Source organism: Passer montanus, unplaced genomic scaffold, assembly GCF_014805655.1.
Source record: "Passer montanus isolate IOZ18808 unplaced genomic scaffold, ASM1480565v1 scaffold6, whole genome shotgun sequence".
NCBI lineage: Eukaryota > Metazoa > Chordata > Aves > Passeriformes > Passeridae > Passer > Passer montanus.
The window spans coordinates 5,890,453-6,034,631 of NW_024371037.1; the positions used below are offsets into that span (position 1 = coordinate 5,890,453).

General features: G+C 36.7%; 1 protein-coding gene across 2 annotated transcripts; it reads left to right on the forward strand.

Moving 5' to 3' along the window:
• The first annotated feature begins 48,651 nt into the window (after positions 1–48,651).
• On the forward strand, positions 48,652–110,044 carry POT1 (protection of telomeres 1). Of its 2 annotated transcripts, XM_039726895.1 has the most exons (21): positions 48,652–49,068; positions 49,676–49,761; positions 53,154–53,287; positions 57,882–57,954; positions 59,461–59,552; positions 63,295–63,405; positions 65,193–65,240; positions 66,382–66,496; positions 73,333–73,463; positions 82,205–82,495; positions 86,477–86,632; positions 92,711–92,871; positions 95,335–95,423; positions 96,589–96,633; positions 97,098–97,254; positions 98,550–98,755; positions 100,009–100,144; positions 102,941–103,035; positions 104,830–104,921; positions 107,058–107,163; positions 108,192–110,044. In XM_039726895.1, exons 3-21 carry the CDS (start codon positions 53,165–53,167, stop codon positions 108,302–108,304), a joined length of 2,340 nt encoding a protein of 779 aa, XP_039582829.1. In that variant the 5' UTR covers positions 48,652–49,068; positions 49,676–49,761; positions 53,154–53,164; the 3' UTR covers positions 108,305–110,044. The 2 variants fall into 2 exon arrangements, with proteins under 2 accessions (XP_039582829.1, XP_039582830.1); XM_039726896.1 differs by lacking the exons at positions 48,652–49,068; positions 49,676–49,761; positions 53,154–53,287; ... (4 more) ...; positions 66,382–66,496; positions 73,333–73,463 and adding an exon at positions 74,166–75,535.
• Positions 110,045–144,179: the final 34,135 nt, after the last annotated feature.

The following is a 144,179-nucleotide window of genomic DNA, read 5'->3' on the forward strand; positions in this document are numbered from 1 at the left end:
TAGTACATCACTTGTATACCTATCCCTAGCTAGGGACTTCCTTTGCCACTAGGTTTTGTGGAGATGACTATTCCACTAGTTTCCTTAGTTTGAAGCTTTCCTCCAGAAGAGCAAAAGGAGGTCTGCCAAAACAGAATTGTCTTCCAGAGTGTCAGATTTAAATATTTCAGAAAATTTATATTCCACATTCTAATTAATATCCTTGATTAATAAGAGAATAATTTTTTTTTTCAGTAACTACCTCTGTCATGGAATCCCCCATACTCTGAAAAAATCCACTTTGATTTTGGTTGTGGTTTTAACAAAGCCCTGCAGATTATCATTAACTGAAACACTTTCCTCCTAAAAAATTTCATTAAAAACTTTAAGTCACATTGGACAATGCTGTAACAGAAACCAGTAATCCTGATTAACCTGCAGATTTGTTATTGTTTTAACAACTTTAGTTGAGCATAGAACTTTGCTTGAGAATGGAAATAATTACATGATTGAAAGGGACATAATTCCTGCTTTGTAAACATCTACATCAGAAGAAAAGTATTCCTGTAAAAGAATTACTCCTTTTCAGAGTTCAGAGCACATTTGACTGATGACACACTTTTACCACTATGGTCACAAATGGCATATCTAAAGACAACCTTAGAAATGCAATGTATTGTTTCTCTATTTTCCTCCTAGCCTTGCTTCTTAATTTGCTTATCTATCTTACATATGGTCTTTTACATAATCACTAAGAAAGACAAGCTAATTCTAAAATCAGATTTAATTGATGGAAAAGCATCAGTTTCAATCCAAAAGTACCATTTATAAGTTCAGTACCAAAAGCTGCTTTTAATTTCCCTTGGGATTTGAGTAGCCTTCAATTGCATTATCACTTCTTCAAATGAGTAAAGGAAATTAAGAAAAAAATAGTGAAATCTAGTACTTACATTGAATGCAAGGGTGGATTTTATTTTTATGAGAGGTAATTACAATGTTCATGAAATGGGAGAGATGTGTGAGAAGAGTGCTACAGCAAAGCTCAATACTGCAAATCCTGCCAAAAAAAATCCCTCCACCTGTTAATCATTCAGCAAGATATTTCTGGTTTGGGCAAAAGGAAACAAGGTGTTACACTGTGTGTGAGTTGGATATAACATTGTTTCAGACACCACAAGAGGATGTGTCAGCACAAATATGAAAGCCATAAGTAATGAAAGCCTCAAACAATAATATATGCACTCTCTCTGTCATCATTATGCACCATCATTTATGGATGTCACCATGCATTCTTGCATGTCCTCTGGCATGTGTTCATTACGGCCATTTAGTGTCAAGTAAGCATTCTCCTTTGTGGCACTGGCGATCCTTCCATTGCTCATCAGAGAAACCTACAGAAAGATCCAAAGACAATGGATATCTTGGTAGCTGACTATAAAAAAAAAAAAATCCTGAAAAAAATTAAATAAAAATTATGTTCTTTAGGGCATTTTTCTAAATTAATTTCAGAATTTGGAATGCAAGTGTGGACTTTCACAATCCCAGAAAACAGTATTAATCAGAGAAAAGCTGAACCCCATACCCACCGTACAGGCTCAGGGTGTATGAGAGGGAGAGCACTTGAAAAGTGGATTTCAGAAGGGTTATCAGAACTTTGGGCTTGAATTGTGGTGCATAAACTCCTAAAAAATCAATATGGAGTGACAGCAGTTAAGCTCTGCATTCAATGCTGTAACTTCTTCTCTGTTCCCAGTTCCTAATGTTGGCAGATACTTTTCTCTGTTCAATGGCTTGAGAAAAAGCAAAAGTGTCAAGTGAACCTCCAGCCTTTACCTCCAATGTACGGTACAGCTGTGCAAGGTTTTAGGAGCATCCAGAGAAGTGTAATACAAAGCAAAGGTGTTGTAGGACAAAACTGCTATTGTCTACCACTGCAAAGAGGTTTGCAAAGTGAATAACCCACAGAGTAGTCTTGCTGTGTTTTAACTGACACCAAGCTAGAATGAAAAAGCATTTATTATAGCATTAAGCTCCATTGGAAGCAAATATTTCACTGCATCAGAAGAGTGGTGAAAATACATACACTCATACAAACACACAGTTATCATCTTCGCAATGCAGACCTAAAGTGACTTTCAGTGTAATCCAGGCTGATTGACAAAGTCAGTGAGAGCTAATGACAGATGGATCACACAAACAGATTAATTTTTGTAGAGGCAAAAGAAGTTTTCTTAAAATGGATGAAAAAGGACATCCTGTCATACCAAGCAACATTTGGAGGTCTACATTTCAAGTGCTGTGTCAATGTGAAAATTCTTCAGTATATTATTCCTTAACTCTCAAAAACAGTAGGAAGAATTATCTAAAGTAAGAAAATCTGTATTTTATGATTCCTCCATCCAGGCTTGACACTTATGAAAAAGTTATTTCAATTTTAAGTGGAAAGCTAAGATACAGCATTGGATACAAAATAACAACAAAATTTTTTTCACTATTCTTTCCAAGCTGCACAGCTGCCTCCCTTCAATTTGAACTTTATGTTTGTACTTTGTTGTGGTTGCATCTTATACTAAAGAAGTGTGAATCACAGCTTATATTAAACAAGTCTGAATCAATGCTGTGAATAGAAACTCGATCTTTTCTTCACAAATTCTGTTAATAAGATTTCTGGATTCATTCTGGCTGACATTCCCTGTCCCAAAGTTAGCAGTCTAGTCTAACCTCATTATCTGTCTTCCCTCCATGGTCAATGCAGCAGGAGAGATGCACAGATACCTTCACAGGCACATTTATACAGCTTTCCACTGTCACCTGCCTGAGGTGGCTTACTGTCAGCAGAAGTGAAGCCCACCTGCTCAGCAGCTGTCAGAGGTGTCAGTGAAAGATGTTTGGTCTGACAGCCATGGAGCTCTGCAGAGCCCAGCTACACAGCCTTCCACTCCAGCCTTGCACCGCTGAAACCAGGAACACTGAAAGAAAATTTGGAGTCAATTCTTCACTTACTTTACACCCTTGCAAGTCCATATGTCTTAACTAAAGAGCAACTTCTGATCTATTTGGAAAAGTTTGGAAAATTCAGAAGATGGGAGAAAAGGAGAGTTTAAAGTGTAAGGTTAAAATTAAGAAAATCTGAAAATGTAATTAATATATAAAACTGGTTTTCAGATTTGCAGCAGAATGCAATTTTACCTGTTTTAAAATGTGTTTAAATAAGCCATAGTTAGTAACAAATGGAAATAATTCTTAAAGTTTTTCTAAAGGTTTTTGTTTTTCTAAAGGTTTTCTATGCATTTTTTTTTCATTTTTTCCAAATTGCAGCATCGTGGTTTATTAAAAGAGCTCCATCTTCTGGCAGCTGATAAAGAACAATTCATCATAGATGAAGAAAGGCTTAAAATAATTTGCAGAATATAATGAAAAATTGATCCTGAATAACCAATGTCTGCAGCTGAATTCTGCAGAGACTGTGACATTTGGATTTTATACTAATTTGTTACTTGCCTTGATTTCCAGCCTTTTGTCAGGAAACTTACTCATTATCAAATTAAAATAAAAGGGTGACATATTAGAACAATCCTGAAGTAGGGAAGTAAATATATAAGCAACAAAGGTACTGAAAATTTATTTCAGCTTTTCAGAAAGAGCTGATTAAACACGATAAGCATATTCTTTGATATTTTGTCTGTCTGTCTTAGCAGTAGCTCAATATTTAGAAAAGTTAGTCAATGCCAAAGGAAGAAGATGCCATCCTTCACTTCATCATTTTTAACACTCATCTCATCTTTGATTTTATTACTAAGGGGCTTGGCCACACTAATTTTGCTTTTTTTATTTTGAGAGGATATGTTGGAGGAAATGTAAGCTGAATCCCAAGGCTCTTCTCCCATGTTCTACAACAATGGCACACCTGTTTGATGTTACATCACCACAGATACGAAGAAAAATCAAATTTAGGAGGTTAATTACCCCTCTTTAGAGGTTTATGAATAGAATAGCTGCATTAACAGGTTGGAGATTTTTTGTAGTAAAAAGTCTTTACATAAAGAATAACTGAAATGATGACTTAAGAACCAACTTATTTTTACTTTACTCATGCGTGAAAAGAAATAAGATAAAAATTGAGAGAGATCTGACTGTGGAATCAGTTGTTTAGATATCTCTGCAACACTGATTCTGTGTAACAACTTCCAAAAGAAATTTTAAATATTTTAAAGTTTGCAATGGCATATCTGTGATTTTTCCTCTTGAGGGAAATGCAAAAAAAAATCAATTAAATAAGAATACTCTTTTATTTTATAGCCATTCCATCACTAGTAATTAACTGCACATTAATTAAATAGCATAAAAAGTGTTTTTCAGTGAAGTAAGTATTGAATATTCACTCTGAAACAATATTAGAAAAACAGACAGGCAAAAAATATTATGTGTATGATTCATCCAATTTCTTCCCTGTATTTTTCTTACCGTTCTATTAATTCATCTTTGAAGCAGTATTTATTATACATTTACTTTAGAAAATCAGCTCCTTCTTAGTGACACCTCTAAAATCGTACTTAGACATATTAATTTATTGCAGATAAACTGGTAGCAAGGAAAAACAAATTCAGATGGAGCTTTTTAAAAATCCAAGCAGTAAATTCTTTCATTCAGTTGTCACCCACCAGTAAGCTTCATGAAAATGAATCTGAGTAAAACTGTCTTGGTTATTCCTGTGTGCATCAAAGATGGAGAGAAAAATATACACATTCTTTTATGTACTTAAAATATTTCAGTTGAAACAAGTGTGTTTAAAGAAAAGGGGTATTATATAAGGGCATTTCTGTCAGATATTGGTCATTTTCTCTTTCAGAAGAAATTTGTTTTAGTTTCAGAAGGCTATGAAGGTCTGAAAACTGAATATCAGTGAAGCCTGTAATCATCTGGAAAATACTGGTGTAATGAAGAAAAGACATATTGTTCTAATAAAAACTAAGGCCCAGGGTATGTGCAGCATGTAAGAAAGATCATGGTCAAGAAAACTAGATTCCAGTCTTTTCTCTGTTGGGTAATCACAAGCATGTATTTCATTTTCCCTGTTCCTGCTTCTTCCCCTTGAAAAATGTGATAACATCATTTTCCCCTCTGAAGAGAATTCTGCTTAAAAAAACACATCAGAGAGGTCAGCCAGACCTAGTAACTAGAATATCTGGCAGACCTGTGACATCTGCCCATCATTCCTCACTTGAAGCTGTCCTGCTGTAGGGCTTCTATCTGCTGCTCTCCAGCCTGTTCACACTCTCTAGGACTGGGGCATTGTCCCCAGAAATATGGGCTGAATGGTGTCCATGGTCTGGAGGGATAACCTTTATATCAATTGTAATTCAAATGATTGACCAAAGCAAATAAAACACAGTGAAATTTCAATCATTTATTGGTTAATACAGTCAGAAGAGTGGTGGAGTTTAGGTGATTACTTGGGTAAAAATCAGGAAAGAGGACATTTTATGGCATACCTAAAAATGCCAAATTCAGGAGAAAGCTAGTTTCAGGGAAAATTATGTTACTACAGTATATATATATATAAAGAAGTAATAATAAAGATATTGACTTTTTTTCATAAATCGCATTTCATTAGATGTGTCTTCAGCTATTTATAAAAATATTTTCAGAGGTAGAGGGAACAGCAAGCTCTCAATTTACTAAATACATCATTTGTTTCATGCAAATTATTTTCATAAAATATTGTGCTGTGTCTTAATATCTCATATCAGTTCTAAATCATTGCTTCTAAATTTGGAAATTACTGTGATAATGTCAATCCTCCTTACTTTCCCATAGCACAGTTGTTTAATCCACTACTGATACTGATTCCTCTTCATGGAGCTGTTAAGGTGGCAGGGAAGAGCCAGTGCTGGGCCTAGACAGAGGAAACCCCTTCCAAAGCTGTCTCCTGAAGGAGAAGCTCTGTCCCCATACTGTGCTCCATCCAGAACCTGGGAAACATCAGCCCATCACAGATTTATGCATCCCTCAGGTAAAATCAGCAAGCAATTATAAATTCAAGCAATAGACACATTTAAAGAGGGAGTGACACACAATCCCTCTTTAACTTCACAGGTACTTACACAAGCCTGCTGCAGCCAATGTGGAATGTGTTCGCTACAGAATAAACAGGCTAAATCATCAAACAGGATTGACTTTTAAAGTTTCACACATAACAGGCTTTCCCAGATTCTTCTGTGGCACTTAGGTGTCACTCTGGCTACTTAGAGACTGAAAAGCAGATATGTGAGTGTCCTCTCTGGACAGAAAAAAACTTTTGCATGAAGGATTAAAAAATTGAAGCTTGAGTACATGTTTTATAGAATTCCCATACTGAGGCTTTCTTCTGTAATAGACAACTTCTACTTCCTACGTCTTTGATTAAGTCAGCAGGAAATCCTAGAGAGAGACTGATGTGGTCATGGGTTCCGTTACTGTGACGTTTTGTATCACCATCTGCCACCTTCCTTTTTGAGGTGCTGTGAAATACACATTTAGAGCTCCCAACACTCAGGAGCAAAGATGAAGAGGACAAAAATATCACCCCAGCCAAGAAGACAAGTAAACAGCTGTCCTGTATAGTCATTAAAGAGCAACACCTCTGTGCATCTCTGGACTCCCCTGTAACAATCTTCAGAAACAGTATGACAGATCCACCTACAGAAATTCAGCGTCTCTTTTCCACATTATTTATTTAATTTTTATTACTGAAGCAGCATAATAAAGACAAGTTAAACACAGAAGTTTAAGGGACCTATTTCACAGTATATCACGCAATTATATATTGAAGGAGATGAAATAATAGCATCCTTACTGTAACTTCCCACCCAAGACCGCAAAAGAAACTTCTGGAAGTCAGAAAATAATAAAAATTAGAAAACTAGGAAAAAAAATAACTATAAATAACTACCTTGCTAAAATGTTCTTTTCTTTGAATTTATAAGAGATTTGAACTCTTTGAAAAAAGACTAATCAAGATCAGGCAGAAAGGAGGGGACAAGAGAGAGAGGGTTGTAATTTTTATTAAATAGAAAAGACTTATGAAGGATTAACTCTACTGTTCATTATGCATATTAAAATATACTTGTATAATATAATTTAGTTTATTTTAGCTTTCCATTGTCTACATATCTCTGTGAGAGAGGGACTGTATACTGAAGATAAACAGATTAGAAATACACAGATACTGCAAATAAAGTCTTGCATATATGAAGAAAATACGTGTAAGGTTGACACCAAGAGAAAATATTAATTTGTCAGTAAATGTGTAATTGTAACTAGCCACAGATTTGGCAAGCAGACAAAGAAAACATCCATACAGAGGAATTTCAAGCCAGAAAATAAAGCTAAACTGAAGAAGATAAATTGGACCCCATCAGCAAGCTGGCCAGGTATAGCTTTCTGACCAGCATGAACTCATGGCTAGCCCACAGATTAATTCTATTTCTGGCAATGGCACAACGCTCAAAGAAATCAGAATGTAATAAACAAATAAACACATAAATGTTAGAGTTACTGTCAGAAGACTAAGCCCTGGCATTTTGTTAAAAGGACATTTTAACAGCAGAAGACAGACGTGCTGCTGTCTTACACAGCCTTGACAGACCTTTGTAGTGTCTTGAACACCAATTTCAAGGAGAAAAGGTATATATTATTTATAACAGCACAGCTTCCTAGTGATGTCTGTGCACAGGAGGCACAGGAAAGGGTGGTGCCTGCTGGTTTCTGCTCAGCTGTAAGGTTCCAAGGCTTTTGGAAAGGAAGGGGCTGCTTTCAAAACTCAGACATCTCCCAGCAGCACGCTGTGTTCTTACCCTTGTCTCAGAGCTGAGGAATCATGGCCCAAGAAGAAAGTACACCAGCAGCTCTTGGTGCTGACACCAGAATTTTGCAGGAAAAGTAGAATATGGGTATAGGGATCCCAAGCTCCTCTTAAGTATGGATGTCTTCAATTTATCTTCCTTCTAACTACTGGCAACAAGGTTACCTCTGAAACCACACAGGCATTTTCTCCTTTTTGGTAATGTCATCTATTTTTACTCATAGATAGCTACTCATCTCTTTCTTTAAAGAGCTAAGACCAGTTTTGGACCATGCATATCCATACTTAAAACTCAAAAGTTCTAACAGGTTAACAGGTTAAAAAATAAAAAAATCAGAAGAGGAAAATAATTACAATCACCCACAATAAACTACTGAGCCCCAGCTATATGGGAGCATTACGTGGCTTTCCAGGGGAAATAAAATGTGATGTGTGGCTCTGTACTGCTTTCTAAGCTCCCATGTAATACTAGATTCAGGAACACTGTGAGATGCTGAATTTTGTTTTCCCTAGCCGCTGAGGAAGTTAGGGTTGACCTTGCTGCCATGCACTGTAACCACCAAAAGGAAGCCTCCAGATACTGTTTTCACAGATCATTCTACTGAAAGACCAGTAAAGAATAATCTCCTTATTAAGTGTGATGAGAAATATACATTATTAGACTATGAGTTAATTTAGACAAACTTGCAGTATAGGGTTGACTTTTGCTACTGTTGTACCAGCAAAGCCCTGAAGCATAGAGGACTGACTTCCACCTGCTCACTCTGCCTCCATGCAGAAATCCACTTTATATTTTCATTAGTAAGGAACTACAGTGTTTGAGTCAGATAAGGAGACGAGACTGATCTCCATGGGACTATTTTATCTTATATATTGTTGCTGTGTTTGCAAAACCTCTGGCAAGGATTTCATTCATAGCTTATATTTTCACCAGAAATTCCATCAAAATGCAGGTCAGAAAAGGAAAAATTACATGTATGGTGTATTAGTCTATTTTTCTCTGGACATCCATTATTTCTTCTTCATGGCTGTGATGTCCACAGCAGAAAACAGAGAAAGCCATAACAAACTGCAGGAGTCCACTGGCTGCTATCAGACTGCAGATGCTTCTGTGCACTATAATATATGCTGAACACAGCTGAGCAGGACAGCAGGCCTAGAGGAGACATCAGAAGCCCAATTATCACTAGTCTGTGTCAGTAGAGAATACCCAGATGATTTCTCTGCAGGTGAAATTAAAATGAACTTATCTAAATTTCTAACACATTTTGCATCTCCCTCAGACAGAAGGAAAAGCAAATTTACAGTCAGTATAACATGCTACATGGCAAATATTTGAGCTAAGACAGGTTAGTGACTGAATTTATTGGGAAAAGATTTCATTAAAGAAAAAAAATCCCATAACTGTTGTTGCGACTCCTGCAGTGAAAATATTGAAGCTTACATATTTCATTGTAGAACTGAGGACAAAATTCTCTTATACTTTCATGTTGCATCATCCCTAACTGTGCAGTATTTCGTTTTTTCTTCACCATCAAACTTTCAACTGCAATAATCCATTAAAAGCAGCACGGACTTCTGCAGTGTCTGATGAGACAAAAAAAACAAAAATGAATTGTGACTATTACTAATTGAAGAAAAGGTCACTATTGTCTTCTCTATGTTAGCCTATTCTATATTTACTTAAAATTCATATTGAATTTTTGAGGCTTAGTTCTGCCAGCTTCTTAGAGTTAACCTTGGTTCACTTCTTTCTTTTTTCTTCCTTAGATTATGACTGCACTTTTGAGAAGGCTATTTTACTCTAACAACTCCTAATAAATGAAACCAAACCAAGCAACTGTTTCTCAGATAAAACTCATTCAGTACAAAGATGATAAAGCAAAAGGAGCAGAGGTAGCACAAGCACTTGCCATTTACTTAATTGAAAGTAATATCTAATAAGTTTGATGACCTTATCTTCCTCCAAGACCCCTTTATTATCTGTGGATTAGTTTTTATATTGAGTAAAATTATGCTCTTAGAAATTATCATGAAAACTGTATTTACACTGGAGTTTTTGCAAGTATTAGTATCTTTATTTCAAATCCTTCTAATATTCAGAGCCTGCTCTCCAGAGCCTACACACATCAAGCAAGTCTTGAGACACAAAGAGGGAGATCAAATTGTCTCTATAAAAACAAGATGAGGCAGTTTGCCCCAGTAAGCACATTGCAAAAACCTACTCACCACACAAACTACAAATACAGGATTCACATTCTGGGAGAAGGAAGCTCCAGTGCCCTTTGTGTAACAATTCTGGCCAGATCTAGCCCAAAGAAAAAAAGTCTGCTTGAGAGATAGATGTGTTAAACAAGGTCATCTTGATCCTTGCCTTGGCTGGCATCCAAGCAGTATGAAACATCCTCACAAGCCTTAGGCCAGGTTTTTCCTGTTGGTGTAGGCAGTGTCTTTCCTACTATTCCATTCTGGGACCCACAGGCAGGCTTCTACTGTCACCAGTCTGCCCCGTGTCTGAATCTTGCCATATTCTGTGATTGTAATACGTGAAGAAGTAGAAAGACTATATTCTTCCCCTAAAATATTTTTAATAGACTTCTCAGCTTCAGGTGCACTGATAGATAGCATACAGCTTTCCTTTCTGAGTGCCTCTGGTGCTCCCTCTTTCCAAGATTTATCAGTATACCAGCCTACTCACCTTTAACATTTCATCCAGTCACTGCCAAACTTCCCTTCATGTAAGATGCTTGCAGTCATCAGTGCACCAAACCTTTCACTGATCTTCTTTCATTCATTTAAAATTCGCTTTCAGGCCACAAATTATGTTTATTGGTTTCAGAAGTAGTTTTTAAGCATCGTCTGCCCTGAACCCTTCTGCTAGTTTTATTTTTTGATATTGCAAGTCCACCAGATTATACAGTGATTCTTTAAATATCACAAGTTAATCAGGGTCAACACTAAATGACAGAATTCAAGAGAACTGAATACTGGAAAAATATTGCTTGAATTCAATGCAGGTTATTTATTCCCAAAATTAAAAATCAAAACCATGAGACAAAAAGGGAACTGGATGAGGAAAGGACAATGTATTTCAACCAGAATAAGAAAGGTTTTGCTGGTTTGCAGGTAGCTGAAATGTGCTGGTGCTTACAGTCTGTCTACCTAAATGTTTCAAACACAGACGTCACTACTCATTTCAGAGGAGTTTGATTTCAGTTTACACAATGTCTAGTCCCTCTAGTGACTGCTACTTGATATTAATTGAGAGCAAAATTGCATGTCACTCTACTGTCTGTTCTTTCTGCTGCATGCCAGTCTAAATTTGGTTGTATTTCTGTGGCAGGTAAGTCCTGTTTACTTATATCTCCATGGATTTGTGATACCTAATTACTGCTTTAAAAGCTTTCCTAGATCACTGATTTTAAAAGAAAAAAAAAAAAAAAAAAACACTTCAGTCCTAATCTTAATGCAATGTTCCTAATACCATTTTCAATTTGAAACCCCTACATTTCCTCTGAGTAGAGCTGAACAAGAAAGACATTATCATTATGCTTGCTTTTTTGTTTATTTGTTGGAAGTTTTTATAAGCATGTAGATCAGCCAATTCAGCAATCACTGTAAAATATATCAGGCATAAACTCAGTTCTCCATTGGAAGTTTTTTTTCAGCATGTAGATCAGCTAATTCAGCAATCACTGTAAAATATATCAGGCATAAACTCAGTTCCTCCCAATACCAGTCTGACACCGAAAGAGGTCTCTGACAGAAAAAAGATATTCTGTACGAAGTCTATATATGGACCACAGAAGCACCTAAAGTCACTGTATTCTGGCTCTTGACAAACTGGAGATAGGCATTTATATAATTTATTTTCTATTTTGCATATTGAAACACCTCTGCAGCTGGGCTCCAAAAAGAAAATCCTAAAGTACTTCAAGTGGAAAAACTAGATTTTAGCTCTTAAGTTTTACCAATACTCTAGTGCTAGATCTCATAGGCCACTGAAAGTGCTAAGAATTAATTTCTGAGATTTCTACTGGGCTGCTGGGGAAAGAGTGGAAGGAAAAAGAAAAAAAAAAACTCCATACTTTTCTGGGCTTTACCAGAATGAGGAGCCTTATCAGCAATAGAAAATACTTGTGTGTATCCCAAGAATTCTGTTCATGAAAAGAAACTAGACACCACCACATTGGAGGAACCTTGAGCTGCTCTGTAAGAGACATTTCCAGTCCTTTTTTTTTTCTTTTTTCACTAATCCATCAAGTCTTCAGCTGCTACTTCTTAGAAACATATGCAGTTTCACTTTATGCCTTTCCAAATTCACCAACAGGAGGCTAATTTTTTTATCTCCAGAACCATGAACAGTTGCTTTTCCCTATTAAAAAATCAGTTTTTTCCCATAACTTGCAGTCCTGTAGTTTACTCTAGATTATGATGATGTGTATTTTAATGTCTTACATCAGTAGAAACAGAAAGAAGGCATTTATTAGCACATCTACAATTTGTTCCTATTTAGGAACATAGTCCATGTCTCATTAAAAAACTGGTTATTTGTCTTCAAAAATTTAGAGCCATTGTATAAAGATATTTTCCCCGAAAAGTATTTTGGAAAAATAAAATGAGATTTTTTTGTCTTAATTAAAAGTTGATTTCAATCATGTCTCATTAAAAAAACTAGTTATTTGTCTTTAAAAATTTAGAGCCAGAAATCATTGTATAAAGATATTTTCCCCAAAAAGTATTTTGGAAAAATAAAATGAGATTTTTTTGTCTTAATTAAAAGTTGATTTCAATTAACATAAAATAAAACAGCATATTTCTTTTTCAAAATTAATTTCCATGTACATTTCTTCTAAATATACAGTCATATCTATAAAAATCACAACCTTATAAATTCAATTATAAAAAAAGTAAATTCATTTTATGGGCTGTCACTCTACTTTCTATTGCACTTGTTTATCAGACACATTGAAAGAAACATTTTTTCTTTAATAAACCCCATGATGTCAGTGACTTGACAGCCATCCCTGGGGATTTCCCACACTGGCCAATTGTTCTAGCTGCTAAAGACTTTTTCTTAATGTCTAACCTAAGAGTTACCTTTCCTACCTTTAGACCATCATTCCTTGTCATGCCATCATATCAGACAATGTAATTCCTTTAATTCACTTTTATTGCTATTTGATGGTGTTTATTAACTTGTGATCATGTTTCTCTTGAGTCTTTTCCTTCCTAAACTATAAAATGTCGTTATTCCCCCTATTCTTGTTGGATCTCATTGTATTTTCTGACTCCCCCTGCTCATGCCTGCAGTTTGTCAAGAAGCATGCCTGGTGACACACCAAGTTCCTCCACGCTGTTCTGGTGCATCAGAAAGGTACATGAGCTTTTCATTTCGGTAGAAACCCCTTACTGAATATTGAATTCAATAGATTCAAGGTTGACTCTACAGAAGTTTATAATGTCTGGCTGTATTCTCACTTGCTGTCCTCAGGGTGGGAAGAACAGGACCTGGCAGCCAAGGTGCATTTGGCAGGAGGGCAGGCTCTGCCTGGGCTGTCCTGCCTGCTTTGCCAGCCAGGAGCATGGCAAACCAGGGCTGCAGCAGCCACAGCCCCAGCTCCAGGTGCCCTGAAAAAGTGTGTGATTATTCCTTTATTGGCCTAAAATCACCTTTTGCAGCTTGTTCCATAGAACTCGTTGGTTTTTTGGCATTGAGTGTTAATTTGCAATGAGTTTTTGTGTCTCAGTATTTTCCTTACAAGTTGGTACTGATTTTCAGATAAACCTTGTCTTTTGCTGCACACAAGACAGGGTACTGGATGAGGCATGCAAGACTCAGAAATGAAGCACTGAATTGTGCTGAGCTGGAAACTTCAGCCTCTAAAATCAAAATAAGTGTTTTTAAAAATGTTCAGCTGAATTTTTAAAGAGGAGTGATAGATCAAAATCATACACATCATCATACAGGTATACCAAAACCATCACTTTTTACAAAAGTTCCACCTCCAATAAATTATCTTCTACCAAGGGAAAAGAGCTTCACAGAGAAAAAGAGCTTCTGCTGAGTAGTATCAAACTGGTAAAAAAAAGGATACAGCAAATGTTTGGAAAACTATGAAATAAACCCTTAACAGTTATGCTTGTCTAGGTATCTCTGATGTCAACATTGTTAGGACTACAGCATGGTATAGTCATCTAAACTAATCTGAGGAAAAAAATCCATAAAAAGAAGCAAGCCAGAAATGGGAAATGAACAGTGGCAGTAAGCAAGAACTGGGCATGTTTCTGAGCATTGTGCTATCTTTGTAACACAATAGATGCTATCTGCAAACATAATTGTGATTCAAGTTACACTTTATTCTGAAAAAAATCAATCCTTTTTACTGAAGTAATCCTATTTCCCTTCCTAACCCTCTTAAGTTCTTTGATTTGCTATAGACATCAAATGCATGCCCCAGTATTTTGGTCTGGCTGGTATACATCATATAATATGCTATTTTACAACTGATGGGCAGAAGTCCTTCACTGAATTCATTCTACAAGATAAGTCAGCTCATATTGAGCACAAGGGAATGCTATTATTTGACAAAATCCCTTTAGTAAATCCATCTAGCTCATTAGACACCACATATGGTGTCTTCCCAAAAAAAGGTTTATATAAGTGGTCTTGTGCTGGGTCTCAATCCCATGATGAGGAGCCTAGTGCCTATATATCAGTGGCTATATCTATATATCTATGTATCTATATCTATATCTATGTATCTATATCTATATGTATATCTATGTATCTATATCTATCCATATAGTGCCAGTGGCATATTCACTGACCTTTTCCCACCACCTCATCACCTTTCCTTATTGTTTTCTTTTTCTTTTTGTATATTCAGTCGATAACAATGAAATCATGAGGATTTGTGCAAACAGAATAAAAGATTAAGCTGATCATCTTTCCATATATTTCTCTGTGTGTGCCCTATCAAGGATGGATTTTCTGGGGCAAGGAGAAATGTGGAGGTCATATAGAACAACCTCATAATGCTGTGCAGAAGATGGTGACATTCAGCAGTGTGTGAGTATGTATATGTTTGCTCACTGCTGTATTTTTTCTTAAATTTAACTTATTGGAATTGAATTACAGTGACCTTTCTCTAAGTCCTTTCTGACTCTCCTCAGTATGTAATATATGTGTGTGTGTGTGTATATATATATATACAGAGACAGATAAATATTTCAGTTCTAATAACTGGGAGAGCAGAATCATAGCCACTTACACAATTCCATTCCATGCCTGTCATTTCAGAAATACAAACAATACGTGTCTTTTTTTTTCCTTCTTTTTTCTTTCTTTTTTTTTTTTTTTTTTTAATATGAAACGAGACAGAGGAAACACATTTCCACACTGCCATCCACTGATAAACTCACTAGGTCTGTTATTGGCCAGATTCCATTTGCAGCCTGCGTGGCGTGCTGCTGGGAGAGCTGACAGCCAGAGGAGGAATGATGGCTCGGGGTCAAATTCTGCCCTGCTACCCAGGAGGAACCTTCCAAGTAACTCTAGTGACTTTGAAAGAAAAGAGTACGTGTGTTGCCACAAAATCCCAACGTGCATCAGGACACAATGTAATCATTGAGCAGAGCATCTCCCTTCTGTAGATATCAAATTAATGTTTTCTGAGAATATTTTAGAAAACACTCTCATTTTCAACTATGTTAAGCCAGCTACAGTGACTGCTGAAGCCCACAAGAGCCCTAAAAGAAGCCAGCCTGAACCCTCCCTCGTATCAGTTATGTCCTTATGTTGAAGGCTTCTGAATGTTTCTTTCCTTATTTCACAGATGTTGGTCTGCTTTTCCATTCCCAGTTTTACTATGAAAGCTGAAATAGGAACAAAGTCATTGTATAGTTGTTGAATAAAAGAAATTGAGTCAGAAGATGAAGAAACACTGCTCTTAGGTCTGATCTGTCTTGAAGTTCTTCCTTCTGTTCACTCAATTTTGGCATCATTTCAAACATAAGGAAATAAATGTGAAAGTTCTCTCTCTAGTAAAAATCTCATTTATAGCGTAACCAAGTACATATTTGTTTTTCTACATTTTCTCTTCTATAATTCTTAATTATTCAGCCTAACACTCTCTGTTTAAACACATTTGTTTCAAACAGCAGCAAAACCAGCCCACTACATTATCTTGCATTTCTAGTAGAGTTTTTTCTTTTTCATTTATAGCCTGTTTTCTTTCTGTGCCAAGATTTATCTACAGTGCTGCTTGGAATCATTATTATGTGCAAACATCAACATCCCTGTGGGGCACTGTTGTAATGAGGATCAGGAAATTCCACTTAAAAAAACTGGAAGGGGAGAAAATGGGAGGTATTAGCATCACATTTTACTTTTAAAGATACTCCTCTGCCAGTCAAAGGAAATCAACCAAAGTTACTTTTTGTTTCCAAAAATGCATAAAAATTAACTGTAAGTAAAGCCCTTTTATTATAAAGGAATACCCAACAGATTTAATAATGAGAGAAGGCTGTGACACTTACGGAATAAATATGTCACTATATTCAAACCTTTAATGCATCCTTCCTACCCTAGAGATTGCTGAGCTGGCCCCACTGCCACAGAAGAGTCAGAAATTTCATTCTTAATGTCATAATCACAGCAATTAGCACCTAGTGTCTGGATTTTGACAGTTCAGGCAGAGACAGAAGAGTCTGTTAAGTACGATCTACTGAGATGGGGGGGGAAAAAAGTAAAACCAAAAAATCCACACACAAAACCTCGCTCAAAACAAAAAAAAACTCAAACAGAATTAGAGCAATCCTGTAGAGCTTATTGTATTATTATTACATATGCAGAGGGATTGGTTCCTCTAAGTGGATCAGCTTCATGACCTGTAGTGCAATCAGCAAACCATGGCTGCCAAACCCAGTCTTAGTAAATTTTTTCCGAAAGAGTTTTTAAAATACTGAGTTAATTTTCATCATCAAATCAAAATACATGCTTGGATGACAAGATGAAAATTGCTTTCAGTGTTTCTTGTGGGAGAACAGAATTAGAGCCAGGGGCCACTGAGAGCTTTTCCTTTGGACTTGAGCTGGTAAGAGGGAATAAGTGTCATTTTGCTCTCTCTTTGGTTTACTCTTCATTTCACCTGACAAGGTTGTTGGTTTTTTTTTAAAGAAAGAAGGAAACTGCATTACTTAATATAAAATTTGTAGTAGGTTACGAAAAATATCCCTTATTTTCTGAATGAGGTAAGAATTCTTAATGTTCTATGGTATATCATGAGTGTCATCAGACATTCCTACTCTGTGTTGTTAAAAAAAAACTGTACAGGAGCAAGTCTGTATTATTAATGCACTTTAAAGTGTTTCGGTTTAAGGGAAATGGAAAGAGATGTGAGTATAAAAGACCACATTGCCTGTTCTATTCCATCCATTTTTTTCAGCACCAGGCAGAAATATGGCTATACATCCATTCCTTATTTAATCTTTCTGGAAGTTACCTGCTTTGTGTGGACAGCTGTTGGAAGGCTACAATGCTGATGCAAATTCTTACTGGTTAACAAACTCTTAAGGTCTATTATCAATTAGCCCAGATAATTTCAGGTCCAAGGTTAAAGTATGCTATGCAAAGTCTGCTACAGAGCAGACTCAGGAATCAGGGAGAGAACATGGGATCTTATAGTCTTCTTTTTTCATCTCTTTCTGGGTACAATGGGGAGAAAGGACCAAGAGACCTGATACAAAATAGTGTGTCATTAGCCAAGATTTCTTCTCAGTTTTCATCTGTTGCAAAGTACTGCCACTCTTCCAGCTTCTGCTGCTCACTGGGAAAGGAGTGAGTATAATTTGGCATAAGTTAGGGTATATTTTAAAAGGGTTTTTTTCCTATGGTGGCAAATCTGGATAATTGAATGGACTTTGTGGCTAAAACATTTCCTCCTTTGAAGTTCATGGGATTGGATTTCTTCACCTGACTGGAGAAATGGGAACATGCTACTCAGCAGGTTATAGTGCACAAACTCTGCATCTCTTCATCATTCAGCAGTTTCAGTTTACAGGAGCTGCAGACCTGACTTTCTGTTTAACACAGGACAAAATTTCATTTTCAGTGGTCAATACGCACATATTCACAAAATAAATTAAATAAGTGGTGGTGGTGGATAAACATCTGGTGAAAAAATATCTCAGGACAATATATTCAAACTAATTCCGGAAGGAGAGTTAATAAAAGCAAAATTTCATCCTCTCCTTTATATGCATTTTGTTCACCTAGAAGTAGGATTTATGTCACTTAACTGTGTTCCTAGTTTGGACTTGTCATTGTGCTCTAACCTGTGGAGAGAAATGAGCACACCCAGAGGGAATTAATCCCATTCTGTATTAGAAATCTATTTCTGGCTATAATGGCCCACACTGAAAATATCTTCACTGACTAAAGAGCTCTCTATATAATCACCTTAGGCTGAACATGTAATTTTCACACAACTGAAGTTAGGTGAGACATATCCTATTAAAGTGTCAATGAAGTTATGTTCATACCATTTTCTGGGCTAAAACAAAATGGCTATCCACAAAATTCATATGTAGATTTCTGTGTTATCTACAAATAACTTGTTTTTAATTAACGTTTTCATTAGCTGTCAAGTATCAAGCCACCTACTTTCATGCTCTCCTCCACTTTGGAGGTGTGTAGCCCTCCATCAACAACAGCCATTGTTCTGTGACTAAAGCCAATTCATAATGATTACTGCTCTGGATTCTTAAAATGTAACCTCTACAGTGAGGAACCATAGTAAACAAGATCTGGACTCTTGAAGGATGGCAAGTAACATATTTTTTTTTTGTTAAAGGTGGAACTTAATTACCTTCCTGAATCTCCTTTGGTAGAGTTGTTATAGACAAAGTCTATAACACTTGCTTCCAGAAATTTAAGCCAGGCAAAATGAAACTCTTAATTTCCCCTTTAGTTCACTTCAGCATCTGTAGAAGTACAAATCTATTAATTGTTTGTTTTGTAGAATACAAATTAATTGTTTATTTTGTAGAATACAAATCTATTAATTGTTTATTAAAAACAAAAAGAAAGTATTCTGCCACTAAATCCTCTAAGTGACATACAGTAATTTCTAGATGTTAAGAAAACCCAAAGATATATTTTTCAAGTGTTATGCAATCCTGTGTGCAAGCAGTGTATGATGGTAGTTCAAGGTACTTTTTTCTTATTGCCAAACACAAAACAAGCTTCTTTAATTTTCTCTAATCTAGTCTTAAATAGAATATCCTCTTAAATGGGACTAACACTATCTGAGATATATTTACATTTTTTACCAGAAGATTAAAAATGTGATTTGTAAGTCAAAAAATTTTTTAAATTGTCTCAGACAGTGTTTTCCAAAGCCATCCCAAAGAGATCATGATTCTATTTTTATGCCAGGTCCTCTGTCAAATCATTTACACAGTCACTATAAGATTTTGTGCTGAAAAGGAAGGCAGCAGTCCTTTTTTGTGTGTGACAGCCACACCACAAACCTGCTCTTTTACTAAAAAATGTGAAATGTTTGCCGTGTTATTGGCATGAATGCACCAGTCACTACAGCTCTGCAAAGATAATAACACAAGATATGCACAATTCCTTATACTGTTGTGTTTTCATGTTACCCCCAGGTGATGTATGAGAGGCAATGCTTTCTGTGTCTGATCTAAATGGTATTTAGAGTTGCTACAGCAGACATATAAGATCAAATTGTAATGATTTTTGTTCACATGGCTGGAAATACCCAGTTTGATTTTTAGTGCATGAGAGAGCCATGGATATGGCAACAAAGAGGAGAGGACCAAGAACTGAGGCTTTGAGATTCCTGAAATGAAGTATGGCAGAGAAAGGGTGTTCTTTAATGTTTAAAGCTGCAAAAAACATCAAACATGATTAGATTGTTATTGTTCTCTTCTGTGCCTACTTGCACACTATGTGTAAAAGACTTACTGCAGTGAGACTACACCAAGGGCTGAATATCTTCTCTTACTCTTTTAACCTGATGTATCTGCTAAAATACTTACTATGTTAATTCCAGAAGACTGAAAACTCTCAGAAGAATGCTCATGCATATTTCAAGCCTTCTTCTGTCAAGAGGTGCATCCTAGCTTCTAAAATTATGTGCCCTGAGCTACAAAAGTGCAATTTCCATTTACTTTGTCTGAGGTGTGTCAAAGGGGTATAATACTCTATAGTGCAGAATGTGCATGCTCTGTATTTCATATATTCTTGCCTTTTTATTGAAAAGTCGCTCACAGTAAATGTTTTCTGTTGACTCAGGATAGTGAGAGCAAACTAGATGGCATAAAAAGAGACAACAGTGTGAATACACACTGCTGAAGCTTGAAGAAACTGATTCAATCAATTCTTTCCTCTTTCCTTTATTTCCTGCTCATTATGTAAGAAGCAGACATACCATACAGATGAGCACAGTGTGAATGCTTGTATTAATAGGTTTTCCCCAAAGTATGCTTCCAAAAATATTAATTTGCTCAAATTATATGTGAATAGGGTAAATCACTTTAACAAACTAAAATCCTACAGAGTTAGACTCAAAATCCTATCATAGGTCATATTCACAAGTTTTAAAAGGCATACAACTGGCATGAGCAAAGCAATATCAACTTATACCTGCTGAGCAATAATATGATCTCAATGGATAAGGCATACCTTTGTGTTATCAAATATGAACAGAAAGACACCTCAGGAGAAATCCCTCAGTGGTTAGAGGCTGAGCACATTTGCAAAGTCTTTTTAATGGCTAAAGAGCCCTGCAGTTAGAACAAGGCCACCATTTTTAACTGCTTAAGCAGAGGAGACTATACTTAGTATAATGTTGTGTCACTAGTTTTTTCCACAAAATTCAGTGTTTATTTGTAGCCATGTGATGCAGGCATCACTGAGTTGAATATAGATTAGAATTTAATTACTACTTCATGGTTTACAGGCTGTATGAGTTTCAGTCCACAGACATGAGAAGCATCTGAATGTGAAAGAGTTTTGTCACTGTGTCAGATCAAGAACATTTGTAATGTGCACTCCAGTCTTTTGCACCAAATAGAGAAACTGATCATTCTATCAGAGCCTCAGCGAAAGGTAAGGCTATGATCTTTCGGAAACAAACATTTTCATTGAGTACCTTAACATTAAAGCATAGAAATACATGAAAAAATAGCTTTTCTATTTGAATTTAATGAATTCCAGTAAGTTTCATCTATATTTCAGATTTTTTTTAATTTGAAGAATACCTTACAATATTTTAAGATATACAAAGGTGCATGTGGATGTAAAATATTATTAATATTTGTAATTATTTCCTTATTCATGTTAATTTGGACATTCCTTAAAGATATTAAATCTTAAGTCAAATGACTGACAATGAGAAAAAGAACCTGATCTTTGTTTCCTGGAGCCAAAAATAAAATCTTCTCCATTTCCAGGTGATTTTTTGGTCACAGCTGACAGTATCAATGATTTGTTTCAGTTTGAAGATTAGGAATTGAAGGTGGAGACCATGACTTGAAGGTAAGAACATGTAAGAAACTTGCATTTCACCATAGCTGATGGTCAATTCAAAAATCCTAAATGAGAGTTATAATAATCTAGAGGGAAAAAAAAGGTTAAAAAAGTCACTCAATAGGTACAAGAACTAAAAGGATTAAGTGCCCGAGATCTGTAGATGGAAAGAAACCTGAAGAGAAGATCAGCAAGAATGCTGACACTTGGCAGAAGCATATCTGAGTGAAACTTCATATTCAGCCATATTTTTTCAGTATATCATTGTAATGTTTCTAAAGTTACTTATTGCTCACCATGACTGAGAATGTGCTTTGCAGCTGGAAGGGCTGAAGAGAAAGGTAATTACAAGAGGTGTCCTGACTGTCCTTTACACCACAGTGAAGGACTGCCAGAATCCCCCAGTGAGGGTGCATGGATATTTACACAGACCTGAAGGAGATGCTTGCAGAAGTGAAGGCCAAAGCTTTTCCTAGAGGAGTAAGGACAGGATAATGCAAATGAAAAGGTGTTTCAATCATGGGTAAAGCTGGAGACATCTTACCACTGGGAGAATTTATTTAAGGATTAATTCTCTCAACTGTCGAAATCTATGTAAGCAGCTGAGAAAATACATACAAAAGATAATTTCAAATTTCAATTACTAAATTGCTAAAGAAAATTGTAAAAAAATCATGTGGTGTCCATGCATTATTTCACTACAAAAGGAAAAGAAAATCAGGCAATCAAAGACACAAGCAATAGATGGACTGCAAGAGGAGAAAAATGGTAAGATTTATAGGCTAAAAGGTGCTAGGAATGAAATCTTTGATAGACTGAAATCTAATATATGTGAAAAATTTGGTGAGGGCAGTAAAAAGCTAAGAAAACTTGTGCACTCTTGCAAGAAACAAAACAGAAGAATCTAAATTACCACCATAGAACAGATAAAAATATTTTACAAGTGGCAGACAGATAAGAATAATAAATCATAGCTTCTGAAAGATATCTATTATTAAAGAGGTAGCAATAAAAGTCCTGAAAAAAACATTAAGTAAATAATGTGCCAGAGAAAAGGGATTGAGCAGATGAAACTATGTCAAGCATTGGAAAATCACATTAAAAAATTTCATCCAAGGTCTAAAATTAACTTTAAATACTGCTGCTGTCTCAATTCCTATGACAATTCATTTGCATTATGCAGAAGATTAAAACAGTCCTGAGAACACAGGGTGGAACACAGATTTCCTATACTGCACTAGACCATTCAATACTTTCTTGTTCACTTTTTTGTGCATCTGGTGTGCTCTGAGGATCTCTGACCATTGTGTAACCCAAGTACTCTGGTTATGAAATAGGCACAGTTTTCTCAGATGCTGAACTGCTTCTGTGCATAAGAAGTCACAGAAGCTCAGTCACAGAAGTTCTGAGAAACTCTGAAGTTCAAAATGTTGATGCCAGAACGTGATAAGTTTTGGAGCATAAGCTTTTTTAATTACTGTGTTGCATGGTCTACAACATGTTCCCATTTTACCAAAAAAAATCTATCCTAGGTGCCAGAGAAAACTCTCTGAATGTTATCTGGACTCAGCAAGATTTTAAACCCAGTTTGTTGAGATCTTCAGTCTCACAAAACTCTTGATCACAGCAGAGACGTTTCTTGTGGGCTTTTAGTTTTCTTATGGGTTTAGGCCATCTTCTCTTACTGGTAAGTATGAGGAAAGCCAGAATACATCACACCTCTGTGAATAACTTCTGCCCTAAGTCAATTGACATAGCTTGTGGAGAGGGTCAAGAAGAGTGAAGAGTTTGAGATAGAAAGGAGACAAAACAAATCAAATTATTAGTAGCATATTTTATTAGACACGTTAAGCAAATGGGTCCTGCTCCTCAAACATCCTACCTTTCTACTCCTGGCCTATTGCTAGTGGAACACATTGATGATTTATATTTTAAAATAGAGCTAAGAATAGTATATATTCACGAATGTGGTGCTCCTTTCTAAATTCATTTACAAGTGTGTATATACAAATTTGAAGATATGTAAACAACTACATGTTTACCTCAGGTGAAGTTAATAAATATTTAATGTATTTTAGAGCAAAATAACTTTTTCAAGCCAGTGCCACAGCTGAGTCTAATCCTTGCTGACAGACTGTATTTTCACAATTATTTTTAAAGGTCTGTTTCTCTTCATTTTATTAGTGCATGATAAAGTCAAGCCCTAAGGCATCCAATTTCTGAGTTAAATGATGAAATATAGTAGTTTCTGAAGAGGACTAAATTAAAAAGATAGAAATTATGTTGGGAAAGGAAACCTCCACACAGTGATTTTTTTAGACACTTGGGCTCTTACAAGGAGTATATCATGACTCTAAGGTGACAGTATTTTATTGACAGCCCATATGTTTTAGTTCCATTTCGATGCCTTTCAGTTGTACTAGGTACATGTTACTGCAGAATGTGGGATAGAAAATTAACCCCTCTGACATGCTGTTTATAGTCAGTTACGAGACTTGGTAGGAAACCTACTGAGAGAAGCAACAAGCTAGCAAACCAGCAACAGCTCTGCCAAGAGTGAGAGGATGCACCCCATCAATCAAAACCTCTTCATGTTGGAGTTGCAACAACAAGGACAGAAATCTGAACAGAAAATGCTATAATTTTGAAATATACCGTTCTGTCTAATAAAAAAAATGAAATAAGTAATTATCTCAGTCACAGAGGTAGGAGGCAGAGTTTAGCACTATTCCACATCAGCTATGTCACCTTTGATGGGCTGTCTCTCTAAGCACTCTCTGGAAGCAGAAGCGTGGCTGCTCTTCACGTGCCTGGAGCTCAGGGAGAGGTCGCCTTCATCCAGGACTGCGCTGTCATCACTGCAGGTTTGCTGGTCATCATTTTTCCCACTGGGTGGAGCCCAGGCCTCGAAAAGGCAGCTGCTGTGTGGGACATGGCCATGGGGGCCAGTGCAGTCACAATTACAGCCCAGGAGCCGCCAAGGAAGGTCCTGCACCCTGCAGACCTCACCGGGCCGGCGCACCCGCAGTGCAGGCTCCTGTTTCAGAGGGTGCCATTTCCCAGGTTTCTTTTTGCTTTGTCTCTGTCTCCACATCATCTGTCTGGCAGAGGGAGTGCATTGGCCCACAGATATTCATTTACCACACTGTCTTTGTTCTTTTGGCCCATGTAGGCTAAGCAGGAGCATCCCTGCCCCCCAGAAAATTGTCTGTTTCCCTGGGGCCATGTGGTGTGGGAACAGCAGCTGTCTTAGCTTTGTCCCACTGGTAAGTGCCTTTCTGTGGGTAAGGAACCTTTTTTTATGCACTTTTGCTATGTGTGTTGCTGTTATTTGTGACTTTAGTAAATTGTTTTGATTTATAGTCTCTCAGTACTGTCCCCTTGTCAAGGGGGTGGTGGACTGGGGAGCCACTGAGGGTACACCACTAGTGACTTCTATCTGAATGGACTTTATGCCACTGATCAAGCCCTCTGGTTCTGGTTGTTCAGAGAGCTTTTAATCCTTCCTCACTCTCTTTTATGTAGCCCAGATTTTGTCATCTAATCTGTCATGATGTCGTGGAAGATTCCATCAAAAACGCTACTAAAGTCAAGAAAAACACTCACTGCTCTCCCTTCACCTGTCAACCTTGCCACCTCACCGTACAAGGCTATCAGGTTAAGCAGGATTTTCCTTTCATAAACATGCTGACTACTCCTGATCATCTTCTTATGCTTTACTGTCTTGTGCTTCTAGTGACTCAGCACTTGTAGCTGCAACCACTCAGGCTGCATGGATTTCTGTACGTCCACCTGAGTTCTCCTTAACATAGTCGTCTTCTACCAAGGGTTATTCTTCCTTGCTCCAGACTTTTCTCTGATGTCAGGGGCTTGTGATTCCCAAAAGCTGGTCTTGCCAGTTAAGAGTGAAGAAAAGAAGGCACCAGCTACCTTGGTTTTTTACCTCCTCTTCCCTGGGCAGCAACAGGACCAGGTTTTCCTTAGCGTTCCTTTTGCTGTTTATGTACTCACATTATCCTTTCTTTTTATCCTTCTTATCCCTTTGCCAGATTCAATTCCAGGTCAGCCTTGGCTTTCCTAACCCCTTCCCTTCATGATCATACTACCTTTGCAGAGCAGCCCTGTCATGCTACTCCCTGGCACAGTGCTAACTTCCAAGGTTGGAGCAGGCTGCTCAAGGATTTGTGGGACTGGCTTGGATTCTGCAGCTTGTCTGTGCTACCAGTTCCTGAACTTAGCTGCTCTCACTGTGAAGACATTTCATCACCTCCAAAGAGAGTCTAGCTCCATTGTCTCTAACTCCAAATCAGGAGGGAAAGACCTCCTTAAGCCTAAGCAAATTCAGCTTCAGAGCCCCTCTTCCCACACTATATTCCTCAGGCCTCCAACACCTTAATAGCCCTCTTCTATATTTTTTCCAGTTTCCTGCTATTTCCCTTCTACTGAAGTATCCAAACTGGACAATTGTAACAGGTTAATAACAAAATATTTAAAATTATGGTCACCTTCGAAATTTTCATATCTTCTGAGTAATTCCTTTAATTAAAGAAAATAACTTCTGACGTTACTAAAGGAAAAGCTATGCTGACATACAAGAGTTAAAAAGTTATTCAATTTTTCTAGCTAGGCGTCTTCATCTGAGATGACATAGTTTGTGATTTGAGAAACAATTTAATCTGGCAACTGAAGCAACAGTTTCAGGAAACTGAAACTTGTTGACTGAATTAGGATTTTAAATTATGGTCACCTTCGAAATTTTCATCTCTTATGAGTAATTCCTTTAATTACAGAAAATAACTTCTGACGTTACCAAAGGAAAAGCTACGCTGACATACAAGAGTTTAAAAGTTATTCAATTTTTCTAGACGACATAGTTTGTGATTTGAGAAACAATTTAATCTGGCAACTGAAGCAACAGTTTCAGGAAACTGAAACTTGTTAACTGAATTAGGGTAAAGGTGAAACCTTCTTGTTCAAACACCTTTTCTGCCACCTCAGACTGTGAAAATCTTGTACATCTGTTTTGCTTATTCTTTCCAACAGCCAAGAAAAAAGGAATTTACTGCAGTGATTTGACCATTTTAGATACTATCAGCCAACGCTGTAGGTTTCAGAGTCAGAGTTTTTATTTCAGAAAAAAAAATCCAATAGTTGAACAAAGCTTTCTTTTAACATGATCCCTTGGAAAGTTTGGACTGAGAATTTCAGGCCGATTGCTGAAACTCACAGGAAAGAAGCAGGAACAAAATAAAGGAAAAAACCACAAACCTATGTGATTTTCTTGCATAAAAAGGACTAATAGCATAATTAGTAATGCTCTAAAATATAGCAAAAAAATGAAATTAACTCATAAAAATATATGTTTAAATATCATTTACAGCTTTAGCTAGACCTCGTAAGCCAGATGATGCAAGCTTTAATATATTTCCTTCCTACAGGTTACTGCTACAGTTCTTAACAGGAGCTGCAATATTTTACAGTATAATAGGCAGAGATTATAATAAAATGGTTAAAGCACAGAGTTTAAAATGATAATTTCATATTCTCATGCTTTGTGTGAAAGGGGCACCTGTGTATGATATGCTTATGATGAGAGCTTCCTGGCAGCAAGAAAGATTTGCCTATTTTTTTCAGAGATAATTAAGAAACAGAGCAATAAATTGAACAACATCAGTACTATGCAACATTTCCAGGCCCTGGTCTGAGGAGAGCTACTTCTTCCAAAATATAATTATTATTTATTATTATTATTTATTTATAATCTTTTTCCCATAGAGCATAGCTAGGATCATTGATTCACTTTAGAAATTATCAGTCAATGTCTCAAAGAAAGATATTTAAGCCAAAAGCAAATAGGAATGATGCTGAGATGGAAATGATGTAGAAGAATTTGAACCAGAAGAAAACAAAACAAAAAAATATAATCAAAGGAAAAGGAGAGTGTGCAAAATTTACATATTTGTTCTCATCTTCCAACGAAAAAATGTAATATAACACCAGTCTTAAAGTCTGCTTGTTCTTTCCATTAGATTTGCCTGTTTGGTTTTATCTTTTAAAAACAGCTCTATTGATTCTATGCTTAGATTTTATTCTGAGCAAATGTTTTTGTTGTCATGCTACAGAATGATTGCACATAGTCTGGTTAAAGGATACACATTTACATTCCTCCTTGTACTCATCTCATACAAACTGAGGTTCTTCAGGTAGGTTAGGGAAGAGAATTGGAAAAATGAGAATGCATGGCTTGAAATAACAGTTAAACAGGGAACACAAATGTCACAGGCACAAGCAAAGCAAAACAAAGACTGTTCAGCCATATCCAGGAAAGCAGGGCTCTATCACACGACTGGGGAAGACAGATGTCACTGCTCCAAAAGTCCCACCCTTCCTTCCCCTCTCTTTACGTGCTGAGCATGATGCCATATGGTCTGGAATGCCCCTTGGGTTGGTTTGGGTCAGAAGTCCTGGCTGTATCTCCTCCCACCATCTTGTGCACCCCAGCCTCCTCACTGGTGGGGTGGTACACATAGCAGAAAGGCCTTTGGTACTGTGCAGGCAATAACTAAACTGTGAAATAACTGCAAAATAACTGCTCAGCAATACCAAAAACATCTCTGCATCACCAACACTGTTTTCAGCACAAATACAAACCACATACCAGCTGCTGTGAAGAAAATTAACTCTAGCCCAGTCAAAACAAACACAGATAAATAATTTTGTAATAAATCACAGGAATAATAGGCCATTGAAGCACAATTCAGCAAGGTTTTAATTTTAAAATGAAATTAGTAGATTGGGATATGGGACATGTTCTCACCCCAATCCTTCAGCTGAACAGTGCTCTGGGAGTCCAAATGCTCTAAGGGAATGAGCAGATCTTCAGGGTGCTCTAGGCCACACAGCCTGTTGAATTTAGCTTAGCAAAACCAGAACTGCCACTGAACTGGCAAAGGTGCCCCAGGCTAAGCCCCATCCCTTGACAAAGCTATTGCTGAGCAGCAAGTCAGGCTGTTCCTCAAGGAGGGCAAACCTCAGCTGAGGCCATGCCCAGCACAGGCATCCCTGCATCCGCACCAGCAGATCCCAGACCCACAGTATCTGAGCAGGGTGAGCAGAGCACCCACCATCCAGAGAAAGCTGAGGTAATGACAGTCTAATATCAGTCCAGGAAATCTAATCAATACCTGGGGAATGATGTGGACAAGGCTGGAGACAGGCAGATGAGGTGAGACAGGGGCCCAGGCTTGAGCTGGAATGAGACTTCTGGCCATGGCATGAGTGTAGAAGGGTAGAGGTCCAATGCTAGGTTTGACAGGGCACTAGAAATATTTCATAATGGGACTCAGGAGGCCCAGACGTGGGGAGTTTTACCATTAGCAAGAGGAAAATGCTTTCAGCAGGGTCTCTAAACTGTCCTCCAACGTCTGTAGCAAAACATCCCAGCATCATTAGAGTTAGAATTACCTTGGGTAACCGACTGTGAAGGAAAAGTAAATGACTGTAGACAGACCCATAAAAACAAAGAAATAATTAAATAGGTCCTTGTGGATGAGGAGCTTTTCAGAAAACAGAGCAATGGTTGAGCCTATTTATCATTTGGTAGATGGTGCTCTGACTTTACGGGAAGAATTAAAGCTGCTTATTACCTCTCCCATTTTCAGTATTGATCCTGGTGTTGAAAAAATAGTGCTTGGATTATGATGCCAACTGGTTCCTGGGAAAGTAGACAGTACACAAACCATAAATTTCACATTTCCTTCCTGATGTAACAGCATTGCCCATCTTGCCTATTTTACTCACTATTAATGTTAGTTAAATTTAAAACTATTAAAACACTGGAAATAAAGATTAAAAGAGACCATTCTGCTCTCTGATTCTAGCCCCATTGGTTTCTGTTCCATAATGTAATTAATAAATTGCTTAGTTTAGTGTTTGAAGTAATTGGTGGTTTTGCCATCACTGGTTTTTTTCAAAGGCTATTCCAAGGTATTTTTTTTGCATAGCCTGTAGTCAGGACATGAAACTGTCAATACTATTAACTCCTACAATCAAATGTTCCTGATATATTTTTTTTTTAAATGGCTAATTTTATGACTGGTAATATAGTGGTATTTATTTTATAAACAAAATGTGATCAATATCTGAATCTGTGACAAGAAAAGACCATTAAACAAGTGATAACAAGGTCCCATCCTGTCAGGGAGGGATGGATGATCAGATCATCCCCATTCCCACAGAAGCAGCACTAAGCCTCTTTCAAAGGTGTTTATATAAGCAAGGTGAAATAGCGGTCTGATCAAAATTAACATCTTCACTTGACATCCACATAGCATTGAAGTGCTGTAAGTTGAGAAGCAGCCCTAAGCCTCTTTCAAAGGTGTTTATTAAGCAGGGTGAAATAGCAGTCTGATCAAAATTAACATCTTCACTTGACATCCACATAGCATTGAAGTGCTGTAAGTAATTATGGTAGAGGAAATCTCCACCTGACAGAAATTCAAGAACAGTGAGAGTTTTCTGCCTATAAGTTTTGCATCATTCTCCATTCCTTTGTCCAACTTTTATCCAGTCTGTAGCAGAGATATGATAATACTTGTCCAATAATGGAAAAACATTTAAAAGGATCCTGTTTCCTCCAGCTCTGCATTTTTCAAGTATCTGGCCATTGCCACTCCCTATTTATTTTATTACCTGACAGAAATTCAGGAATAGTGAGAGTTTTCTGCCTATAAGGTTTGCATCATTCTCCATTCCTTTGTCCAACTTTTATCCAGTCTGTAGCAGAGATACGATAATACTTGTCCAATAATGGAAAAACATTTAAAAGGATCCTGTTTCCTCTGCATTTTTCAAGTATCTGGCCATTGCCACTCCCTATTTATTTTATATTTCAATCATCTTTATGCTATTGTGGCTACAACAGTACTCCCAACAGTGAAAGAAGGTCATTGGCACTAGGGATCTTCTGTGGCAGCTGGTTGTAAGACCCAGGAGTACTCTCAGTATGTGAGTGCTCTAGTGATGGAATCGCTGTGTAAATTTGGATAACCTCAAGCTACTCTTGTTCATAAAAAAGATAAAAAACTGGCTCTTGACTTGCCAGTATTACAGAAACAGAAATCTACCTTGGACCATTGCTCACCAGAACTCAAGGGAAACTGTTTAGTTAGTTGCTGATTGGTCTTTCATTGTCCAAGTATTAGTTAATACAACTGTACTGCATTTTTGAAAAGTAAAAATCCCATAGAGAAAGGATAGATTCCTGTACTTCAATTGACAGCTTTAACTTTGGATGTTGTGAGCTAGATCCATATCTCTCTGAACACCTGCAATTACTTTCCTGTCAGGAAATCTCATATAGTAAAAAAAAAAAAAAAAAACCCAAGAAGAAATCACTAAGCTACTCAGAAGAGCTTGTAATAACTTACCTCTGGTCCTCAATAAATTCCTTTTGTTTCCTCTGAGTGAAATCACAATTTTACATCATGAGAATCTGTAAATTACATTTTAAAAGCCTGAGAAGAAATTCTGAGGAGATAATTTTTCCCTTTTTATGTGAACTTTCACTAAAAGAGAGATGCCAAAATCAGTATCTTCTTTTAAGGGACCTGACTCTTTGGTCTTTTTTTTTTCTTTTTTTTTTTTTTATTGGTCATGAAAATTTTTGATTTTTTACTATGTCTGCTCCATCTAACTATAGAATTTGAAAAAAAAACTTTCTTCCTTACCCTATATGTGATGCTGTTGCAATTACCAGTCCTTGTCCTTTACATCAACCATTGTGAGAAGTCCTACTGATTTCACAAGGATTAGTTATGTCTAAAATACTAAATGACTACATCCGTGACTAAAGAGAATTTAAAAGGATGTGGTACATTGATTGCCGTATGCTTTTAAGCACTTCTGCACTTAACTTTATGTGTTTCTTGCATGTTATGATATTTTATTGCATATTTCATTTACAGCAAAGTCTATTGAAAATATTTTTTCAAAGCATCAGTGTATGGATTTGGATGATTCATGAGGGACAAAACCACTAAATTACTAGACTTAGGTAGTTACAGAGAAAAGCTTGAACCTCTAAGATATAACACTTATGGTAACTAGAAGCAATGAAAGAAACTTTAATTTATTTCCTGAAACAACCCTTCAGCCAGTTTCCTAAGCAGGAAAGATCCAACTCACTTTTCTGAATGCAGTCTCAGTACTGAATGCAGGCCCAGAAAATCTAGATTTCAAGAGATTAGACAGACTTTTATTGAGATCAAGTTAAAAATTGAGAGAAAATCAAAATGAGACACCTGACAATTAAGCTAGTAAATTTACTGAGAGTATTCCTTGGTTTTGAAACCAGGTGGTACAAACCAGGTGTAGGTTTCTACACTAGTAACCACTGTTATTGTGGGAAATTAGATAGTTGCATGCAAACTATATATTGACAATCCTCATTGGAACCTTTTGATTCCAGCATCATGCCCAGGAATTCTTTGAATAAGTTACTCCTGGCACATCAAAAAAATCCTGCCAAACACACTAGCTGAAAAGATAAAAGCTTACTAGCATTAGCAGCTGTGTTCCAACACTTAGAAGCATCATTATCTACTGCATGAAGAGCTAGAAATTTTTATCAAGTATTAAGATTGTATGAAATATGCACATATAAAATTTTAGATGTACATAAAATAAACATATAAAATAAATGCTGTAACAGCCATATAATGTGACAACAGCTCCTGTGGCTTCCTATGCACATTGCAGTCTCAAACACTATGTTTATTCATCCTGATTCAATTTCAAATCACCGCCTTATATTGGGTTGATCTAGTGCTGTTTACTTATTTGCTATTGTTCTCACAGCACTCTTCTGCTCCAAGTTACAGCTGAGGAGTCCCCTGGCAAGGGAACCTGCTACATTCTCACTGGAGCAAACCTACAAAACACACACAAAACAGAGGCAAAGCACAATAATGTTCACACATTCCTTTTGTCACATATACTGCGACGTTGTTTATGGCCATTCTTCAAGAAACTCCTCTAACTAACCATATTAGATCACAGAGCACTCTCAAGCTGTTTCATCATCCAGCAGAACAGCACCTTACATGGACAAGGCTGGAGAATGTGGAGCTGAAGACAAGTAGCTATTAGCAGGTTCCAAGTAGAATCTATGATAACACAAAACAAAGGGGAATTTCTCCTGTCTAGGTAACCTCTGTTGGTATAATGTTAGCAAACACTTTCATGCACAGAGCCCAGCTGGACTAGACAAATAAAACTGTTTCCATGCAGCTCTAGACAAATCCAAACTGTCTGGCTACTTTCAGCTCACCTGTTCTATTATGTCCACCTTTGGAAGATTTTTTGGGTGCACAGATCATGACTTAAAGCAGAGGAAATTTATTGCAGGAGACTACTAAACCCTTCTTGGTAATAGAAAATAGAAAGAACACTATGGCTCTTGTTGGCCAAACCCAGCCATGATCATCTCCTGCAGCTGCTTCCAGTTGATTAACAGATTGAATGCTTTTTCTCAAGAAACAAGGGATTGTTGAAGACTTTGTGAACAAACTGCTGCACAGGCTGGGATAAATATCATGGACCCCAAAGAGTGAAAAACCATCCTCATATTTTGAAACATTTTTCATCTTGAGGACAGAACACCAAGTCTGAGGAATTTATAAACTGCCAGGTGAAACAGACAAATTGATTTCCAGAAAAGTGTTTTGAGCAAGAGCAGTTTGATTTGTCAAATTTGGTATTTCTCTCTGCTGACAGAGAAAATGTCAGGTGTACTAGCACAAATCAAAGTTCCTAAAGTAATGTTTGAATGCATGTCTCAAGAACAAAAGAATTTTGTTGTTACCGTCGGCACTCTGACATACAACTGCACAGCAGGGCCAAGCGTGGCCAAGCATCCAGGTTACTGCTGAGAATGTGAGTCAGAAGCAATTGTATAAAAGATTGTAAGTAATTTCTTGTCCTGTTTGTGCCATAAATTGTCCACAGACTTTTATGATTTTGTGAATATCAATTACACATCTCTGCCCACACATTCAAGTAATCTCAAGCTCATACTCCTGTCCCTGCTTTGGCCAGCACTAAAAGATCATTTCTTGTCCTCTGAAGCATTGCCATATATATGTTGTTCTGCTAAGCAACAAATCTGCTTTGTCTTTGTTCAGAGCCTGTTATCGTTTTTCAGAAAAACCTAATGCAGCTTTCAAAAAGCTGATCACTCCACTGCATGCAGGAGATTCAATCAGTACAGAAAACAGTAAAATAATCCCATCCCAAATATTTCTACATCACATCATGACGTGCTGTGGTGAACAGGCTGTATATTTTCATAAAGTACAGTGATGTGAACAAAACTTAATTCCAGTTTAGAATTCCACACAATCCCAATTGTTTTATATATTTTTATTCTTATTCACCCTCTTTTCCCTTATGTCATGGTTTTAATGCAAGCTGGGGATGCAGGGATGCCTGTGCTGGGTGTGGCCTCAGCTGAGGTTTGCCCTCCCTGAGGAACAGCCTGACTTGCTGCTCAGCAATAGCTTTGTCAAGGGATGGGGCTTAGCCTGGGGCACCTTTGCCAGTTCAGTGGCAGTTCTGGTTTTGCTAAGCTAAATTCAACAGGCTGTGTGGCCTAGAGCACCCTGAAGATCTGCTCATTTCCTTAGAGCACACCAGTGCACATTTCAGCCACATCATGAGGACTGAAGGATCAGGATGAGAATATGTCCCAAAACCCAGTTCTCTCACTTCATTTGTAGATGAAAACCCTGCTGAATTCTGTTTCAATGGCATTTTTTCCCTACCACTGTAGTAGAATGGTGAGGAGAATCAAAAGTAAAACTTGGATGTTGAGATAAGAACAGTTTAATAATTAAAAACAAAGTAAAATACAATAATAACAGTAAACAATAATAATAGTAGTAATAATTATAATAACAATAGCAATGAAAAAGGAAAGAAAATAACAAAGAAATTATTTATGCACAATACAATTGCTCTACCACCCAGTGACTGATGCCAGGCCCCATTTCTGAACCTAGATCAACCTCACTTCCAGTGAGGTAACTCCCCCAGTTTATATAATGGGCATGATATTTTAGGATGTGGAATATCCCTTCAGCCAGTGTTATCCACACCATTCTCATTCCAAGTTCAAGCTACAGCACTGTATCAGCTACTGAGGAGAAATTCTGTACCCTAGCTGAAACTAGGACATTTTAGTAATTTACAGTTTTGTTTCTTTGAACTTTTGTCATCTATTAAAACATGGTAAAAATCAATTTCACTAAAATAACAAGAATCATGTGTGATAGGGAATGAGAGACAACTGTTAATATCCATCTTTTCCTGGTTAACTGACATACATATTGTAACAGCTTAATACCCTGCTCTTCTCTGTAATATGGAAAAAACAGCAAAAAACTTAAGTGAAAAACTTCTTTACTAACACAACTTTAAAAGCATGACAATATTTCAGGAATGCAGTACTCAGGTTGCTTACCCTGACAGCAAAAGAAGTGGGTTTTTTTGCTCAGCCAAGTGCTTAAAGGTTCTATCCTCATCATTGTTATAACTCACACTCTAATAGCTTCTGAATTGGAGCCAAATACTTTCTCAAGGGGAGCCCTGAGTTTCCCCAGACCAGTGAGAATTTCAAACATAAATCTTTGCTGCACAGGAAACTCTCAGATGTTGTTAAATAGCTTTTAATGAAGACCTCCTGCTACCTTCCAAACCTCATTCTTTTGTTGAGATTTAAAAGTATATTGCACTATTTCTGAATTAGTCACACTTGAAGCAATCTCCAGGGGTTTCCTTGCCAGTCTCTCAGGTTGCATCACAGAAATGTTGACTTTATGAACTGTGAATGGATTGGAGAAACTGACAAATTTGTCAAGCCTGAATTGGAACGTAAAGACAGCTTGTTTGATGCAGTAAATCATGTGAAAACTATTTCCAAGGAGCCTCTTGACAAGCTGTCAGGACATTGGTTGGACAAGCACCAGGTAGCGTTACTCAGGACTGGAACAGCGACCACAGTGAGGAAACATGTCATTTCAGCTCTGTATTCCACTGCTTGAGAACTGGCTGTCATATGATAGAAAATATCCTTTCTGTCAGGTTGATTTTATATGCTAGGGCTCTACAAACTGGCTGCTTTAAAAGGTGCACATTCCCTAAGTGTAACTTCAGGCACAAAAGCCTAAACTAGGCAGGTTCCCATTTTCTCAGCAGTGGGGAGAGAGATTTTTCCAGAGACTCCTTCAGAGATCACAGGCGAGGTTCCTTCCATGAATTCCCTCTAAAATAGCTCATCTCCTGGGTTCTTCTCAGCCCACTTCTCTAGCCAGTTGAGGTCTTCCTGAAGAGTAGGTAGCACAGCCATCAGCCATTCCTCCTAGTTCTGCATCATATTGAGACTTGATGAGGGTGCACTCTATCCCCTTGTCCAGGCCACTAACAAAAATGTTTTGGGCAAAAATATATCAACTGATGGTTCATTCCACTAACAAGTGTCCTCCTGCAGGACTTTGCCCTGATGGCCACAGCTGGAACAGCCAACAGATGAATGTGTTTTCTATTCTCTCAGACCACTTTTTGGTTTTCCAGACTGTTTTCCTGTTCTTACAGTTAGAAAAGAATAATAGCAGTTACTTATTCTTACTTTCTGAGGATGTTTCTCTTCTCTGTGAAAAATTGTGAACATTTTTTGGTAGTATTTTTAAGAAGTGCAATTAATACTGCACTGATTTAAAGGAAAAGCATTATGTGAGACTTATGGCCCCACCTGATAAGCTCTGATGTTTCACAACACCTACTGACATCCTTTGGCTTTCATAAGAGCTTTATAAAATTTTAAAATCTACTGTAGAAATATTCCTCTTTAGTTATCAATAAACTTAAATGGCTAATTGTTAGCCTCTATCTTGTTTCAGAGCTCTTAGTCATCTTAATTTATTCCCTATGTGACATTGTATAGTTTTACAATAAGTCATAGATGTCTGGTCAGATAGTAAAATGTTAATTGTATCTTTTATTGTTTCTATAGCCTTTTTTCTTGTCCTGTTGCTTTGTTACCTTATTTTCCATTTCAGTTCTTCGTAACAACTTTCTGTGATTTTCTATATGCCTATGACAGTTAAATAATTCATATAAGGACTGTTCATGAGTTTCCATAAATACGCACTAATCTCTGAAATGTCACTCTATACAGAGAGTCCACATCAATTCTCAGATCACTACATACAACACCTGTTGATACCAGAGAAGCTGTGCCCTGTTATACATTATCATTCGAGGTGGTACTGGTACAATTTCGATTTTATCAGTACCACTCAACAAACATTTCCAGAACAATCTGATTCCTGAAATGAATATAAGAAAGGAATATTTTTAATATTCTGAGTAGTGTATTACTTTCTTTTGCAAGCACATCGTGTGGGAAATCACTCTATATTTCAGTGGTTATTAAGTTTAGAGTAAGATTATGGTAGCAAATAGACTAGCTATCAATCAATGTCCTGCTATTACCTTGCCTAGGAACTTCATGATTGCCATCTCTGAATCTTTTTACCTGTGAGACGTACCAAGCTGCAGTGCCTTAAGAAAACTCTGTAGAAAATCCTTTTCATAGAGGCCAGAGACCATGCTTTCTTTTCTTCTTTTGATTCGAAGAATTTCATAAAACTTCTATGAAGAACGATGGATGAGAAAAAAGGCAGAATTTGGTAGTGATGGTATTTTCAAGAGTTTAGGAGATGTACAAAGTAATCAGCCTCAATCACCACTGCAAAAATTTTTGCCTTTTTTAATTTCTGTTTGTGGTTTCTAACATTTAATAAAATATTCTAGTTGTGAGATGTTTGAATCCTCTGAAATTGCAATTTTCTCTTCTTCCAATGAAGGTAACATTGTACACTCTTTATTATAACCCTTTTTTTACACCTTGTTCGCTACAACTCATGCCTTTGAACTTTTTCTCCCTCTTGACTTTTTCTCACAAGTGGACACTGGCTTCTGTCAGACCAACAAGAAAATGGATAGATGACTCACTAAGAAATAGAACTGCAACTGTGGCAAAGCTTAATTTGCTGCTGTGTTAAAACTACCTCTCATCAAGCTGACCTTATTACATTGCTGGCTTTCTCTTGTGCCAGTTGGAAGCACTTATTGTCAGCGGCTGGTGTTCTCCTCAGGACAATGCAGTGTTACTTCCTGATAAATCTCCTACTTGCTAGAGTAATACAACTAATAAATAAGAATAAAATTTGCCCATCCTGAAATAAATTTAGAATGAAAATGTCAATACAATTTGTCAATACAAATGAAATTGCCATTGTCAATGCATAGCAATATCTGTTGAATACCTCATAAGTCAGACAAATGGCTAAAAAATACACCCTTTATATATTATTTGTTTAAGTGAAAAAAGCTGAGGTAGGCTGAGAATAAAGGAATTATTAAAGCTGATGAGAGCAAGTAGGACTTCAGATTTCTGATTAATCTATGAAGTTCTTGAAAAGTGACAAGGGGATATGGATTTTCTATTTGAAATGTGGATAAAACCTTCTGTGTAGGTGTGGCAAAGTTTTGGGGGTGAGTAGTTGCTGGGGTGGCCTCTGTGGAAAAAGGTCAGAGATTGTCCTTTTTTAGACACAGTCACTTCCAGATAGCTCTCCACCCATCACAAGCCAAAGATGATCTCATCACTGAATTTGATGTTGCCTCCATAAAAATCTTTTTATGAAAAAATGGAAACACTTGAAAGAGGAAGAGAGAACCCAGGGAATGAGGGAACAGAGATAGGTGGAGGGAATGGGAATAAAACAGCAAGAGAACACCGAGGTCAGCGAGGCAGGAGCTGTTCCACAGCAGAGCACAATTCCCAGAGGCACAGAGCCTGTGGAAGGCCCATGCCAAAGCAGAGGAAAAAAGCAAAGGAGTACCAAAAGGAACCCTGGCTTGCAAACACTGCCACCCCTCAACTGGATCCCTTTCCTCATTGAAAGTACAACCTGGGGCCAAAACAAGCTGGGAGGTGAGAGGTGCCTGATGTGAAGCTTGGGAAAAGGAGTGGTGTATTTTCTTAAATGTTTCAATGTTATTTTCTTGTTTTGCTTTTGTTTCTCAATACCTGAAAGAGTAATTAAGTATTTGTATTCATTTGCTATAAATAATTTTCCCAGTTTGAGTCTATTCTGCTCCACAGCAATTGTGACCTCCTTGTCTTTATCCTGAAACATGAGCTATCTTCTGTTCTCTTTGCTCTTCAGCCATGCTGAAAGTGAGAAGAGTGAGAAGGAGCTGTGTGCTTTCCTACCAGCCAGGACCCATCTACCACAGACCTTTTTGGTAATTATCTTTTTCAAAATGTTGCTGACCTCCTCAGTACACAGAAATGCTGACCTCCTTCTTACACAGAAATGAACCTTGTTTATAGTAATCCACCTAAGCCACAGAGAAGCTAAAACTGCCATCCTCACTGCTGTAGATTCTTCAGAGACAGCTTCACATTTGAGATTATATATTCAGATGTGCAGTGTTTGATCAATTGCAAGGTTCTGCAAACTGAATGACACAAAAGACTTGCATGAAAATAGAAAAGAAAGAGTCATATTCACCAAGGTTGAGACAAATGTGATCTGCATGACTCTTCCTAATCTCTTCCTGGAAGAATGTCTGTTTTCTTAGAAAACACTATCTTGGACATCTGTTATAAATAATAACATTAATCAATATATGCATAGAATATGACCACCTACTTTGAGAAAACACTATTCTATTAGCAAAAATTTCTATTAGAAATTTGCAACCCCCAAATTTGGTGTGCTATTGTGGTTTCTCTTGCTTGACTGCTTTCTTGAAGATGCAAAAGTCAGTATCAGGAAGCTTTGTCTATACTCAATGTCACAATGCAGCATCCAATTTTTCAAAATAATTAGATACTTGGTTGAGCACCTAGTCTTAGTCCATTCAGTTGAATGTAATTGTAATTATGATATATCAGAAAACGCTGTTTACAATGCTTATGACTTTTTGCTAAAATGATCAAAGAAATTTTTAAATCTATTTTTGAAACTTCTTAGCACTTTGTAGATTATGTTATCTAAAAAATGACAATTAAACAAATAACATTAAAACACACAAGCCACAAAACTGAATGACATTGTCAATATACAAAAAAGAACAAAGAACTAATGTAGCATGAAAATGGGGCAATGAACAATCAAGCACAATTGTTTAAAGTAAAACTAAATGGCAGCCCTTAAGCTCACATTAATCACATCCAATCAAATAAAATGAATATATAAGTCACAAAAAACAACAAATTGTAAATATTTCACAGTCTGCATATGAACAAGTTTCTGAAAAAACAACAAATTGTAAATATTTCACAGTCTGCATATGAACAAGTTTCCGAAAAAACAAATTGTTAATATTTCACAGTCTGCATATGAAAAAATTTCCAATCACTCCTCTAGTGATTACTTTGAGTTCACATAAAGAGCTGAGAATAATGCTAACTGAGAATAGTACAGCTTTAAGAAATGAATAAATTTAAAGTAAGCAAAGGTTTCAAGTGAGATCTGAAAAAATCATAGAAGAATAGAGTTAAAATGACCTTCAGAAGGTATCTTACCTATCTATCCATCTACTGTGAGACAAATCATCTAGCTAAACTAAATATTTTATTAACCTGGCCCAAAAAATCCATTCAGTAATGCAGATCTCAGAAAAATTATTCCATGCCTCAGCATTAATTTTTTTTTTTGGTCAGAAAGTCTGTCCTATTGTGAAATACAAATAATTCACTACAGAATTTAAGGTTATTGCTTCTCCTCTGTGCCATGGACACACACACACAAAAATACGTCTTTTTTTACATACATATGACTCCACATTAGAAAAATTTTAGGCTAAATAATAACCCCAACTCTTTCCATCCATCTCTGGTGGTCATGTTTCCTAAGCCTTTCCTCACTCACGCTGATGTCCTTCAGAATGCCTCCAATGGATTGATGTTTTTTTTTTTCTTCAAGCTTGACAGAAACATGACACATTACTTCAGCTTATCAGAACTCCTGAACAGGAAGGTTATTTTATGCACCTTCAGGTTATTTGTGCAGTTTGTTAATTTTTTTTTTAGAACAGAATGACGTCTGACTCACATGTGATTAATTCCTTCCTTCTCTAAAGAACTGCTACACAGCCCATCGTTTATCCTTGTGCATTTACCCTGTGATATTTTTGTTTTAATATCTTTTGCTTGTCTCTTTTGACTGCATGTTACTTCTTAATCATTTTCTTCAATTCAACAAAATACCTTTGTAGGACAATGAAGAATAAACATTATCAGTATCTGCTATTATTAAGAGTCTTCAATTTACCATACTTCCTCAGTGTGCTATATTTTACAGAGCACAGCAACAAGACCATTGCCAAGGTTGTAAGAACATACCAGCCTATTCTCATAACTCTGAAGGGCCTGAACATCTGCCCTGAGATTTCTGTGGAAATTGAGCTCATGTAGTACCCCTCAAGAGCTCAGCAGTCTGTTACATAAGCTGAAAATCCTGATTTCCAAAATATTCCATGTGGCTTTGAGTGCCATTGAAGTCCAGAAGAATATGAAACATCAAGTACAACACAGCTGCACTCTAAAACATGTGCGCACTAGTGGATGAAATCACAAGCACTCTTGAGTTATGCTGTTCTGGTTCTGGCCAGGACAGGGTTAATTTTTTGCAGCAGTTGGGAGAGGGGCATGGCTGTATATTCTACACCACCTCATGTCATTGTTGGGGGCAAGGGAAAGGGACACTCTTCTGAGCAGAGGAGGTCACAGCTAGTAAAAAAATCGTGGTGGAGGTAGTCTGCTGGAATTGTCTGTTATTGGGGATCTCTTTTTCCATATGAATAATTTCTTTTCTTGTACCCTCTCTTAGTAGGATTGCTGCTGTTACTGTTCATTTTCTTGTTTTATTGCTGTTTCCAGTAAATTGTTCTTATCGCAACTTGTGACCTTTGCCTTTCATGTCTCCAATTCTCCTCTCCATCCCTCTGCAGAGGAGGAAAGGAGAAAATGGGGGAGTGAGAGTGGAGCATGGTTTGAGAGTCTTGCTGGGGGCACTGAACTGGGAGCACCATTCCTAAGCCATGACATAAACAAATTCTAGAAGGAAAGATGAGTGCAAACTCATCACTAAATTGTTAGATACTAACACAGAGGTCAGTTTTTCTTGTGCTTCCCTCTTATTCAGTTGCTGAGGGAAACTTCTATCATGTCTGAAATTTCTGTCATGGTCAAAAAACAAATGGCATATTTTGCCTGACTTTGAATAGTTTTTCTGTTTCCAATGTAAAATAAGGTTTATGTTTACCACATTTTGGAAAATGCTGTTTCTGTTTTAGCCTGACAAAGAAGCTTTAAAAAGCAATCATCTAGCCCAGGAAAATCACAGGCAAAAATGTTTGGAAGACTGAAGGCAAACATCTTCTGAGTTAGAAATGTTTTTAAATAAGGTGGTCTGCTGTTCCTGGTAGAGCAACTTCTGTTCAATTTTTCATAGAATGCTGAAGCTGAAAAGAGCATTGTACACGAAATGCTTCAGCTTCAGGGTACTGAAAAGCACTTAAGACCCTTTGAGTTAAAACCTGAATTAAGGATCTCTCAAAAAACATTCAGAATACCTCAGGATAGGAGGTGAACATGTCACTAGGTGAACTAGTATGGCTAGATTAAGTCATTATGTTTAAGCAACATGTTTTTTCCTCCTTTGTTTTAATTTTAATTTCAATTTCATTTTCCTTTTACCTTTATTTTACTGAAAGCCAAAAGAAATGCATTGTTAAAAAAATACATTGATGCAAAAATGCACTGAGAGTTAAACGCAAGCAGGACAAAAAAAACAGGGGAAGAAAATTAGAAAAATCCAGCCATAGTCAATGAAGACAGAATTATCAGAATTGAGCCCTAACAGCTAAAGGATTTTCAAAAAGTGAATAAATGGGTTTTGTGCTTTTGGGGTATTTTATCTGTCCCAAAAGGTCCATATTTTAATACATTGTAATTCATTTTATGTATAGAAGTTTTCTCCAGGCTGGAAAACTCAATGATGTCTGGAAAACTGGCACCATCATCACACATGAAAAGCTAAATGACTTAATAGGAATAAGCGCCCCAGTAACATCTTTTTCCAAGTCTCCTTCAGCTTCTTGACATATTTTTTTTTTCAAAGTAGCTCACTACATATTAAATTAACTCCAATTCTAAGTTTCAAAGTAAGTAGTTCACTACATATTAAATTAACTTCAATTCTCATTTTTTCAGTGTATTTTGACTACAAACCTGGTGAGGTGAAGACAGGCTCTTTTGTTCAGCACTACATTGTTAGACACAATTATTTCAGTTCATGATGGCATCTATAGATTTTCACAGTGAGGAAAATGATGCCTGTGATAATAACCATAGTTAGACTTTCATTCTTGAAATGGAAAAATTTGAATTTCCAGGTAAACTGGCTCATAAAGAATCTTATTTAAAGAATAGTTTCTAAAGAAAAAAAACTCAGGTTTTAGTACATGTCAGAGAAAATAAATTGCTTCAGTTATTGAAAGTAACAGAAGAAGAAACACTTTACTATTTTACAAGTAATACATAAATAGCTTTTACAGAAATAGTTCTGTTTATCTGCCCTCACACAATTGTACGCATTAATAAGCTCTTTTAATGAGTTTTTTTAAAGTGTATTCCTGGATTCCTGTCCACTGTTGTCTGCAAATAATGCACATATAACCAAAATTCACATGCAATAAATGGATATACAAACAAATGCTCCAACATTAAAAGATTAAACACTCCAGTTATGCCATTTTGTTTATAATTACCTTGTAGTTATAAATGTTCTACTTTTCTCACAAAATATCTTAATACATCCCTGGTTTTATTTCTGTGTTTCCAACAAATGAAAAAATCCAGTGCTTCTGAATTTTCCTTTTGTTATCTTACTCCTGGGATATGTATCTCACTAACACATCAACTCTTCGGGCAATTACATAAATCAGATATTTTATTTTTTTTGGCAGAGGCCTTCTTAGTCAGTGCAAGCTGATAACCACCAAGGAAAGAAGCACAAACCTCTATAGCTAGTCGGACACCTGAGGCTCTAGAATAAAGAACAGTATTTCACCATTCTTAGAGCTACTGAGTATTTCAACCGAAATGCAGAAAAACTTCTATGCAAAGAGATAATGAATTTCCATCGTTGATTCCTACAGAAGGCTTTTGGGTAGATGTTCATAAGAAAATAAAATCCTATAGCTAAGAAAACTAGCTAAGAACACAACCATTGAGCAAACATATTTAATGAGTGTATTAAATTTAGAAAAGAAAAATGTCTCATTTTAAACAAAGAAGCATACTTAATACCTGCAAACCTTGCAAATCTAATCTGCAATATCTGTGATGATTTAATAAACAGGAAGCCTTTAGAGCCAATGAAAAGCCAATACTGAATTCAAAGAGCTTTGTGCCAGGTTCCAAAATTTACACAAACTCTAATAATTGAATATATCCTCTTAGCATTTATCTTAATAATGCTCAAAACCCCAATAAGTTTTGAAGTCACCAGCTGGCATAAGACTCATTTGCAAAAGACTCCATGTATCATATATCACCTTCTTTTACAAGCAAACGTGGAGATTTTCAGATGCACTTTAGAGCTACTGAACTACATAATTGCTGCAAGCAGATGTGCCTCCAGGATCACGTTAGTGGAGACTTTCTTCATTTCCTTGCCTACATTTATCCTCTCCCATTTCTTTTTCCTTATCTCCTAGATACAGAAGTAAATTGTCTCCTGCTCAAAATGAGTCTTTCTTCACCCAATAGTCCATTAGTAAGTTATTTAAAGCTAGATTCTTCTGATCAGGGAGCCAGTCATGAATCTGCCCAGTGACTGAGCTACTGAAATATCAGTAATAGTCTGTGAAAGTGTTCTGTGCTATCATGTAACTTATACAAATCACAACTTATACAATTTGGTCTAATAAAAGATTTATCCTCCTCTGCAATTCTTGCTTCTTAAATTATCATAACATACCCATTAAATACTTATAAACATATGCTCTATTTATTTTTACACCCATATAAGTTATACACATGTATGTGAGCTTCAATCACACAGAACACTAATATAAGACAAACAGCAAAGAATTACTTATTTTAGTACTTCATATATATTTATTTCAAACTACTCTAATTCTGGTTTCTGCATTTCGTATTTCCCAGCAGTTACAACAAATCAAGAATCTGACTGTTCTTTACAGAAAGAAAATCCTTTAAGCACAGTACTTTGTAATGAGAAGCATGCTATAGTAGTAATATGATCTCTTATTGAGTGACTACACATTAACTATTTCTATAAATTTGCAATTCATCAAAATTAATTCCTGGAAATCATCTAGAAATTCTTAAACATTTATACTGTAACGATGATAATTTCTGTGGTTTTAATAAATCTGGATTTTTCACTTCTCTTAGCCTATCAGTTCTAGCAAGCAACACATAATTTCAGATCAGCAAAGGATCTCTGGCTGAATTTGGCTGGTATCCATTAAAGTTCAAGTAAAAACCAAGTGCTATCTTCAAAGCAAAGCAAAGTTAAAGAAGTACAAAGGGCTGCATTTAGTCTGTGAAATGTCTCATGCTGAACTTGGAAAACATTAAACCAAGGCAGCTGCTAATGAAAATAGCCTGTATTTCTATAGCAAAATTCTTTTCCTACTGTTTACTAAGATATCCAAGGAAAGTAAGATTGAAGAGATAGAATTTTCCATACTGCTTAAGGACCTGACTGACACTGCAATGTGTGTTTGGAAAGACATAATTGAAAAACTTACCCAATTTTTTTGTTTGTTTGTTTGGCTGGTTTTTTTTGTTTGTTTGTTTTTAGGGTTTTTTTTTCTTTTTGTTCTTTTGGGTTTTTTGGGGTTTTTTTAAACCCATGAGCTCAAGGCTAGTTTCCAAAACCCTTGTTTTCCAAAACATCTAGTTCTTGCCTTATTAAGAGAACAGTCTTCAGAAGTGCCTGTGACTAGGTATTGATTTCATGCATAAGGCTCCTATTCCTGAAAGCTTTGATCCAATGTCTTATGTTACATACAATTTTGATGCACAGGGGGATCTCTTGGTCTCCCTCAAGTGAATGGAAAGTTTTTGTCACTTTCAGTGAGATCAGAACTTCAGTTGCATTTGGGGATTTCCAAGGATTCCTGGGCTGGTTAAGAGGATGTATAACTTCCATGCGGACCCCGTGCCAAAACACAGGTACAAGAAGTAACGCCACCCTCTTATTTATCTATGGACTTTCATTCTGTAGCATAAGCGGTTTATTAAAAGCCACAAAGCAAACCAACATTAAGATCAGAATTATGGTTTTCGGTTTTTTTTTCCTCTGCAGAGGTACTATTTTCTATTATGATATGTATAAATAGCAGCACATTTCAAGATTACTGCAAGTAGTATGAGAATACACGCACTTACTGGAACATTAAAAATCACTTTCTGATGTAATTCATCTAAATCCTCATAAAATTTCTTGAATTAAAAACAAGTAACTGAAAAAAAGGAAGGTAACTACCACAAAGAGCAAGGTTAAAATTAAAGAAAAACAGACTTCAGGCTAAATTTTTGGCAAACCCAATTGTTTTGTTGACTCATAAAACTAGGGTATTATTTTATCAAACTAAAAGTTTTGCTGATATACAGCTTTTTCTCAGTTTTTCTCTTCTGATTATATACAGGATATAAAATAGGTTTAAGATTACTTATAGAATTAACTTAATAGTAAATTTAGAAAAAGTAACTGAAAATAGAAGTAGCGAAAGAGGCGAGAAGACCAGAAGACCAAGTAACCATTTAAATTACTCTGGAGTTCAATTTGATGTTTCCAAATTATTTAAATTTAATTCACCTATAATGTATAAGCTTACCATGATTTCACTTCACTGTAATTTTAATTGCTAAAGAGATCTTTTATAGACATGATAAAAAGAAACCTAACAGAAAAGAGAAATGCATCAGTGTGGGTTAAAACACAATTTCCTTGCCATATTCTTTCAAATTATCAATTTTTTTCACTGAATGACACAAGGCTCTAAAAATATTTAATTTCTGAATGTATCCTTTATCACTTGATCAACTTTTTTTTTGCTGATGAATTTTTCTTATTGTTTTCTATATTGAAAACTATTGTTTTCAAAATGTAGATTTAAAAATAGAGGTCATAAAAGAAGACAGACAATATTCCACCAGAAATGCTAGCTTGACAGAACTTAATAGCCTAAAGATAAGTTTGATCTCTCAAAATATTTTGATGGAAACAAAGTATGTGGGCAAGTCACGCTAATCTTCTCAGCCTATCTGCTATAGCTGGCTCTTCAAACAGGAGATCATTAGTTCTCCATGTAACCAGCTGAGCTTGAATTCCCAGCTCTGACTTAGCTCTCACTGTGGGCTACTTTTATCATGCCTGTATAACAAGGTCTTCATAATATTTTTGTTCATAATCAAGCATGGTACATCAATACCCAATGGAAGGTACAGGATTAAAATTTATTGAGAACTGTGATGATCAAAGAAAAGAAGCCTGTTCCAGAAAAGGTTGTCAACGGTGAAAATGAGTACAAAGCACAGATGTTCCTCCAGAGGCTTCCTGAACATGGATGCATCCAAGTTCCACTTTTTGAGTTGGATTTGAATTCTAAGTGCAACTATAAAACACTCCAGAGACATAACTAAAAGAGTTCCAAAATAGGAGGAGGGTTGTGAAGGAAATTATTTGAAGGTAGAGAAAGGAGAAAATTGTTTCCAGTGGGACTTTTTAAAAATCACTAAGTGATGAGAAACAAGAAAAAGAAAGCCGTCCCAGATATTCAGGATTGCAGAGATGGGGAAGAAAAGAGAGAGAGCACAGACTGGCAGCAGATGTATCTCTGAGGTACTGGAGACAGAAAGCTGAAGTCTCTAAAGGAAGAAGCGTCACTCTTGCAATGCTGAGCCACGACTGCTGTAATTTTGAATTGGCAAGCACCGCAAACGGGATCCTGGAATGTGCCAGTGGCATCTTGGCATGTGTCAGTGGCATCCTGGCATGTGCCAGTGGCATCCTGGCTTGTGTCAACTTGCAGCATCCAAACACCGGCGAGCCTCAGGGAGCCCGTGTCGCTGTCAAAGAGGAATACCGGTTTCCAAAGCCGCTTGAACAGACGCCAGGAAGCAGCAGGGTGTTCTTTCCCCCGTGATTTTTAACTTTCTGCAGTGACAGGTTTAAGTGGGCCTGAACACGGCCGTGGCATGGCCCTTGTAGGGGCCAGCCCGCAGGCCCGGCCGCTGCCGGCCCTGAAGCTCGCGTTCCCGGGGCTGGGAGCGGGCGCTTCCCGCAGCTGGAGCGGAGAATGGGGAACAGCCGGGGGCCCGGGAGGGCACGGCTCCTGCAGGAGGGGCTGCAGCGGCCCGGGGACACCGGGGACAGGGGGACACGGGGACAGCCCGGCCCCGGACACGCCACCGCCGTTCCCTCTCCCGCCCCTGCCCCGTGCCATCCTCCTGGAGAGGAACGGGACTACCGTTCCAAAACAGGATTAAAAATTAAAGCAAAAAAGCAGACTTCATGCTGGATTTCTGTCAGACCCAATTGTTTTGTTGACACATAAAACTGGGGTATTCTTTTATCAAAATTCTGCTTGGTTTTTTTTTTCTCTTTTGATTATACACAGCACAAGGCATAAGAACCTCCAATTCTTCTAGGCTTAAAATGACTTTAGAGAAAGAATCTAATAGCAAATATTTAATAAAGTAACTAGAAAAAAAAAACAACAAAAAAGGAGAGAAGAGCAGAAGATAAAGTAACCATTTAAATTAATCTGCAGTGCAAACTGATGTTCCCAGATTATTCTAATTCACCTACAATGCATACGCTTTCAACGATTTCACTTCACCGTAATTTTAATTGCCAAACAGCTCTTTTGCAGACATGAAAAAAACAGAACCAGAAAAGAAACCAGAAGAGCATCAGTGCGTTCAAGCCCGTCCCTGTTCCCATCCCGTCTCATCCTATTCCCTGCCCTGTCCCGGTCCCGGTCCCGGTCCTTGCAGGACGGGGCGTGCCCGGCGCCGCCGCTGCGCGTGCGCGCGCCGCCCGGGCATGCGCAACGCGCGGCCGGTGCGCGGGGAGGGCGGAAGTTGCGCAGGCGGCGGCGAGGCGGGAGAGGGACAGGGATAAGACTAGGGATAGCGACAGGGATAGGAATAGAGATAAGCATAAAGATAAACGGGGTTGGCACACGGTGGCCGGCGGGTCTGTGGGCTCGGCTTGACTTCTCTCAGGCCCGCGGCTGCCCTACGCGCAGGCTCTGCTCCGGGACACAGTGCTCCACGGCTTTGGAAGTTTCTCTCCGGGCACTGAGTAAACACTGTTGATAATTGTGTTGATGGTCTTGGTTCTAAAGGCCTCGGCTTTTTGTAGCCGGTGGAGTGACTTTGTGAAGCGATTAGTTCGTGTCGCGTGAAGTGTGGGACCTGCAGAGAGCGCTCTCCTCCTGAGGCCGCTGCTCTCTAGGGCTGAAGTGCTCTTGAGACAGTAATGGCTGTGTAAGAATCCCTTTTCCACAGGTAATGTTTGACTGTAGTCTCCTTTGTACAATGCCAGATAAGTGAATTTTAATCTGAAATGAAGGAAATGTTATTTGCTTAAGGAACCTAGTTGTCTTCTAAGGAAACTAAGTATCCCTGTGTTCTTACGAGTAGGAGCAGCCAAGGACATACTTCCCAGAAAAGATAAGTGCTCTTCAACAAGAGCAAGCTGAAGCCTTGCAGCTAAGGGAACTAACGTTATTTCTCCTTCTATTTTAGTTAACCTGACATGATGTTTTCACTTCTTGAGCATTCTCAAGGAACTAATATATTACAAAATCAGACTTCTGAAAAAATTATAGGCAGACTACACACTGTTCACTGGTTGTCTTCTTGATTTCATTAAGACTGCTGTGTGACAAAAGCTTTGTCTTGTGATGGCAGGTTGGGTTTGTGGTAGTTCTGTACTGCCTATTCAAGCCACAAATGTTCATTTTTATTACAAAGTGTTGCATAAAATATAGTGGGAATGTATGGCTGGTTTACACAGGTGTGTGCTTTTCTAATGAAGCATGACTTATTTCATAATAATTTTAACTTTGAACAGTCAGCTGAATATTGCATTGACTAGTGTTTGTGTTTACAGGGGCTTCAGGTATCTGCCACTGTGACTGACCACACCAATAAGATGCTGATGCTCTTGGCTATTCCTTCATTCTTCATGAGACTTTGGTGAGGTTTCCTTCAGAAATGCACATAGTCACGTGTTTTATTCTCTTCTGTTTCCCAAAATGACATTATTCTCTTCATGTAATTTTTGTGTATGACTGAAGTGTTTCTTGGTAGTAGAGAAAGGACTGAATTTTGTAGTTAGTAGGCAGAATGTCAAGGATAGGGCAGAGCAGCACATAAGAGTTGAGACTATAGCCATCATCAGAGTTCTATTTCACTTGAGTGGTGCATATCACGTTCTCTCTGGGCTCTTAAATTGTGGGTTACATCCTATATACAGTATATAGTCTACTTTAAACATCCTACATCCTTTCATATAATTCTTTGTTAAAGTTGTGAAGGTTTTTGTTTGCTCACTCTCTGAATTTTTGTCACTTTAATTACTAGAAGGCAAAAGGTATTTGTAGTTCACAGTCTTCTTCTTTCTGCTCTGTGTGTGTGTTGTGTCTCACTCCTCTTCAAGGAGTGTCCCATGCTGCTGTCTGCCTTTCTTGCAGCCTCTGTTGGTTTTTGTTTGGGGATGTTTTCCAATATCTTTCCTTATGTTTGGCTCTGTTCACACCATTTGCAGGCTTCTTAGGCTCAAGTTGGAATTATTCCTGTCAGCATTAGTCAGGCTTTTGAGAGCAGCAAAGGTGTTTGACAGACTTACTTACTTGCACTTAGTTGCTCTCCAGGGGAGTTGGGAACACCAAGGACAGCACCAAAAATGTCTTCATGTGGACTTTGAATGCCAATGATCTATCAGTTTGTTTTGGAAAATTTGCTTTTCTAACTCTTAGAACTGGATACTCATATCTTTGGTTTTTAATTGCTGGAAACAAGAATCTGGAAGCTTCAGATATTAGCAGTTAGAACACATGACCTTAGTTTATATATATAGGAGTTTAAGATCTGTAAGAACATCCCACTTGTTTTCTACTGGAATGTTATTTATGATGTTGTGTGTTGTTAAGGCATCTTTATGGGAAAAAGAAAAACAACAAACCAAACAAAAATCTATTTTTAATTGCTCAAGTAGTGTAACAGAGAGAAATAAGATTAAAAAAAATAATTAATCTGTTATGTTGTATATCTCCCTGGCTCATTATACGGTTGCTGGCTGAAGATCAATATTGCTGATTAACTTTGAAGTTGACTCTTTCTAGGTGGAATACATCAGCTTCTCAGTCTGCTAGAATAAAGTGGGAAGTAGATACTTTGAACTGAAAAGCTGTGTAAATCTTCCAGTTGCTCTTTTCACTAGAGACTTGAAATCCTAGTAAGCTAATGACAATGCTGTCATGGTGTTTGTTTGAAAACATACAGATAAAGGCATCATTTTTAGTCTCTTTCAGTAGCATCTTACAGAAGTTCTAACTTCTAATGCCTCACTAGTCAAAGCAGGAACAGCATCTGCATCTCTGTAACTGGCTTTTACTTTTACTTCTGCTCAAGCAGAAATTGAAATCTGTCTGGTGCTGTACCTCCCAGCTCTGTGCTGTCATAGATTTAGCCTGGCTGGAGGCCAGGTGCCTGCCAAAGCTGCTCTCATCATTCCCCTCAGGAGGATAGGGAGGAAAAAGTACGACCCTCACCATTTACATGGACAAAAGAGACTCAAACAAAATAATTTAACTTGCTGGTCATCAAACTAAGGTGGGGTCATGACAAATAAGAGCAAGTCTAAAGATCTTTCCCCCACCTCTCCCATTTTCTGAGCTTAGCTGCACTCCAATGTCTTTACCAATTTCTCCCCCTGAGCAGTGCAGGGGGCAGAGAATGGGGATTGTGATCAGTTCATAATGCTTCATTTCTGCCTCCTTCCTCCTCATGTAAATTGGAAGCTAGGAAAAAAAAAAGCTAGTCACCCTATATATGCCATTGCAGCTGAGACATCCTCAAACCAAGGTATTTTATTGATATGTCATGAGTGACTTCTTGCTTACGTCTGTTAGACAAGAATAGCAGCACTGGGAGTTAGCTGTAAATGGGGAAGGAGAAAGAAGGGTCAATCACAACAAGAGAAATAGTCATGAGTTATTAGTGAAGTCTGGTATCTTTGGATACTGGAGTAACAATGAGGTGGATTTTTGATTTTTTTTTGAAGAATAAGGTTCTTTTTAAAAGAATGTGTATAATTTTGCTCTGTATGTGTTGACTTATGTTCGTAACTTATGATTCACTGGTCTTTCCATTTTGCAATGGTTTCTCAATTCCATTTAATTATAACTGAATATTTTGTAGGAATTCAGTCTGCATAGCACTGCATAAGCTCTTTTGAACTGTAACTGAAGTGTGGTTTAAGCTTTTACTGAGTAGATTACCAAGTTTTTGTATCCATTCAAGGAAGTACTTTCTTTCCTGTTCTTTAGTATCATATAAGAATTGCTAAAACTGTTTGAAATTAGGGCTGTGGCTATAATACTGCCCTCTGGATTTTCAGAAAACAGAAATAGTTTTTTCCTTAATTTATTGAAACCTACTGCAAACAGAAGATTGATAATGTTGCAGCTTTTTTTAGATATACACTTGAAATAAAAACTATCCTGCAAAGACAAGATACCCCCAGAAGAAATGAGATGGCAATGTAATGAGAAAATACAGCAATAGCTACTTATTACTACATCACTTTTTTCTATTTCTCTTATGTGTAACTTCACTGCAATAGGCTACTTTTCCTCTTCCCTATTCTCAGCATTGTGACTCTGTCACTAGTAATTTATTTCATTGACTTTTGTTACAGTGAGGGCAGACCATAGATGACACAGTCATACATTTCTTACCTTGTTCCGAGTGCCTTCCATGCTTAGCATCTGTAGATACCCATCTGATTTTCTTTATTATTTTTTCTTTACTTGATTCATTGATGAAAAATTTTCAATTTGTACATAAGCATCTCTTGTTTATTTTCAGTTAAAATGAAAAATGTTTTAATTTCTTGCAGTCAGATTTTCTTATAGGAAAAAACTAAATATGAGTTGTTTATCCACGACCTTGTGCTGGGGAAGGAGTCGTTCAAAGTCTTTGCGTGGTTTTTATCTGTATTTCTGTACATAAAATATCTGTACATAAAATATTAACACTGTTTACATTACCCTTTGCATTTATAAGTATTTCTATTTATTTATATGTAAAGTAATATTTTATTGCCATTTATGGTGTTTTTGAATGTTTGAAAAATCAAGTAATTTGGATGGTTGTCTATTGTCAAGGAAGTGTTACTTTCTTCTTGCTGTGTATGGTACTAAGAGATGAGGCTAATCCTTCTGAAAATTCTTAGTTTTACATAATTAAACTGTCTTGTTATGAAATAGGTAAATATTCCCCTTCTGAGTAAGGTGCAACTTCTAGTAACTCTTAATTTTTACAAAATTCAGAGCTTCAGGACTCTTTTCATTATTTTTGTTTAGATAAAGCAGCTATGCCTGTTCAATTGCTGAAGATCATTGAAGGACAATCTGAGCCTCCACTACCAAGCCATTTGCAGAAGGAGGACTTAAAACATTTGCAGGAAGGATGTGATCATACCAACAAATACATTCAGGTAAACTGACCAGTAAAAAAAATATTGCTTTGCTTTGAAATAGCTCCTGTTACATTAGCAAGGTGCTTTCGTATTCCATCTCACTTGGTGTGTCTTTGTGTTCATCTGTTGCATATCTTTAAGCAATGAAAAATTATGATCTTCTTGAACTTCATTGCCTGTTACTATTACCTTCATTGATTCACAGTCCTGTCCCTTTCTCTTATGTTATCAGACTAAAATTTTGTAGGAGTTTCTCTTTTCAGAGTTTATAGGCTGTGCACCAATTTAAAAACACATTAATATGCAGAATGTTTTGCTGAAAGTTGTGGGATTGGGGGAGGATAAGTAGTATTTTGTTTAACAGAAATAGTAATAGGCACCCCAATCCTGTTAAAGGTCAGATTTCAGAGTAACTAAAAAAACTTCTAAAGTAGTTCTCCTTTTGTATGAAATTATGCAATATCCAGTGTTATGAAAAGTGTAACAACTACCAGCATCAAGACACAATTAGTCAATTAGTCTTTTTTATCATTACCAAGTGTGCACTTATATTTGACAGTAATCCCAGATGTGTTTTGGATTGGAAGTACAATCCTGCTATACTAGTAAAATGCAGAAATAACCTTTTTCATGCCTAAAACAAGTATTCTCTGTAAAATGCTCTGTCAATTCTCGAGTGTGTTCTTTTTCTATCCTGTTTAACTTTTTTTTGTCTGTGGCTCTGAGAATCATTTTAGGCATGCCTGATGCTTATGTATCAGGAAATCAGCATTAACCTAGGTTTTCTTTCAGTCTGTTAATTAAAAAAAGGGGGAAAAATTAAGGAAAATTGGTTCTGTAGAAAACCTAACTTGTCTTGAATCATTCAGAAAATGGCACAAACATTTTAAAAATATGAGCTAACTGATCTAATGTTTTTCTGTATCCGACAGAAACATTTTTTGCTACCACAGCTGTATATTCTCAGTTCCAAATCTAGTGCTTATATGACCCTGTGACTGAGTCAATTTATGAGAAGGAAACTGGCAGAAGACCATCCATATTGCTGGAGAGAGGATAATTTTCTGCTGCTGTCACTCTGCACTGGATCATTGTGGTGTCAAATTGATGCCAGGAGTGGTGCACTTTGGTGTAGTGAAGGAGCAGAACTGCCCTGTTTGGAAGCAGGCAGCAGTTGAGCAGTGTAGGAGGTGATTTGATTGAGAATGATTCAGCCTCCCTCAGGTCCTGTAAAGGAACAAATGAAAACGTCAATAGCCACTGCTGCTAGCAAACAGGGTTTATTCCTCAGGGGGTAGTTTCCTGCCCCTGTTCACCTGCATGATACATAGACTTTCCTGCTTTGAAGAGTTGTGTCTGCAAGCAGCCCTGACATGGAAGAGCAGGGATTCTTGTTCAGAAGAAAGTGGTGAAGGAGACAAAAATACATTATAAATGCATTTAATGCATATAAATGTTTCGACCAAAATATATGTTTCCATTTGGAAAGCAGAGCAATTACTACCAGACTATGATTTAAAGCATATAGGCAGTGGTATAGCTGATTCTGAAAGGGAAAGTGTATAGAATGTCTTTCTCAGACTTCTGCCTTATGTTAAGAGAACTTCATGCTGCTGCTGACATGGATTAGTAGGTGACTAAAACAGCTTGGCATAAACAGCACAACTGGAGAGCTGATAAAGCTGGTGCTAATGCACCATTAAATGTGAAGGAAAATCCAGTTCTGCAGGCTGAGCTTGAAGTGAACCTTAGAATGCAGTGTTGTTAGGTTATCTTAGCGGTGGCACACTGTCACTCTAGACCTGCCAAAATAGGGATCAGGTCCTGCTTTGACAAGGAAGGAAGGGCAGAAGAGGATTTTTATAAAATGTGTTCTGGGAAAAGCAGCAAAAAGCATTTGGGATGCTTCTGTCTGACTTGCGTGCCTCAGTCCTTTCATTCTTCTGCATTTTTATCTTCGTGGCACCTCTTTGAAAACTGAAAGTTTCAAATTTGTGGAAAAATGGCACAAGTAATTTTTGTAGCTCAGTGATCATATCTATTAACTAAACATGACGCTTTCTCCTATCAGTTCATAATTCTCTTCATTTTGCTGTGGCAAATCTCAACCAAACCTTAAAATCAGCTGCCAAATCAGCTATGGAACCAAAGGGAGGAAGGCCTTATAAGAATGGAGACACATGCAGCAGAGGAATTGTACGTGGTGGGTTTGTGAGTGTATCTAGTGGCATATGGAATGTCAAGGGTTTTGGAAAAACCCTTTTGGAAGAAGTTTGCTTCTGAGCTCAATAAGCAGTGCAGGATTTGTGAGGGAAGAGCCAATTTGAGCAAGTTTTACTAAGGTAGGTTCTTTTGAAGTTTGGACTTAAGAGTTTCAGGCATGTGAAGAAGGCAGTGGGGCAGTATGAGGAAATGGGTAGTAGCTGGGGAAGAGAACTATACTAACACCTACTATAGTGTAGGTGTTTGGGGTACAAAGGAAAGTGGAGGGGCCAGAACAAAGCCTTATAGCAAAGAATGTGGTCCCAGAATATGAAAATTTGAAAACTCTATGGAAGATACTGGGATATAAAAGGAAAAATAAAAAATAAAGATGGTCAGAAAGCAGCCACGATCATATTAATGAGTTTCACTTTTAAATAGTGTGCTGGTGTAGATTGAAATTTCTTACTCAGAAAAAAATATTTATGTAAATATTGAGTATTCCTGAGGTAACTGTTTCATTGCAAAGACTTTATTACAAAAAAAAATTCTGTAGTCTTTTATTTATCTGAGTGAGTACAATTCAAGACAATCTCAGTAAGAACAATTATGTATGTGTATATGTGTGTATATATATAGTGACATTTTAAACAAAGCTGTAATTTTGAAAACGTGAGAAACCTTTCTGGTTTTAACAGGTGAATTCCTGCTTTTCACAGAGAAGACTAATGAGTTTTGTTAAGGAGATTAAATTATCAAATTATTTTGGAAATCAGCATTTGTAAATAATGGTGAGGTTTTGTGGAGTGGTGATATTTCTTTATAAAACAGGTGGTAAAATCTTGTTGAATTTGATTTGGATTACTCCTGAGTTTGCACATTGTAGGACACATTTTACTCTGTAAAGCCTCTGGAGTAACAATTCCCTGCTGCATGTTTTATCATGATTTGGTATGAGAAGCATTTGCTAGCATTTACATCAAGCTTCCCACTGAATATGTGTACTGTAAAATCACTGTGATTTACCTGACTGTCCTCTTAATGTTGCATTTATAGACATGTTACCATGCTCTCTTTTAGTTTATTTTTGTGCTGTTGTGTAATTTTTGAAGCATATTACAGAGTCTATTTTCAATAATTTTATTTTCCTTTATTGAGTGTCCTCTTAATGTTGCATTTATAGGCATACTACCATGCTCACTTTTTACATGCTCTCTTTTAGTCTATTTTTGTGCTGTTTGTGTAGTTTTTAAAGCATATTACAGAGTCTATTTTCAATAATTTTATTTTTCTTTATTGAAACAATTGTTGTGGTTTCATCATTGAGAAGGTTACAGTGCTTTATCTGCCATATTTTGAAAGAGTACACTTGACTGACATTTTTGGTACTGTTGATGATAACATCTTTCTAACTAGATGTGGCGATTCCAAAGAGACGTTAACATCACTAAAGTTGCTGATTTTTGCTTTATTGTGACTCCAGAATTACAATGAAAAAAATGTATTTTGAATTAATTCTTAAATCTTAGGTTCTTTTAGAGCATTTGTATTATTGACAAACAATTGGGACACAACAGTTTCAAAAATTTTGTAATACTCTTCTCACAGCTGTATTTTTTTCACAGAAGTTTTTTAATCTTCATATGCATCTATTATATCTTGACTGAGATTTTGTTCTGATATTTATGTTGTAATCCTTTGACAGTATTTTTGGAGAAATTGCTGTATCTTTTAAGATTTTGATCACTGCCTCTTCAGATGCCTTTCAGCTTTTGTGCTAAAATGCTAGTCTTTTTTGCTATTTTTGTAACTAATAAAAGTTACATGTATAGTTCCATAGCTACTGTTTTATTGTTTAAGTTTATCATCTGGTCACTGGCATCTAAATAGTATTGACATGTAATACTTCGTCAGAAGTTTTTTAATCTTCATATGCATCTATTATATCTTGACTGAGATTTTGTTCTGATATTTATGTTGTAATCATTTGCTCGTATTTTTGGAGAAATTGCTGTATTTTTTAAGATTTTGATTACTACCTCTTCAGATGCCTTTCAGCTTTTGCGCTAAAATGCTAGTCTTTTTTGCTATTTTTGTAACTAATAAAAGTTACATGTATAGTTCCATAGCTACTGTTTTATTGTTTAAGTTTATCATCTGGTCACTGGCATCTAAATAGTATTGACATGTAATACTTCGTTTGTTACATCTCAAGAATGTTGCTTTTTATTGCTGTCCATAGCAATTGGTTTTTCTTTCTCTGTTAAGAATGTAAATGGCAATTTATGCTTGTTCCATAAATTCTACCTTTATCTTACAGGTGTTTCAGCTGTTATCAGTATTTCAGTAACTTAGAGGCATACAGTCTTAGTTCACAACATTTTATTTTGTTTTATTTTTTGCTTTGTAGGGAATGGTTACCCTTTCCTACCCATTAACAAAACTGAGAGATGGAACGGACTTTTTCAAGATTGTTGTTCAAGGTACTACATTTAACTATACATTTTAAATTTATGGTACTACATCAGTAGTTCTTGCTCTTGTATAATGCTCAGTAGAATGTTAGCTTTAAAATGCTGTCTAAAACTTCATTTTCTTTAAAAAAAAGTTTATCTTAAACTTGTGCCAGCTAAGTTAATGGAAACAATACAATCTTTATATCTCAGTAGACCTCTTGTTGCATAACTTTTTAAAAGACTGTCCTGGGAATTTATTAGCTATATCTATAGCTTTAATAGTGTATTTTCAGACTGCTTATCATAAGAAGGACCAAGAAAATTGCACACATAATAGTTACCACATAATACATATAGCATATACTATGTAAGAGCACCATTAATATAGGTCAGTATTTTGAATAGCATCAAAATATTTATGTTTCATTCTGTTTTAAGAAAAGGAAATTAATTTTCAAACTGCTTATCATAAGAAAGACCAAGAAAATTGCACACAATAGTTACCACATAATATATATAGCATATACTATGTAAGATCACCTTTAACATAGGTCAGTATTTTGAATAGCAGCAAAATATTTGTGTTTCATTCTGTTTTAAGAAAAGGAAATTACACCTGACTACTCAGGTGTTTGAATGCCAGTAGCTAGATTAGCATTTTGAAAGACCTGAGTTGTTTATCATGATGTGAAATGATATGAAAAATTAATGTGTTCCTTTTAAGTCTTAAGTTTGTCATCCCTTCCAGTCAGGAGGGTGGAGGAGGTAATTTGTCAGGGGTCTCTTGGGTTCAAGGAACTTTCCATTTCCTTCCATTTCATTCTCGGCTTACTTGAGAATGAAATGGAAGGAAATTAATTCCTTACAGTGGCTAGAGAATCACATGTGCTCCCTCTGAGCCTCCTGACTCCTGTGGCTGAGCAGCCAGCCTGGGGTGTGCAGCTGCTGCCTGTGCCTGGTGTTAGCAGAGGTGAATGGAATTGTTGGGACCTCAGTCAATCTCCCTGCTGGCTCCAGGTTTCTCAAAGGGATGCTTAACCTCCCTGAGTGTTGCTGATTTCAGTGACTGTTCAGGAGTTCATGCACATTCTCTCCATAGAAACATAAGTTTGCACATCTAAATCATTGAAACAGTAAAAAGTAGAAAACTAAAAATGACAACATGATTTCTGCTTCAGTCTTCCTGGAAGGCTATTAATTAATATCTCTATGACCTAGAATATCTTCAGTTTCTAATAGATAATATAACAGGGTCTATGTTAATGTGACTTAGTCTAACACTATACGTTGAATTATCCAAGTGGAAATGTTTTTCTTTTCTGTTTAATTGTACACTGGTGTGCAACAGGCTCATTTTAATCCTCTTGTGAAGAATATACTGAGCAATATACCTGTAGTTAGCACATTTTCTGTTTGTACATTGATTGGAAAATGTTAGACTGTAGATCAACTTGTTTTGTAAATCTCTTTCCACTGCTGTTTTGTTTTGGACAAGATATAGTGATTGGAATCACTTTTGCTTTTTTTCTCCAGATTCGGATAACTTGTGTTCCCTGAACAACAGCATCAATGTTTTAATATATGGAAAAATGGCAGAGGATTGTGCAAAAATTATACGCCATGGGGTAACAAAACCACCAAAACATATATACATATAAATTCTTGGTTTAGGAATTGTTTTTCATGGATGTATGTTGACTTTTTTTCTTGTCTTGGTCTACCTATCCCTAAAATTGGAAATAGTCTATTCAGGCCCTTCAAATCTATAGTATTTGCATATGTAAATTCTTTCTTAGACTAATATTGGAATAAAACAATTCTTCTTATCAGTGCTGTTTACCTAGCAAGCAAAGAATCATGAATATGGATAATAGAGAAGTCACACATTTATATTCATATTTTGAATGTTTTGCCATTTGATAAGGTAATTTATAATTCAATTCACTTAAAAGACAGTTACACTAAAAGATTTTTTTTAAAAATCGAAACTGTGCATACAGGGATTTTTTTACTGACTGGTGCTGGTGTCTTGCTTTGTAAGAGGGAGAAGTTTGTTTTGCTTAGCTCCAGGTAAAAGACTTAGAAAAGTCAATGTGTGAGTTTGTGAGACAATGTGTTACCACTAAAGAAGGAAAACAAGATAAAAACACATAGTCTTTTTATAAGACTGCCTATCCATTTATTGACCTTGTAAATTAGCCAAATATGAAATTAAAATTGGTACATGATGCATTATGAGTTCATGTTAGTGCTTTTTCATTTGTGATATGAATTCACACTAAATCATAGAATAGTTTGGGCTGGAAGGCACCTTTTAAGATCAGCCAGTTACAACTCTCCTACCATAGGGAGGGACATATGGGCAAGGACATATTTCACGTCATTATATTGCTCCAAAGCCCTATCCAACCTTACTTTGAACACTTCCAATGATGGGGCATCCACAACTTTTCTGGGCAAGTGACAGTCTTTATACAGATTTCTCAATTTCATGTAATTTTCAGCTTTGATGGGGAAGCAGGGTGGAAGGTTCCTGAACTAATTTGCTAAATATGTAAGCTGCAGAATCTTTTTAAATTCAATGAACAAATCAATTTTCTCCTGATAAAAATACAAATGTTGAACAGGGCACTGAGCAGCAATTAGAAGATAAAAAGATCATTACTAAAGAGCTGGATAGGAAACTACAAACCACAGGTAACAACCCTTAGACAGCCAAGGTGTGCTAGAACCTCTCTTTGTTCTTCCCCAGTGAACTGAACCGTCATGGTGCTTCCCTCATGTCTCAAATGAGATTTTAATTTTGGAAGAATATGAATATGAGGAAACAATGATTTCTCAAGCTAGCAGAGTTTGAAAAAAGGCCCCATTTTTTAGCCATTGAAGAATTACTTCACTAAGGTCCAGAAGGTAGTGTTTATTTGCTGCATACCATTTCAGATTTTAGTATTTTTAAATTTCCATGTCATATCTTCTTAAAGTTCAATACTATGAGAACTTTAGCTAAAGTAACCATGGGGAGGAGCTGGCAATTTCAAAAAATGTGAATGACCATGTTGTCTCCTGAGAGTCTTCTTGAGCTGTAAGAGAATAACCATCAGGAAAAATACTGCATTTCCTGTATTTCGCACTTTCTGAATGAGGGAAATAGAATTTATTTTTACCATTTAAAACTTTTGTTTGAATCTCATAATTTATTTATGCAATATACTTCTGTTGACATCAAAATCCACCAATTTAAGTAAATAGCTTTGATTCCCAAGGCAATTACAAGATCTTCTTAGCTGAAGATGAAATGGAAACTAATCTATTTTGAAAACTAATATAACATTACATTTCAAAGCAGTGTGCAAATACTAGGACAATTTTTTAGCATGTTTAGAAACTGCAAGTCACAACCTGTCAAAGTTGACTGTGAATTTGTAAAAAATCAGAGACTCTATCTTCTTTCTGCCTGTAGAACTAGATTTTGAGGTTAGTGCTGTATTTTTCTCATGGAAATTGCACAGTCCTTTCACAGTGTGAGAGGAGGTTTGGTTTTGGAGTTTTTTTTTATGTGTGGCATATATATTTACATGAGAGTAATCACTAGTGACCTAATACTACTCCAAAAATTTTTCACTTCTTATCAGCTTGTTAAGACACAGGAGAGCAAGACAAGAGAAGTTGCCTGTGCAGATCTCCAGTCCTGTCTTAGCAGCCATATGCTAGAATCTTGTGCGCTCTACATTCTAATAAAATGCTGAAATGGAAATAATGTATAAGCAAAGCATAGCTTATTAGATAACGGGTGATTTTACTGTTGAAGGAACATTCTGGGTAGCATCACCTAACATTGAAAGGAAAGACACATACTAACACCTTATTTCAGCAAAATTCATGGAGTTTCCTGAAGTTTATATTTGTGTGTTTCTGTATCTGGGAAGAATGAAACATCTTTCATGTACATTAGTAGGACAGCGTGTTAGAGTTGCAGAGAATACTGAGTGTTATAATTGTTTTGACATGTTTTAACTTAGCTTTGAGTATGGCTTACTTCTAAGTTTATATATTACTTTTCAGTCAAAGTGTACATTGTGACACTACCTGAAAATCACTATGCCCTAAGTAGTTTAATTGTGAATTAAACTGTCTGATTAAATTTATGTTTTCTGCAGAAAATTTTTCCCTAATGTTTTAATAACTACATATATCACTGTCACTTAATGTAGAAGCCTTTCTTTTTCTTGCACAAAACATTAAGGTTTTGGATCTTAAATCATTTAGCGTAGCATTGTCAGATTGCTGAAATGGCAAAAAAAGCACTGTCATAGTGCAGTATTTGCTAAAACTGTCAACTTCAATCAGAAAACTCTTATTTTTTGTAATCAAATAAATACATGAGGAAAAGTTATTCAGTAAAAATTTATGGAAGTGCTTTTGGAAACTTGAATAGAGCTAGAGTTCCAAGTCTAACATGTTTATTGGAATGGAGCACACTGGCACAGACCTGCTAAGCAGTTCTGATAGAAAGGGACTATAAAGGAGCTTTACATTGTATCAGATAGCTTTTCTAATCACCTTTGATTACCTAAAGATATTTAGTGTATTCTCTATCTTCTCCTTTTTGATTTTCACTTTTTTTTTTTTCTTTTTGATTTGGTGGTGCTGCTATAAACATGAGCCACTGCTGGGACTTGAATCATGTACCCTTTAAATCCTCTTTTTCTTGTTCATTTTGTGGTGTCTGAGGAACTTTGTACCAAAGTGAAAATAGAGTTACAATTGCTGTCTGTGCCTGAATCTCAGGAGTGATGCCAGAGATGTTTTTAAGGTCTCTTTTGCTACCAGAAACTAATCTGTGGATTGACCTACCTATTTAACCCTCAAGGAAGCTGTTGGTCCAGCCAAAAGAGAGTTTATAGGAGAGTTCCTTAAAAGTACAGCTGTAATTCAATGGGAAAGAAGCTCTAAGAAAAAATGTTTTACTGCTGCTGGTCTGACATGTGATTTCTTTTCTACCTTAGTTAAGCTAACCAGAAAGCAGTCAGTGTTTATTGTATTCAAAGAAGAATTATTCTTTTGCTTTATTCAGTGTGAATCTTCATCCCTAGGCTTTGTCAAAAATAGCACTGCGTTACAGTAGCACCACGAGTGTGAAAATTTTAGCAGAATTAAAAAGGAAAGCTTTCTGGCATTTGTTGTAAATATAAATTCCATGGGGAGAAGAACTAAACTGGGAAACTTAAAGACAGTTTTTACAATTTGTTCGGGATTCTTATTTCTTCAGTGTTATGAGACTTAGGGTGAAATTTCACATTTTATAGTCTTAAAATAGAGCCTGTGTTAGAATCTCTAAAATTTTCTGTTATTGCTCTGTCCCCATAGGAAACCTTCATAGTTGCAGGATTCAAGGTGATAAAATTGCCTACAGAGAGAGAGGATGCTAGACATGATTGTCACCTGGAAGTGTCTGAAGAAGCTGGATCAACCGTTTATGTACGTGGTTGCCCAACATTTTTTTCTTTTTTTTTTTATTTCAAAAATGTGTACATTTTGCTTTATAATAGGAAAAAACCAGTAAAATCGATGTGAAACTGAAACGGTACAGATTATTTCCTATGTTCATCAGGAAACAAGACATGTTACCTGTGTGTGTGTGTGTGCACGTGTATTTTTAGAATTGCCTCAGCCAAATTACTTTCCAGGTAAATTTCTGCTTGTTCAGTGCAAGAATTTGACTATGGTTGACTTCAGATAGATTCCTAGAGCTTTTTGAACTACTGTTGTGCATAACACATTTCAATAATGCAGACAAGGTAGAGGGTGCAAGGGCGATTTCAGGTCTAAAATTTTTAGTTTTCTTGGTGTATGAATTAGTACGTGTTTTAACTCAGTTCTTTAGTTGTTGCCTTTCAAATACATGAATTGCTGTAATCTAAATTTTATACAGAGAATTGTACCCTTTTATCCTGAGTAAAATATTTGCTCTTTTGTACTATTCTCACATCAGTTCTGTATAGTTTTATCTGTATAGTTATTGTCTAATTAAATCTAAATTTAAGAAAAGAAAAAACTTTTTTTTTTTAATTTCAGAAAAAGCTCTTTTGTTTTGGAACTGACCTCTATAGGTAGCTAAAACTAGCCACACAGCTCAGTGAGAAATAAAATTATTTAAAATTATAGTGCAGACTGTTTCATGACATTCATTGTCTGTTAATGATGATGATATATAGGTAGAAAGAATATTTTTCATTGAAGATCATGGATAGCAAAACCACCCCGAGTCTGAATAGGTGTGTGTAAGCTAAAAGTGTCTATATTTTAGAAACTGCTTCAGGCCTTCAACTGAGTATTGGCAAGACCTCATGACATACAGTCTAATCCCAAAGACACTGTGCAGTTCCCTGAATGCCTGGTTGTGCTGAACTGTTTATCTCATCGCTGACCACAGAATGGACCTTGTGGCACTTTGGTGACACACACATTGGATGGTTAACGTTTCAATACAAATGAGCAGGCTTTCTGTGTGCTTCACTTCCCCAGTCATAACTTTTCACTCGGGTGTTTATGAGTAAATATTATCTTCAGGAGTGCAGCTGAGGTGGAGAGCAGGAGGAGGTCCCTGGCAGGAGTGGGCAGTGCAGAGGGCACAGCTGTGGCACGGGGCTCTGTGTCCGGCAGCCGGGCTGGGCTGTGGCGTGGGGATGGCAGTGAGCCCTGTGTTCCTCATGGAGACTGGGGAGACATCAAATCTCCATGATTAGTTCTTTAAAAGACCTTACACTGAAGGTAAATCTGGCTTATAAGTAAGTTTCAAAAAGCTTAGGAAATATCTTTAAATAAAATGTATCCCATTCTGGTGGGATAGTAACCAAAGGAAAGCAATAAATCACTCAGAATAGATCTGCTCTAAGCATTGACATGTATGTACACCTTTATGTACAAAACCTTAAGCCCATTTAAGGTCTATGTTAAGCACGTGCAGTTTTAAATTTGTGGCATCCAGCTTTCAAATGCTACTCTATTAATGTGACCTAACATATTCAACTGACTTTAGAAAATGTGTGTATTATTTTAAGAACCTTTTGTATGAGTGTAAGTGCAGTAAATACTGCTTGCTTTTCTGTAGCTAAAATTTTTCTAGATTCAGATACAGCAAAAATGTCTGTGGGCTGGTTTGCATTTCTACATAGTGTTGTATTTGCTTTAAAGTTATCAAATGTTATCATATTTTCAGTACCTTCAATTTTGTAATCAGAAAGTTTGTTATTTTTTCTCTACAGGTTTATACTAAACCAGGAACAACTGCTGCTTCAGAAACTGCATCTGTGGTGAGTTTGTATTTGGGATATTTTTAAATCACATGAGATTAACTGCATGTTAATAAGAAGGTGTGGAATTCATTTTTGTTCCTGTTTAATTTATTTCCACACACTTAGCCCAGCAGTCATTTAGCTTTTACTTTTGCAAATAATATACCTGGAACACAAAATAAAATATGAAAGAAGTAGTACATTTTTCTATACTTGTAGTATAATTCCCATCTTGATCTCCAAATGGATTTCATGTTGGTTTAAGAAATTTGAAACGTAACTGTTGGTCTAAATAAGATTGTATGCTTGTGTTGTAAAAAGAAAAAAGGAAATATGAAAATTTCCTTTGATTTAAAGTCAGACTTCCAATACTGGTCTTAACATTTGTTTTGATTTCTGTTTGGAACAAGCCCTAATGTGTCTGACTTAAAATTCTATAAGATATAGTATTTTAAAGGCAGAGGAACTGGTTTATGAAATTTTAGTGTTCTTTATCATGATGTTAAAGATTCACCAGTGGTGATAGAGTCAGTTTTCAATTTTTATTTACAGTTTCATTTTTTCAGTATAGTACTTGAAAACCTAAGTTATCAATCAGTTTGAGAGAACTCTTGTTCTTTAAAAGAGTCTAATCAGCAACCTTAAGGTGAGAGGAGAATAGTCCTTAATTTCTTTAATCCTCCAGCAGCTGTGGTATTTTAATCAGGACATGTGCACAGCGGCTGTGAGAGGTAACCCCCCCACCAGCCCGAGACAAGGATTCTCTGCAGTGACACTGCCAAGCAGAAATACAAAGAAATACTATTTATGTATGTGCTTGAAAAAGTCCTCTGGATGCACATGTAAAAGTGAATCAATAAAAATTGTCTTTCATTGTACTTTATTGTAACGACTTTTACTCACCTGGTTCATGTGTTGAAATGTACTTCAATTAACTGATTGGCTTATTGTAAGAAAGGTGCAATCACAGCAAGAAATTAAAAGTCTTGTGTGCTTTCTGAGTCTCAAGTGAATAAGATACAAAGAAATAGATAATCTTTATTTCTTTTTTAAGATGAAATAAATATGTCTGAGGATGAATGATGTTAAAAGACAAAATTCTGTGTGAATATTTGAATAATTTATTCTTCTATTCCCTCGTTGTATCATGCCTTTTCAGTCTGTTGCTCCAAAATATGTGTATACTCCCCTGAATCATCTTAAAGGTGGAACTGTAGTGAACTTGTATGGCGTTGTGAAATTCTTCAAGCCTCCATATATTAGCAAAGGAACTGGTATGTACTATATTCAAGAGATTTGAAATGTCCTCCTGCCAGAACTGTTCTTACTATGTTTGTTCAAAATCAACCAGAACAACAAATTCACCTGATCCTTTAAACACAGCTTTGACCAACTAATACCAAGGAAACAGAAAAACAAATAGGTAAGAAATAATCAGTGAGTTTAGGCAGACTGGTGGATGAAGAAAGTTCTTAAAGGAGATTTATCATTTGTCCAGCTACTTTAACAAAACTTCAGGGAACTGAGGACTTGGAATATCTTAATTAGACAAGCATTGATTGCTGGAAATCACTAGGGCAACGCTTCTTTCCAGATACGTAAAAATGTGAAGTTAAATGCTCCGACTTTCAAAGTAGCGTGTCTCTGAAGCAGCTAGGAGAGATTTTATTTTTTTCTACTGAGTTATTTGTCAAGTTAATCACTTCAATTTCTTAAGTAATATAAATTTAATAGGGAAAATGATTATTTATTTAGCAACTAGTCCTTGCCAAAATGTCATTAATAGCTTCCTAATATATCTTCCCTGTATATTTTCAGTTGACATTATTAAAATAACACAGCAGTGTCAGTGGAGAACAGGGACACAATCTGATATTTCTTATTTATGAAGATAGTTGTAATTTACTTGCTACTTTATAATGAAAATCTCTAAAACAATTTTAATTAGTCTAGGGACTTGAGTAAAAATAGTCACTAATCAGTCAAGTATTTCAATGTTGGTTTTTGATATTTTTTGCACAATCCAGAGTGATGTTTGCATGAGAGGGTACAAAATGGTCAATGATTGTTCTGCATTGTCAGGGCATGAAGTGGCTTTTGTCAGAAAATTCTATAGTTGCTTTAGATCTGGCCTAGTCTTGCACCAATACATTCTCTGTCTGACATGGTAATAATAGAATCACGTAGCTTCAAGCTGAAGTATGGAAAGTGGGGCCACTGTACTTTATCCACATGGGCCTTTATTCACTATACAGATATGCCCGAGGTATAAGACGCTGCTCCTTCTTACACATATTAAGGCTTAAGACTGAGGTTTTGCACTGTGTTCCCACTGAAGGTGGGTACCACTGGACTAATTTAGTCTTGTTGGTTTATATAATCTCTAATTAAAAGTTCATAATTTTCATTGCCATTATTGCATTAGGTGAGTGTTAAAACACTGATGAATTAGAGTTTTCAGTATGTTCATAAATCATTTATTACAAAGTTGTTTTAGCTGAGCATGCTTTTGGTCGGGGCGTATAGTTTGACACCTCTGTATATGGGAACTTCATGAGTGCTGAAAACTGTCCAAGAAAGTGCTTTGGGTCTTGCTTCACACAAGAGACAAATGGGATTTTGTCTGCTGGAAGATCTGTTGGAAGTGTTCAAAACTATATTCTAACTTTCCTTCCCCTATAGTTTAAGATATTTTAAATTTTTAACAAAAATTATATTCTCCTCTCTCCCCTCCCTTAATCTTAAGGATATATCAAGTACTTAACCTTGAGATTTAAAAGAAAAGAGAAGTAAATAGAAGAAAAATTGGACACATTGTAGTGTCCAATTACAGAGATGATGTGCTTGACCATGAAAGATTTAGGACATTACAACGTGACACCTACTGCTTCCCCAACCCTTCTTTTTTCATGTAGATACTGGTCAGTGTTTTCTATAAAGCAGGGAAGAATGAAGAAGAATCCTTGCTGCTGGTTATCAATGTCATGGAATTAATGTCCTGTTTTTCTGAGGAAACCTCCATCTATTATCTTATCATAGATACATGCAGTGTATTTGTATGTCACATGTTCAGTTAAAATCTCATTTTATCCTACCTAGACGTTCATTTAGATTGTAACTATTTTATTTTTATGAAATGTTTCTTAGAATCAAAATAAATAAAGGGTAGAAATTTTGGAAAAGAAACTTCAAAAAAGCTTGACCACTTCCAGGCCAACAGTTCTACATGCCCAAAATGCAGATTAAGAATCAAATCAGATTCTTAAAGAATTTTTGAAGCCCAGAGTTTTAGTTTTGTTCTCAATTTTTATTTGATCTTGAGCCAAGTTCATCAAACAGCCCAGAGTTTGTTTAAAATTATGTAGCTAAAAGAACAAACTCTAATTTAAATGATACCATTTGTTCAACTTGAATTACAGTAGTCAATTTTTAGCAAGTAATAGCAAACCAACTTTACAGTGCAAAGCAAACCCATCACAGAATGTTGTGGTATCCTTTTGTGAGGAAGCAGACTCAGTTATATCTGCAGTAGTTTTTCTTTCAAAGTATTGTATTCCATTTTGGGATTTTTTTCTGAATCAAAATGTTGAGGATTTATATAAGTTTTGCAGAACAGAATAAAAACTGTTGGAGAGGTAAAGACAGCAATTTCATTTCTGGACCCCTAGAGATGAGAGTAATGTTTTCCCTTCTGTTCACAGTGGTTTATATGCATTTCTTTTTAAAATAATCACTCTTTCTTATCTTAAAATGTAGAAGATAAATAAAAGATTAAAATGTTTAAAGAAATTATTAATAATAATAATAAATAGTTACTAGAAATCTCAAGAGAGTTACTTTGATCTGGAGATTACAAATTATGGCATTGAAACATCTGTTTAGCCAGATGCTTCTGGTCGTTACCAAATTGTATCTCTAAAGTATATCACCATGTTAGAAATAACAAGCTCTAGTAAAACAGTTTGATTCTTCAGAGGTTTTGTTTTGGGCTTCTGCAGCATATGTTTGTCTGTACATATATATATACACACATAGGAGTGTGTGTACATTTGTATTATTTTTTCCTGTCTTGTTGAAATATAAATGGTAAATTAACTGGGTCAGCTCTTTGGTGTCAGTGTAGACACTTATGTATTGAATGGCCTCAATAATTCTTGAAAACAGTATTAAATGTTTCATTTAGTTTCGAAGAGAGAATAATTTGCTACAATATTCTGTCTTTTTTGTGTGTATTGAAATAAAAGAAACAGAAGGCAATCTTAATTAGAGTCCCTGACTACTAACAACATTGCCCATAACCTTTTTTATCTCTTGGAAGGGAGAAGTTGCTGGTTCAGGATAGTGGGTTTTCCACTAAATGTTATTGAAGAATAAATATGTGATTGCCCAAAGGGGGATGTGTAATTAGATCGATGCTTTCCACCTTAACAATTTATACAAGCATATTTGTCAGGAGCTGCTGAACTCCTCAGTAGAACTATAATAAATTATTAATCAGTAAATACTAAACAACTTGTTGATCTTATAATATCAATAACTACTAATCTGCAAAGATTTTTTAGCAGTTCTTAGGATGACTGGAAAATGAGTTTGTACGTGAAGCTGTGGGGTGTGGGGATTTTGTGGGTTTTTTTATCTATCTGTACACGCTGTGGAGGAATGGCTTTCTGCTCATGCTAATAGCCAACATAACAGATTTCTGTAAAAAGAGTGAAAATGCTATGGCATTATGAAGGAAAAGTTGTAACCTGAAGAATGAACCTTGACTATCATGGTAGTGGAGGCAACTTTAGATTTTCAGTAACTTTTACACAGCTGCAAGAGATTCCTTTTTCAAACTATTTGAAGGACCTAGAAGCTTGACAATCAGCATTGTCCATGCAGACAGTGCAACTTTCTACTGATTACCAAATAGTTGTGGAATTTTTTATGAAATTAAATAAAGAACTTGTTAACAGGTTATAGCAATTGTATTTTTAAAGAACAGTAAGGACTTACCTGAAAGACTATAAAAAGTGTGTAAGATGCATGCAGACAACATTCTGTACTTTCATTAAATTAAACATGAGTTATGTCTCCTTGTTTACATAACACCAATTCTGGGGTGTTGCCAGCATGGGTAGCTGTCCATGGCAGGTGGTTCCTCACATCATGTTAAGCCTAAGTGAGAATACCTCTTCATAATAATTAAATCTATTTTTAAAAAAGGCAGGTGCAGTTTGAAGTTCTGTGTAGCACTGTGAAGCACTGAAATTCAGTGCTTTTACTGAGACAATCTAGTGTGAAAGTAGAAAGCTTTCTTCTGTAGCATATAAATTTGCTGAACTGTGCATCCTTTGTGTCATATTTTTAAGACAGGTTATTGCAAGTAAAATCTACCAGTGATAAAAATTCTCTTTTGAAGAAAATCAGTGATTTTTTTTAATTAGTTGAGTGAATTTCTCTAGGAAAATTTACTCCAATATGTAAACTTCCATTATTTATTTATTTATTTATTACCTTGGTAATGAAGGAATTTTGCTTTTTTGGTAGTATATTGAGAAAAATCAAAAGTGTGACCAATGGCATTATATTGTTTTGTTTAACTCTATGACGTTATGTAAACTCAGCATTTTTGTGTAGAGTTTGACTCACTATTTTTTCAGAAAAGTGAATTCATTCACTGATCTATAGTGATATTGTGGAAAACAGGAAACAAGTTCCACCTTTCAGCTGGAAAAGACAGGTGGCTTTTTATTTTTAGCCTTCAAAAAGGACTTTGCTGAATGAGGATTTCATTAAAAAATTAGTATTTGTGCTTTGTTCTCAGAGACCTCTATTAGGTTTGTAGAGGTGATGTTTTGAGGTGATAGTAAGGTATGGAAAACTAAAGTCACAGAGACAGAGAACCTCTATTATGTAGAAAGTGTTCCCTGGCTATGCGAAGCAAGTGTACTATTTTATACTGCTTTGACTAGGATGATTATCAGTCTTATATGATTATGCTAATTACACAGAAAATTGAGGTAGTGTGTTTAACTTCTACCATTAAATAGGCAGCTGCACATGTATGAAGCTGACTAGTTTGTATAATCACAGCATCAAAGAGTAACCACAGTTTTAATGTGGAATATTTTTGCTGTTTCCCCTTGATTGTGATGTTGGATTATATCAGTGCACTGTAGCATGTTATTCTGCATCCCCAAAGGATTCTAAATCTATGAACCATATGGGCTTTTCTTCTTCATTGCCCATTTTGCTCATATTTGCAACAGATCTTTTAAGTTAACCTCTAGAATTCATACCCAAAGAAATGCATCAGTCTCTGGATTACAGTAGTAAATACTTGCAGTTTTGTCAGCCAGTGACTAGAGTTTATTCTTGACATTGTTAGCATAAAATATTAAAATAGACTATATGTGGACCTTGTGCCTTTAGTAGGAGTGATTTCAGCAACTTCTGAATGCAAAAGATGGTGATTTATCATTATTGAGTTTGTGTGAAAATCCTGGGAAGGAAGAAGAGTACTAGTTTTATAGACATGCACAAGGTTTTTGTATCTGTAGGAAAAATTTTGTTTCTTGGTAAGCCTTCATTGGATTTCTGTCACCACTTCATTCACTCAAATAATTAGGGAATTTAAACTTTTAAGGGTATATTGCTGGAAATGGAAGAATATTTCTTTTGAAGCATGTATTTTAATCCAGTCTTACACACCTGCCTTCATATTTAGGGAATCTATTCAGTGAGTTTACATATTACAATCATCTTTTTATGTAGTTTTTTTATATAAGGGAAATCTGTCAGTTTTACTAGACTTAAAGCATTCTCTTTCAAAGCTGTCTAGCAACAACTTATGTGTCTGCATCTTTATAATGTGTATGATGGGGACTTCATTGATTTTGTTTTAGACCTACGACACCTTTGTTCAGTTCCAGTATAAACTGGCATAGTAACATTATCACCAGGTGCCTTATAGAATTACACCTAAGGGAAGTTGGGGTTTTTGATAATTTAGATTTTTTTTTCTCTTCTGTTTGGATTTTTCTTTTTAAGAGATGAGAAAGTGTCTGTCAGGACAAAACAGATTAGATTTGGGGAATTTAATTCATTGCCAGTTAACATAACCACCTAATAGCTTATTCAGATATTGAGAAACAAATAAATATTTGACCATTTAGGGAGAACACTGTTCCTCCACCTTTCCCAGGTTCAGCTTCACTCCAGGCACCCCTCCACCCCTCCTTCCTAGTCTCTGTTCCTCTGGCTGTGGTTACAGGTGTCTCTTGGAGGGACAGTAGGAGGTACAGGAGATCAGGGCCAGGATGTAGCCTTTCTTTCTGCTGCTGTTTGGTTTCTCAGGTAGGTTACCAGCTGTCGTGTTGCAAAAGAGCAAATGTACTTTTACTCTGTTTTACATTTGTAAGGTATCAGAGCACGCATGTTCTGTAAACTGAGATGGAAAATACAGGTTTCGTTTATGTCATCCACAAATACTGCTCTCTTCTGGGCTGGTCTGCGTTGTCATCTTTATATCTTGTTTTGATTTTACTTTTTAGATCATTGTTAGAAGTAAAATTCTATGAAGTTTAACTTCAGAAAGGCATATTTCATATTTTTACTCTACTTTCATATATTTACTCTTTTCTGGCTACCACTGTGTGACTATTCTTGTGGTATCTTGCATATTGTGTTGAAATCAAGGATGTGTAATTTATGCTTTAATTTGCTTGTAGAACTTGTAGAACTTATTACCTTTTCAGAAAGCTGTGCAAAATAAATCTTAGAAAATGATTTTATTAAATTGTATATATGCACCTCATTTTGTAGAACAAGTAATTGAAATGTGAAAGAATAGCATGCCTGTTTCAGACAGAAGAAAAGGTTTGTGTGTTCTTGCACACAGAGCTGTGCTTAATCACACATTTCATTTTCAGTTATTAGGGCTAATTATCAGCAAGACAGGCCACACTTCAATTATTATGGTACTGTAAGGAAATTAACTTTAAAAAGTTACACAGATCATAGCAGAAAAAAATTCGCCATAGGGGTGTTCCTCCCAAATTTAGTATCTATGTATTAATAATTACATAATGCCTGTTACTCATCCAGACACTTTTATATTTTACAGATTATTGCTCAATTGTAACACTTGTGGACCCATCAAATGTGAAGTTAACATGCAGTCTTTTTAGTGGAAACCAAGATTTTCTACCAAAAATTTACAAAGTTGGAGATATTGTTCGATTCCATAGAATAAAGGTACGTACTAGGATGTGGGGGGTTTATGTGCTTGCTTCTCTGCAGTGGGAGGACCATAGGAATAATTTAGTTCTATATGTACAGAAATTTACTCTTGGAGACATTGGATAAAGCAGCTGATTGTTAAATAGCTATGGTTATGGTATGGACCAAAACTGAAAGTAAATGATGACATTTTTTCAAAACCAACAATATTTATTAAACTACTTGACAAAAAATTATGTGGTACTTCTAGATGGATAGAATTTAACTGATACAAATCAGCATGATTTATTCCTCTTCAAACTGATAGAATTGAGGAGTTTCTTTAGGTCTTCTGTTGTGAAGCAGTTAAGGTCAGCTGGAGAATCTCTCCAGTAGAGAGAATCTGTCTGGGCTTGTTAGTGTGCACTGTGCTCCTGTTGCTGCTTCATTGTTATCCTGCATTACTCCCTATTTATCTGTGTCAAAGGGCATGCAGGAAACTGTTTATAGCTTTGATACTGCTTCTGCTGGATGTTTTTCTTATGCCTACTGCAACTGAATAGGGTAGAGGAACCACCCTACGGAGATGAATGGAGCTCTTGTAATGCTGAACCATACTTTAAGAGGTGCATAATGGGACCAATGATGTGATTTTACCATTGATTTGCAGCATAACCATACATAGTTTTGTGTTTACTTTTTGTGTAAAATAATTATAGCAGAAATTGAATGTAATGAAAAGAGGCCAGTAAAAAAAAAAATTAAAAAAAGCTAAGAACATAACAGCAACAAAAAAAACCCCAGTTTGCATATCTAAACACTCTTGAGAGAGTCCTAGGAAGCTTAAGAGATCTAGGAAATTTAGGATTGTACAAAAGGATGATAAAAGGGATAAATATCTGTAGTACTAAGCATGTACATTTTGATATCTTCTGTAGCAGGAGAACAAAGAAGAAAACCTCATGACAGTAAATGCAGAAAGTGGTAAGATTTATCCAGTATTTGAGTTTTATACTACTGAGATTGTTAAGAAAGGACTTGTTAAGATTCAGAAACAGTCTTAAGTTACACCTCTATATTGTAAGTATTTACAATTAAGAGAGAAATTAGCTAACCTATTCTGGATTAGTATAAGATTTCTCTAAGGATACCTATATATGTATTAAGAGTGGAATTAAATTGTATTTACATTTTGAAGCTTGTGTGCTGATCAGTACTTGAGATGTGTTATCAGTCTTGGAAGTTCATGAATTTGACTTCAGATGGGAAAGTCCTATGCTAGATTTTAATATTTTCTCTGAATCCATGAGGGTAAATGTTGTACAGATGCATTCATTTCAGAAATTCAGTGGCGATAACATGTTTATTGCTTCTGAAAACAGAGCACATACTTTATATATGTGAAGATGGAGAAAATAGAAAGGGACTGGTCAAAATAAGAGATTTGAAAAGTGAAAAGTTGTATGGTTGTGGTAGGTCATTATTGGGTTTCTAAGTACACATTAAGAAAATAAACAAGACCACAATCAGGAAGTTTATGTATGCACCTTCTTTTATGCAAACATAGTATTCTCTAACTTCTACTCTTTATTATTATCATCACAAACTTACTAAGGAAACCTACTGATACAGCACAGGTAAGCAACCTCACTATGCTGATTTGGCATCGCTTTTTGGAAGAGATCTAGAATTCTAGAATCCTTGTCAGTTGGTGCTTTATCATTCTCCAATATGATGTTCCAGTATTTAAAGATAGGGTCTATCAATTTGCTTCTCATACACACTTTTTTTTTCTGTCACAGTTGAGCTGTTTTAAGTGGTTTCCAGTACTAACAGAACTTCAGCTGCTCACAATCTATGTCTTTTCATATGCATGAGCTGAGAGCTTGTTTAATTACTTTGTAAGTGAAAATTATCTAGAGTGACTAAGGTGTCTTTTTCTGGATGGGAATGTTCTGATTACCCCAGACTAAGTAACAGGTCCTGCAGAAGTTTTCATATCTGGTCTGAGCAGGTAGAAGTCTGACACAAAAGCCTGGTGCCAGCTTCTGGGAATGAACTGGGAAGGGGAGGACCTCTTTCTCTTACAGCCACAAGCAGCATAGTAGGTATGACTTCTAATTACACTTTCTGCAGTTCCTCCTTCACTCTTTCCTGCTTTTGTCTTCAGGCCTTAATCACCTTTTCTTAGCTTGCTGAATGGAAAGCAAGCCAGGGTAGCAGAGGCCACAGTCTTGTCAAAGCTGTGCTTACCACTGAGGACAGGTAGATATACACAGCCCTTACAGTGTGTCCTCATATTCTGTCTGCCCCAGATCTGCTTTCAAGGGACTTCCAGGAAGTTGACATTGATAGCAAACACATTTTAAAAATCACTGCTCCCACTTACACTTTTGGCTTCTAATGGATAATTTCTCCTTATAGTAACAGAGATTTTGGCAAAAGCTGATGGTCAGAGCTAGTAAGAATTTAATGAAGAGGATTTTGTTGGAATTACTTTGGATAGAGGGTAATTTAATTTGCTAGTATTTGTTGAAGAGAAGGAAAATTTTAAATGTCTTAGTAATAGAACTGGGAAATTACTTAGTTTTAATTACATTTCTGTTAATATTTCTTGAAGTGCATCTTCATGCATGCCATTTTATGATGATTTCTCATGAATTACAGAATTTAGTGATTTACAGTACTATGCCTGGGCTTTCAGCCACAATCACTGCTCTGCAGAGATTGTGGAAGTTGAGCTCCCCATCTCCCAATATAAAAGACAGGCCTATGATCTATTTGTCTAGTCTTCTCCTTCTATCTTCATGGCAAAGAAGGAGTTTTCTTAGGTGGATTTTTCTTGGACCTTCTTGTTTATTGTTCACCGTGAATGCTCTTAATACCTTAGAAATAATGCCTAATGGTACACTGTGAAAGAGTGGGAAGGGGCAATCTGCTGGTACTGGCTAAGCCTGCAATATTTTATACTCTCTTGACTTAGGCAGAATACCAACCAAAACTCCTTTCTTGAAATGCCTCAAACCCTGCCATGATGATAGAATGGTTAATTTCCTCATTGGCTTTTCTCTAGTATTCCTTATTACCTCTGAGTGATTCACAAACAAGAACTTATTTTCTCACATCCAGTGAAGAGAATTGGTATTGGATTTCCATTTTAATGGTTAAGAATTGGAAAAAGTGATGCACATTCTTATTTTGGTGTTCATCTTGTTCAGTGTATTCTAGTTGTTTAATGCAGTCAGGATGTCCAGGATGTGTTCTGGTGGGTCTTTTTCCTGAATGCACAGCATTGCAGAGCTGTGTGATTCATGTGCAACACTTGGAGAATGAAGACTGAGACAGTGACCCCTGATTATAAACTTCACTTGTATGGCTTCCTTGGCATAATGCAAACTCTGTAGCAGTTATGAAGCCTTAATTCTTTAGCTTTTTGTCATAGTAATCCTGATTGCTAATCTCTTACTGTCATTAACCTTTACTACTTCTGTACACAAGCGCCAGTTGCTGTAACAAATGAAGTAGGAATTGTAAAGTTGTCACCCTCTTTCTTAGAATGTATTATTGCATCACCCCTGTGCTTCTCAAGTCACGTATCATGTCAGAAAATATTCTTTAGAAAAACAGGGTCTTGGACGTTATGGAGCATGGTGTAACATAAATGCATCATGAGCTGAACTGAGTTTGCACAGATATCAGTAACTGTCATCTACTAACCTTAGGATAATCGTGGATTATAATCCTATTGTTTTAGTTTTGTGGTTAGATCACAGAATCAGAGAATCATTAAGATTGGAAGTTACCTTCAAGATCATCAAATCCAACCTTTGACCAAATACCACCATGCCCAATGCAGCATCCTAGATCTCTAGAATAAAAAAATGGAGAAAATTAGATCCCTTGAATGCTATTAATTGCATATTAATGTGATTCAAACTCTGGATTTACAATGTAAACACATAGTCTCTTTGAGCAAAAGGATTTAATAGCCGCAATATAGGTGGTTATGCCTTTCATAGATCAGTAGATTGACAATTTTAAGATGTAGTTTTTGCTAATGAGTTTCTAAGGTGTTTATCCACAGAGGAGGGGGAATCTGAATGTCAAATATATGGAGCATGGCTTCATGACAACATAGAAGTATCACACTCCCTTTTTTGTTATCCTTACTAGTTCTGTTCTGTCTCTCTTCTTACGAGTCACTCTCTTAAATCTGGTAGTATTTGACATAGCACTCGTTCTAGTGTGTTACTTACTTTGATCTTTAAACAATCTGCTCAAATTTCCAGGAGCAATCTTACTTTTGCACTTGGCTAGCAGTTTCCTTGTCTCTTTATGCTCTCTCCTTTAATTTAATCCAGTTTGTCCAATGAAAGTTGATTTCTTTCCTTCTTTCTACTTGATGCAATGTGGAAGGTACTGAGAGAAAGACACAGCAGGAGTGTCTGCTCACTTCTTATTCCTGGGCAGCTCTAGCCATAGCTGACAGGTTGATAAAGATGAGGGGGGAAAGTCTGGAGCTTGGATATATAGCATGCTGCATGAACATTAAACTTTGGCAGAATAGACTCCCAGACTCTTAGTGTCTTCTGAGAAAATGTGGTCCAAATATATCAACATGGCCAAAATTAGGTTTGAGACTTTCTACTAAAAAAGATGTTGAAAGCATGGTGTCTTTTGCACTGCTACTCAGTTTTCAAATTCTTTTTCTGAAGAGTGGAAGGAAATAAATTATTTTTTAGTAAGCAGTTAGGAGATATTTTTTTTTAATACAGAAAAAAAAACAACTTTTTTTTTCTCTGAAATATTAATATTGCTTTTGGTTCCCTTTCAAAATTCTGTAAGGCATGCAGCTCACTTTGAATGGAATTTAAATTAAAAATAAGTATTTTTCCTATAGTAAATAATGTCAGGAAATAATGACTGTAGGCAGTGATAGAGTGTCTCTGTAATTTGAAGTCTTAGTAATTTGCAAATATGATTTTCATATCATTACTTTTGGTCAAGTTACTGGATCAGATTTTAAATACTTAGAAAATATTCAAATATAGTAATTTTTTACTCTATTAGAATTTCTAAAGCAGTATCACAGTGCCTGCTGGCTTTTTTAATTACTAAACCAGAAATTATTTCAACTGGTTTTAAGTATATAAACTTCTTGTATACAGATTTTTCCACAAAATACTTATATCTTCAGGTGAATTTAATTGGTAAATAAAATACAATTTATTGCTCATTTTCTTCTTTAATTGGTGTTTCCATTGCTACAGATGTTTCAGACAATCTTTTTTTGTATACAGCCATTCAGGAATCCTAGAGAATAAACTATCACTTATGGTCCTAATATCTAAATGTGTTTATCATGTCTCCAAAAGTCATTTTACTTCCATGTGACTATCTTTGTTAGTTTTCTTTCAGGAGGTGCCTCCACATAGTTTTGGTAGTTCAGTTTTCTTCTTGTGATATTTCAACATACTCAAAATGGTTTAATTTATACTTCAGATGACTTCTCTGTTTCATTAGTATCTCTCTGTTCATACAGCTGGCAGAACAGGTAAACCAGAATTACATTATTAAAATATAAGAAAATATAATCAGCATCCTGTATTATCCAAATTTGTTTAGACTATTTACTTAAGATGAGAAAACATTTACAAAATATAAGGAAATATACCAGATGCATTCTGGTGAGGTTTTTTGTGACAGGATACTTCCCTTCATACAAATACCATCAGTGACAATCATAAAAAAAATGAAATCTTCCTTCTTAGTATAAAAACATACATTAGTTTGGTATATGTTGTTTCTCTAGGCATTTTTTTAATATTCTGAGATGATCTGTGCCTGCAGTGGTTTCATAATAGTCCTTTGCTTCTATAATTTAACAATCAGTTTTGATGGAAAGCTACCGTGGAGATGCTATTATTCCAGCTGTATACACTACTTACTATCACACTTTTCCATTTTGTGAAATGAATAACACCATCTTCAGTAAAAAAAAAAAAAGAATGTGTTTTACTTTGCTGTAAATCTATTTATAAATATTTCAAGATTAGCTTCTTTTCAATAACCATATTCAGTATAGGGTTGTACCCCATAGAAATCACTAGAGTTTATTGTCCATGCAGTTTATTAAGGTGACCGTTCACCTATTGTTCTTAATTTACAGAAACTATGCCAGAGACTCCTACAATATGTATTGGAATTTACTGGCTTAGAACAAGATAAATGCATTTTATCTGCTCCATTTTTTGTCCCAGAGGATATTTTTATTTAGCAATCATTATTTATTGAAATTATTTAAAATTCTCAGGGAATTTTTAAAGAGATAGCAGTCTGCCCTGCTTCCCAGTTAACTCCCTGCTTCACCCTGCCCCACCACTTTTTTAAAAATGCGCCATTTCTAGAGGACGTGGACATAAAATCTACTGAAGGGGAAATCATTGTCATATGCAGAAGTCCCAGATTGGCTCTTTCATAAGGTTAATTCAATTTCAAAATTGTTTGGAAAATACAACATGTTTACAGTATCAGTGCCTAACTTGGTCTGAGATCTGCATAAGAGTGCCATAATGAAACATTTGTCCATAGACATTGTTCATTTTATGCTCCAGTGATCCCTCACAACTTGAGCAATCATTTGTTTTTAAAGGCCAAGCCCAGAGAATTTCTGTTGGCCATCATCTCTTTTGTGGGTCAAACACAAGTAATTTTCCAGCTGTGAAATACTTTGTTCTGTAACCTATTCTACATTTCCTTCTCCCACATCTTCTTTTCTTCACTGAATAATATTGTTGAATTCTGTTTACATTAGAGAGGACTCAGTGGCATCTCCGCCTGCCTGTGCCTGAGGACGTCTGGTTTTGCTAAAGATCATTGCTAATTTTCTCATCATGACAGTTGAGATTTAGCTTCTTACTTTATTTTTTTAATTATTATATTATAATTGCCTCTTCCAACATTAAGGCTGATTTCAAATTGACTGAATGAGAGTACTAGGAGATGTCAGAAGTACAGTATGTCAGCTTTCTGATTGCTCAAAGCATGACGTAAAGGATTTGGGAAAAGAGGAAAATGAGTGATGGTGCAAGCCCAGGGAGACAGAGTACTTTCTTTCTGGTTTTGTGAAAGGCTTAGAGCCTTCACAGAAGACTAGGACAGAATTTTTACTAAGAAAAAAATAAAGATATTTTTATGATGATTTTAAAGAACTAATGAAGAAATAAATAAATAGGTAAATTAGAAATTAAAGCACTTCAAGAAACATTTGACATGTCAGACAAGACACATGAAAAGTATTCTTGAAATATATTTTGATACAGGATGAATGGGTAAAAGTGATGAGAGTTTTCATCCCCTCTGGATGTTACCTGTTTAGAGAAACTGTGGAAAATAATGCCAGTGATAGCAACTAAAGTAAATCTGTGTGTTTATATTAGATAACATCTTCCAGGGGGGCATGTTTTTCCAGATTGTAGATAATGGGAGGCAAATTGATTATGAAATTGACCATGTATTTTCCTTGTTTATCCTTTGGCTTTTCTGATATTTTCAGTATTTAAATGTAAAGGTTAAAAGATTGAAATTTTTCAGTCTTCCACTGAAGAAAAACTTCATCCTGAATTGATGTGCTCCATTGGTCAGGTTTGTAGAATGCTTAAGTAAATCAAAGCTTATCTTAGAGATGACCCTTAATGCATTTATGCATTATGTCAGAGTAGCAGGGATTAAAGGAGTTCCTGTCACCAAGATTGAACTGCTTTGCATATGAATTTCCAAGGTCAATGAATGCCTGATTTGTTTACTTTTTAATAAAATATAGGCCTAAATCATTGGCAGTGTTTTGCTGTTTAGAACTTCTGACACACACTGAATGTTCTGCACTTTCAAATCAGTGGGATTTTCAGCCATTTGGAAATTGAGCACTGGGAATCCCATACTAGACTGTCTCACAAATGCCATATTCTTGTGTGTTACTGGTAACTTGGTGACCCCACATTAATTAGAAAGGGATGGATCAAAACAGACTGTTTCAGATTTCTGGATAATGAGTCATGCAGTGCTTTAATATAGATAAATCTATAATTGCAGGGAGCAGTAAGACTAGACTAGACCCTTGAAGGAATGTTTCAGACTTTAAATTTTGTGCTTCATATGGCAACAGATACACAGTGAAATCAGCAGGATTTGGGAGGCCTGCCATCAGCAGGGCAATAGACATTGAATAGTTGTGATAGCTGTATTCATAATTAAAGGAGTGAAAGCTCATCACTGTTTGCTTTATGGAAAAAAAATAGCTCCTTGAACTGATATTTTTTTCAATTCAGTAATATTAGGAAATGGCTAGAGGGGCCAAAAACAAGAATCCATAATAGCTTTGCCATTACTCTGCTATATAACCCCTAAAAATTAATTTCTCTTGTGCCTTAGCTTCCCCATTTAAAAGAGCAATCCTGATATGTTCCCCACACAGATATTTTGATGTGTGCAAATAAAATACTCTGCAAAGATGCTGTAGGTGTAAGTGTTACAGGTAGTTATTAGTCTGCCTCTTCAAAAATTTCTCGTGCAAGATTATATTTCAGCTTGTACATTTTGTTTTCTTATTAATAATTTTACCTTTTTCTTTTGTTTTTATTTTGACTCTGTTCTTCCAATAGAACCAGGTCAGAAATGATCAGTGGTCCAGTTTCCATGCACATGATAACGCAGAAGTATATTTGTTTATCCATGCAGTACAAACCTTTCTTTTTTTTCATTCATATTTTTTATTACAGATCAGGGAATACAATGGACAGATGCAGGGAATTACCAGTGGGGGATTTGCATCCCTAACATTTGATGGAACTGTAGGAGCTCCAATTGTTCCTCGAACTTCTAGCAAAGTGTACACTTTCATGGATGAAGAACAGAAAACAGTGGAAGAATTACGTATTTGGGCAGCCAGTAATATTTCCATCTCTGGACCAGCAACAAAATTGTCTGGTGTTCAGCCAATGCTGTTCTTTGATCTCACTTGCCAGCTGGTAGGAAAAGCAAAAGTGGATGGATCTTCTTTTCTTCTAAAGGTAGACTTCCTTTTTAAAAATAATTTTTTAGGTTTATTAAGACATTGTGATACATTTTATAATAAAACAGACATATTAATTTAAACAGTATTATGTAGATAAATATTTTTAGTGTAAACAAATCTGTGATCCTTGGCTATTTTGTTTTTATAAAAAAAACTAGTTGTCTTTGAAGCTGATTGCCTGATTTGGTTTTTTACAGAGGTTTATTAAGATGGCATTATATAGATCATAATTTCACAAAGATTTGTAGATAAATATCACAAGATTTCTTAACCTTGAAAAATATTGTTAGTTTTAAACTGTATGCTTGTTTTCTAGTTAGCAGCATTTACTGTTTGTTTTTCTAGATTTGTTGGTTGTGATTAGTGCAGTAAGAAGCACTGCCTAAAAAAGAATGAGTGATTATGTTATCATGATGGATTTCAGGTAGTTTCTTTTAGTTACATATAAGCACTTCAGGCATCAGGCTTACTGAAAATACAAAATGCAAAGTGCCACAGAACAGGAGAGCAGATTCTAAAGGTGATCCTTAACATTAACTAAATGAAAAGGAGGTCTCCACAATATTCCTAGTTCTAGTTCAGATGTGTCAGTCTGGGGTTGTTCCAAGACTCTTCTGCATTTATTTTTGTACTTGATTGTTAAAACATAAGTAAAGATCAAGCTGTTATTTTCCACTTTGTGACTTCATAAAATTATTTATTGGTTCTTCTGTGTTAAACTGTATTGTTACAATATTTTTAGAAATAGCACTTGGTATTATTCCTTCATTGAAGCAGCAAAGATTTTTCTCATACAGAACATTGCATTACTACAGAGAAACAAACTTTAAGTGCATGCTATAACATATTCTGCAACTGCTACAAACATTTCCATTTAATTATGCCTTGTGAAATAGATGTCAAATGAGACCCAATAAATTTTTGATGACTTTGTGGAATGTAATTAGGTTGTTCATTAATAAGTGTATCTTCAGCATTAAAGGACCTTTTGCAAGGGTAGAGACAAGTGCTCTCTTAAATTACTATTTCTTTACGCACTCTTCTGTGTTGTAAGACCCAAAGTTGATTTTGTCACTTTTGTATAGTAAAGGTGACTTGGGGAGATTTTAGGGTATACTTAGGAAGGTAGAAGTCTAAGGTCAAATAGTGGCTGATCACTTATTTAGTATAAAATATTAAATACTTAAATATGATTTACAATACATTGGACAAGCTTAAAAATGCTACATTAATAGTCTGTTGATAAATTCCTCCATTTTTCAACAATAACAAAATCCATTTCTGATATTAAATACTAGTTGTGATAGGAAAGAAACCTTTCTAAAAACTTGTCGACAGATTTCTGATTTTTTTTCTTGATTTGCTAAATAAAAAAACCAAACAAAACAACCAGTTCAATACTAGCTCAAATTGAGTCATCATTAAATATTATTGTATTATTTTGATTATCCATTTTATAATAATGTTTTGCATTTCTTTTTTTCCAAGTATATCTGTTAAATTAATTATTGATTATACTACAAAAAATTATTATTATTATATGATTATCATTATTACTAGTATTATTATTATTATTAGCATTAATGTCATGTACCTAGTGGAGACTGCTTCAAAGACAACTAAAATAAATTTCAGCAATTCTGTAGTGTAACTTTTAAACTACACTTAAATTACACTTAATAAATTAATTCCTGTTTGCACAGCAGCAGAGTTGGACATGGCATAGAGATGGTATCATGGAGCTATTAGTGTTTTCCAGTTTCTGAGAATTTTGTTAGTCATATTGGTGGAATATGACTAACCAAAGAATACACACAGAAATTATTCTGTCATTTATGCCTTTCATAAGAGTTTTGTTATTAATCTTTTCTTCCTTTCTGTCAGTTAAATTGTGTACATTAGGTAAGTCATACAATGAGCATATTCTGCTGAAGACAGAAACAGGTATTTTGTCTCTCCCATATCAGTGTTTTCCAGTCATGGTGATCAAATGTTATCACTAACTTTTCTTTAGTTCCAATCTGTTCATGACAAGTAATGGGACAATTTGTCTGTTGTCTCAGCATTAATTTAACTACTTTGGGGTTTTATTCCAGTATTCATTTCTAGGACAGTTTGAAACAAGGATGTTTCAATGTTTAGTGTAAAGTAGAGCTTCCAGGCTCCTGAGGTAGAGAGCTTTATCTGTTTTCGTATTTGTGCAAGAAAAAACCCAAACCCAGATACTTTTGAAAGATTTTTTTCTTTTAAGAAACTTCACTAGCTTATAAATTCTTCTAAAAGGTGCCTTGGTGCCAGCCCTGTTAGTTCCTCTGGCGAAGGATATTTTAAAACTAAGTCACCATCCTTTTCCTCTGAACAGGAAGCATGCAGGTTATTTTAATCCATTTGTCAGATCATCTCTGCAGTGTTGAATTACCAAAGTGTACCAAGTAAAGCCAGTTGAAAAATAATTGAAAACTTGACAAATTTAAGATTCTTTACTTTGTCAGAGTGACTGAATTTGTACTATATATGCACCAAATCTGTTTTCAAGCTGAGTTCTGGTAAAGATGTGATAATTCAAGCAATAGACAACCTCTCTTTCAAAGGTGGTTTTAAGTATTTCATGGTGCAGGATCAGAAGATAACAGGCTTTTTTTTTAATCTGTGGCAGCATATACCACCTCATTATCTGGGTCCTTCAGAATATGCTCTTATTTGGCAACATAATGTGATGTCATGGGTCATTTTTGCTGTGAACAGATTTCCCTTTTATCTCTTGATTCTGGATGCATATTCCATGAGTTAGCATTTATACGTGGCTCTGCTGATTCTTAGATCTTTTCCTGTGGGTCTGTTGATCCAAAGCAGTTAAGCATAAGGGGTAGAAATCCTTTAAAAATTAGGCTTTAGTGTCTTTTTTTCTTGCCCTCTGCAGTGCCTAATTTGTGGGACAAAGCACCTTGGAATCACAAACTGTCTGAAAATTGAAAAATAGGTTCTTCTGTTGGACCTGTATGTATGAAATCCTATGAAAAGCAGCACTTCAGAAGTCCAAATGCTTCTAGATTTTTGTTTTACTATGCCATTATATCAATCCATTATTTTTGAGTCTTTGAGAAGAGGGTATCTTCAGAAACTCAGGAAACCATAGTTTACAGAATAATGTTTGGGTACAGAAGTAAGATTTTAGGTTCAAGGTGTTAGCCTGTCAGTAAACTTACCTTTCCAGAACACTTTGATAGCTGAAAAATAACTATTGATATTTCAGTACTTGCAGTGTATCAAGGATTTAGCTTTAGGCAAACAAGTTTTAGAATCTTTATTAATAAATATAGGATAAGTACTGATGTTTTTCTAATATGTTCTGGATAACTAGCAGTGTATGGTGCTATAGGAGATCATCAGTAATTAAGCCAGTATGTGCTGTGCACTCAGTATTCACATACAGTAGCTGGAGTGGTTAAAAAAAACCTATAGCAGGATTAAAATATTAATTAATTAATATTAAGTTTTGCATATGATGAATTCTGATAGTTGTAACAGCTGACCCTGGGATTGTCTCAGCTGGTCAGAGCATGGTGCTGAGAGCACCAAGGCTGAGGGATCAATCCCCATGTCAACCATTCACTTAAGAGTTAGACTTGATGATCTTTGTGGGTCCCTTCCAGCTCAGAATATTGTGTCATTCTGTGCTGGATAAGCAGCTGAGGTTCTGCTAGAGCTGGTATTTTTCTTTTTTATTTAAATATTTAAAAATTTCAGGTTTTAGCACTTGATTATGTTCTCTGTAGAGGTTATTTTATGTAAGCAGTAATAAGTTAAAAAATCCCATAAGGTCAAATTCAAGTATCTTAAGGACTTTTAGACTGAGACTACAACGAAGGTCTCTTATTGTTAATAATTTTTAATCACACCAAATATTACAGAAAGTTATTTAAAGTCTGAATCTAAAGTATTCTGAGCACATTGAAATAGTTCATTTGCATTGCAGGTTTGGGATGGCACTAAATGTCCCTACCCCACATGGAAAGTGCCTGTGGAAGCAAGAGACCTGGAAGGAGAAAAAGTTGTTCTTCATCAGCTGAGAAATCTAGCGGTGGACATTCTGGTCTATGATAATCATGTACAACTGGCAGAATCACTTAAGGTAATGCAGAGTTTGGTATTTCACTCTCTTTTTGTGGCCTGTTTTATGCTTAGAAATCACTTCAGAGAATGCATCAATCTGGTTCTGCTGTAATTATGTGTTTCTTTATCTTTCACTGTACTTCCCATACCTTTTATTTGAATGCAGAACTTCTTCAACATGTGTTAAACAGGCTCATTACCTGAAAATTGCCATGAAAAAATTCTTCACATTAAGCACTTTCTAGACACTGCAATACAATAGATAACACAATGAAAATAATGCACTCAGAAAGTGTATTGTGTGCTTTAGAATTATTTCTAAAAGATACAATGCCATGTTAAACCTGTAGTCCTGTTAAAGATCCTTAATTCTTAAGTCAATAGAAGATTTTCTGTTCTATAAGCTTCTGCAGTTTGCAGTGCAATCTTCATTTAGTAGGTCAGTAATGTTGATTATGCTTAGATAGAGAAAACAACAACATAATTAAACATCAGATCTTCTGCAATACTGCCATCTTGCTTCTGAATACAGGAACTTGGCAAAGAATGCATCTTTCATTTCATGCCTTGCCCTCTATACTCAACATCACTTTTAAGAAAACATTTTACCAGAAAAAAAAAAGATAAGTGATAATCCTTTTTTATGCTGGGTCTATCAGCAGACATGAAGTCATTTTGGTAAATTAACACCCATTCATAAGTAAATTACAGATAGCAAAATAAGTGTAAGAATTTGTGTAAGAATTCATAACAAAACTAACAGTAGTATTTCATTACTTTCAAGTTCTCTTCCAGAATTTTTCTCTTACTAACTGGTGTAAAAAACTGATGTTCTAGTGAAATAGTATGTTTTGAATATGAAAGAAAAAAGTATTTTAATATTAATAAAACTTATTTTCTTGGTTTGCTGATAATACTTCCCTGTATTATTCTCCTCCCTTTATATTCAGGAATTGAATCACAATATATATTGAGTATGTGATACATGGGATGTCTTCATACTCACTCTTAGTTTATTTCTTCCTATCCACTTGCTCTTTTGTATTTCTGAAGCATTTTTATCTCTGCTGGATACTGCACTGCACAGTAGAAAGTTTAATAATTTCAAAGGAAATTATTAAGAAACCCCCCCCTTGATCTCTTGTGGGTGTTTTTGTCCTTCTGGCTATGTCCAAAGTTGCAGTAGTTTCAGTCATGCAAGCTGTAGAAGTTTCAAATTAGATAATTTTTGTACACCACTTTCTAGTTGCTTGTCTTAGTGGAGTTATCAATGAAAAAGGGCTGATATGCTATTTCAAATTAGATAATTAGATATTTCAAATTAGATAATTTTTTATCTAAGAACCACTTTCTAGTTGCTTGTCTTAGTGGAGTTATCAATGAAAACGGGCTGATATGCTGACAACTAAATTTCAGAAGTTTATTCAGAAATTACTGATTTCAGATTGCAACATGTAGAATTAATTGTATTTCAGAGAATAATTTTTATCTCTCTATATACACACACTTATATATTATACAATTTGGCAGGAACCCTCCCTAAAATAGACGGGTTTTTTTAAAGGCTTTTAAATACTAGTGAAAATTATGTCATATCATAAAAAAGTATAATCCAAATATGTATCATATTTTATTGAGTTCAGGATCTTGTTACTCAAAGTTGTTTTTTTTAAATTCATTTTTATAGCAGTATAGAAATGTTTAGTGTATCGACATATACCTTCCCAAGTGTGATTAGGTATTTTGCCAGTTTGTGGTTTCAGAAACAATAAAAAGTGCACTATTTTTCAGTCTTCTTTTCTATACTTCACACTAGTTTAGAGTGGCCTTTTTTAATGTAAATTTCTACAGAATTGTTAGGTTACACTCTTGCCTGTTGTTTTGTACCATTTGCAATGACAGTTTCAGCTTGGAAATGATGTTTTATGTAGGAGCAATCTGTTTTACACAACCTTGATAACAAGAAGGGCAGATTATAAAAAAAGCCTTGAAATACATGGTCTTATTTTAAAATTGTATCTGTAGGCACATGTTCATACAAGGAAGCTATAAGTACTGTACACCAGAGAAAGTGGGTAATATATATCACAGGGAAATTTTGACAAATCCTGGAGCACAGTGTCAGGGATATTGCTGCAAGGGTTTGTTAAAAACTTTATATCATCTGTCCAGAGAACACTGAAGATTTGAGCACTTTATCTCATTTTCTAAGACAATACTTCAAGTGTTTAATGGAGAGAACTTTAGTTAAAGGTATGTTGAAGGTATGTTGCAGTTGATACTGTAAGTAGACTTTTTCACTCTGTATTTACTGGCCTCCCTTTCCTGCTGGGCAAGACTGTGGCTTTTCAGCAATACAAAAAGAATTTTCAGAAATCTCATCTCTGAAGCAGATTATTTATTACCTGGGGCATAAGGACATGGCAAGACCTACAGCTAAGCAAAGAAAATGTTGTTCGCTGCTTTTTCTTGAATTTCCCTTTTCCTCTGGTGATGTACCAGGGCTAGATGAGGCTTTCTCATAACTGCAGGAACCCCAGCCTACAAGTGACTGGAGTACAGTTGCTCCACATTTTTTAGCCTTATGCCAGTTTTCCAGTACTTCTCAGTGTCCACTGACCTTGCCATGCAGTTTGGGAATAGGTCTGTGACGTGAGTTTTTCCATCTGGGGCATTTTGTTTAGGTGGTAAACATCAAGGTGAGTGAGTGTCAGTGGTCAGCACAACAGGGGTACAGCTGCCCACAGCTGGTCAGAGATTTCCTTATTTCTGCCTTTCACTGACTATGTGATCCAGTGCATTCCTCTTCTGGCTTAATGGTATCAATTCTGTGTTGCCATCCATGTTATGGATAGTGCAATTAAAACTATTAACCTTGAGCATACATACAAGTCCTAGTCCATAATTTCACAGTATTTGCTCTGTGTTACATATCTTCAGATGTAGAATATGTATAGAATATTTTCAGCTGTTTCTCCCACCATGGTACTATCTTTCATGATAGTAGTTTGGACTAAGAAGTTTTCTTTCCTAGTGCCAGAGTCACATTTTCAACATACAACTCAAATGAGTTACTACATGGCCAAAATATCTAGCTTCATATTTTTCAGATCTAGATAACATTCCCTTGACATGTGAGTTGTATTCTCCCCACTTTTTACTCATTGAAAAGGGAAAAAACCCAAGACCCACTTGTGAGTCCTTCAAACTCTTAAATGGATTTAAGCTGGTATTTCTTACTGCCCGAGATGGTGCCCAGATGCCATCTATATGCTTTGTCTCATTTGCAGAAAGTTGTGCACTATTTACTCAGTAAAATTAGACTGTTGATGCAATGACAAAGAAATACCACTGAATATAATCAACCATAAATATAGGCAAAAAGGTAAGTACAGGTGAATTACTTAGGTGATTCCTGTAGATAAAGACAGCTTCTTGTGCATCTTTTTGGACAAACATGAATATTTACCTGCAGTGACACATGCTGTTGTGAATTCACTGAATTCCAAAGTGATTGTGAACACACTATATCGTGAAATAATCATGAGAATTTACTGTGCTAAAAAGTTGTTCTAGTTAACTAGTTACAGGGAACTGCATATATAACTTCTTCATTTCAATTCTCTCTAGCCTTAATATGTATTCTTTAAATAGTAATATTTAAATTAGACTGAATATAAGGTATTAGTATCTTTTATATTACTGCAAGAAATGTTTTTGTTCACTTTGATTTCACTTTTAATGAACTTCCTTGAAATGAGGTAGGTCATAAACACAGAGCTTGTATAGGTATATAAAGAGCTCAGTCTGCAGGCGTTGTGTAAACAACAGAAATACAGTAACATTTTTATCCATAACATCCACATTTGCTCTGTGCTGTTAACAGTAAGCAAGGCTGCCTCCCAAAGGAATCCAGGGAAATAGCATGCTGTCCACTCAGGCATCTCCAGGCTGACATTCAGAACCTTATAGATCTTTTCAGTATTTGGCAATGCTGATTATTATGCATCTCTTTTTTGTAGTTCAAAGTGATACTAGAATATAGAAAATTTAACATGTTATATAAAATATCACATTTTCTGAAAAGGATCCAATAAATGTTTAGAAGATTATTATTTTGTGATAAGTCTTGCAAAATGAATGTTGCACTAAAACTTGCAGTTCAGTTGACTTTTGCAACCTGAAATTGACTTGTTGCAATCTGAAATTCACTTGTGTGAATTTCAGCACACAAGTTCAGAAGGCAGACACAGCATTTCATATTCTTGGCTTCTGAGCTCTCCTCTCCCACGTTTAATTTTTCGTGTTTATACATAGAGAAAATATTAACTTTTTATATACTATAAATATATATATTTTTAAAAATTGTCAATTAAAATAAACTTTTTCCTGCTTCTATGCAAATTACTCTTTGCAGTAAGGAAGTAGTTTGACACTGTTGACACTGTTTGCCACTTTTATTTACATAAATTTATTCCATATGCAGAACTTAGTTTCTTAAGAAGTTCTTACCTTTCTCCAAAAGCATTTGTCATAGTCATTAGATTGGTCTTATGATATGAGCGTCCTTTGATTTTTTGGATATTCATAATTAAGTGAAATCAGCATCTGGAAAGAAAAAAAAAGTCTTTGGATAAGCCTCTTAACTGCCATCTAAATGCACAAACTGTCCTGGTGGTGCTTTGAATGAACAAAATGAGCAGCCTACTAACATGTAGATCAATTAAAAGTCTGGTAAGAGCTTCATGCCAGAAGCAAAATAGGTGCGGGCTGAAGTGCACTTTTATGTCCCTGCTGCCTCAATTCGAAAATATGCTGCTTTTTTCATGTGTGGTTACTGTTTTAAAAGAGCAGTTTGATCCACCATTATGTAGCCTTAGTTTGTTCCTTGATACAGAGGAGGATTCTAGACACAGGTTGCCGCTCCGTCTGCTTTTATGCATATATACATGTGTTTAAAAGTGTTGTAGTATGACATGTCCAATCCAATCAAGTAGGAATACTTTTTCAGTTTCCACTGGTTAAAGTTGGATCTCAAGCTGAAATATGACTTAATAAATTAACTGCTGTAATACTAATTTTAATTGAAGTAAATTTAGAATAATTTGTCATTACTATCAGGCTATTTAAAAGATGTTTAGAATTAGTATAAAACCGGGTCGTTGAGTGTGTATAGCTTCCCAGCTATTATCTGGATCTCAGATTATATTAAAAAAAACTTGCTAACTGTGTAATTGAGTCTCCATTTTATCTGCTTTTAGAACATTGGGCTGGGTTTTGGTTGTTTGGTTGGGTGTGTGCAGTTTTTTTTGGGGAATAATGGGAGTGGTATTCTTATATAAAACCAAACTTATAAAGATGTGCTCAGTGTTCACCACTCCATAACTTTCTTTTTAATAGGTGCTTGTATAAGTCAGCTTAAGTCTGTGTACCTTGACAAAGCTCTTCAGAAAACACAAAATTATTCTAAGCAAAACAGGAAGCATAATTCTCCATGTACCTGAGGACATCTAACAGAGATAGGAAAAGTGCCAAGAGTAAGATATGTTGGAGAAATCTGAGTAAGGAGATATGTTTGTATATACATGTAAACATGGTAAGCCATGCACAGTGATGAACAGGAGATCAATTGCTAAATGTGATCATTCCCAGGACAAATCACAGGATGTCAGTCTCTGTTGGGCTGTGTTGGGAATATAGAAGGCAAATTGTGCCCTTGGGAAAAGAATGTATTGACTTGTTTGGTCTGTCTTGTGAAGTGTGTTTGAGAATTAAATTTACTAAGAGGGCTTATTCTGCTTCTGAATCACCCTTTGCTGCCAGTAATGTTTCCTGATAAAGCAAAACAGATCACATGGAGAGGTTTTGCAGTTTCCATACCTGAACATACTTAAAACCCAGCTGGAAACAAGCCTAAGAAGTCTGCTCTAGCTGACTTCTTCAACAAGAGTTGAACGAGGTAATCACCAGAGGTCGCTGCCAGCTTCAGCTGTTCTGTGGTTCAGTTAAAACAGGGAAGAAGCTTCATGAGCACTAGAATTTTCCATGAAAATAACTAACTTTGTGTTATCAGCATGGATTTTTCTTTTCCTTTCAGATTGGAAGTTTTCTGAGAATTTACAGTATTCATGCGAAACAAGCAAGCACTGAAAATGAAGATGTCTCACCTATGGAATTTCATCTTCATGGTGGCACCTGTTATGGTCGAGGAATAGGAGTCTTGCCAGAAAGTAATCCAGATGTTAAGGAACTAAAAGAGTAAGTAGTATGTGTAAATGTTTGGTTTTCTCTAGATCATTCTTGAAAACTCTAGGCTAATGTAACAGCTGTACAGTTTAGAATTGTAAATGTTTCTAAGAATCAGAAACTCAAACAGAATTTAGCACCACTAAGATGAGAAGTATTTGGAGGGATAGCTAAATAAAGGCAGTTATTTTCAAATTTAAAATACAGTTTAAAATTCAAATCAAGATTTCAGTTTTAATTAGCTTCATTCTAATTATGCACATTTAAAACCTGTGCATATGTGCTACTTGAAAATGGCGAGATTTAAAGATGTTCACAATGAAGCAGATAATTTACATTCTTTACTAAGCTGTCTTATAAGGAATCAGAATAATTTAGGTTGAAAAAGACCTTTAAGATCATCAAGTCCAAATGCAAGCCTTTTCCAAATGTCCCACTAAACCATGTCTCTAAGTGCCACATCTGCATGACTTTAAAACACCTCCAGGGATGATGACTCTTACCTGAGCTGCTTTTTCCAATGCTTGACAAACCTTTCTGTGAAGAAATTTTTCTTAACACCTAATGTAAGCCTCCCCAGGCACAACTTGAAGCCATTTCCTCTCCTTCTGTCACTTGTTGCCTGGAAGAAGAGGCTGACCCCCACCTCAATAAAACTTCCTGTCCCCTTGTTGTAGAGATGAGTGTTAAGGTCCCTCTCTGAGCTACCTCGCCTCCAAGCTAAGCCATCCCAGCTCCCTGAGCTGCTCCTCACAGGAGTTGTGCTCCATGCCCTTCACCAGGTCCTTTTTGGCTGAGCCTCTTCCCAGCCACTCTTTCTCAGCCTGTGGCACTGCATGGGGTTGCTGTGACCCAAGTGCATTTCACCTTGTTGAACCTCATACACTTGGCCTTGGCCGTCAGTCCAGCCTGTCCAGACTGCTCTGCAGAGCCTACCTGCACTCCAGCAGATCAAAACTCCTTCTCAACCTGGGGTCATCTGCAAACTTACTGAGAGTGCCATGCCCTCAGTCACCTTGCTCTCATTGGTATAGATACTAAACAGAACTTACCCCAGTACTGAGCCCTGGGGAACACCATTTGTGAGTTGCCACCAGCTGAAGGTAACTGCATTCACAGATCAAAACTCCTCCTCAACCTGGGGTCATCTGCAAACTTATTGAGGGCGCCATGCCCTCAGTCACCTTGCTCTCATCATTGGTATAGATACTAAACAGAACTGACCCCAGTACTGAGCCCTGGGGAACACATTTGTGAGTTGCCACCAGCTGAAGGTAACTGCATTCTCCACCACTCTCTGGGCTTAGCCATCCAGCCAAATATGGACCTGTCCCAGCCATGACAGCCAGTTTCTGCAGGAGAGTGCTGTGGGAAACAGTGTCAAAGGCTTTACTAAAGTCCAGGTAAACTACATGCACAGCTGTTTCCTCATCCACTAAGCAGGTCAGTTTGTCATAAAAGGAGATGAAGTTGGTCAAGCAGGATGTGTCTCATAAACCCTGACTGGCTGTGTCTGATCCCCTGGGTATCCTTCATGTGCCACATGATGGCACAGAGGGTGATCTGCTCCATCACCTCCAGCACTGAGCTCAGGCTCACAGGCCTGTAGTTCCCTGGATCGCCCCTCTGACCTTTCTTGTAGATAACCATCTGCATTCTACTGGGACCTCCTCACTTACCCAGGACTGCTGATAAATAATAGAAAATGGCTTTTTGGGTGCTTGTGCCGGCTCCCTCAGTATTCCTGTGTGGATCCCAGCCAGCCCCTTAAACCTGTGTAAGTGGTGTAGCAGGTCAGTGACCATTTCCTCTTAGATTATGGAGACTTCATTCTGCTCCCCATCCCTGTCTCCCAGCTCAGGAGTCTGGAAACTTAGAAATACTTGGTCTTATTAAGACAGAGGTAAAGAAGGCATGGAGTACATTGGCCTTTTCCTCTGTCACTGTTTCCCTCCTCATCCAATAAGGGTGGAGATGCTCCTTAGCCCTCCTTTTGTTGATGATATATTTGGAGAAGCTATGTTTGTTGTCTCATATAGCAGTAGCCACATTAAGTTCTAGTCAGATTTTGGTCTCCTAATTTTATGCCTGCATAAAATCCTTGTAATCTTGCTGAGTGACCTGCCCCTTCTTCCAAAGGTTATTAACTTTTTTCTTCCTTAGGAAAGGCTAAGTAACTGAAGTCCACATCCCATTATCAGGAATTCTGTTTCCAGTAGTACATATTTCTTTTGGCACTATTTTGTGTTCAGTGTTCCAGAAGTGATTTGGAAATTGTCTCGTCTGCATCATTAATATCTTCTAAAAATTCTGGTTCAGTAGAGTTTTATGTCTGAACATTATACCTGTATCTTGATAGTAAATAGGTTTCATGTAAGTGTCCATGTAATCCCATATATATATATGTGTGTGTGTGTATGATTATATATAAAAAGATTTCTCTAGATTATAAAATATTTTGCCATTTATCTTTAGATTATTAGAATCTGTGGATCTGACAGACAGTCAGAATATGGAAAGCATGTGTTCAATGGACATAGACAGCACTTTTGGCAATGTTACAGGTAAGAGCAACTGAAAGCTGATTTGCTCTTTCTTTATATACGGTCAAGATAAGGTCACAGTTACTGCTTCTTTTTGTGTGTAATGCTACTTTCACATTCAAAGCCCTAGAGAATTCTTTCAGTTTAGTAGACTGGAAATTTACATTACTGTTTCTTGTCTTCTAGCACAAGCATTTCATATTACATGGAAAGATACTTTTGTAGGAGTTAGTGAATAAATTCTTAAACACAGATGGTGTTCTTAATCATACTATAGTAGATCACAAAGCAGAGTTATGTAAGTGCTTCCCTCTAAAGGACGATTCTGCAGGGACAGGCACTGAAATGCTACTAAACAGCTGTCTGTTGAGGAGCCCTTCTTAAGCTGTTGGATGGAAAGTTGTGTCAGTGGCAGAGGTGTAAGATGCATTTCCACGGAACAGTAATATCTTATTGATTGTTTTTCATACCCCATATTATTTTCTGAATGGTATTTTTAGCTCAGGATAAGAATAACTAAAAGGGAATTAAACTCTAAAGCTGTTTGGACATAGGCTATATCTTTGCTTCTAGCTTTTAAAAATCTGTGTTACTCAGCCATTATTAACATAAAAACATAGGATGTTTCTAAAAGGATGCAAAAGTCAAGAATAAGTAAAAAAGTCAAGAATAAATAAATGCTTCATGTCCAGTCCATACATGAAAATTTAGAAAAAAATTTGCACCTATTTACTGCACTCTCTTTGTGTAGTAGAGGTTGTTCAGAGAGGGGACCAGGCAGTCTGTATTGGTCTTTGTGTTCCTGTTCAGAAAGATTACAGGGGATGAATTCAATTTATGTCAGCAGATCATTCACAGTGTACTTCTGAAAAGTGTTCACTTTGATAAGCATTCCTATTTAATGTATTTGCTAACATCCCCTCTAATATATTAACTCTTGATATGCAATATATGTCTCCTTCTTACTTTTGCTGCTTTTTTTTTTGTTTGTTTGTTTGTGATTGTATTGTTTTCATACATTATTGGGATTTTCATTTGTTCAGCATTTGGTTTGGTGTATATCTACGTGTCTATCTACATGCCTACCTGTTTGTATGTGTCCATATGTATGTCCATATGTCCATTTTTATATGATAAAAAAGAAAAGAAGGAAGGAAAATAATTAGCAAATTCTTCTTTATTTTAGATCTTGAATTGCACTTACAGAGATGTCAGCAGTTATCTGTTACAGGTAGGTAACATTTTGACCTTAAGGTGAATTTTAATCTTGCTGAAGTATTAAGGTGAAGTTTAATCTTGCTGAAAAGTAGTTTTAAAACATTATCTTAAAGGTTATTATAGGAAGAGCTATTCTAAGAGTATAAATTCCAAGAGTATTTATGCATGTATGTTGTACTGGGTTTGTTTGTTGTTTAAAGGAATAGAGCATGTTTGTATATTCTACTTTCACTTGGTTTTGGACATGTTGTGTTTCTGTATCCTGAAGTGCACCATGCTCCCACAGCCTGATGTGATTTATCTTACTGTCTGTAATAACAAGTTCTGCTGATTAAACTAAGCCTGCAGCTGGGAAGGAAAGAAGAGTTGGAAATCAGGAGAAGTGCGTACCTGCGATTGCCACTTCTGGTATTACAAATATTATGATGATTAATAGTAGCGTGGTGCTTTTTCATCTCTCTGTGTATTGTTTTGCAGTATTAACAGATCATCAGGATTTGAGTAACACAGAACTGAAAACCATAACAAACAGCACAGCTCCTCAACAATATCGCATTAGAGCAAAGCTGAGAACTTACAAACCCCAAAAGCTCCATCAGTCTGTTAAACTGCATTGTTCCAAATGCAACTCTTTGTAAGTGTTTTGCACAGTATAAGTAACTGGGAATTGCTCTGTATGTTTCGGGATGCCTAGATTTTCAGTGTGTTTTCAACTTCTTTTGTGTTAAGCTCAATGAAATTTAGATCATTTTGTGCAAAGATTTATAAGCTGAATGAAATTTAGATCATTTTGTGCAAAGATTTGAAACTCACTGATAATAAGTAGAAAACTTTTAAATCATCAGGTGAGTTCCATTTATAGAATCCATTGAGTGCTTTCAAAACAATAATTTTTCTTTCTTTGCAAATTCAGCAGTACAGTTTTTTCCATACTATAGTTGTATAGAAATATCTTAAGTGTTTCTTTATTGGAGTTTTAAAATAGGTTATGCAAAGAGTTATAATAGTCTCCAAACAGATTAATAAAATATCTTTGACGAAAGTGCATCTTCCAGACAAGGCATCTTTTCTGGATCCAAAAATATCAGGGAATTCACACAACTTCAGGCCATTCCCTTGGATCCTATGACTGGTCAACACGGAGAAGAGTTCAGTGCCTGCCTCTCCTCTCCCCTCAGGAGGAAGTTGTAGACTGTGATGAGGTCTCCCCTCAGTCTCCTCCAGACTGAAGAGACCAAGTGACTTCAGCTGCTCCTTATACAACTTCCCCTCAAGACACTTCACCATCTTTGTTGCCCCGCTGTGAATACTCTCAGAGACCTTTTACAACCTAATTGATTCTGTAATTTTTGTGTAATTTGGATGGCCTGCATTACTGCTTCTCTGTGTATGACAAGTGGAAGTGCATGAGTGGTGCACTCCAGCAGGACAGGATAGAAACTGAGGTGCAGAGTTGCAGATTCTCCCTTCACAGAACTTATGTGAGGCTATCCTGGTCCTGTCCTTTTTTTTCTTTTTTCTCCCTCAGTTTCTACAAAGTCAAACAGACTAACACATAAAAATTGAACAAATTACATAAGTTTATGTAGTCTTTTCACTCTAATGATGTGGTGTCCCTTTTAAGGCCCAACTGAAATCACATAAAGCTGATAGATTTGGTTTTCCAAGGATTTTCATTTGTGTGGGATGTAGCCACTAGGCTGCCTCTGCTCTTAGGTAGGTTAGCATATTACTTAGTGTGTTTATTAACATGGAAAGTCATAATAGACTATACAACTCTTAATGTTTAAACTGATAAAACAGTGAGGATATTCCTGTCTGTCCTTTGACTCTCATGACTATATTCTAATATTTATTTGGAGTACTGTCGTCCTTGTTGGTAGATTGCCTAAGGAGAAGCTGTTAGAACATACTTACTCAATTTTTTAGGCAAGAAGTTCCAGATAGAGAAGACTTTGACTTCATTTTACACAGCTCTGCCAGTACTGCCCCAAACCCAGAATTACACAATACATCCTGGTATGAATCTGTAACATGGACTACACAAGAGCAGAAACAGAGGGAAATAGCCATCCATTTTGTGAAGCATGATGAAATGCTTCAACATCCTGAGAACACCTTGATAATGATAGAAGGTAAGGTAAATTGCAAATACACCAATTCTTCCAGCACTGTCCACTCTGTGTACAAAGTAAAGATGTGTTGAAGTTGTATTCAGTACAAGTAGTGATGATCATAGAGGTATCTTCACAGAAAAGAAAAACTGAGCTGGAACTATAAGTTACTGTTGTGCAAACAGGAGATTGTAGTCTGTAAAGGTCTTATAAGCTGCTTCTGTCTATTTTTAAATTGTGCCAATATTGTTTATTGTAGATTATGCTAAAATTAACATCTGAATGGGGTTTGGTTTTTTTGCTATCTGTGCTTACTTATTTGTCAGTTCTGATTTAAAAACTTGCCAAGTCTTCTAAACAAGCCTATTTTTAGTACTGATGTAGAAACTTTTGAAAGGCTTCTGGTAATACAAGCCTCCAATTAAATTTGTCAGCCTCTGGATGTCAGTGTTGTTTCAGATTAATAGAACTTCTCTCATTTGTTTTTTTTTTTTTGGTTTGGTGTGGCTTTTATCAGATCTCCTCAGGAAAGAGGAATAGCCACTGACCTTTAAACAAAGCGATTTAGCAAGAATACTATTGAGGAATTTTTATATAATAAAAATAATAAATTGCATATAGCACTGTTCAGAGTTCAAAACAAAGCCTTCAATTGTGCTCAAGCAGTGATGTGAATAAGCAAATGTAAGTCAGGTGGTCCTTTGTGTGAGGGTCAATTACAAAACCCCTTGTGTTTTCTGCTTTCTTTTATAATGAATTAGTTCTGATAGCTGCTTTATTTCTGACGTGTTCCCGACTGACTTCAATCTAACCTTTTCTTTCTGGGAAAAAGAAATCTATTTCTTCTCTATTTTCCTAGAACAGCTGAGCAATAAAACTCAGTAAATCTATTTTCAGATATTAAAGTGTCAGCAACTAAGTATGTCTGTGTATGGATATGTGCATGTAAAAGGTCAGTTCTTTGATTTTTTTTTCTAAGAAAATGGCTAGTAAAATCATAGTAGTAATTATATGAAAGTGATGTTAACTAAGTACAACCTCTTGGTTATAGTGTTAGCTATGAGGAAGATATTAAGGCATCTGCTTTGATAAATGTCCATCTTTGTTTCTTAATTGAGACTGTTGTTGAATAAAAGTGAGAAGGTATTGGACTCTTTTTTGAGTTTTTGGTAGTGGATATAAATTATTATTGAAAGCTCTGAAATCAGCTGAGTAGTTGTTCAATTTATTTCTGACTACTGTTTAAGGCACCATGTTTTTTTGGCTTTTAATAGGTGGAACATTAAAAGAAATCTGGAAACTTACAAAAAGATTCAAGTGCGTTATTCCTGTGAGATCCACAGAAGATGACCTTGAATTACTAGATCTTTCAGCTCCTTTTCTTCTAAAAGGGAATGTAAAATATTATGGGTAGGTTAAAAGTATTTGTTGATATTTCACTAGTTGCAATAATAGCTAGCATTTTCTTCAATAGTTCATTCTGCAGTGCTTGAAGTGATAATTAACCCAAAGATTCTCTGTAAAATACATAGCATGATCTATAGAACTGACATCAGGGATGTAATGCCATATCATCTGATTCCTGGTATCAAAGGACTGACTGCAGTTTAGCTCTTGATCTATAACTCTTACACAGCACTCCACTTTCAGTATTGTCTGTGGTGCATGGGCTGGGCAGTGTGCTGTGGAAGTGGAAACACACATGGAGTGCAAAGTACCTAAATACCTCTTCTTGTTCAGATCTTCCATCTTCTGGTCTCATTTAGACTGAAGTCAAAACATATGTTGTTTTTAAAACTGTGTGTATATATGTATATATATACACACACAACATAACAGATAATATTTAAATAGCCTGTCAATTTACAAGTCATTCTCTCTTAGTGTTGGGAAAGCTTGAGGTTTGGAAGCAGTAAGGGATTTTGGACAGCCTCTCTTACCATTTGTAACTTACTGTGATCCACAGCACTGCAAAGTGCCTTACCTGTTGGTGGATGTCATTCACTGTAGAGATGACTTCAACAGGTTTCTGAATTCCACAGTTCCAAAGCTGTGGAATACAGTACCCACACCTAGGCCTGGTATGTGTGATCTGCTGTGCAGTGCCATGTTCCTGCTCAGTGAGAGCTGTCAGCAGTGTGTCCCCCCCTGAGCTGCTGAGCTCAGAAATACCAATCTCCTCCATGCAAGCTGCTGAGTAGTAGCAGTTCAGGCAGAGCACTGTGCAGTGGGGAGCTATGCTGGGTCTGCAGGCAGTAAAAACATTTCCATGCAGAAATATTCCATGTTTCCTGTGAACCCTAAAGTTTCCCATAAAGGGCCATCCATAAAATGAATACAGATAATGGTTTCTCTCTGTATATATAGTTTTGACCTTTACAGGTACTGCTGTCTACAGCTTTTTTTAATAAAGGCAGTATATGGGTGCTCCTACTGGGACAGGATCTTCACCAATACAAAGTATTTGTACTTTGCTTGTACTTTCATAATCCATACCCTTATATTTCTCCAGCTATACACAACTCACCTTCAGACGTTGCTCTCTTTGCAAATGGTTGGACTATAAAAGTAAATGGTTTGTAAAATATTCAAGAAGGAACCTCACAAATATGCTGACATTTCAGAGTTATGTTTCATGCCCATTTTTATCAGTGGCATATACTTAGCAAAGTCTAGGAAAGGTTCTGTATGGAAGAATGAATTATATGTGTGTGCATTTGCATGTACATTCATTTATATATAAAAATAAACACAGACACACTACATATAAAAAGCAAAATTCACAGTTAAATTAGCTTATTGGAGTTTGAGTGGGTTTTTTAAAGGAAAAAACTTACATCACTTAACTTTATATCACTTAAGCAGAAGTAGTTTTATTAATTTTTATTACATTCTTTGCATATAATTCTAAAAGATAATAAATGTTATTTCAAGCTCTAACTGTAATATACTACTATGGAAACTTAATTTGGAACAAATTCGTTTTGTTCTGTAATTCATTCCTTGAGGTAAATGGGAGCAACTTTGAAAATAGTTCTTCAATATTTCCACCCACTTGCAGCATCAGCTTACTGTGTCACATGTAAATTTTATAGTAATTGATGTAAATACGGCAGGAGTAAAATAGTTTGTTTTAACAACTCTCAGTTAATATTCTCAGCATAGGGAAAGCCAAATTTCCCCTGTAACTCTGTAATGGGTTTAGAGTATGCTACAAGTTCAGATTCATTACTGCTTTTACAAAGTGAGAAGTAGTGGCATATGAACATATGTTTAGCAGTGTCATGATCTTAGAATCATAGAATGGTTTGTGTTGAAAGGGACCTCTCATGATCCCAATCCATCCCTCTGCCTTGGGCACAGCCACCTTGCACTACACCAGGTGGCTCAGCTCCATCCAGTCTCATCTTGAGGTATGGGGAAGTATACCTTGAGGTGTACTTCCAGGTATGGGGAAGCCACAGTGTTTCTGGACAGCCTGTTCCAGAGCCTCAGCTCCTTCTTTGTGAAGTGGTTCTTCTTGCTGCACAATGTACATCTAAACAACAACAGTTTAAAAATGTTGCTCCTTGTTCTTCACTACAGGCCCTGGCTAAAAGTCTCTCTCTGTCTTTCTCATAAGCTCCTTTTATATATGGAGAGGCCACAGTAGGGTCTCCCCAGAGCCCTCTGTTTTCCAGGCTGAACAATCCCAGCCCTCTCAGTCTTGATGGTACAGTTTAATTCCTGTCTAATCACTGAAATAGTCATTTCCATATTTATTTCTCCTCATGGATAGTTCAAAAACAGCATTAAGAAGAAATACCAGAGAGAGGCCACAGTAGGGTCTCCCCAGAGCCCTCTGTTTTCCAGGCTGAACAATCCCAGCTCTCTCAGTCTTGATATACTGTTTAATTTCTGTCTAATCACTGAAGTACTCTTTTCCATATTTATTTCTCCTCATGGATAGTTCAAAAACAGCATTAAGGATTTTGTTGTGCTCTAAAGCTGGTGTGTCTGGTAAAATAGGTACTTCAAGAAGCAATAGAAATACTTCTGTACTTCCACTGTGTAAAAAAAAATCAGAGTTTTGGTTTTTTTCTGTGCAGAACACTTCTAGTTTGGTTATTCTCAATATCTTCAGTTTTGGTTTTTTTCTGTGCAGAACACTTCTAGTACAAATACATCAATGTTTGGTTATTCTCAATATCTTGTTTTAAATGCTAGGTGCAAGCAGTGTTCAACTCCAAAGCCTATGAAGAATCTAAGTTCCATTGCAGCAGAACAGCAGCCATCATGGGAACCAGCTGAAATAGCACAAGGTTAGCTAATGTGATACTGTCCTGAAATACTTTTGTGTCTTGATTCTGAAGTGTTCATGTGAAACAGTTTGACTTGCAGTTCTGGGTTGCAGTTTTGTACAGAAAGCATGTAATTATGGTCATGTTGAAAATGGTGCTGTAAAATTCATTCACCTTTTACCAGTTGAAATAACATAGTTACTTCTGGACCTATTCCAGTATGAATTAAAAGTATGAATATGTTGACTAGTTTCTTTTACCATTGGTATCATTAGTAACACTTATGATAGTGCAGATGTCAAGAATTTTTGATTGTAGATCTTACCTTTAAACTGTACATACTTGCAGAAGTTATTCTTGCTTTTCCTTTTGTAGATACTGTTTTTCTGACCTGAACTAAAGACAGTCATATTTAATGGCTCCTGCAAGTTACTTTTATCTTCTGTAAACTTCATGTTCCAGAGAGTCTGCAAGAAAAAATACTCAAATGAAAGGAATTATTCCACAACAATTATGTGTATTCTGTGCTTCATGTGTTCCTTGTGTTACTATATGCAGTCAATGTGTTAAAATTAGGGAAATGGAGTTTAAAACTTCACAATGCATTAAGGAAAAAAGATATTTGCATGTTTATCAATTCATGTTCTAGCATATTAAGTTATATCTATCATATCTAGCAGTATATCAGTTTGGTAAGCACTTTCTAAAAGAAGAAAACTATTTGAGCAATACAGTGATTTTCTTAAACTTTCATAATTGTATCCTTTTAAATAATTGTGAAGTAATATTTAACTGGCAATGTTTGAGATTTAATTCTCAAAATGAAAACAGTATTATTAATGCTTGTAGTAATTACATAGCTTCTGAACAGAGAGAGACATAGTTCTCCCAGGATTTTAGAAGCTGTGGGAAACTTAGAGGAAAGAATTCAAACAATTATTATCTCTCTTTCTGTAACCATTGTTTGTAGATATAGTTCTCCAGAGTGTGCTATTCATAGTTCACCAATACTGTGAGAGAAGATTCTTAAAGGCCAGTCAGGTCTTAGGACCACCATTCTGTCAGAACTGTAGATTTCTAATAATAAAGTGTCTTTTCATGCCTTTTGATGATGGAGTCTCTATCACCTTTGGCTGTCCCCAGTACCCCTTCAATGATAAATGCTTTCCTGACAGTTACACTATTTGATATATATTTTTCTTCTGTCAGCTGTATTTTGAGTCTAAATTATAAACCTACAAGTCTATCAGATCAATTAAACATAAAATTACTTCCAGTTTAAGTGGGTGTACCCAGAAAAGATTGATGCAGAGCAAGAATAGTTTCAGGACTGCCAGCAAAGTTTGTTTTTTTTTTTTCTGAACAAGCCTGGTAGCTTTTACTACATCATATCAAGTAAACTGTTTTCCTCAGAAGATAGTTAATAGTTTAATTCTTATTTCCACTGAATTAAGAGCACCTCTCCTTTAATCTCCCATGGATAAAAGAACACAGGAGAGGAGGATCCTACTAAGATCAGATCTAAGATCTAAACAAATATTATATTTTTTTGTTCACTAGCATGGGAATAAGTACTTTAAAAATCTATGTGTTTTTATAGGCTCATCTATTAAAATGTTTCTAGGAAAATTGTAATGTGGTCTCAAGGGATAAATTACATTTTGCTGTCAGACATCAGAGCCTCTGTGTTAATTTATACTTCTAATGACAGTATTCAAAGTCAGTTGCTATTAAAAGTGGGATATTGTCAGCTTTAGTTGTTGTAGATTGCCTTGCATATTCTCTCAGAGAAATATCAGTTTTTCTTTCCTTCAGTTTTAGGTATTGAACTGCTCCAGTATGTTTTTGTTATGAAGTTTACACTGGTTGATGAAACAGGATCACTAAATGCTTACCTTTTTGATCATGTAAGTAAATCTAGGTAAAGGTAGACTTTATAGATGATGTGAGTTCAGATTGTATTTGTTTTTAAATGGCATATGTATGTGCACAAATATTCATTCTATGTTACCTGCAGTGTTTTGTGGTAATAATTACAATATTATAAGTTAATACTGTACAGAGTATAGAATATTAAAGCACAAAGACAAAACTGAAGCTTGAAGATAGATTATTTTGTATTTCCATAAACTTTTATATATTTCTTTAGCTGAATTTCTCTTTTATTGGCAATGTTAAATTATGCAGCCTGAATGCTGTGTGAATGATAGGAATGTTTCAGGATTTATGCAGCCAACTTCTGCATCAGTTTAAAGTCTCATTACTTATTTTTTTAACTCTCAGTAGAATCTCTCCATTCAGTAATGCTCAGGTTTTTTTTGTTTCACATGATCATGAGGTAAGGATGCTCTCTTTCCCTAGGCAGCTATATCTGTACAGATATTTGTCTTGGATTTCAGAAGCAGTTTATTCAATTACTTTACTAACCTTAGAATGAACCTATCTTCAGTTTTCTCTGAAGTAACTTAAGACCATTCCTGCTACCTGAGACACTGAAGACTGGATGGTTTTCCTGGCATGGCAGTGTGGGTGTGACAAAATGGGACGGAAAAAGAATTTGGTGGGACTTTTTTCTGCACAGTAGTGTTGTTTAATGTGTATATATTTGCACATTTTCCACCATTATATTAAATTACTTTGAGTGGGACTTTAAAGAGAATTCTCTTCCTTGTTTAATTTTATTACTGTAAGTAAAAATAATATGAAAAAATATGTTCTTTCATAAAATACATGATGTTTTAGCAGCAAAGGAGATCAAAGACTACAATCCCCATTTCAGCCAGTCATCTTTTCCTTTTACTGTCTATTTTCCTTTCTATATAAAGAAAAATAAAACTGCAAAATGAAGTTGAGGGAAAAGATTTAAGCCATCTCTTGCTGCAGAATTCAAAAAATTTTTACTTCAGGGTGGCTCACTTTGTTAACAGATGCTGCTCAGTACTACAGTTTAGCTGCAGGAAAATACCCACAGTTTCCTCTGAAGTGGCAGCTGCTCACATTCCTGCTGGTGGTGCTTCAAAGACAAGGCAAGAGTTTCCAAACTGCAGTCCTTCAGCACCACCTGAGAAGGAACTGGGCTGCTTTGAAGTGCAGCTTTACATTGGCTTCCAGTTGCACTTCCATAAGAAGACAGTGCTTTTCTTTCCTCCCCTCCTTACAGGAAAAGTCAGTGAAGGAAAAAAATGAAAAAGTTTTATAGTCAGAAGAAGGCTGAAGAGAGAGAAGAGAAAGTTATCTGTGTCATTTTTGCTGCTGGATTGTCCACTAACTTCTGATCATTGTCATTAAACATGTCATACAAAGATTATACAGAGGCAGATTATTCTGTATTTATTTCTTTTAACAATAATGAGAAATTACTACCAAAAATCTTAGCTCACCATGAGAGGTTGTAAGATGATGAGCCTTTAGACATCCAAAATCAGTTAACAAACTTGGAAAGAATAAACTTGGAATTTTTTTCAGTCATGCTTAATGTATGTAGTTTAATAATACACAGAAAATGTTTACTTAACATTTTAATGTCCCATTTATTATTTTCTGTCTCCATTCAGAAGTGTACCCCACAGTATAAGCCTTTTTTCTATAGTTTCTAAAACTACCAGCAAATGAAACTTGCACTAAGAGAATGCCACAAATATAAAGCCAGGTTGCAGTGCCCCTTGTTTTCAAGTGATTTGGTTGCTCTCAAGATGTGAGGGACTGTTGAGGGGCACTGACCATCCTCTCTGGCCCTAACATTGCCTGATACTGTGTGGTTGTGGAGGTTCATGAGGAATATCTGCCAGTAATGTGTAGAGACTTATATATATGTGCTTTCTGGGTGGCCGTAGTCCCTGAATACTCAGGGGTACTGAAAAAAAGAGCGTTAATTTTTTTCAGACAGCTTGGGTTTTTTTCTGTATCCAAACAGGTTTTTGAAACAATACTATTCTTCTGTTGTGTTACCTGATTTTAAATTCCTAAAAGAACACACAATCAAGGTTCTGGCTAATGGTTTTTTACACCTCTTTAACACCTCATATTCTTCTGTTCTCTTTCAGGAGAAGTTTTTCCAAATTCCTGCCTCTGAAATCTTAACTAATAATTTTCTTCAGCAAAAGATGCAGATGACCATGAATGCGCTCTGTCCTCCAGGAAGAAAATTAGGTCAGTCTGCTGTTATTTTAAAAGGGGGGGGTGGGAAAGGAAGCAGTCTTTCAATCTGCTACTGCATATGAAAAGTCAGAATTCAACTTAAGCACAGGCAAAACTCAATACAGAAAAATGCTGGAGCCTGAAAGCAAGGTTCATGTTAATTTGTTCTGAAGCATGTCTTTTATATTAACTCTACCTTTGAGAAGGAAAATAAATGGTCCATTAAATTGTCATGTAGCATGCAGTGGTGTGTGAATACAGTCATGCCTGTGCAGCCACTAACATGCCATCTGTATTCATGGAAGTTAACCAGAACACCCTGTACTGAATGTCACAGCATGTTAGGGAAAATGGAAAGGAAATTCCGTGAATGGCACATGCTTTGGGTGATGTCCTACTTTTGATTGCACATGCTGACTTAGAGCATCCCTTGCAATGGGGAATATCCATGGAAATGGAACAATGCTTAATCCAAATCCATTTACAGATATTTTTGTGCAGTATATGTGTTGTGGCAGAAAGTAGCTCTGCCTAAACTACACATGTCCAAGGTAGATGGATGTGTGATGCAGCTCCAACCTCCAGAGCATACTCCAAGTACATGGCTTGTGTCAGTGACCACTGCTATTACCCTGGAGTCTTTGCCATACTTTAAAAAAGTTCTCCTGTAATAAAGATTGTAAAGGATTTTCCCTTTGAGACCAGTGAAATTGTCTCATTGCGACACGTGGAGATGAAGTTTTATTATTGGAAAGTCTTTACATATATGTATTTTATACTGTGGTACGACTACTGGGTCCAAGTGTTCTGTGGAGTGCTGGTGCAGGGAGGACAAGTCTTGGAAGTCTGTCACTGAACACCATTTCAGATCTTGTGGGAAACTTAAAAGATACCAATTGGAATTTCAAAGTTAACAATTTTTCTTCACATTAACTATTGTATACATTTAGATATCCTGGTTAATATCTTGCTCAAGTTATATTTGCCTCCTATAAAAATTGGAAATGAATATTGAACAGTAATTTTGATTTTGTTGGTAGGTGACTTGCCATGGCTGGAATGCTTCATCAAGTCTTATAATGTCAGAGACGCAATGAAAAATCAAGTTTATTACCAAATTTTTGACACCACAGTTGCTGAAGATGTTGTATAGTCATGTGTTGCTAATTGGAAGTAATACAGTAAGCATCAGTTTCTGTGGGGGGCTGGGATCAGAGACTGTATTAAAAAAAATACCTTTTTGTTAGGAACTTAACTTGTTATTATGATTTTTTAGTTTATATATTAATGGGAATGGGACTTATACTTTGATATGTTTGCTCTTTTCCTGGCACACACCTTTGTGATCTAAGGGCAAGTGGAGGTGCTGAGCTTTTCACTGGAAACTGCTTGGCTGAGGTTGATGGAAGCAATCTACTTTCCATCTGTCCTTCAAAAAGGCAGTGCTGAGGTTACTCTATGTTTGTGAATTTTACTCAGAAAAATCTAGTCAGGATGATGCCATGTGTTCATTTTTTTATTAAATTACATCAACAGAGGCAAAGATAAAAAGTTCTTTAGTAAACTCAGAATGCTTTGTGCAAGCCAATATTACTGTTCTCAGCTTCACAGGGAGGTTGGTTTTTAGAGACTTCCTTGATTTTGTACTGATATGTACATTTAGAAAACTCCTCCTGTTAGTAACAGCTACATGTACCTGTTACTGTAGATTCTGAAGGGGTTGTGAACATGACCATGTAGTGATTATCACTAAAATTAAAGTCAATCATGAAGGTAAGGTAGTGTAAAATTGTAAAATGGATATTGATATTTGGTAGATGCTAATGCTTCTGGGGTGGCCTTGTTGGGTACCAAAGGTGTTAGCATGTTTGTTAGCTGGGTCTGTATTTTCAAAGGCTTGATCTGCCTTTTACATCCTACATAATCAGATTGTGTGCCTAAATTTGGAGATACAGAACTGATCTGGTGCTGTCATGGATTGAAAATTCTGCTGGACTAGAAAACTATGTGGTGGTTTTACTTTGCATTCAGAAGTCTCTAGGACAAGTTCAGGACATGTTTCTCTAAGGGTGATTAATGTAGAAATCCCTGTCAAATCAAATGCTTTCCATCAGAGCAAAATTACTTAGTATTTACAGCAGATGTTTTTAAAGAACTTCAGAAGCAAGATGCAATATTTGTAAGTGGATTATTATTTTGATAGTAGATGACATTTTATTTTTTTCATTTTTGGGGGCCATTTAATAGATTATGCAATTTGTCTTAAAATTTCCTCATATATCCTCTGGTAATTTTCTTGTACTGTAAAAATTACACTGGGTTTATATGTCATAAGACAATAAGACAATTTTTCTTTATTGATCTGTGTATAGGGACAATGAATATTTAAAGTGGTGAGTGCACATTTCCTTTAAAAATTTTTTAAAAAATAAAAATATTTTGGAATTGAACTAGCAGTTTATCAGAGTCTACTGACTTAAAATATTTTCTTGAATTTTTACATAAATGCATCAACAAAAAATAATTACAACAAATGAATATTATAAAACTTTAGACACTGGCCATACCCAAGCGTTTTCACAAGTTAGGAGTTAAATTGAAGGGAATTTTCTTTGCCTTTATTTTATATAAGGTATGAAAATGTGGATTTCTTTTTTAGATTTTTTGTTAACAATTCTGAAATATATTGATATTGTACATTTTTCTAAACAAGTCTTTGTAAAGTAATAAATAAAAAGATGTTTTGAACTTAAATGTGAAATAAATCAATTTCACCACATGCCTTGCCTGAGATCCCTTCCTAAACACTACATATGCATGATTTTTTTACCATTGAATATTGTGTTTAAAATTATTCTAATTAAATAAAATGTTCAATAAAGATTCCTCCAAACAATGCGTTTTTTCTTGTATTTGACTTTTATTTCAATTTCATAACTGTGAAAACTTTGTCATCAGTAGAATTATCCAACATAATGCTCCAAATGACTGTATAGTTTGTTGGATTAAAATATACATGTTTCTGTTTCTAAATATAATGCATAGAAATAAATTAATAACTACATATTTGTTCATACTAAGGATCACTGTGTAGGAAGGAATTACTGGACAGACTTTTAAAAATGACTCATTGGTAGTGTTTGTGTGGAGCAGTGGAAGTCACTGAGGTGGGACTTGGACCTTAGTTACTGTCCTGGTCAGTGCTGAGAGCTGTGAGTGTTTGACTGTGGGTGAAATCCTGAGATTGTTGTGTCCTGAACGTGCAGTCTCTGGTTTCTGAAGGATGAGCTTCTTGGGCAGCAATGACTTTCAGCATTATTTACAATTTTCTTAATTACGAACAAAAGTCTTATTTCCTTTGGTGAGTTTCTTGAACAGGTGTGTAAATTTAGTTTCTAAAACATTAATAAAATTTCAAATGTCTACTCTAGTAGTTTTTAAATTACTGAATTATATATTTAAATACACTCAAAATCTGAAACCAACAGGAGATTGGGTTAATACTGGTACACTGAGGTCCAGTGAAAACTCCAGGCATGTCTTGCTGGTTTCACATCTTTCTTCCTCCACATACATTCTAGGATATAGGAAAACTGAATCAAAACATCACCTTCCTACTAGAAAGGGAAAATATGCATGGAATGTGAAGTACATCACACACAGCAACATCATCAAGGGGGAAGAATATCTGAATATAAAAGGAGGAGCTGTGAGGGAGAATAATAGAACTATGAAAAACCAATAAAGGAACATGAACCTATTAATTGCTCCAACTACATGGATAAGTGCAAAAAAAGTGACAATATTGTAATTAAAAGGAAAAAAAAGTGTATTTCCAGGGTAAAAAGAAAAGAAAACAGAATAGTTTTGGAATAGTGTTTTATGGGTCCCTGTGTAATTTGGCTCCTTGAATTCTGTGTTTTGAAGGAATTTAAAAACTTAAGGACTTTGGAAGTCTCCAAATTGAGCTGAGTTTAAGCTCTTGGACATGTCATACTCTTGAAACTCCGGATGGAAAGACAGAATGTAAATAAACATATTGCAGAAACAAGGAGGCATTCCTGGTCAGTGACTGAACTTTCTCATCAGCTTTCGCATTATGGGATCCAGAGATTTACAGACAAGGCTTTGAAATGCTTAGCTTAATGCTAATCCTTTGCCTACTGAGCAGCAGGAAGTGGGACTGTAAGAAGGGCACTGGAGCCCAGAGGATCCAAGCTGAGGTTTGCAACAGAAGGAAGAGAGTTTATTGTCTTAACAGGGATGAGTGCTTAGCTTTTCAATACCAGTGTTTTGGATCACAAGAATTTATGCACTTTAGGTCACTTTTTGGCCAAGATATTGCATTAAGATGTAAAGGTTGCAGGAAGTGGGATACTACTGTATAGGGCAAAGCCAAATATTTAAATGGAGTTGTGAAAAAAATTAAGTAGATATATTTTCAAGTTCTTCAGGTGCAGTGGGACCACTGCAAAAAATGTCATTCAGTGGAAGAGAGAAAAAAAAATCCAAATAAGAATTTATTTATATATTTATTCTGATTTTTTTCAGAGGAAACAGACAAAATTCCAGAGGATAGTAGTAAAAACAATCTTTATGATGATTGGTTAACAATCTTTATGAGAATCTTTTTGGAGATTATTTAACAATCTTTATGAGACAGTTCGCTGCAGTTCCTGTTCACAGCATTTCCTATACATGAAATTCCCAGTAAGAGCTATGGTTTGGGAAAACATTGATCTGATGATGGAATACCAGATCCAAAGTGCATAAAAGATGTGGAGCAGCACTGTACTACAATTAATGAATTCACATTTGTGGTAAAGCTGAGGGTGGACTTCACCCCAGAACAATGTGCTACAATGTATTTTTCCTTGTTTTCTGCTGCAACTCTGATACATGCCTACAGAGGTATTTCCATAAAACTGCTGGTTTGGGACCATTTGTGTACATAAGCAGAGCAAACTGGAAATCTAGGAATAAATGTACATTTAATAGATACTTAATTTAATTTTTTTATAAGGATATATGCTGAACTGTGAAATATGTGCCAGGAAAGAAAAAGGTTTTGAGTTTTGGTTTTGCATTTTTTATATCAGCTGTTCTATTGCACAAAGCTTTAAGCATAACTTTGTTCTGTACCTTCTACTCTGTGTGTGTGCAGCCTGTGGACTGACACTGCTAAACTGACATTGACAAAAAATACAGTTTTGTACAAGCTACACCTTTAGCATTGAGTCCATATTCAGCTATAATTTCAAAGGCCAGCTATCAGATAGTTTTGAATTATGGAAGTGTAACTTCACTGAAAGGAATTCTCTGGATAATGGCAGTTTATAAATGCTGCTTGAATTTTTTCGTTAAAAGAGCAGCAAAACTGAAACTGAAATCTGCTGCTGGAACAGATTTAATTACAGATTTTCTTTCTTTCTTCTTCTGTCTGCAAATGATGCCTTGAGCAACGCAAAGCCCCTCTGAGCAGTGTTTGAAGTGACAAGTATGATCAGTCGCTGACAGGGCGTGTATTAACCAAAGGGACTCTTTATTGTTTTTAACAGGGGTGGGTAGGGGGCTTTCCCCACCCAGCTGTCTTCAGTGCTGTCACTGACATACATTCATTTGCTACTCCCATCTTGGAGGATACACTTTTCCTAACATACTTACTATGCTAAAGGAGTAAAATCCCATTAATAAGAATGGAAATGTGGGAGTGATTGCCTTTGACATAAGCCAGGGAAGTGGAGCTGTCACAGGCCATCTAGGCATACTGCCCTGGGGTCTTCTGTCACACAGAGGTGCCCTGGTACCTGCAGTGTCGTGCTGTCCTGGCTCTGGTCAGGACAGGGGTAATTTTTTTGCTGTAGCCAGGAGCGGGCATGGCTGGGATGCAGAGTTCATTCTGTACCACTTCACATCACTGCCAGGGGTGGGGGGAAAGGGACTCTCTTCTGAGAAGAGGTTCCTTGAAGTGGAGTAAGCAAGGCAGAGCGAGCTCTCTGGTCTACAATCCAGGATTTTTTCCCATGGACATAATTTCTTTTCTTGTACCCTCTGTCCTTAGTATTGTTGCTGTTACTGTTCGTTTTCTTGTTCCCTTGCTGTTTCCAGTAAATTGTTCTTATCTCAAGTTGTGACCTTTGCCTTTTGTGTCTCCAATTCTCTTCCCCATTCTGCTGCAGGGGACGTAGAGGAGAAAATGGGAGAGACAGTGGAGCATGGTTTGGAGAGCCTTGGTGGGGGCACTGACCTGGGAACTGCCATTCCTAAACCGTGACAAATGTGTAAAATCTCACTGCCCAGAAAACTGCATTTGACTTAAAGGAAAACAGCTGCTTACATTACTTGCTGTTTTGTTGAGAGTAAACCAAAGAGCTTTTAAGGAGAAAAGTGAAGAATTGTTTTTTCTACACGTCAGTCAATGCATCTGTTTAGCAACATGCTGTGGCTTGGGTCCTTCTTGCAGGAAATAGAAGCAGAAAAGAACTCTTCAAAACCTTTGTTTGAAGGGTTGGGAAAGGTCAGAAATTACACATGAAGGAACAATGAGGAATGAGAAGTGAACCTTAAATATCTAACATGGCAGTTCTATAAATCAGATATTGTACCTTGCAAATCCTAATGCAGATCTTTTGACTGCCGTGCTCTATATGACTTGATGATAAATAACATTTTGAATATTATTCCAGTCTGTTGGAAGTGATTAACTAGACTAAGTCACATTTATATTTGTAAATTAGTTTAATTCCTCTGGGTCCAGTTACTGGAAATTGTTTTTATCCTTTAAAAACTGTATGGAAAAAGAATTGGCAAAAATACAATATTTGTCATTCATCAAGTGCTAGACCTACTCAGATCACTTTTTCTGGCAAAGATGGTATTCCACAATGGTACCTTTTAAGTGTACCTTTTCACAGCAAGCTTTTCAAGGCAGTTTAAAAATAGCAATAATTTTCAAAACTCATTTGCTCTGCTGTAAAGTCTAGAAAGATGTAAATGTCTGGCCTACTTTTCAATCTGGGTAAAGAGGTAGCTGATGTGATGTGATGGAGCAGGGAATCCTGAACTCTTTTCTTAGGGGCTATGGCAAAGGTACTCAAGCCTCATCTCAAATATCGAGGTCAGTGGCTAATATGTGTCAGAAAAGCACAGAGCTGTACCAAATTCTCCTGTCAAGAGCACGTGCAACAAAGCAAATCAGAGTTGGAAATCAAATGTAATTGAAACTGTCACATGGAAAAATGGGACAGTGATATATTCTGCTTTTAGTAATTTAGCTTTGGTAAAGAATTGTCATCTGAAACTTAAATAGTAAATAAAAACTTAATCTGATGAAAAGCACAACAAATTTCTCAAATAGAGCAGAGGCCCCAGAGGAGGCACTGTATTGAAAAGGGATTTTTTTTTCTTATAGATACCATACAACTGCTTTATACCGTAGCATTACTGATGAAGGTATACATAACAAATTCACAGGTAACCAATTTTCATGTATTCAATATATATTCAACCATAGCTATATGTATGCACCTCTTGGGAGCCATACCTTTATTGAGCTAGGAGTATTGGAATGTGTGGGAAATGCAAGCACAGAGAGCTCCCAAGGCCTCGAATGTACAAGCCCAGAGATAGAGATGGATACAGTGTTTGACCTAAGGCCTTGGAGAAGGCTTGAAGCTTTAGAACAGAAAAGTGAAACAGACACAAAGTAAGAATAAAGATTTGTAGTTTAAGCAGAAATATGTTTTAAGCAAGTAGAAACATGCCTCATATAAGCGAACAAATATGTTAAGCAAGATAGTAGAAAACAAAGTCTAACAATAGCACTTGTTAGAATTGGTAAAAAGTAGAAGATACAGCAATAAGTTTCTGTAGAGTTATCTAATTGGATAAAAAGAGATGCATTTCAACAGAATTGTGTAAAATGTAGCAATTAACAATTCGTTTATGAAGATGCTAGCAAGCTTTGTGGAAGTAGCTGATTGGATAAGCAATTTATAAAATGCATTGTAAATAAAATTAAAATGGCTTCTGATGTACAGCTTCTCATGTGATGGTTTTGGATGTAAGAACCTTACAGTCTCACCCTTCCATGAGACTGATCTTACAATAAACCATCTTTTAATCACATCATCAGTCGACCCCATCTATTCTGTATCCCGAACAGGAGTGCACTGTACCCGGGATTGTTCAAAGCTGAGTTCAGGTTCCAAACCTGCCAGCTGTCAATGACACCTGAGTCTGTGCCTGGGAATGCCAGTGAACACCGAGCTGGCAAACCCAGCCCCAGCAAACGCCGTGTGCTGGGCTGTGACCCACAGGAGGGGCTCCTCTGACTCTGACAGCTGCACTTCTCAGCTTCAAAAGGGACTCAGATTGCTGTCACCCCTCTACAATATCCACACTTAATAAATCATCTAACCATCCCTGAGTGTCAGTGCCTTTCTTACTGGGATCCCAAAAGAACTGGCGCCAGTATAAATCACCATCAATTTTCAAATAATATATCAGTAGTCTCCTGTTGGTCCTGAAATTGATTTTCAAAGGTTAGATATTAAAAAAATGAAACAGTTGGTCTAGATCTAAAAGAGAGCAGTGACAAGTTCAAAATAGAAGCAGCAGATTAAATCACAGTTTACAACAACTGTGTCTGAACAGTTTCAAAATACATATGGACAGCTGTGCATCTGTGCCCAGTACAGCCTCTAACTTTGCAGGCTAGGAGCAGATGCTTGCACTAAGACACTGATGTCTGATGGCCATTGCTGCCTGAGATGTCCTGGTCTTAAAGACAAGAGTGTGAGAACTGAAAACATAATAAATCACTTGGAAAGTTGTTAATCCAAAAAATATGGCATGTTCACTGATGGAGCAGAGTCAGGCCCTTGATGAGATGTGGGATTTTGATCAACACAAATAAATTTGGTTATGGTCCATAAATGGTTCATTTTCCCAAATTAAGAGCAGGAATAACATGGGGCAGAAATGTGCAGTGTGCTAGCTACCCTTCTGTCCCTAGCTGTGTGACAAACACACTATTTCACACTCAGGGTTGTATCATCTTCCCTGTAGTAGACACACACATCTTAACTGATTGTTGGTAATAGAGGTCTTGGGCATTTTACTCAAGAGAAGAACTTAACAATTAAGGCCTAATTGTACAATCAACCCATTTTGTATAGTGCATTTTGTGTAGTGCAGAACCACAACCATATTTTTAAGGTTAAATCAAGCCCTTAGAAACTAGACAATCTGTTGCAACTTCTACCCAGCTGTGCTTCAGGCAGTGACACTATTATCTAGTAATTCATCTAGTACTAAGAGACATGCAAGTAGATGGAAAGGGCTTCAAAAAATTGAGCAAATGAGTATCATATCTCTTATTTTAATTATATTGGAAGTACTGCAGCCCAGAGATGTATATGCTCATTGAAAGAAAATGTTTTTTTGTTTATCAATGTGTAAAAGAAGGAACTGAGAGATTCTTCACAGATTTCTCTAATTCTGGTTATTATTATTATCTGCAGATACTGGAAAATAAATGATTTCCTTGTAAATAAGATCTTCATGACAGACCCTCTAGCCCAAGCCTTTTACTCATCCTGTTTTGTAATTCAAATATCTTTGGCATATATCTGGAGGATGTTTAAGCTTTTCATGTTTACCCTTATTGTTCTGGCAGCATCAGGATGCTTTTAAAGGGGAATCCACTTAAATATACACAAATTGAGGATGATGACCGAAAATGTGCTCTAGAGAAGAGACAAGCAGAGATGCAAGCACAGTAAGTCTTTCCTGAGTCCTGGACTGCTGTCCAAGAAAATGATGACATTTGGTTTTTTGCATGAGGTTTGCCATAGGCTCATTCATTTGGGTAGCTGTGTGTCCACTTATGCAAAATCCAAAGCTCAGCCTGAGCAAACATATTATCTTATTAGAAGTACATCTGAAGCATTTCCTTTTTTATCTCCATGGACAGAAAATATCTGACTAATACATAATTTCTAAGCCAGTCTAGGCAGGAACTGCAGCCAGACTTGGGAATCATGTGCCATGTCCCTCTCAGACAGGCATATGGAGACAGTCTCTGTTGAGTGTTGAGTGTGCTTATGATGAGATGCAACTCATAAATGAAACAGATGAATGGAGGGCATCTGAATGAAAAAGCCTGACTTTTTTCCCCCTTACCTACTCTTATTGAGGCAGGGTTGCCCTGAGAACATTCAGAGAAAGAGGTTTCATCTGTAATAAAGCTTGGGTTCATTCTTCACCAAAACCTGTTGGATTATTTCATGCTTTCAGAAGTCATTGAAGGCCTGGCAACTGTTCCTGACTGTCCCATTCTGGAAATCCTTTCTGAATTTTGAGAATTTCACCATCAAAAAATGCCTAAAGAGCTTAACTGAGAATTTTCAATTTTTAGATTGTAGTGAGTTAAAGGAAGCAGCTCTCTCTCCACACAAGCTGCTATGGTACTGGCAGCAAATCCACTTCCAGATTTACATTTGTACCCAGCTGTGTTCTCTTACACCCCCTCTCCAAAAGTTTATCATCTCCTCTGGATTTGAGCATGGCAGCTCTCCAAATGAATTTTAAATGTCCCGGCCTAAAATAAATTATTTGCTTAAAAAGAAATGTTAGAAAGTGATCATTTAGTCTGCATGATTCCACAAGTGCAGCTGTGAAGGGCCACATGAAAAGCTGGGCTATCAGAGCTAAGATAGGAGTGGCAGGAAGTGGCAGAAATGGTGAATGTAACTTTTTAAACTGGATTTGCTGATGAGCATTTGGTGGCATGTAGCCACAGCTAAAAAGACCAAGTGGACAGGGCAATCCTTGGGTAGAGTATCACAAAGTATTTGTACTTAATTTTTTTTAAAGCTGTTGTATTGGAGGATATCTGAATATCTGTTCAAGAATTGTCTCTGTTAATTTCAGATTACCTTTTTAATACAACATCCTTAGATAATATCAGCCCTTCTTTTCAGACTGAAAAAAGAGAGTATTGTACAGAGGTGCACAAGCTCTACACCACCCTTGCTCTGAGACACAGGAGTATGAAGGATCAGACCCAGCTTAGGACTGTACTGACCATTCCACCTTGGATTTCAGTCAGCTCTGAGCACTGGCAGGACAAGTTTACATTTTCCTATGAAATACCCCAAGTGAAAGACTCAGTCCTCTGCTGAATAATCACAGCACTTGGTGCAGAGCTCATCATTTTTATGAGCTGTGGCGAGCCTTGCCTTAGGAAAAGGCCCATGTTACATTTAACTCTGAAGGAGACAGAGTAAGATTGTGCCCAGATGAGATAAGTGAGACTTCACCCAGACAAGCACCTATGAGAAGAACTTAACCAAGGAAAGAAAAGGAACTTTCTTAGGGAAGATGTGTGTCCTAGCATAATTCAGTAGAATTTTACTGGCTAAACATCCCAGAAGTTTAAACTATGCAGAACAGAGAAAGCATAGGAGTTGGAGGAAAAGAGAATAGCATATTTTACATGCTTGTAATTCACCTCCAAAGGAACTTGTAATTGCAGAGGATGACCATAGCCACAGAAATGAGGAGAATGACACATTTTGAAATCACTGGTTTTGTTGGTCTTTATTTTGGTGCATTTTTTAACTATTCAGAAGAGTTTCTGGCAAATATCTGGTACTTGGTTGTCAAGTAAGTTTAGCTTGGATATATTTTCATCTTTGCAAATTAAAATTTACATAATCTGTCTTTTCTTCCAAAGCAACTAAAAACCTTTTCCATGTCACAAGTTCTAGCCATGTCTGAACTATAAAATCCTTACTTTCCAATATTGCTATTAGTACCTTGATAGGTAAATAAACACACCTACTTCCTAACACAGATCAAGGACTTCTGTGTGTAGAGAAGCACAAATGGGGTGAGTTCCAATCCAAAATGTTAACAGCCAGTTAAAAAGACATAACAGTCACAGTGACCTCAAAATACACATGGCAAAACTCTTACTCAAAAAGTACCTTTGGCTATTTTCTGAAACACATTAAAGAATTAGAGGGTGGGGAAGTGCTTTGCAGGTAGCCCCATATTGCTACAAGAGAGGAAATGGACTGCAGGTTCTACTGCAGGTTGTTAAAACAGCAAAAATCTAGGGATGTGGCAAAAGCAGTTTTAAATTTGTTTTATAAAATGAAAAATTAAAAGTCTAAATGCAAGCATTTTGAAGAAATGCATTCTGTTCAAAGCCTTCTGCAGGAACATAGACTATGCTCAGCTGGAGGCTTGCCAGCTGCCTGGCAGCAGCAGATGCTGAAGAGCCTTGTTTTTCAGGCCCTATTTCTCCAGGGCTGTGTCACCATGTGGATGGCTCTGGGGCTCCAGGGCTCCCAGGTCATTTGCTTCCCATCACGGACTCTGGAAATCAGATCCTGGATCTGAGATCGCTCCAGGGCTGTGTCACCATGTGTCACCTGGGGCTCCAGGGCTCCCAGGTCATCTGCTTCCCATCATGGACTCTGGAAATCAGATCCTGGATCTGAGATCAATGTGTGAGGGACAGGCTTCTCTTCCCACTCCTTTGCAGGAAGCTGTCCATCCAGAGCATCTGCATTAAGATTCCCTTCAGGATTCCTTCTTGGGTTTAAGTCATTGTTTCAGAATTACCAACACATCTGAAAAACTCAATTTGCTTATAATAAATAGATACTTGCACCAGATCTAGTCTAAAACCCAGATGTTTAAAAGGCCATTCTAGCCCTTCTCCCACTCCCACGCAGCACTAAACATTTCCTGCCAGTGTTTGCTTTGGGCAGGGGCAGCTGACCCTGCTGCCCACAGCAAAGCCAAGGAAAGCACTTGGGAAGTGACTTCTGTGGGGAGAAGTTTTGGAGCACAGCAGCAGCTGGCTTGTACACATGGAAGAACAGCAGCTCTAGAACTTCTTTAAGTCTATCCCACCACTGCAGCCACACCTCATCCACACAACTTCATATTTCTGTCAGGAAATACCGAAATAGCCACCTCATAATGCCATGAAAGCTGTGTGGCTGGCAGTCTGCAATAGGGATTTAAGTTTGTAACAGAGATCATCCATACTTAATTTTTTAAGCAATAAGGGCCAAGCAGTAATTAGCTGATTTAAAATGTCACAAGGATGAGGGAAACAAGGAAGAGGGAAGCACATTATAAGATATGAAGTGCTGAATAATATTTTAATAATCAGTGAACATAGCATGTCTGTTTCTCAATAAACCAGAATGAACTTATATATGGATTTCATTAATGTGCTGTAAAGCTTGGCATATTACAAGACATTGTTTACAGAGAAAAAGCAGCCTTAATATCTCTCCCAATCTGTCACTAACAAAAGAGGCTAAATGACTAAACTAAGATCTTTCTTGGGGAACCTTGCTGGCTATCTAACCAACAACATTCACAACTGCCTCACATTTGAATAATTTGAGACATTTTTTGTGAGAATAATACTACATATCTAGAAGTGAGAATAAGAAAAATATGTCTGTTAACAATTTTCATAAGCTCTTATTTCAGACTACACAATGCAAATTTATCATATATCATAAGGGGAAAAAACCCAACAGATTGACATGGATATTGTGGGAAAGTAGCAAAATGCAGGAACATGACAAGATAAAGTCATACCAGCCATTTGTATTTATTTTAACTGTGTCAAACCTTCCATCAAGTTAGTAATAAGCATGCAGGTCATTAAACAGCTTAATTGAATTTGAGTGGCATCTGCTTTTGAACAATTAGATGGCACAGCATATTTTCATAATGAAAGAATTTCCTTAATTTTCATCTTCTTTCACTGAAGGGTTATTAAGTAGTTCAGCCATTAAAGTGCTTATTTATTAGTGAAGCCCAGATGGCCAACCACTATAAGTGTAAATAATAGCTGAGCCATGTCAGACCTTAATTAAGAGATTGCAAATTAGAGAAACATCATTCAGATCACAGGGGTTAACATTACACTTGGCTGCTATTAAAATTCCATAATGGTTTGTGCAGAGAAAAATACCCCACACCCTAAGTATGACTGATCCAGAATGCAATCTGAGGTAAGGAAAGGTAAGAAAAATATGTGATATCCCTGCTGTGACCCTGGACCAGAGCTCTGTCATTGATTCTGTTGAACTTGCAACCCCTGAAAAGTCTTTCCTTCATGTATTTGTGAGGTGCTATTACTCCTGTATTCCACGTGACCTCGATGGGAGCTGAGGGTATTCAGAAGCTGAAGAATTAGGTGAGAAGTCTGTCATACATATTTGGTTATAAATCTGTCTTCTTCACTCACTTTGAATGGAAATGAGCATTTAATAGCCACACCAATTTTTTTGTCTAAATGTAACAAGTAGCTAAGGATTGCAACACAGTGTGAAGCAAATATCTTTCTTCTCTGATTAAATTTGATATGTACCTGCTACTGTGGGACTGTTTTCTTGGGTGAACATAAAAGTAGAGACCCAGAGCCCTCCCAGGACCCATTTTAGCAGTTGTTTTTTTTTCCCAAAATACCTTCTTTAGAATACACAAGATTCCTTATCTTTATCACAAGCTAAAGAAAGGAGTTCTGATTTAGGCTGTAATGGATTTGCATTTTCTGATGATCCACAGGTACTGCTCTGGCCAGTTTTCTGCCTGCTTTGCACAAAGCTGGTGGAAAAGACCTCAGAAGACCAAAGGTATTGATAAAGGATCATGGCAAATTTAAGCTCTTTATAAACACAGATTTATGGTTCCCACGAGATGTTCTTTACAGCAGCTGGGTTTTTCTGTGGCTCAGCTTCTGTCTTCATTGTTTGCTTGTAAGCTGAGTACTCAGACAAAACTATCACAGCTTAAATAGCAGAGGCAAGTTTTGTTTGGTGTTTACAGTTCCCTATTAAATTCACCTCAGAACCACAGGAAGAGTTTTCTTAACAAAACATAATTCTAAACCAAGAAGACAGCTGTTGCAACCCAGGCATTCAATTCTGCTATTTAAATAACTGTAGATACTAATTAGATCCATTGTCCAGGCCAGTGCTCAAACACTGAAAATCAATTTAAGCTTAATGTTGCACATAACTCTTCCCAGTGTAAAGACTGTGAAAAATCCATAACATACTTCATTTCTCCTTTACACATTTAGGAATTCTCTGGAAGCTGCCATCAACAATGCAACTAGAAGACACCAACTTTTAATTGAATGCAGTCGTGGCACAAGCCCACCATTCCTTTTACTCCTTGCACTGGGTCCTTACTCTACGCAGTGCCACAGGGAATTATCGATTTGGCAATGCACAAGGGGTGACATCATTCCAAAGTTCACCTCATTCCTTCTGGCTTTAACTCTTTTCAGTCCCAAAGGCCCCAGGCAATGCAGATTGCTTTGCTGACAAGGTTGGTGTTACCCACTGAACCGCACCACCTCAACAGGGAGTCACCAATCAATCCTGCCATGATTTTAGGCCATTAGCTGAAATTCTCAACATTTTGCTCTTGTGGATTGAACAAGCTGCTGGTTACACAGCCTTTCTAACACGAGATAGGAGGTGATAGTCACTCTGGATGCATCAGGGGTGGGAAAAGCAAACAGATCAAGGACAAACTGGCTGGTGAACTGGTAAGTGATGCAGTCAACACATTGCCGATGCTGCTGAAATCAAGAGGCGCATTCATTTTGCTTTCAGTTTCATGAGGAGTGGGATTTCACCAAAAGCTTCCCCGTGCTTAATTCCTGATGGGTTCTATATCCACAGTTAATTGCTTAGCAGTTCCTACTCCCAGGCTATTCCTGACTAATTAGAAATATGAACTCTCTGGCACAGCATACCCCTAAACCACTAAACCACATCAAAGGACATTATTCATCTGTGCTGTTTCCTATACTCTTCCTCAGCTTTTGTCAATTGAGAGACATTTTCCTAATGTTAAATCTGAACTACTTCCTTTTATTTCCTCACATGCTGTTGCTGGTCCCCAAAGAGAGGAGATCTACAGCTCTTCCCCCCTGAGGGAGCTGTAGACTGTGATTAGGCACCCTCAGCCTTCCCTTCTCCAAACTGAACCAACTAAGTGACCACAGCTGCTCCTTGTAAGTCTCTGCATATTTCAATATAGCTTAAAATTGAGTATTATAATGAAAAAGAAGATAATAATCTTTATGAGATTTTACTCTTTTTTGTCCTTCAGACTATAGTGTATTAATTCTATAGTTAAACTAAATGGATATCCATCTATTCAATCTTACTTTAAAGGTCTTGCTTTGTATTACAATATGGGTCTGGCTTCTTATACCAATAACTGTTCTCAGTATTTTGTCTTTGCTAATGGGTTATTTTTGAAAGACCAGCACTGCAAGCTATGTGTATATTTATATGTTTGCACATTGTCTTCAACTGTGGGACAGGGTATAATTTGAAAGAATCTAGGGCCTCATAATCAGTCTCAGTAAGGATATTCCCTTTATTGTGGCTGAAAAATTAGACTCCAGAGTATAAAGTGAAACCCAACAAAAGAGCTCCAACAAGAACCAAAATGTAATTGCAGGTTTTAAAATATTTGCTGAATGAATAAAGGAAAAGGCAACACAGGACAGTGCATCCAGAATCCCATGTTGCTAATTCTGCCAGGTTTATTTCTCATATTCCAGAAGTAGTTTGGTAATGACTGTGATCTGAATTGCTATTCCATCTTTAAAAAGATTCATCAGGAAGCAAAGGAAAGACTGAGAATGGTAGGTGTCAGCAGTGACAGGTGGAGACCTGAAGTGCTCTGTACCCTGTACCCTGCCTGGGAGTTCTCCTGGAAATGAGAATAGGCATGTAACCTGTGAATGGCTCTGGCTGGGATGGAGGGAATTTCCCTCCCAGAGCCCCCACGGTGCTGTGCTTTAGATTGGAACCTAGAAAGGTGTCAATAACACCCCAGTTTCTGGCTGCTGCTGAACAGTGCTGGCACAGCACCCATGCTCTCACCCCAACATTCCACCACTCCACTGGGAGGCTGGGGGCAAGGTCTTGAGAGGGGACACAATCAGGACTGCTGACCAAAGTGACTGAAGGGATATTTCATACCTCATAATAAATATAAAAGCTAAGAGAAAGGAGGAGGAAAGAAGGGCATTTTTTATTTACAATGCTTGCCTTCTGGAGTAACTACTATGGGTGCTAAAATCTTTCTTCCCAGGAAGAGGCCAAACATTGCCAGCTGATGGGAAGTAGAGAACAAAATCTTCTGGTTTTCCTTTTGCTTACACAAGTGCAATCTCCACTTTTTCTTTGGTAAATTACCTTTTTCTTAAACCACAAACTTTTTTCCCATCTTATTTTCTCCCTTTGTCCTGCTGAAGAGGGGATTGATAGAGCAGCTTAGAGGGCACCTGGTGTCCAGGCAGAATAAAACCCACCACAACCTGTTAGTGCAGCACCATCTTTTTATTGTTCTTGTAATAGTCAGTTTCTTTTTGGCAACTTTACTTACATGTATTTGTTTTACCAATTGATAAAGTGAGCATTGATAAAGGTAAAGACATGCTTATTAATAATCATACTTTCAGAACCAGAAGAAACATATTAGTGGAAATAAAAATTCTGGACTCTTCAGTAGGTTCTACAGAGCAAGGTTAACAGCTTGTTCTACCAATGTGGGCCTGCAAAATAGGATATGAAAAACTTATAATATGTTGATTTCTAATCAAGGTCAAACATAAACTTCTTAATCCAGTTTTAAAATCCAAGTGTCTTACTCCTTGTGCTCACACTGCACACAGAATTCACAGGATAACTAGGCTGGAAGAGACCTTAAAGGTCATTGAGTCCCCATGCCCTAACACCTCAACTAAACCATGGCAGAACTGTTTACTGGATAACAACAGAGAAGTTTATGATTGAAAATATTATTTCAGTTTTTTTAAAAATCTATTCTAATGTTTCTTATAATTTCATACTTCTAATCCTGGGACAAGGGAAGAAGGGGACTTTGATCTATGTTCACAATACATTTATTATTTTTATTACTGTGGTACCCAGGGTTCTCAATTAGTATGGATATTCCTAAATACCAGTTAAGCAAATGCAAGCAGAAAATATATTCTAAATCACTTTTCATCTTTGGTAAACCCACTAATTTCCTTCTTAGGCCATACCTCTTCTGGAGGATGTGTATTCTGTTACAAAATTTCACACACTTTCTCGCAAACACCTGACATATACAATTAATGAAAATTAACTCTAAAGCTGTATCCTGCGGGAAAGTGGTGGTTTGAGGGCTTTGGGGTGTTTTTTGTAATGAAAAGATTGTTCTCTGTGTTTGCTAATCTTACACTGTTTTCAAAACTTTGGATATCAAATACTTTTTGAGGACTGACCCCATGGCAGAACTGTTTTTATTCTGAGATGAGCAGGTTTCATGCCACCACAGCTGGACCTGCCCATTAAAAAATCTTTACAAATTTACTGGATAAAACCAGACAAGTTTATGATTGAAAATATTATTTCTGTTTTTTTAAAAATCTATTCTAATGTTTCTTATAATTTCATACTTCTAATCCTGGGACAAGGGAAGAAGGGGACTTTGATCTATGTTCACAATACATTTATTATTTTTATTACTGTGGTACCCAGGGTTCTCAATTAGTATGGATATTCCTAAATACCAGTTAAGCAAATGCAAGCAGAAAATATTTTCTAAATCACTTTTCATCTTTGGTAAACCCACTAATTTCCTTCTTAGGCCATACCTCTTCTGGAGGATGTGTATTCTGTTACAAAATTTCACACACTTTCTCGCAAACACCTGACATATACAATTCATGAAAATGAACTCTAAAGCTCTATCCTGCAGGAAAGTGGTGGTTTGAGGGCTTTGGGGTGTTTTTTGTAATGAAAAGATTGTTCTCTATGTTTGCTAATCTTACACTGTTCTTAAAACCTTCGATATCAAATACTTTTTGAGGACTGACCCAGCATCTGCAGTTCTTGTACTGTTTGCATTCTGACACTATTATGCTGTCTAAATTATGATTATGAAACAGATGCTTCTTTTATCTTCTTTTTATTGAAAGACTGTATAAGCCATCCAATCACAGAAGAAAAGTCTTTAAGAAGTTTGTTTGTTTTTTTCTAGGGAAAAATTTCCTTAATGAGCTTTTTCTATTGTGTTTCCTAAAGATTCTTATTATATTTGTAAATGAATTTACAACCTAGATGTCTGAGTACAATTCACAAATTACACACTAAACATAGAAAATACTGTACAAATGTATCAGCAAATGCAATTTACCACTGCAATCCAACTGAATGGGCTGATTTTCCTCTTAACACTTAAGGAATCGGTACAAGATTGGTCCTCTATGTCTTGCAGCAATAGCTTATCTTTTGCAGGGGAGGGAGCTATTCCCTACAAATTTTAGGATGCAGATCTGTAAAATCAGTGTACTAAGGAGAAATATGTAGCAAGTGCAGCTATGCTGGGTAGGTTAGGGAGGCCTGGGAAATATTTTATGCTGTCTCCAAGATTAAATCAGACAAATAAGATGGTTATAATGGAGGAAATTGTCTTTCCTGCAGACCTTAACAATATGTTCCAACCACTTGCTTTGCCCTATATCCCCACCTCATCTAGGGAGGAAGGAATGTCTAGCTGAGGATTCAGATTTTTTTATAGGTAAAGATGTCTGCACAAATTTGATGACATTAACAAACTCTTTTTCTGTCTATATAAACAAAATATAACATTAAAACATGATATAATTCTTCTCCAAATCTTGCCTGTTTATTGGCATCTGTCTGATTTCCATCCCAGCTTTATGTTCTCTCAGCTGGTATGGCTCCAAAGGAAAACTGCATTAAGGGGCCCCCAAACTATGAGCTGGAAAGTCACAAAGGGCTGAAGGAGAATCTGTTTGTGTATTGGTAGTGTCTTCATCTGCAGTATCAGGAGCACACAACTCTTTGGGCACACACCAGGTGTTTCCTGCAGGGCAGGCAGCCAGTGCCTTCTGTGCAAGTGAGAACGTGGCACCCTGGTTGTGCTCTCTGGGCACACCAGCTTGTTGGTACCTGGGTGAACAAAATCTGAGTAAAAATGGATTCCTGTTTTATCCACACATAGCCCCAAACTTGTATTTAAAATTGGAGAAGTATGTGTTAAAAAAAAAAGTAAATATTAATAGTGACAGCTGGAATTATCTCTGCATCTGCTCATTTAGTTCCCAATTCAAATTTCCATGCAGGCTCTATTTATGCTGCATAACAGTTAACACTGTAAATTGATGTAATTTCAACACAGCCCAAACCACACAGATAAACATATTCACTACATATTCACAACATTAATAAGAAACATCAGTCAATCACTTGCACTGTAAATTGAAAATCACAATAAGATAGATTGTATCAGCTTTCTGAAAAGCCCTGATCACCCTTTTGATGGGAGGCAGGGAAATAGAAAATAACTTCTTGGCGTTTTTAACATCGCCCCAACCTTGCCTTGCCTTCCTGAGGTTGTGTTCATTAGTATAACATGTACACAGAGAACTGACTATTCCCTCACACCTGCTTCTTTCTACAAAAGGTCAAGCAAAAACTCAAATGTGACTCAAGCTCATAGAAGCACTGCAATTTCAAATTAGGAAAAACTGTGGAAACTGGCTGGCCTGAAAAGTAACTTCCTCTGTTCTCATTTTTGCTTTGTAATGTTAAAACAATTTTACATAATTTTTTGTTGTTTTGTTTTTAGTTTTTTGTTTGTTTGTTTTGGGTTTGGTTTGGGTTTGTTTTTTTTTGAGGGGGCGGTTTTTTGTATTTTTTTGGTTGGTTGGTTGGTTTGGGTTTTTTTATAAATTAATCTTTCTTTATTTTCTTTTTACGTTCCAATGGGAACATGAGTGCCAGAAGCCCACCAATTTATTTCAACAAGCCAACTTGGACACAAATTGGAGGAAAATAATTGTGGTAAAGAACAGATTCACTTTCACACTGACTGAGGGTTGTTGTGGAACACACAGAAAGAACAAGTTCTACAGTAATAGCCATAATTTTGAAGGGCATCCTCCTCCTCTCTGTCGTTTTTCTCTCTTGGGCAATTGTACTTACAGATGTTAAAAGGTTGTTTATTTCTGTGCAAATTCTCCACCTGCAAAAACAGCTACAAACACCTGCATAAATTGCCTACAGAATCCTCTTTAAAGCTCTATTTGTATCAATATAGAACAACACTGTTGAAAAGAAACATGAAAATTATGCTTGTTACTACACAGGGTACAGAAATAGCTAGCCCTTGCTTCTGTGTTGGATTCTAATATTTTTCACCAACAAATAATACTCATTACTTACATACAATTAATTTTGATGTAACCTTACATTTTAAGGCCATTACTGAGAAAAAAAAGTGTCATACTATTGTAAGACTGTAAGATTCATCAATATTTTAGTTTTAAAAACATATAATAACTTTATAGCTTTCTTTTAAAACTTATATTTATATACCATTTTTGGTACAATATTTTTCTGCAAGTGTGGTTTTAATTCACTCTGTTTCATGATTAATATACTTCAACAAATTCTTCTGCATTTCACTTTCATGTTGGAGTTTCTCTTGGGTCAGAAAGAGGAACTTCAGGGCTTTGAAGCCATGGATTCTTTTTGCTTGATATTCATGTGAAGCTCTATTTGTTCCCTTCTGTCAATTGAAGCAATAACAGCAATAGAATGAATAATCACAGTATATGTCAGGTTCAGGGTTTCACAAGATTGATTAATAACGAACTATCATTGAAAAAAAAACCCCATACTTTTGGCTAAACTTGAACATTTTGGCTCAGATTTCATTCATGGTTATTCCCCTCAGTAAAAAATGAAAAAATAGCCTGGAGGCAGTGGAACAAACAAGTGTCAGATCAAGTGTCTGATCAGTCAAATCCTTTTCTTTTTTGTATGGTTTTTCTGGGTCTGGGAAATGCCTATTTAGAGTGACAGTGCGAGTCCTGAGTTCCAGCTAGAAACAAATACCTGAATCTTTGAATGGACCCTCAGGAGAACACCAGGAGCTCAGCAGACCTCTATCATCCCAGGGTTTCAGGACTGCCAGGATTGCAGCTCCCCATTTCAGAGCACAGCTGACAAGGTTTCTCATATGCTCTATCCCAAATAATTTCTCCTTCCCATCCACATTATGTTGTCAGTACTGCTCAGAAAGAGCTTCTTCCTGCCTCCCAGTGGATGGGGAGGCAGTGAACTGCTCAGCCACTGCTCAGTCACCAGCACGTACAGCTTTTGCCCTTGGTGCTGGAGATCACTTCTCAATGAGTAAGGAATGGAATGTGCAGGAATGCCCTGGGGAGCAGAGATGGGGGCTATATTCACTTGCTTCCCTGGAAAGTCCTAGCTCTAGGATGCCAAGGAGGCAGGAATCAGGAGGCTGAATGACTCCAAGCAGGGAACTGAAGGTAGGTTTTTATTTCCCCATGGAAGCTGCTAGTCTCTAACCTGCAATTCAAAAGGTGAGTGTGTAAGCCCTCATTTCTGGAGCCACTCTTTCTTCCTTTGTGTTCCTGAAATTTCCACATTCCTGACTACACAAAGTAAGAAAAAAGCTGCTTTAGTCTGGAAATGGTCATCTTCTGGCCAAAACCCTTAACCATTAGAACATAATTGAAAAATTGTCTGTTACTATTACAGTATCATCAACTTCCATCAATTTGGATGAGTCATTTAATGCATTGCTACCTATCAACTTCAGAGCTACTAAACTCTCTTGTACCTTCAATAATTATTTCTCTTTGCTGCTTCATTTCTTCAGCCATCCATGATAGCCGCCTCAGTATTCACACTGTATGCTTCTCACTCATTTCTCAAATACCTGTTGTTGCCTTCTGTTAGTTACAGCTCTGAATTGCTATGCTGCAGAAAACTTGAATATTTCACTTGATTGTTAAACACTTAAGTTGTAGATCATCAGTTTAATTTTTATGCTGCTACTGCAGGATTGCTGAGTTTTCAGTGGCAGTGACAGTAGCATCCTTAGAAGATTTTCAGAGATGGTTATTGCTAATGGTACTCAAACTTCATCAGTTTTGCAATTAAGTGAGTACATTTCTTTTGAACTGAGAAAGCACACGATTTCTCTTGTTAAAACACATGTCAGCAAACATGGATAAAAACTCTAATTCTGACTAAGGTGCCATGGTATTCAAAAAGACCTTGTGGATGATTTCTCTTGTTAAAACACGTCAGCAGACATGGATAAAACTCTCACTCTAATTCTGACTAAGGTGCCATGGTATTCAAAAAGACCTTGTGGATTAATTTATCTGATCCCAAGGAAAGAGAACACATTGCTCCTCCCTTCACAGTTTATTAATATTTTTATGTCAGACTTCATTTCCTTTGTTCTTTTTTCAATCAAAACATTTCAGGCAAAAAATTCAACAGCATGATCACTGCAAGTAGGAGCATCTTCCAGTAGCCCTCAAACATCCTGATTGCTTGTTGAGAGAAAGGTTCTCTCTTTTCAACTTATTGTAGCCTCAAAAAATAAAAACACAGGTAGGGTGGAAAAAATACTTTTCTGCAGGTGTATTCTGTTTTCTCATAATTGTTCTCTGTTATAATCTGAGAAGTCTATCATACGGAATTTATTTAACAATCAAATGTGTTGGGGAGAGAAAAAGAAATAGAAAGGGGTGGGGGAAGAGGGATGGGGAAAGAGAGCTATCAAGAAAAGGATAGTCAGGACCTGTGTCTCATTGGTGCTCCTTCACCCTGGGCATCTTGGTGGTGGGGGTCCTGAGGTCATTCAACACTTTTTGCTATTTATAGATTTTAGCAAACAAAGGAATTAATGTTCGTTGGTTACACAATTCTCTTATTATATTGGCTAAATTATTCCCTTACTTCTAATGCTAAACAGTCTCATGTTCAATGTTTCTCTTCTTTTGAGTTGGTGGGCTGTGAGTCAGTGGGTTTCTGGAGTCAGTGGGTTGTGAGTTGGTCTCACAATCTCCCCCCACCAGAATTACCTTTTACCCACTCTGGGCTAATTTCAGCACAGTTGCTGAGCTGGGTTTCCTTGTGCCCCACAAATTCTGCCATTATCAGTGATACATTCCTCTCTCCCAGCTTTGTTAACTCCCCTTTGATCTGACATAACTCCTGGGCAACAGTGCCACCGTTACCTTCTCTCAAGCTCCTGTCACGATGGCTGAACTTACAGTCCACGTTTCAGGTATGCAGGGAGCCATACTCAGAGGGGCTTCAGCCTCTTTGGTATTCACAGGTGCCATCTGTCCCATCAATTGGGCTGGTCTTGGTTTAACCAATGATATGTGTACCAGCAGCTGCTTCTTTACATGGCTTGCCACAGTGGGAATTTTTGTCTGGATGTGTTATCCAGGATGTGCTAGGCAGACCTCACCAGACCAGAGTCAGCACCATCCTGCCACTCCATCCTGTGCTTATCCCATGACAAAGTCCTTCTGCATCCCAAACAGTGTTTGACAGAGGTAACTGTGTTCTTTATATTCTTGCACTCTCCTGTCTCAGTCATTAACCTTAAGCAAACTAGAACAGGCTTCCTTAACATCTCAATCTAAAGTAAAAAAACCTGTTTTCTGAGGCTGTTCCCATAGAGGCTGGGAGATCTTTGCTGGAGAATTTTATAAACATGCCTCACATGTATCTGCTGGGCACAATTGTTACTTAACCCAGAAAATTGCTGGAGAATGAGGTTTTTTTGAAGATCTTTCTCCAGTCTCCAGATCTAGAGAAGAGGATATTACATTGATATCCCATCATGGCAGCTTAAGACAAGAGTCCTGTGTCTAGTCTTCCCTTATGCTGTCTAGATATTGAGATGTCAGATATAGCAATATTCTGGTAACAGGAGACAAAAAAAGAGCTGCTCCTTCACTTGTTATGATTATATGTGGCAGGGGAAATCAGCGAGAAAAACTAGGAATTTGGGTGTCTCAGCTATACAGAACCATATACTACCCATGAGTGACATAACATGCAACAGCAGAAATATGATAGACATATTTCTGCAGAGGCAATGCAGCATTCATAATTTTGTGTGTGTTTGTGCGGGGTAAGCAGCTTCCTTAAAAAACAAAGCACTAGAGAACATGCTAATGAAATGACATTACCATTCCTAAAAGTCCTGCCTCTCTGAACTGGGTTGTCTGACTTGACAGTGACTCTCTAGGATAACAAATTACTGCAGACCATGCACAGCTGGTAGCAAGATTTTTCACCAAATATAATTTTAGAAATTTACTGTGAAGCACATAAGTAAAAAAGCACAAGTGTTCTGAAAAATATTAATTCAAATATAATCAGTAATAGCTTCTGCTGAAACATGAAGGTACAATACATTTGCCCTCTGGCTCTTCTGTGAATACATAATTAACATAATAGAATTCTTGTTTTAAGAGGCATAGATAATTTTCTCAACTTGCCCTGATAATCTACCTAGCTATTAGCCCATGTCAGTCTGATATAATAGGCATTCCAGAACAAGTGGATAGAAATACATCAAAAAGTTGTAATCAGAAATAATAACATGTTAGATTGAAAATGTAGTCACTTATTTAACAGGCTAGTCCATAAAACATTAGCAAGACTCCCTGTATTTTATCCAGGATGCTGTTTCAGGGAAGTGCTGTGGGAGATGTTAGCATTCAAACACCTCTCGCTGCAGCCAAGGTCCTGCTGCTTCTCCTGCGTGCCCCTCCCCTTCACTTTGTGAATACCAATCATTTAGATCCAAGAAAAAGATCTTTAGCAACATATAGGGCTGAGATCAAGAGGCATTTTGCTCAGAAGGGGCAAGACCTTATATCTGAGGGCTCACAAGCCATTTCAGTGTGTATTCACTGTAGGAGGCAGGTGGAGGCTGAGAGGAGTTCCTGCTAATGGAGCCTTTGCAGTTCCAGCAGGGCAGGTGGCACAGCCCACACGCCTGTGCTGCAGTGCTCACCAGCCTCTCCTCCTCTGGTTTCCCCTGCCTTCCTTCCTCCCCTGTCTCTGGTGGCTAACAATTAATATGGTTACCAGCAGACACACAGAGACAATTCCTGACAGCGTATATGACATTGTGTGTGTGTGTGCGTGTGTATGTGCGTGTGTGTGTGATGACAGTGTACATGACATTGTGTGTGTGTGTGTGTGTGTGTGTGTGTGTGTGTGTGTGTGTGTGTGTGTGAGAGAGAGAGAGAGAGAGAGAGGGGAGGACCCCAAATACAGCTCTGCCACAAGCCTACAGCTTACACCCTTACACCATCAAAAGAGAAGGGCACAGCTTGTTGCTTGCAGTGAGAAAAAACAGCTCCAGCGGAAAAAGATTTCAGGGAAACAACAAAAGGGAACCTCATCTTTCTTTGCCCTGTTGCAATACATTTCAAGCTTCTGCTTGAGAGCTTCCAAGGAAAACAGGTGTCAACATTCGCTTGCAGAGAGAAAAAAAAGCTCCAGTGGAAAAAGATTTCAGGGAAACAAAAGGGAACCTCATCTTTCTTTGCCCTGTTGCAATACATTTCAAGCTTCTGCTTGAGAGCTTCCAAGGAAAACAGGTGTCAACATTTCACAGTGATCAAAATAATAGATCATTTCCCCAAGAAGCTTTTCAAGAAAATTATCTAAAAATTCAGCAAATAATCCTACTCTATTTTGCCAGTTTCTAGAAAATAGAAAAACTCTGGAATTAAATTTGAGCAAAGCATCAATTACAATTGTGATTACCTGTTCAGTCCCTCAAGAAGTTCAGTATTGTTTAGTTTTTCCTGAGATTCTTAAATAAATGATATATCTAATCCATATCATTTTCTTTTAGCAGACAAAGGGAATGGATGGTATTTCTAAAGTAGTTCTCCAGCAGTCTTGTTCACTGGTCTTCTGAAACAACTGCATGCAGTGTAAGAACTGTGTACTGGGAAGTGCATGCAGGTCCAACAGCATTGGAACACTGTGTGTCTGACACTGTATGGGTGTTTGGTGTCAACCCATGGGCCTAGAAATATCAAGAAAATGAGAAGACCAGAAACGGTAATCCTCTTGTAAATAAGGAGAAAATAGTAGCCAGTTGAAGAACTTACTCAAGGGCACACTGAGCAAGATCTCTCAGAGCCAACTACTGAGCTTGTATTTCCTATGGTCTTACATGTAAGAGCATCCTTCCTCTTTCCAGCTGTCTGAAAAATGGGAGGTAACTGGCACTGCTGGGTAATTATGTGTCAGAGTAAAGGAATTTGAAATGTGACACCCTTCAAGGCTCTTTGCCTTTCCCATTTCCCATGCTGTAAATACAGAATCTCGAGGTGAGATCATTACTGAACACAGGACAGAGTATTACCATTATGCTGATGATGCAAGATCTTTTCCTGGCCTTGTAGCTGCAGGGCCTGGTCCATGGGAAATTTTGAAAGACAGGTAACTGAATGCATCAGAAGCTATTAGTGCCCAGACCTGAGAAGATAGATCTGTGTTCTTGGTGGAGGTCACACACCACAAGAGGGTACTCAGAAGTCTGCAGCCTGTTGCCACACTGCACACACTGACAGAGCCTTTGTTATTATTTTATTCAGTTGCATCATTCCAAGACCCCATCACAGGGCTCTCAACACGGCAGCTGACATCACTGCAGCTGTACATTATCTCAGTCTGATGGGCTATTGTGACACATTATGTCCACCAGCAATTTTTTTTTTGCATCAACTGCCGTTTATTATTCCTAAATCTTTTATCAGGCTGTACTTTAGCTATATTTAAGAAATAGTCACTGAGCTCTAAACTGGTGTGACTCTGTGATTATACACCACCCACTGCTGAAAGTTTCTACCACTGAAATGAAGTCAGCTGGATAGCTTAATTCTGTTATGACAGCCCTCCAGAATAAAATTCCTTCTACATCACATCTGTTCCCATTGCCCATTCCCAGTGTTATGAATTTAGACTGAAAGTACGGCTCTACTTTCTTGCTTTTAACTAACATACATCATAGAATAGAAAGTGTGACATATACTTTAATAAGTGTATGACAGAACATGTGCTTCTGTGAAACAGTGTGTGTGCGTATGTGCACTTACAACATACAGGTTATAGAAATGTAATTAATATTAAATTTGAATGCACAATATGTAAAGATATCTATTTCAGGATATCAGTGTTCTGCATTCTTATATCCCCATGATAATTTCATAAGCACACTATGAAATAATGTGTAACTTTTCTATTTGCCTCTTCTGTGTGCACAATTGCATTCCAAATGCTGTTCAAGACTCTTGCACTCTGCAGATGTCACAGAACAAGCAAATATTTTATTATTTATTATTTTATTGTACAATGCATGTATTGTAACTTGTCCTCTACAGGATATTCCCTCATTTATAAGGGCCTGATGAAGATGTTTAGATTTCATTTGATTTCATTTATTTTTGATGGCATAGCAGAAAGGCTAGTGTGCAGGGGATAACCTTGATGGATTTGCTCTGACAGATTTGGTGCTTATAAAATCTTCTACCTCACAGAAATCGGTTTTCCTTCAATGATGGCTCATGGGAAACTCGGATCACTTCCATTAGCAATGATGCATTGGTAACATTACTGTATCCAGATGTGAAGAACTCAGCTTAAGATTTTTACAGCAAACACAGAGAAAGGAAGGTGTTTTCTTGGATTCAGGGCAGCTGCTGTGCATTACTTTCCAGCACAAAGATACCTGCAATATTTATATTTTTTTCTTCCACTTTGCCAGCTTTCCTTCAGAGTTGCTCAGTCAACACCCTGTATTTTTCAGGGAAGAAGGCTTCTCTCATCACCAAGAACACTCCAGGGCCCTCTGACAAGAAGCCCCTTCCCCCACACATGGCCTCTGAGCCTCACATCTGTCTGTCTGAAGTCATTAATCCAAAGACTTCTATGGAGGCGGGATTCTCACGCTAACAAGCTGGCAGCTTGGGTTGTGCTCTGTTTTCTGGCTCTGGCTAAAGCCTTCCTTACAAGAGGTTAGAAAGAGCAGCCCTTCATTTTAAGCAGTGTTCCAGTGAGTGACTTGAGCTGAATGATGGGTGCTTTTCAGACAGGCTCAGCCTGAAAACAAAAGGATCTTCACAAACACAACAGCCCAGCCCTTTCCTATTTGAAATATTAATTAAATACATTTTGAAAATTATTCACATAAATCACTGCCACTGTTCCTTACCTTTAAAATGTGGGAGGGGATGTGGCAGAAGCCTTAGTCACAGAAACATACAATTCAACCAAGCTCATATATGATACATGTGTTCCATGTGAAATGCATATGTGTTTCACTCTACAGGAAGCTAAAGTTTGCCAGCACAAAAATACAGTTTCATAGTGGATGCTAAGGAAAAAAAAATTTTCAAAAGAGATAAAAAAGAGATAATATTAATTTCACAATTAGATTTTAATGACCCTTAACTTCCATTCTGGAAGTAAAGGTAGAGAGGAAAATAATTACCATTAACTTTCTTTCAAACCATAGTAATTTAAAAGGGGATTCAAGATTATATTATATGGAAATTTGAATTACTGTTTTTTAGAACAATTGCAATAATCTCTTACAGCCAATAAAATATTTTTCTTCCAGAAAACATATGGCTTTCTCTGCTGTTCAGGCTTCCATGGAATTAAGTTCTTTGGGAGGTCAATAACATATTTCTAAAGCTCTTTACAGCAATCAGACTGGATCCTTGACCTTTCTTTTCTGGTCTCCTTGTGCTATGAACTACACATATTAAAAGGCAGCTAAAACAAGGCAAGTGAGTTTTCCCTGGTTGAAGAAAGTTGCTGATTGCCAAACATCATCTAGCGTGGCTCTATGACAACCCTCAGGAGGAAAGACGGCTGCAGGTGACAGTCCAGAGCACTATTTTTGTGAGCATCCCTAAACCTCAAAGCAGTTTTTAGAGTCAAAGTACCTAAAAGAAAATTTACTTTAACTCTGTATTTTTTGCTGGCTTGTTTAGCAAAGATCAGCCACAGCCAAAAATGTGTCCCTGCTGTACAAGTAATTTACTTACCACTCAAGTGAAGAGATTTCTGCTACGGGAAATGACCATGCTCTCAGTGTCAAGATATTTTCAGTCTTGTTAAAAGAATCCTAGAATTTATTACTGGGCACAGATAGTAAGTGCCTCCTAATGATATTTTATTTGACAGACATGTTCTGGTACCAAAGGTCAGTGCTTAAATCAGGGTATTCACTGATGATTTTAAGAGAAGAATATACCAACTCAAGCAGCAAACTGAGGTTTACACCTATACAGAGATAAGTGCTGATGCTATTTATGTAGAAAAAGCACAGCCTAATTTAACATCACCACAGGCAGCTTTTCCCAACACCCTCAGATGCCTTCTGTGATCCTGGACATCTGGGATTCATAAGACCAGAGACAGAAGAGCTGGCATCCCTGACTGCTTCTCCTCCTTAATGACCTGCTGATATTACCAGTGACTTTATACTATGACCTCATTAATAGATGCTGGCAAATTTGAACAATGCTATAGAAGGCTGCTATTTCAGCCTTTGAAACAAATACAGAAAATGTTCTAATACAGATTATCTACATAACATAAAAATGCACAAAAAGTAACCCACCAGCTGCTGAGATGCAGTTAGCTGATCTCCTTATTCCCTGTCATTCTTCAGAAGCTATCAATTCATCATACAATACCAAAGTGGGAGAGAGGAAAAAGAAAAAAAAAAGAGGAAAAAATAAAATAAAACCCTCAAAGCATAAAAAAACAGAAAAGAGAACCCTAAGCCAAAATATGACATTTGACAAGTAAGGGTGGGATAAAAATTAATATCTACAACTTTAACAAATTCTGGATCTTTCCTTAACAGAGAACAAATAAATCATGAAAGGGAGAATGTGTATGATATTTATCATACTTTTAAATAACTCTTCTCCCTAGGGTCTTGTGTTTACTTGTGAAGACAATACATACAGTGGGCTACTCTTCAGGGAAAAGATGAACTGTAGAAGAGAACTTGTATGAGCAACAGCAAAGCATAAAATCTTGTGCTTAACCTGAATGTATGAATATTCCCAACATCAGGGAATATCCAAATTCCTGCAGGATGACTTGAGCAATGAAAAGGAAATATACTCTTACAATTTCAGTAGACTTCTGTCAGAGTGTTCAATGGCTCTCAGGATAATGCCAAGAACAAGTTAATGATCCCAAAGGGAATTGTTAAAATATATAAAATAAATACAAACATGGTTCAAATGTAGCGCTACTTTGGCGTGAGAGAAGTGGGCAAAATGCACCTTCCCCACATACAGGTATTTATTATTTGTTCCCATTGAAAGCAGGTTTGACTGAAAACAAAGTATCATGGTTTAACCACAGCTGGCAACTCAGTACCACACAGCCCCACACTCACTCCCCATCCCTCCTTCCCTGGTGAGATGGGAAAGAGAATCACAAAAAGGTACAGCCGGTTGGTTAAGATAAGAGCATTTTAATAATTAAAATAAAGTAAAATATTATAATAGCAACAACAGTAATAATAATGGTATAAAGCCAAGAGAAACAAGTGATGCACAAGACAACTGCTCACCATCCACTGACCAATGCCCTGCCCATCCTCAAGCCGCTCCCAGGAAACTTCTCCCAGTTTCAATACAGGGATGATATTCTGTGGTATGGAACATCCTTTTTGCCAGTTCAGGTCATCTGTCCTGGCCATGCTCCCTCCCAGCTTCCTGTGCAGCTCCTCACCAGCAGAGCACCAGCCAGCTGAAAAATCCTTGACTTAGGGTAAGCAGTAATATGCAACAATTAAAACATCAATATGTTAAAACATTATTTTTGTACTGAATCCAAAACACAGCACTCCACCAGCTGCTAGGAAGAAAATTAACTCCATCCTAGCCAAAATCAGGACAAGAAAAAATAAAATGCTACGGATAGCACAAAAGTAAGAAAAACAGTGGTATCCAGTCAATTAGCCCACGTTAAGACATCCCTGAGTGCACACTGAAACGAGTAAGCCCTCAAAAACTATTTCTGAAAAGTCATATAGCATAGGAAATATACCCTCAAACATCAATAAAGGGAAGAAGTGTAGTTTATTAAACAAGGAGTTTAATTTCAAGCATATCCTGTAATGAGAAAGAACAGAACATTTGTTGAGGGGAAAAAGAAAAACAGAAAAAAGAAACAGAGCTTATGACTCCAAAACACTCCTCTAAACATTCAAAGGATAATGGTACAATGAGCAATAAGCAGCATGGGTTCATAAGGAACATGTTGTGCCAAGGAAACGTGATTGCTTTTTTGATAGAACTGCAAAAATCCTGGATGAGAGATACACAGCATGATTTTAATAAAGGATTTAATACAGTGTCTTACTAAATCTCCCAAAATGAATCCAAATTGCTTTGGACATAAGCACTGTCATGTAAATTGAAAACAGGTTGAAGGATCACAAACACTGGCTGATGAGAAATGGCAGCAGATTGCACTAAGTTGTGGGGAAGTAGGCGGTGGGTCTACTGCAAAGTATGAAGTTGTTTCTTATTTTAATAACTTCATTAATAAGCTCAAAGAAAAGGTAAGCAATATGTAAATTACCTTGGCAGATGAAACTACTGAGAGTAATGTTAAAGTGGCAGAAAATAAAAAACTATGGTCTACATTTAAAAAAAAAGTGAAGTACCAAGCTACTGCACTGGAGAAGGGCGACCTCACAGCAGAAAAAACCAAGCATCTTCTACAGTCAAAGCAATGGCCTACACCTAGTCTAGCAATGAAGGGGTAATTAATATATGTTATTTATCATACACATGACTGTTTGGAGTGCACCTCATTGGACACAAAAGTTAATGAGGTTAATGCACGTCCAAGCCACATATTTAGTATTTTAATGTGGAATGGAAAAGGAGAAAATCATCTGCCTGTAAAAAACAAAAGGTTCTGTTAACTATTAAATACAGTTTAGCATACCAAAGTACAGAAAAATCTTTAAATGCACACGTAAGGAAAACACAGGGACCATAACAACAGGGGCTAGGGACAAATAATCTAAAGATGTCTGCTCCACGATTTCAAGGGATGAGGCAGTGTCTATACTATAGTCTCTCCCTTCTCTATTCTATTCTTTAAGCTCTTCTTCTTTTCCTCATATTCTCTCAAGAGAATCCCTTCTTCCTCACTCATGACTTTTTTTTTTCTGCCAGCCTTCTTGACTTCTCTCTTTCTTTGTCTTTCAGTCTTTCTCAGTTCCCTTCCTCTTATTTTCTTAATTTATATTTAAAGCTGCACAAGGCTGCTCAAAACCAGCTACTGAGATGCCACTCAACTACCTCTGCCACTCTGAGACACACGTGATCACCCACTCTTGGCTGGACTGCAGGCTGGGTCAGAGGAGGTGCTGCTGTGCTGGGCAATCTTGGCCATCCCAAGGACAGCAGTGCTGCCAGAACCTTTTGAAATTATTTGGAATTTCTCAGTATGGTTGTAACAGGAAATGGTGAAGCTCCCATTCTTCCATCAGTTTCTCCACAACAGCTGTGAAACCTTTGTTGTGGCCTAAAGATCTTCCACAGTTCATGGAGCATAACTAAGAAGTCACCACAGTTCAGATCTTAATTTCCCTTGAACATTGGCGTTGCATTAGATAACAACAGATAACAACCTAGGGCAAATAGTCACTCACAGGAGAGATGTTCACACTAAGTATCTATATCACAGTGGCAGTCTGACTTGAAACTTTAAATATCAGTTTGTGCTTTTAAGGGTTTATGGCTCCAATTGAAATGAGTTGAAATGAGTTGAAATGAGTCAAATTGGTAAATATAGAAAAAAAATTGTATAAAGCAGCTACCAAAATCAAACAAAACCCCATACAAACAAACAAACAACCAAATTAACAAATATCTAAAAATTCTCTGAAATGCAATGATCAAAAGAATTTCACTATGCTGGATGCTTAAAGAAAAATCTCTCAGGCTGAACATGACCTAACACTTTCAAAGTCTGTAAAGGTTTAAACTGTGTTCATATGACTCTTATTGCCTTTCGACAGTTCTTACCAATTACGGAGTGAAAAACTCAGATAAGATTATAAGAAGGAAAGGTTTTATTATTTTTGCACTGATCTAAATTTCATAGCCAGGCAAAGAAAAAGAAGCATCTCACCTTTAGCACTGAGACCTTTACTGTTTGAGCACTTTGTGTATAGAAACTTGTGAAGATGATCATAAGGGTACCTTTTACTTTTTACCCCTTTGATGATGCTAACAGAAGAGACTGAAATAAAATGATTTTTTGTGGATGGACATCACACATTGGCTTTACCCTCATTGTCTTAAACTACATCTTTCAAGGATACCAACTAATAATAGATACTCTTTCCCACAGTTCTACACCATATAAATATAACTTACTCCTCAAGTCATTCACCATAAAAAAAAATCATTACTTTTCAATACAATGGTTGCTGTTCATAAATAGTCAATACATCATCATCATCATCATCAAAAGATCTTTTGGATAAAAAAGGACAGAAAGGCAGCAATGCAAGTATCAACCACATCACAATTTTCCATGTAACATATATACTTGTTTTTTTTTATTACTAATTGTAATTGAGGAGTTGCTGAAACTTCTCTTTTAAAACAAGGATAACTTATCAAACAAATCGATTTGGACTGTGTGACATGAGCATTGACATTTATCCTTTAAAACAGAATTCAAACTTCGACAAATGAGAAAGGTTAAAGGGAAAAGCATTATAATTTAAAATGTGAAACTAGACAGGAGGAGCAATCTATACTCAGGAGCCATCAGAAGATTTCCTAATGTATGTCAATAAATGCACAATCAAAATACTAATTACAAGAAATGTACAATAATATCATTAAACTTCAAATTATTTTTAATGCAAATTTCAAAAATTTCCGCATTTTATTGTTACAGAGCCTGGCCCAACCATATAAGAAACTGAATTCAAAACCAAAATTCCTCCTGTTGATTAGAGTGTGTTTATCTGTCTGAAATAAAAAGACCGATGATATCACATCACAGTAATTATCCTCTCTCCAAACTCATATGTTTATGACAGAATACACAACAAAATCCAGTGAGATGTAAGAAGCATAAGCAAATCTACCTTTTTTATAGACAGAAAAGTTGTTCTATTAAATCTGCCTAAATGAGAAAGAAGAAACTAGTGTAAAGTAGCTGAGCACACCATAGTTCAAAACCAAAAGGACAGAAGTTTTTTGGGAAATATACTCTTTCTTTTTCAGTGATGAGCTGTTGAACATTGCTAACAGGATTCCGGGCTGCAACCAAAGTGTGACCAGCAGGTTGAGGGAGGGGATTCTGCCCCTCTGCACTGCTGTGGTGAGACCCCAGCTGGAGTGCTGTGCTCAGCTCTGGGGACACCAACATGACAAGAACATGGGCCTGTTGGGGCTGGTCCAGAAGAGGAACACAAAGATAATTACAGGGCTGGAGGACCTCTCTTAACAAGACAGGCTGGAGAAGAAAAGGCTCTGGGGAGGCCTTAAAGCACCTTCCAGTACCTGAAGAGAGCTGGAGAGAGACATTTCACAAGGACATGGGGGAATGGCTTCAAAGTGAAAGAGAGTAGTTTTAGATTAGATATTAGGAAGAAATTCTTGGCTGTAAGGCTGGTGAGGAACAAGCTCCTCCGAGAAGTTGCGGATGCCCTGTCCCTGGAAGTTCAAGGCCAAAGTTGCACTGGGCTCTGAGCATCCTGGTCTATGGAAGGCACATGGCAGGAGGGCTGGAACCAGATGATCTTGAAGGCCCCTTCCCACACAAACCATTCTGTGATTCTATGACTCCTGAGGAGAGGTAAAAAAGAACAGCAGCTTCTTGCTGTTTCAGCTTCTTGCTGAAACACAGTAACATGTTCAGTATTACTTATTCAGGTAATGAATACTGGAGATGTCAAAAAAACCCAGCAGTGCAGGCATTGAAAGCCTATTGATTTTTTTATCATAGATGAAATATCGTAGAACACCAACAGAACAGAATGAGTGTATTTGGAAACCTTTCAATTTTATGTTTTTTCATGTAGGAACATGCTTATTGGTGTTCCTTTTATAGATTTTGGCTGCAAAAACATCTATGAATTTTAGTTCCCCCGTCTAACAGAGAAAAATGTTTTGGGTGTTTCTGGGTTTTTTTTTTTTTTTTCTTTAAACATGTTATAAATATAAAAGTCTGCTTGTGGTTTTTTTCAAGATCATTTCTAGGCTGATGCATGAATTGGTAGAAAGACTGTCAAAACATATATAACTTCTTTAGCAGAGTTGTGAAAGCCTGAATGAACTGTATGCTGTATCAGAAAATAATGGAGTAGGAGCTTTATTCTACAGAAATATCTTGTCATAAGAAGAAACAGACACGGGATGAATGCACCATCAGCCCCAAAAAACCCCACAATTAACTGGTTCCCTAAAAAACCCCAAACAAAAACTCAGAAACTGTATGGAATGCAGCAAAATTTTTAAAAAATATTTGGGACCAAAGATATTTGAACAATACAATTTTCAGACACTAACTTTCAGCATTTAACAGCAGCAACAGTAAACAGGAGACTACCACAATGGCAAATCAACTAAAGCCAGCAAAAGACGCTTTCAGCTTGGCTGAATGCAATCAACAAAATCCAAATTTTCTTTATGCGCTGTTCTTTGCAACAAACAAAATACTTAATGAACCAACAGAAATGTGACAAAGATAATAGTTTATAAGACTTTTCTTTGTGTTCAGAAATAATTTTTCTCCATTATAAAGCAGGTGAAATGCCAACACTGGAAAACCTATGCACAACTCAGTTCTTATCTCACCATTACAGGATCAGTGATGTCAACCAAACACTGCTGAACCTTCTTCTTGATGATCCATATTTCTTGCAGAAGTATATAGAAGGGCAGTATGTCTGCTAGCTCCTGTCTGCTCCTTTCATATAAAAGCCAGCAGCAATAATCCCCAGTACCCTTTAAGAACAAGCAGGGAATTTATCATATCTGGTTGTAATGC

Bases quoted from the DNA above. Each gene is read 5' to 3' on its own strand.
- POT1 (XM_039726895.1), top strand. From the start codon at position 53,165: ATGCCTGTTCAATTGCTGAAGATCATTGAAGGACAATCTGAGCCTCCA. The intron at 65,241-66,381 runs GTGAGTTTGTAT...ATGCCTTTTCAG, and splicing joins CTTCAGAAACTGCATCTGTG to TCTGTTGCTCCAAAATATGT. The intron at 104,922-107,057 runs GTAAGTAAATCT...GTTCTCTTTCAG, and splicing joins ATGCTTACCTTTTTGATCAT to GAGAAGTTTTTCCAAATTCC.